We start from the raw sequence: 138,815 nt of genomic DNA on the forward strand, positions 1-138,815 counted from the left end.
CCCCACACACCCACACCCAGCACCCAAACAGCACCCCACGCATCCCATGCACCCCCAGCACCCAAATAGCACCCTGTGCACCCACATGGACCCCTGTGCACCCACACACCCGGCACCCCAATAACACCCTGTGCACCCACATGGACCCCAAGCACCCACAGGGTGCCCCACGCACCCCACAGACCCCACACCCCCACAGGGACCCCAAGCACCCAAATAGCACCCCACGCACCCACAGGGCCCCCATGCACCCACACAAACCCCAAGCACCCACATGGGCCCCAAGCACCTAAATAGCACCCCACGCACCCACAGGGCACCCCACGCACCCGCACAGACCCCAGGCACCCACAGGGCCCCCAAGCACCTAAATAGCACCCCACGCACCCACAGGGCACCCCACGCACCCGCACAGACCCCAGGCACCCACAGGGCCCCCAAGCACCTAAATAGCACCCCACGCACCCACAGGGCACCCCACGCACCCACACAGACCCCACACCCCCACCAGGACCCCAAGCACCCAAATAGCACCCCACGCACCCACAGGGCACCCCACGCACCCACACAGACCCCACACCCCCACAGGGACCCCAAGCACCCACATGGGCCCCAAGCACCTAAATAGCACCCCACGCACCCACAGGGCACCCCAGGCACCCGCACCCCGTCCAGCACCCCCACAGCACCCCACGCACCCCCCTGCCGCGGCTCCTCCCTCATCCCCACGGCAGGTCACCCCGCCCGGCACCCCGGCCCTGCCCCGCGCCGGGACCCCCGCCCGGCGCGGCCCCGCACCTGCCGGCTGACGATCTCCTCCTCCAGCCGGTCCCAGCGCTGGCGGACGTCGCGGAGCGGGGCCGGGGGCTCCCCCTGCGCGCTGCCCCCCGGGGGCCGCAGACTCTCCAGATCCACCTTGCACTGGTACAGCTCCCGCTTGAACTCCTGTGGGGCAGCCGTGAGCGCGACACCCCCAACAACCCCCCCCACACGGAGATGGGCTCTGCCGGGACACCGGCCATGGCCAGCATGGCATGGCACGGCAGAGCAGGGGCTGCTTTGGCACGGCATGGGAAGGCACGGCATGGCGTGGCAGAGCTGGCTCTGCTTTGGTATGGCACAGCTGGGTCTGGTACAAACTGCATGGTTAGGCACAGTGTGGCACAGCATGGCACAGCGTGGCACAGCGTGGCACAGCATGGTATGGCACAGCGTGGCACAGCGCAGCATGGTCTGGCACAGCATGGCACAGCGTGGCACAGCACGGTCTGGCACAGCATGGCACAGCATGGCACAGCGCAGCATGGTCTGGCACAGTGTGGCACAGCGTGGCATGGCACTGTGGCACAGCGTGGCACAGCATGGTCTGGCACAGCATGGCACAGCGTGGCACAGCACAGTCTGGCACAGCGTGGAAGGCCCAGAGCTCCTCCCCACAGGGAGCGCTGCACACTCAGAGCCCCTTGTCGGGGCAGGATTCAGCCACCCGGGCGGGCCTTGGCTACCAAGAGCGGGTGCCACGGGGTCACCAGCACCGTCCAAGCTGCCCCGCTGCGGGGACAGACCCCGCGCCCCCAGCTGCCCCGTCCCACGGCACCACCCACCTTCAGCTCCGCCAGCTGCTGCTGCACCATGTCCGCGTCCCCCCCGACCAGGAACTCCTCGGCGATGCGCAGCTCGGCCGCGTCCAGCCACTCCAGCAGCCGCTGGGACCCAGAGGGACCGTGGGACGGGGCCCAGGGCACCCGCCCGTCCCACCCCTGTCCCCGCACGCCGGACACATCAGCCTTGCCGGGGTCCAGGACAGCCCTGGCCCCCAGGGGCAGCCACGTCCCCCCGGGGACACAAACACATCCCTTGAGGCACAGCCACATCCCTCGGGGTGCAGCCGTGTCCCTGGGGTGCAGCCGTGTCCCCCGGGGTGCAGCCGTGTCCCTCGGGGTGCAGCCGTGTCCCTCGGGGTGCAGCCGCGTCTCTGGGGTGCAGCCGTGTCCCTCGGGGTGCAGCCGTGTCCCCCAGGGTGCAGCCGCGTCTCTGGGGTGCAGCCGCGTCTCTGGGGTGCAGCCGCGTCCCCTGGTGCTCTGCAGCCCCACACCAGATGCGGGGCCGGGAGCCGCCGTGGTCCCAGGGAGGGCAGGGACACAGGTCAAGGGTGCTCCAGCCCCATCCCCACCAAGGGACACGTCACCATCTGGGCACATCACGCTGGAGCAGGACACAAGGACGGCCACCACGCTGCCCCCTGCCCCGCTGTCCCCTGCCACCCCACGGCTGTGCCCAGGGACACCGCGGTGGCCTCACGGCCCCTGACCCCCCAAGCAGGGACAGGAGGGTGACGGGGTGGGAGCAGGTCCCTGGGGGGGTTTGCCCGCGTGGCCCCACCTGCACGGTGTCCTGGTAGCCAAGGGCGGCCTGGAGCTGCTCCTCGAGGCGGCCGCTCCGCTCCGTCCACACCGCGCTCAGGCTGTGCCAGGAGGAGTAGAGCTGCGGCAGGGCCGGGGGTCAGCGGCACCGCGCGGGGTCGGGGCACCGGGGTCAGGGGCACCGCAGTCAAGGGCACCACGCAGGGTCAGGGGAACCGGGGTCAGTGTCACCACGCGGGGTCGGAGCACCAGGGTCAACGGAACCGCATGCGGTCAGGGGCACCGGGGTCAAGGGCACCGCGCAGAGTCAGGGCACCAAGGTCAAGGGCATCGCACAGGGTTGGGGTCAGTGGCACCACATAAGGTCAGGGTACAGGGGTCAAGGGCACCATGTGAGGTCAAGGGCACTGTGTGGAGGTCAAGGGCACAGGGGTCAGCATCAGCACCACGTGGGGTCAGGGGTGCAGGGGTCAGCAGCACCACATGGGAGCTGGGGACACGGGGGTCATGGGCACCACACGGGGGTTGGGGACATGGGGGTCAGTGGCACCACACGGGGGTTGGGGACATGGGGCTCAGTGGCACCACATGGGCGTTGGGGACATGGGGCTCAGTGGCACCACGCGGGCGTTGGGGACACAGGGGTCAGTGGCACCACGCGGGCGTTGGGGACACAGGGGTCAGTGGCACCACCAGCCGGCGCAGCAGCGGCGGGTGCAGGAGGCAGCAGCCGGCGCTGCCGCGGGTGCAGGGGCTGGTGGGCAGCGGTGCCGGGGGGCGGCTGGGCAGGGACACGGCCCCTTGTGCAGGGACAGCACCGGGGACAGCCACCCCCTCCAGCCCAGCCTGGGGACACCCCGGGGACACGGGGGCTGGGGACACACGCCCGCCCCCCCTGCAGGGACAGCCCGTCACACTGCGCCCACCACCACTCACATCGTCCAGGCTCTTGGTGACGTCGGGCTTGTCGGGGTCCCCGCAGGAGGCCATGAGCTCCACGCCCAGGCTGCCCAGCGCGTCCAGCTCCCCCTGCAGCGAGTCGATCTCCTCCCGCAGCGCCTGCAGCCAGGACGGTGCCGTGGGGCTCCTGTGCTGTGGGGCTCCCGTGCCGCGGTGCCGCCCATGCCGCGGTGCTGCCCTCCGTCCCCCAGCCGTACCTGCATGGTGCGCAGCCGCGCACGGACGGCCTCGGGCTCGCCGCCGGCCTCCTCCAGCCCCAGCACCAGCTGCTGGGTGTCGCTCAGCGCCAGCGCCAGCTCGGCCAGGCCGTGCCAGAAGCGCTCGGCCAGGGCCAGCAGCTCCCGCAGCCGCTGCTCCTGGTCCCGGCAGTGGCCGCGCAGGCAGCCCCACTGCGCCAGCAGCTGCGCCGTCCGCTCCTGGATCCCTGCGGGAACCGGGGACGGGGCTCGGCCGGCGACCCCCGACACAGCCCCAAGCAGGGACACGTCCCACGGGACGCCCCGGGCCAGGGACACGCTGCCGTGCACGGCACAGCCACCCCCGGGACGCATCAGACCCCTGTGCCGGTACCTCTGGCAGCGGCGTCGGAGTTTGCTGCCGGCATGCTGGCCAGCAGCTCGCCGCCCTGCGCCTGCACTGTCTCCAGCGCAGCGCCCAGCTTGTCCAGCTCGGCCAGGACCAGGCTGTTCTCGCGCAGGCGCTCGCGCAGCTGTGCCGCGTCGCCGCGCAGCGGGGGCTGGCTCTGCAGCCGGCTCTGCAGCCGCTCCAGGCACTCCCGCAGCAGGTCCATGCGCTCCGTCAGCTGCCGAAGGCGCCCGGTCATTGGAGGGGACACCCCAGGGGACACCCCGGGGGACACCCCGAGGACACCGGCCGCGGTGCCGGCCCCTACCTGGCTGTAGCGCGGCAGAGCGTCCTCCAGCAGCGCGGCCGCCTGCCCCACGCGCTCGCGGATGCGGCCGTACTGCTCCTCCGCCTCGCGCCAGCGCTGCCGGAACGGGGCTCCCTGCTCCGGGCTCAGCTCCTCCAGCTGCGCCGACACGCGCTGCAGCTTCCCCATCAACGGCCGGTGCTCGGCGATGGCCTCGCGCAGGCACTGCACAGAGCAACGGCCGTGGGGATGTGCCCCGGTGCCCCTGGTGCTCCACTGCACCGACCCTGCGCCCCAGCTCTGCCCCGGTGCACCCGGTGCTCCACCGCACCGACCCTGCGCCCCAGCTCTGCCCCGGTGCTCCACCGCACCGACCCTGCGCCCCAGCTCTGCCCCGGTGCACCCGGTGCTCCACCACACCGACCCTGCGCCCCAGCTCTGCCCTGGTGCACCCCAGTTCTCCACTGCACTGACCCTGCGCCCCAGCTCTGCCCCGGTGCACCCGGTGCTCCACCACACCGACCCTGCGCCCCAGCTCTGCCCCGGTGCACCCCAGTTCTCCACTGCACTGACCCTGCGCCCCAGCTCTGCCCTGGTGCACCCCAGTTCTCCACTGCACTGACCCTGCGCCCCAGCTCTGCCCCGGTGCCCCCGGTGCTCCACCGCACCGACCCTGTGCCCCAGCTCTGCCCTGGTGCACCCGGTGCTCCACCGCGCCGACCCTGCACCCCACCTCTGCCCCGGTGCACCCGGTGCTCCACCGCGCCGACCCTGTGCCCCAGCTCTGCCCTGGTGCACCCGGTGCTCCACCACATTGACCTGCGCCCCAGCTCTGCCCCAGTGCACCCGGTGCTCCATCACACCGACCCTGCGCCCCAGCTCTGCTCCGGTGCACCCGGTGCTCCACCACACCGACCCTGCGCCCCAGCTCTGCTCACAGTGGACGCTGCTCATGCGCCTCGTGTGCCCCAGCCCGTCCCCTCGCAGGCACCGCGTTTTCTGCTCCCTACCCCGCTCGTCCCTGTGTCCCCCCCCTTCACCTGCAGCAGCGCCTGCTGCTCCTTGAAGGCCTCGTAGGTGATGGCGCTGGGGGCGAGCTGCACGCCCAGGCCCTGCGTCTCGTCCAGCCAGGGCGACAGCTCCGCCAGCGCCTCGGCGAACTGGGCCAGCAGCGCCTGGGCGTGCTCCAGCCGCACGGCGCAGGCGCCGCTGCGCACCAACAGCTGCTCCGCGTGCTCCCGCAGCGCCGGCACCAAGCTCTGCGGGATGGGGTCACCCAGTGTCCCGCGGGGCCGGGGACACGGGCACCGCTGCCCCCAGTGATGGGGACACGGGCACCACCATCCCCCAGTGACGGGGACACAGGCACCGCCATCCCCAGTGATGGGGACACATGGGGACACAGGCACGGCTGCCCCCCGGTGCTGTAGTGTCCCTGCCGGCGCGGTGCCGGCACGGCCACTCACCTGGAGGTGCAGGGCATCGGGGCAGCGTGGCAGCAGCGGCTCCGCCAGGGCCAGCAGCCGCTCCACCAGCCCGCGCTGCTGCAGGATCTCAGCCGCGAGCAGCTGCGGAGAGAAACGCGCGGTGCTGGTCCCACAGAGCCCGGCGCGGGGACGCGGAGCAGAGCCCTGGGGGCTCCGGGGACTCCGGGGCGCCCGTGGGGTGCGGCACCGGCGCTGCAGACCCACCTTCTGGTCGGCGAGCTGCGAGCGCAGCGCCGGCGCGTCCAGCTGCACCTGCCCGATGGACTCCAGGCGCTCGGCCAGCGCGGCCACGCGGGACAGCTGGGCGGCCAGGAGCTGCTCCAGCTGCAGGACGGGGGAGAGGAGCCGTCACCCCCGCAGCAGGGACATCAGCCCCACCAGGACTCCTCTCCGCGACACCGGCACATCAGCCGCTGGTTGGCGCGGGAGCTCCTGCGTGACCTGGCGTGTCCCACGCACCGTGTCCCCCCAGCCCCGACTGCCCTTCTCCCACCGTGGCAGCACCACTGTGGGGCTGGGTGGAGGGGACGGAGGGTGACACCCCCAGAGCCCCGTGTCCCACACCTTCTCCATGTCACCAGTGCTGAGCGGGGGCTCCCGGCCGTCCCCACAGCCCAGCTCCTGCTCCAGGCGGCTCAGCCACGGCGCCAGCTCCTCCTGCGCCGAGCCCAGGCGGGACGAGGCCTCCAGCGTCTGCGCCAGCCGCTGCTCCGTGTCGGCGCAGCTCTGCCCGGCGATCAGGTACCGCATCCGCAGCGACTCCAGCTTCTCCTGCACCAGCTGCGCCTCCTCCCCTGCGGTGGCACCACGGCAACATCAGCACTGCCGCAGCCAGTGGACCCGGGGCCAGGGACCCACTGCACCGACACCGTCCCCAGGGCCAGGGACCCACTGCCCCGACACCGTCCCCGGGGCCAGGGACCCGCTGCACCGACACCGTCCCCGGGGCCAGGGACCCGCTGCACCGACACCGTCCCCGAGGCCAGGAACCTGCTGCACCGACACCGTCCCCAGGTCCAGGGACCCGCTGCATCAACACTGTCCCTGGGGCCAGGGACCTGCCACACCAACGCTGTCCCTCCCCCGTGACGCCCCCTGTCCCAACCCCCGCAGCTGCCCCTCTCCTGCTCCCGAGACCCCAGCAGAGCTGAAATTCCAGCCCCTCACCGTCCCCCCTGTGGGTACCGCCTGTCCCACCATCCCTGACCCCCGGCCCCTCTGCACCTGTGGGACGCTGCGATCCCATCGGTTACACCACAGGAGCCGATCCCCCAGGACACCCAGGGCGCCCGCGGTCCCACCCGGCGCCGGCACCGCCGGCGGAGCCCACTCGCCTGTCACCATGTCCAGGACCTGCTGCCCGCTCTCCAGGGCGCCGTCCAGCTCTCCCAGCCGCCCGCGGATCTCCTGGCACAGGGCCTGCCCGAGGGAGGTGCCCGTGGCAGCCGCGGCCACCGCGCTGCCCCCGGCACCCCGGCGTCCCCGTCCCCACAGCCACCCCGAGCCCTCCCCATGGCCCCACCTGTGGCTCTCCCATCCCGCTGTGCCGCGCTGCCCCTGCCCACCCACACCACAAGGGTGCCCAGCCCACGCTGTGCCACCGCAGTGGGTGCCCCAGCCCACCCTGTGCCACGGTGATGGGTGCCGGAGCCCACCCTGTGCCACTGCGGTGGGTGCCTGAGCCCACCCTGTGCCATAGTGGGTGCCTCAGCCCACCCTGTGCCACCGCAGTGGGTGCCCCAGCCCACCCTGTGCCACCGCAATGGGTGCCCCAGCCCACCCTGTGCCACCGCAATGGGTGCCCAAGCCCACCCTGTGCCACCGCAATGGGTGCCCCGGCCCACCCTGTGCCATAGTGGGTGCCCGAGCCCACCCTGTGCCACTGCGACGGGTGCCCGAGCCCCCGTGCCTGGCGCGGCACAGACCTGGGTTTGCCGGTGGGCGTCCTGCACGCGGCTGACGCAGCCATTGGCGTGCCACAGCTGGGCCAGCTGCCGCTCGGTGGCACCGAGCCACTCCTGGAAGGAGTCCACGGCCTCCTGGAAGGCCTGCGCCGCCGGCAGGATCCTCTCCAGGCGGCCGTACCTGCGCCGGGAGCGCCGGGTGAGCCGGGAGGGCGACAGCACCGGCCCAGGTGCCCCCTCTGTCCCGGGCACCGCAGCTGGGGGGCAGTTCCCACAGCCGGGGTCCCCTGCCACATCTGGGGCGCTCCCCACCCAAACCTGCCCCCCTGAACGCGAGGGGCGAGGCGGTGCCGGGAGCACCCAAGGACAGGCTGCCGGTGCCCAGGCTGAGGGTCCCACCGCGTCCCGGTGAGATCTGGGGACACAGGGACGCAGCAGCTCCTGCCCCCAACCCACCTGGCTTCAGCCTCCCGCATCAGCTCGTCCCAGCGCTCCCCGAGGCCGTGGCGGCCGCCGGTCCCCTCGGGCGCCGCGGTGCCGGTGCCGTGTGCTGGCGGCACGGCCCGGTCCTGCAGCACCAGCTCCACGCGCGGCCGCCGCTCCTCCAGCAGCCGCCTCAGGAGCTGCAGGGCAGGGGCGGCGCTGGGACCCCCTCCGGCACCCGGGACGGCCGCGCCAACCGCCCCGGGCCCCCGAGCCCCGTGCCAGCCCCTCCGCCCACCTTCTGCTCCTCCAGCTGTGCCTTGGCCACCTTCACCTCTGCCGACGGCGGCTTCTGGTTCCTCACCAGCTCCTCCATGTCGGCCACCCAGGCCAGGAGGCTCTCTGGCGTGTCCTGCCCTCGCTCCGCGCCTGCCGCCTCCTCGGGGACGGGGACGGGGACTGTCCGCGGGGACACCTGCCGAGAGAGGGGGCTGAGCCGCCCGGGGGGGCAGGGGGTGCCGTGGGGCAGCCGTGGGGCAGCCGTGGGGCTGGGATGCTCCTCCCCGTGATGCTCCATTCCCACAGTGCAGGGGGCAGAGGGACCCGACCAGCCCAGGTCCTGCCCCGTGTCCTTCGCGCAGCCCCCATGTGCCCCGTGCAGCCCTGTGACCCCATGTCTCCTGTGTCCCCCACGTCCCCCGTGTCCCCCGCTCGCCCGGGCTGCGCCGGGCCAGGCTCTCGCAGACCCACACTCCTCCTCCTCGGGCCGAAGGACCCGGCACTGCCAGGGGTCCCCCAAGCGGGTTCTACACACCCCGCACCCTGCAGACCCCACGAGCGGCGGCACAGGGAGAGGACGGGCCCGTCCCCCCGCGCCGGGCTGGTCCCCAGCGCCGCCCCGAGGGGAGACGGAGGCTGAGACTCGTGCGGGGACACAGCGGCGCTGGCACAGCCGCCCCGCGGCGTGGGGCCGGCACAGCGTCCCCGCAGCGAGGGGCCCCGCCCGCTGTCACCTCCGCGGTGTCCGTCTGTCCACACTGGCCGCCGGCCGCCGGCTCCCCCGCGCGCTCCGTCAGCACCGTGACCGTCCGGGTGACCAGGGGCTCGCCGCCCTTCTCGCCGGCCGGGTACTCGGTCACCTCCACGATCTCCGTCACGATGGTCTCGGTCACCTCGGTCACCTCCGTCACCTCCCGCGTGGTGACGGGTTTCCAGGACCAGGCGCCGCGGGGGACGCCGGCCCGGGGGGGCGTCCAGGCTGCGCCCCCCGCCTGTCCCTGTCCCTGTCCCCGCAGCGGGACGCAGGCCGAGCTGCCGTTCTGCACCGTCACCTCCGACTGGCTGCGCTTCAGCACGGGACTGCCCGGGCGGCTCCGCGCACCGGACACCGCGCTCCAGCCGTTCTCCACCGGCGGCTTCTCCGGCAGCGCCGGCCAGGCCTCCGTGGCGCTCCTGCCGGGCAGCTGCCCCGCGTCCAGCCCCGTGTCGCGGCGCGGCAGCTCCCGGAGGAGCTCGTCCGGCCGCCGGCTCTTCTCGCCCAGGCAGCTGGGCCGGCTCACCGAGTTCCCCATGGCGCGGGCACGGGCGCCGGGCCCCCCCCTCAAATCCCGGCCTGAAACGAGCCAGGAGGACGCGCGTTATCGGAGCCACCGCGGTGCCACATGGCACCTGGACCCGTCCTGCGCCCGGGTCGCCCTCCGGCCCCGCGCCCGCTGCGCCTGCGCCCCGGCGGCTGCTGGTGCTGCCAAACCCCTGATCGGGCTTTGGGGGTCCCAGCCCCGCCGGGCAAAGGGCCGCTAAGAGCTGGAGCCTGGGGACAACGAGGGACGAGGCGCTGGTGTCACCCATGCGGAGGAAGGGGACCCCGAGGCACTGGTGGCGTCGCCACCGCCCGGAGTGCGTGTCCCTGCGCAGCCGGCGCCGCTCGTTAGCAGACGAGTACACGAAGGGCGCGGGAGGCAGACGGGCAGATGCTCCGGCCGGCAGCGCTTTGTGCCGTTAGATTAACCCGGCGGCCGCGGAGCCGGAGAAAGGAGCCATCTGGCCGCAGGGCCCACAAAGGCGGGCGGGGGGCTGCCGGGGGAGCGGGCCGGGGGCTGCGGCACCCCCAGCAGGCAGCGCCACGGGCAGGCGGCTCCCACCCTGCCGGCGCTGCCGCAGCCATAAATCCCCCGCGCCAGCCGCAGGACCCTCCCACGCCAGCCCCTCCAGAGCCCTGCCGCAGCGCTGCCTGCAGCCGGACCCACGCTGCCTGCAACTGGCCCCACTGCTGCCTGCAGCCGGACCCACGCTGCCTGCAACTGGACCCACTGCTGCCTGCACCCTGACCCACTGCTGCCTGCAACTGGACCCACTGCTGCCTGCAACTGGACCCACTGCTGCCTGCAACCGGACCCACTGCTGCCTGCACCCTGACCCATGCTGCCTGCATCCTGACCCATGCTGCCTGCATCCTGATCCACTGCTGCCTGCACCCTGACCCACGCTGCCTGCACCCTGACCCACTGCTGCCTGCACCCTGACCCACTGCTGCCTGCACCCTGACCCACTGCTGCCTGCACCCTGATCCACTGCTGCCGGCACCCTGACCCACGCTGCCTGCAACCAGACCCACTGCTGCCTGCAACCAGACCCACGCTGCCTGCACCCTGACACATGCTGCCGGCAACCAGACCCAGCGCTGCCTGCACCCTGACCCAGCACCCAGACCCCGCACCCAGCGCGGGGCACCCACCCTCATGCCCATGTGCACCCACCCGCACATGCACACAGCCCCACGGCCCCACTGCCCGCCCACTGTGCTCTGACCCCCGGGCTGGGGCTCTGCCTGCACGCGGACCCCCGCCCCACGCACCCACGCAGCGTGGACACCCACATAGACACTGCATGCAGACACCGCACACACGACACCGCGCCGGACACACAGACACCGCGTGCCACGTGCACCCACCCTGCCCTGCAGCGCAGCCGGCACCAGGCACAGACCCGGCGTCACCCCACGGGGGGACCCACGACACCCCAACCCGCGCACAGGGCTGGGGGGCAGCTGCTCCACAGGCGCAGGTACCCGCGGCGGGGAGACACCGTGCGGGCCGGAGCACCCAGGGCAGGTGCACACGGACAGCCCCGCACACCGGGACACACGCTGGGGCACACACCGTGGCACACACACCGTGGCACACACACCGTGGCACACACCACAGTCCCTGTGCACACGCACACACCCCACAGCCCCGTGCACGCACACACACCCCACAGCCCCGTGCACGCACACCACAGTCCCTGTGCACACACACCACAGTACCCGTGCACACACACACCCCCCACAGTCCCTGTGTACACGCGCCACAGTCCCCTGCACACGCACACACACCACAGTCCCAGTGCACACACACCACAGCCCCGGTGCACATGCACACACACCACAGTCCTTGTGCACACACACCACAGTCCCAGTGCACACACACCACAGTCCCGGTGCACATGCACACACACCACAGTCCCCGTGCACACACACCCCACAGTCCCCGTGCACACGCACCACAGTCCCCGTGCACACACACGCACCACAGTCCCTGTGCACACGCACCACAGTCCTTGTGCACACGCACCACAGTCCTTGTGCACACACCCCACAGTCCCTGTGCACACGCACACACACCACAGCCCCCGTGCACACACACCACAGTCCCCGTGCACACGCACCACAGTCCCCGTGCACACGCACCACAGTCCCTGTGCACACACCCCACAGTCCCCGTGCACACGCACACACACCACAGCCCCGTGCACACACCCCACAGTCCCTGTGCCCACACACACACCCCACAGCCCCGTGCACGCACACCACAGTCCCCGTGCACACACACCACAGTCCCTGTGCACACACATGCACACACACCACAGTCCCTGTGCACACGCACACACCCCACAGTCCCTGTGCACACGCACACACCCCACAGTCCCGGTGCACGCTGTCCCTGTGCACACACACGCGGCTGCACCTCACACGGGCCCTGACACGCCAGACCCACGTGCAGTGTCCCCGTCAGCCCCACGCACGGCGGCCCCGTCAGCCCCACGCACGGTGGCCCCGTCAGCCGCGCTCGACCCGCGTGGCCGGGTCCCCACGGGGACAGCAGCACCGCGACCGGGGCACCCCCGGCCGCTCCCCCCGGCCCCGCAGCCCCGGCCCCGCCGCCCCCCCGCGCGGGGCCCCGCCCGGGCCGGCCCCGCACTCACCCGTCGTTGCAGCCGGGCGTCCATGGGCCGGGCCGGGGGGCTCCGCCGCCCCCGCTACCGGCCGCGCCGCCGGGCCATGGCGGGGCCGAGCCGGCGGCGGAGCGGAGCGGCGCTCGGTCCCCGTTACCGCCGCCCGGCCATCGCCCGCCCCGGCCCCGTCGCCGCCTTTGTGCGCTGCGCCCCGCGGTGCGGGGACCCGGGGGAACCCGGGGGGACCGGGCGGGCGGGACCTCGGGCTCGGCTCGGCTCGGCTCGGCCCCGCAGAGCCCGGCTCGGCGCGCAGGGCTGACCCCGCCGCAGCCCCCGCCGATACAATACGGCCGCGTTAACCCTTAGCGCGCCGGACGCCGCCGTTACCGGGGAAACCCCCGGGGACTCGCAGCCATCCCGGGCAGGGGGAGGGGAGCGGCGCCGTTCCCACCGCCCGCCCCGCCCGGCGCTGCCCGAGGGAGCGGCCCGGACACCCCCCGGCCGGCCCCGGCCCCGCACCGGCCCCGCACCTGCTCCCGCACCGGTCCCGGCTCCGCACCTGCTCCCGCACCTGCTCCCGCACCGGTCCCGGCACCGGCCCGGAGCCGGCAGCGCACAGCGGCGCCTGCGGACCGTCCCGCAGCCCCACGGCGGCACAGCCCCACAGGACACAGCCCCGCGGGACACAGCCCCACAGGACACAGCCCCACAGTAGCACAGCCCCACACGACACAGCCCCACGGCAGCACAGTGCACGGGACACAGCCCCGCGGGACACAGCCCCACAGGACACAGCCCCACAGTAGCACAGCCCCACACGACACAGCCCCACGGCAGCACAGTGCACGGGACACAGCCCCGCGGGACACAGCCCCACAGGACACAGCCCCACAGTAGCACAGCCCCACACGACACAGCCCCACGGCAGCACAGTGCACGGGACACAGCCCCACGGCGGCACAGCCCCACAGGACACAGCCCCACGGGACACAGCCCCCGGGGTGCACTGACCCCCACACCCTCTCCAGCCGCCGGGTCGCGGCGCTGCCGCGGTCACAGGGGTCACAGCCCGGCTCCCCATCTGCCGTGGGGTGTCCGGCGTCCCGGCCGGGCCCGGCTCAGCGCGGCAGGGACGGGGCCGTGGGGCCGCTGTGGAGCCCGGGGACCGCGGGGGCTGGGGGCACGGGGGCTGCCAGAGGTGCCCGGCGGGGGCTTTGTCTGCAGGGGGGAACCAGCATAACCCAGGCTCTGTGCGGCACCGCAGCGCCGGCACGCTGCCCAGGGGCTCAGCACCCAGCGCCGCATGCGTGCGCGGGGCCCGTACGTGGGGGCCCTGCCGAGGCACGGACCCCCCGGGTCAACGGGGCATCCTGGGGAACTGCGCCACCCAGGCGGGTGCTGGGCCTGGCGGGCGGTGCTGAGCCCCCGTGCACTCCCCGCTGCCTCTGTGCCGGGCGATGCTGCCATGCTGAGCACTGCAAAGGGGGGCTGGCGTGGGGGGCTGGTGTGGGGGGCTGGCACGGGGGGGCTGGCATGGGGGGCTGGTGTGGGGGTCTGGCACGGGGGGCTGCTCCCCTGGCTTGCTGCCCCCAGCCCCATGGCTCAGCCCACCCCCTCCCCACTGCCCCATGGGGGCACACACGAGGATCGGGACCCCCGGCGCAGCCCCCGCCCCGGTGCAGCCCCCCGGGCACCCCGCGGCACCGCGTGGCAGGGGGCACCGAGGCGGCCGTTGGCGGAGCCGCGCTGCCTGCCGCCCCGCACGGCCGCCGCGGCCGGGCCGGCACGCTCCGCAGCCCCGGGCACTGCTGGGGCGGCGCGGGCGCCGCGGGCACCGGAGCCCGGCGCGGGGCAGCGGCCAGAGCGGCGGCCGGAATCCGCAGCCTCAGATCCCGGGAGCCGCGGGTTCTGCTCGGCCGCGGCTTTGTCTGCGCCCGGGCGGTATGAATGGCCCTTTCAGTTTGTGCCGTCATGTGTGCGCCGGAGCCCGCGTGCTGCCCGGCCCCAACAAAAGGAGCCGGCGAGGGACTGTTCGGGGGCGGCGAGGAGGGGCCGCGGGGCAGCCCCCCCACCAGCGCTGCCGCTGCCGCTCGGCGCAGCCGGTGACGGGTGACGGAGCTGGCGCCTGGGCCCGAGGAGGACACGCGGCTGCTCTCGGGCTCCAGGCCGGGGACAGCGAGCCGGGGACACGGCTGCATACCCCCCATGCACGGCTGCACACACCTGGTGCACAGCTGCACACCCCACACGCATAGCTGCATGCACCCGGTGCACAGCTGCACAGCCCTGGCGCAGCTGCACACTTTCTGCACAGCTGCACACCCCCATGCACGGCTGCACGCCCCTTGTGCACAGCCACACTCTCTGTCTGTGGCTGCACACTGCATGCACTACTGCACACTCTGTGCATGGCTGCACACTCTGTGCACATCTGCACGCCCCTTGCATGGCTGCACACTCTGTGCACTATTGCACGCTCTGTGCTCATCTGCATGCCCCTTGCATGGCTGCACGCTCTGTGCACTATTGCAAACTCTGTGCACAGCTGCACACTCTGTGCACTATTGCACACTCTGTGCACGGCTGCACGCCCCTTGCATGGCTGCACACTCTGTGCACTATTGCACACTCTCTGCACAGCTGCATGCCCCTTGCACGGCTGCACACTGTGCACAGCTCCACGCCCCTTGCACAGCTGCACACTCCGTGCATGGCTGCAACCCTCTTGCACGGCTGCACACTCTGTGCACTATTGCACACTCTGTGCACTATTGCACACTCTCTGCACAGCTGCATGCCCCTTGCACAGCTGCACACTCTGTGCACGGCTGCACACCCCTTGCACGGCCACACACACCACGGGGGCAGCGGCGCCGAGGGCCGCGGCTGAGCCTGGAGCAGCCGGTGGAGCAGCCGGTGCAGCAGCCAGTGCAGCAGCCGGTGTCCCCGTCACCCCCGGGGCTGCGAGGTGGCGATGCCACCCGCCCCGCAGGCCATGGCTATGGCGGCCCCGCGCTCACGGAAGGGGGTCAGTGGGGAGGGGGGCGGCTGGGGCCGCGGGCTGGGTGGGCACTGCCCGTCTGGCATCAGGAACTGGGGACATGGGACCTTGTCTGGCCCGTGGGTGTCACCAGCAGGCGTGCGGGGCCGTGCCGAAGGGTGTCCCGGCTGCCACCATCCTCGCTCTTGGTGACCAGGACCTCAGCAGCAGGGCCGCGGGCTGGGTCCCGCCCGGCTCTGAGCGGTTCTGCCACGCACCCCGGGACGAGCCCATTACCTGCGGGGCCGCGCCGGGCGCCGGCAGCGCCGGCAGCCGCTTCTCCACCGCGTCCAGCCAGTGCCGCAGCGCCAGCAGCTGCTCCTGCACCTCCAGCCTCCACTGCGGCCGCTCGCCGCGCTGCCAGGCTCTGCCGAGAGAGCGGGGACACGCCGGGGACCGGGCTGGCTCCGCCGGGCTGGGGACCAGGGACACAGGCACCGCGAAGGTGTCCCCAGCCATGAGCACCCGCGCACCCCGCCGCCCGGCCCGTCTGGACACCGGGACCCCCCTCGCAGGGTCCCCATCACCGGCCCTGCTCCCCGTGCCGCCGGCGTGGCCGGTGCTGCTCGGTCACATCTGCCCCGGCCTTGCGGAGCCCCCAAGCGTCCCCAGCCCCACGTGTCCCCTGGCAGGGGACGCCACACGGGGAGCAGCCCCGGGGCTGTGGCCTCTGCCGGGTTCGCTGCCGGCGCCGCTCCCTGAGCCCAGTTGGTGACAGAAACCCAGGCTGTCCCCACGTCCCCATGTCCCCATGTCCCCCTGTCCCCGTGTCCCCAGATGCAGCGCCCGAGGCTGCTCCGGTCCCAGCCCCGCTGGCCCTGGGGGGGACACTCCCGCCCCAGTGTGACCTGCGCCCCCCCATCCCGCGGGACCCAGGGCTGGTGGTGCGGGATCCGCCGCAGCTGCACCATCGCGGCGCGGAGCCCATCGCTGGCACGCACATGGCCCGTACCTCTCCACGTCCTCCCCATCCGGCGACGACCCCTCTGTGCTCCCTCCGGAGACGCCGGCGTTGGCCGCGGCGCCGCGGGTCTGCAAGGAGAGCAGAGGGACGGGTGGGGACGAGGCGTCGGGACCGGCAGAGGGGCAGGGGACGTCTCGGGGTGTCACCGTGTCCCCACGGGGACTGGACCAGCTCCGCCCTCTGCTCCAGCCTCGCAGCGGGCAGCGGCGGCTCCGGCTCTGCCGGGACCAGCGCCGCGGATGCTGCGGTTCTCCCGGATTTCCCCGCTCTTTTCACCGCGGGTTTCTCCCGGGTCTCACTCTGCCCCTGCCGGCCCCTGCGGTGTCCCATATCAGTCCCCCACAGAGCCCAGTCTGGCACCGGCTAAACCCAAACCGTGGCCACGGCAAACTGCCCCCGGCGCGGCTGTGGCTGCACCGCGCACCCACCTCGTCCCCACAGCCGCCCTGTCGCCACGCTCAGGATCGGGCCCTGTGCTCCAGCACAGCCCGGGGGGCAGGTGTGGGGCAGGTGTGGGGCAGGCGGGACGTGGGGGGAGGCGGGAGGGGATGGTCCTGGTTTGGGGCTTTTCCGGCGTGAGGAGCCGAACCCCGCGCGCCCCAGAGCATGGGGGACAGCATGGGGCTGCGGCACCTGGGACAGGAAACCCTGTCACCGCGCCCTGGGACGTGACCGCGGAACAAGGGGATTTGGTGCCGCCTGACAGCAGCGGCGCGGTGCCTGGGGAGGGGTCGCCGGTCACCGCACCGCGGCTGCCGCGGCTCGGAGCACCCCAAGGCTGCTGGGCCACACCGCTGTCCCCGCTGCCGTCCCCACCGCCATCACCACCGGCGTCCCCGCTGACGTCCTCACAGCCGTCATCACCGCTGTCCCACCACTGTCCCCATCACTGTCCCCACTGCCGTCTCCACCACCATCCCCACTGCTGTCCCCACCGCTGTCCCCACCACTGTCCCCACAGCTGTCCCCACCGCTGTCCCCACTGCCATCCCCACTGCCGTCCCCACCGCTGTCCCCACCACTGTCCCCACTGCTATCCCCACCGCTGTCCCCACCACTGTCCCCACCGCTGTCCCCACTGCCATCCCCACCGCTGTCCCCACCGCTGTCCCCACCACTGTCCCCACTGCTATCCCCACCACTGTCCCCACCACTGTCCCACCGCTGTCCCCACTGCCATCCCCACCGCTGTCCCCACCACTGTCCCCACCGCTGTCCCCACTGCCGTCCCCACCACTCTCCCCACCGCTGTCCCCACCACCATCACCACCGCTGTCCGCACTCCTGTCCCCACCGCCGTCCCCACCGCTGTCTCTACCACCATCACCACCGCTGTCCCCACCACCATCCCCACCACCGTCCCCCCTGCAGGGGGCTCAGCAGCCCCGGCACAGCTCGTGCCGGCCGGTGCCCCCCGGGCTGTCCCTGGGGCAGGTGGGGCCCCCTGCGCTGCGGGGGCTCCGTGCCCGGGGCAGCGGCCGTGCCGGGGGACGCGGCGCTGGCAGCCCCCCCACGGCGGGGTCAGCGCTGCCGAGGGGCCGTGGGAGAGGCCGCCGCGGCTTTGTGGCCGCGGTACAGAGCGTTCCCAGCGCGGCGCACACCGGCCGGAGCCAGCAGCGCCCGGGGCGGCGGCAGCGCGGAGCTGGCACGGCTGCGTGCCAGGGGCCGAGCCGGCTGCCGCGGCCCCGCTTGGGCGGCAGCCACGGCAACGACGCGCTCGGAGCGGCTGCGGCAGCGGGACGCGGACCCGCGGCTGACGGTGACACCGGTGACAGCGCTCGGGGCGGGGATGCTGCCCACGGGGGCCCGGCGCAGCCCGGCTCAGCCGCAGCGTGCCGGCACAGCGAGCGTCCTGCCGGCACATGGCACAGGCTGTTCCCATCGCCCGGTGCACCGGGGGCTCTGGGGACAGCGAGAGGCCACCGCGCGTCCCCAGCCGCTGCCACCCGCGGTGACGCTGCCCACGGGAGGGGCTTTGGGGGGTCCCGGGGGGGGACATGAAGCAGCACAAGGTGGCTGCAGTGGCTCTGCGGGGGGGACACCCGCCTGGGGGGACAGGCCTGTCCCACGGCTGGCCCCACGGCACCAGGGCGCACACAACACAGATTTAGGGGGTGTCGCTCCCCACCGCGTCCCCTGCGCCCCACACCGGGGCCTGTCCCTCTGCTCGGCCCGTGCCGGGGCCGACACGGGGCTGGGGGTGCATGGGGGTCCCCTCGGCACAGGGGCGCCGGTCCCGGAGCCGCGCAGGACCCGGCGGGTTCATCACCCCACAGATGTGGGGCTGGGCAGGACCCGGCGGGTTCCTCACCCCGCAGATGTGGGGCCGGGCAGGACCCGGCGGGTTCCTCACCCCACAGATGTGGGGCTGGGCGGGGGTGGGGTGCTGGCCGCAGGGTTCCGGGTGGTCTCGAGGGCTGTGAGGGGCGTCCAGCCTCGGGGGGAACAGGGACCCCCCGGTGTCCAGAGGGCAGGGCCCTGCTGCTAATTGCAGGTGCACAATGTAATTAATTAACGGCTCCCGCGCTGCTGCCATCTGCCCTGTGGCTGCTCCCGGCACAGACTGCAGCCCCCGGCACAGCCCCACAGCCCCCAGCACAGCTCCATAGCCCCCAGCACAGCCCCACAGCCCCCAGCACAGCTCCATAGCCCCCAGCACAGCCCCACAGCCCCCGGCACAGCCCCACAGCCCCCAGCACAGCCCCACAGCCCCCAGCACAGCCCCACAGCTCCCGGCACAGCCCCACAGCCCCCAGCACAGCCCCACAGCCCCCGGCACAGCCCCACAGCCCCCAGCACAGCCCCACAGCCCCCGGCACAGCCCCACAGCCCCCGGCACAGCCCCACAGCTCCCAGCACAGCCCCACAGCTCCCGGCACAGCCCCACAGCCCCCAGCACAGCCCCACAGCTCCCGGCACAGCCCCACAGCCCCCAGCACAGCCCCAAAGCTCCCGGCATAGCCCCACAGCTCCCGGCACAGCCCCACAGCCCCCAGCACAGCCCCACAGCCCCCAGCACAGCCCCACAGACCCCGGCACAACCCACAGCCCCCAGCACAGCCCCACAGCTCCCAGCACAGCCCCACAGCTCCCGGCACAGCCCCACAGCCCCCAGCACAGCCCCACAGCTCCCGGCACAGCCCCACAGCTCCCGGCACAACCCACAGCCCCCGGCACAGCCCCACAGACCCCGGCACAGCCCCAAAGCTCCCGGCACAGCCCCACAGCTCCCGGCACAGCCCCACAGCCCCCGGCACAGCCCCACAGACCCCGGCACAGCCCCAAAGCTCCCAGCACAGCCCCACAGCTCCCGGCACAGCCCTGCAACCCTCGGCACAGCCCCACAGCTCCCGGCACAGCCCCAAAGCTCCCGGCACAGCCCCACAGCTCCCGGCACAGCCCCCGGCACAACCCGCAGCCCCCAGTCAGACCCCACCAGCCCCAGACGCTGCCCCCAGGATCCCACGCGGCTGCGGTGCCCCCGGCGCGGTGCCCAGCCCCACCGCAGGCCAAGCTCCCGGCACCTGGCTCACCGGGAACTGCCTGAGCAGGCGCCTGTGCCGGCGTCTCCCGGCTTTGCCGTGGCTGCTCCCCCTGAACCCTCCGACCTGCCACCAGCTGCCAGGCCAGCGCAGCCCCCTCCTCCCGGCAGCACCGGCACACACGGTGCAGAGCCCGGGGCACAGGCACAGCCCGGCACACAGCGGCACAGGCACCAGGGACAGCCGGCACCGCCCCGCCGGGGGCACGGAACCTGCCACACCATGAGCCACCACTGCCCGTCCCCAAACCGGGGACCCACAGCACGGGCGGTGCCGTGGGGATGCCGGGCAGGGCTGGGCATGAGCCTGACCTGCCGGTGCTGGTCAGAGCTCCGGTGCCCTGGCACACGGGTGCTGGCAAGACCCCCAGTGCCCTGGCACACCGGTGCCGCTCAGACCCCTGGTGCCCTGGCACACCGGTGCCGCTCAGACCCCTGGTGCCCTGGCACATGGGTGCAGGTGAGACCCCTGGGGCCCTGGCATACGGGTGCTGGTGAGACCCCTGGGGCCCTGGCACACCGGTGCCGGTCAGAGCTCTGGTGCTCTGGCACACCGGTGCCGGTCAGACCCCTGGTGCCCTGGCACACCGGAGCTGGTCCGAGCTCTGGTGCTCTGGCACACCGGTGCCGGTCAGACCCCCGGTGCACACTCCACCACAACCCGCGGCCCACGGCACAGGCGGGAGGCCACCGGGAGCCCCCACCCGCGCGGCGATGCCGCGGCACAGCCACGGCGAGGAGCCCCGAGGGCGAAGAGACCACGCGGAGCTGTTTTCATCAGATCTTTACTGACGGCGCTGGGAGAGCCCTGGGCCCAGACCGCAGGTTTCACAAACGCTCGGCCGTATGTACACGTCAGGTTTTAGTGTTTTGCCCCTAAAAGATGCTTTGGATGGCGGACCAGCCCCAGCCGCCCCGCCGGTGACGCCGGTGACGCCGGTGCAGAGCTCACCGGGCCGCGGTGCCGAGCCGCCGCGTCAGCGTGTCATGCAAAAGCAAAACTGGGTAATGAGAATAATAATGATGATAATGGGTGCGCAGCAGTAACATGAGCGATGGACACGTGGCGATGAGAGCGGGCGAAGGAGGAGAGGAGCGGTGGAGGTCGCGGCCGAGCCGCGGCACCGCGCCGGACGCCGTCCCTGGGGAGGGGGACACCGCGGACACACGGGGCGAGGGGGGGCCAGGCCACCGCGCGGGGGTCCTGGGGGCTCCGGGCCCCATGGGGCCGGCACGGTGTCACCGTCACTGTGTCACTTATTGCTTCAGCCCCTGCCCGGGGCCCGGTGCAGCGCGGCGGGGGCCGGGGGGCACCGGGGCAGCCCCCCCGCCTCGGCAGCGCGGCCCCCGGTCCCTGCCCGGGGAATCTGGCAAGCGCCAAGGGAGGGGGAGCGCGTCCCAGCGTCCTCAGGTGCGGTGCCGGCCGTGCCGGCGGTGAGGGGAGGTGGGATGGACATCCAGCCACACTACAACAGAGCGGACAGAGAAGATGGGATGAGACGGGGGATGAGACGGGGGGGCTGCTGAGCCCAGCGGCAGCACCGCGCGCCCGCCCCGCGCCCGCCGGCACAACCACAGCTGGGAAACCTTCACCACACCCCAAACTGCGCCTGCAGGAACATCGCACCCCCGGACACCTCGGTGTCCCCCCTGCGGAACGCGGCACCCGGCAAAGCCCCCGCACACGCCCGGCGTGGGGATCCCCGGCTCCGGGGCAGGTCGGGGAGGTTGGCGTTACCTGTGCCGGCGAGCGCGGCTGCGGAGCCGCCGCGTCCTGGGCTTCCCCGGCGCCCATCCACGACTTGCCGACGGTGGAGACCCAGCTGAGGAACTCGCCCAGCGGCGCGGGGACGTCGCAGGTGGGACTGGAAAGAGACGTCTGCCAGAGAGAGAGCGCGTTACCGCGGCACAGCACCGGCGAGGGAACCAGAGCCGGCAGCGGGAGCGGGAAAAGGAGTCCGGTTTACAGAGATGCGCCTGGTTTCTACCGAGAGCGCCGGGCTGCTGCGGCATCCCACGGCCCCCCCGCGCCGGAGGGTCCCGAGAACCTCGCTGGCGAGGGGGGTCCAGGCGCAGGCACCGCCAGCTCTGCCGAGCTCAGCGCGGGCTCTGGCGGACGCCTGTCAAAGCACCAAGCCAGGTCAGTGTCAGGAAATCAACCTCGTGCGAGCACTTCCCAGATACACCAGCGACAGACAGACAGACAGACAGACGGCAGCGCGGCCGCCGGCGTGTGCCAGGCGGCCAGGGAGAGCCGAGCGCGGCGGCTGCGTGCCGGCGGGCGGGCTGGCGGAGGCGGCGGTGGGAGAAGCGGCGGAGCGGAAGCACCGGGCAGCACCAGCACTTACGGTGGGGGCGCCGGCTCCGCGGTGGCGGGATGTGCCGTGGGGATGTGCCGGGGGGATGTGCCGGGGGGATGTGCCGGGGGGATGTGCCGGGGGGTCGTGCCGAGAGGCCGAGCCGGGGCAGCTCAGGGCCGGGGTGTGGAGGCCCCTCCTCGCCACGCCGAAGGGTCCAGGCGACGGCTCCGGCGCTGGCGCGGAGGGCCGGGGTGTGTGGTGCTGGCGTGGAGCTCGTGGCGTCCTCCTCTGCGGGGAAAGGGTCGTCTCCTCCTTCGGGGGGCGGGGATGAAGCCAGCAGGGTTAATTAATTACAAAAGAGTCGCTAAGTGGTGAGATCAAAAAGACGAACGGTTTTCCGGCTCTGCCGCGGTGTCGGAGCGGTGGGGGCCGGCAGGGCCGGGGCGGCAGGTCTGGGAGGGTAGTGTGTCTTCTCTCTCATCTCTTAATATACAAATACTGACAGAATAATTGTATATATTAATATATTAGTCTAGTCTTTTTGGTTAAACTTCAGGCACTGCTTTGGAAGAGAACGGAGTTTAGAAGTTAAGAAAGGAACGAGTGGCCGGGCAGCAGCGTCGCCACCCGCGAGCAGGAGGCGGCGGGATCCTGGGGACGGGGCTCAGGCCACGCGGAGCGGGGTCCCCAGCGCCCCGGGGCGCCCCCCGAGCGCCTCCCGCCCGCAGCCGCCGCTCGGCAGCGCCAGGGCCAGCGCGGCCGCCAGCGCAGCCGCCTCCACGGCGCCCCCGGCGTATCTGCGGCCAAAGCTGGAGGAGGAGTAGGAGGAGGAAGAGAAGGTCATGGAGAAGCCGGAGCCGGTGGCGTCGAAGCTGCCGCGCCGGGAGCTCGAGCGGGAGCCGGTGCGGGAGCCCGAGCGGGAGCCGGCGGCGGAGCCGGCGCCGCTGACGTTGTAGGGGCTGTAGTAGCCCTTGCTGGACTGCGAGGAGGCCTCCAGCAGCCGCAGGCCCGTCCCGTCCTCGATCATGCTCCGGTCCATGGCGTCCTTGTAGGAGATCTTGAGCTTGGTTTTGGGGCAGGTGAGGTACTTGGAGTAGGTGTTGACGTCGCGCAGCTTCTGCGCCGTGCGCGTGTCGATGGTGCCTTTCTGCAGCGCCTCGTCCAGGGACACGCGGCCCGCGGCGTCGGGCTCGATCAGGCCCCCGGTCAGGTACTGCACCTCCAGGAACCGCTGCCCGGCCTCGTAGTACAGCCAGCCCTTCTTCAGCGCCTGCGCCGCCGACATCTTCGTCTTGGTCCGCGGGTCCTCGAAGCCGTAGAAGGCCTTCTGCGCCAGGTTGATGCGGTCCACCATGATCTTGTCCACCAGGCCCTTGCTGACGGCGTCGGCGACGGAGCACTTCTCGCCGGTGCTGGGGTCGATGATGCCGCCGGTGCAGGCCTGGGCCTCCAGCAGCCGCTGCCCCGTGATGTTGTCCACCAGGTTGCGGCGCATGGCCTCGGTGATGGACACCTTCTCCAGGGTGTCGGTGTCCAGGATGCCGGCCACCGGCCCGGTCTCCTCGGTCGGGTCGCTCCACATGGAGATCTGGGTGCGTGTGGGGGCCGGGCTGACGGTGTAGGAGGAGGACGAGCCCACGGAGGACGACCGCGACCGGAAGCCGCTCATGTTGCCGGAGAGCATGTCCGCGAACTCGGTGATGGAGAGGGTGCCCGAGCGGTACTGGTCCAGCGCTGACTGGTCGATCAGGCCCTTGCTGATGGCATCGTCGATGTCGTACTGGCGTCCCGAGCGCCGGTCGATGATCATGGACTTGACCACGCCGTCCGAGGAGGACGTGGTGATCTCCTCCCACTCGCACTCCTGCTCCGACAGCTCCAGGTAGGTGGGGTGGTCGATGAGGCCCTTGCGATAGGCCTCGTACACAGACATCTCCTTGCCTGTCTCCGGGTCGACGATGACCACCCTGCGCTTGCGGACGGAGGACTTGGAGGACGTCTTCCTCTCCCGCTTCTTCTCCTTCAGGGGCAGGAGGCAGAGGCCGGTCTCCGGGTCGGTGATGCACCGCTCCATGAGCTGCAGGTAGGTGAGGTTCTCCTCGGTGTTGGGGTCGAAGAAGCCCTTGGTGTCGTCGCTGGGGTCCAGCAGGATCTCGTTCATCTCCTCGTCGAAGAGGCCCCTCTTGTAGGCGATCTCCACGGGCAGGCGGTGGCTCTCCTCGGGGTCGATGATGCCGCCCGTCGCGATCTGCGCCTCCAGCAGGCGGATCCCGTGGTCCTTCAGGATCAGCCCCTTCTTCATGGCCTGGAAGAGGGAGATGAGCTTCCCGGTGTAGGGGTCCCGGTAGCCGGTGACGGCCCGCTCGGCAGAGAGCAGCTTGTCCTTGAACTCAGGCCCCACGATGCCCATGCGCACGGCGTCCTCCACCGTCAGCTTGAGGCCCTTGATGGGGTCGATCACGTAGCCGGTGGCCGCCTGCGCCTCCAGCAGCTCGAAGGCGGTGCCCGGCCTGATGATGCCCTTCTTCATGGCCTGGTACACGGACAGCCGCTCCTTCGTGGAGTCCACGAAGACGCCAGCGATGCAGCTGGTGCCCTCCAGGAACTTCTTAATGGTCTTGGAGACCTCCTCGATGGAGGTGAGGCCTTCCTGGAGGCGCTGGGCGGTGGCCTCGTCCACCACCTGCGAGCGGACCAGCTCCTCCACCGTGATCTGCTTGCGCAGCCCGCGGAACGTCAGCTTCCTGGTGTCGCAGAGCGGGAGCAGGAGGAGCCCGCTGCCCTCGTCCCGGCGGCAGCGCTTCAGCAGCTGCGTGTAGCTCAGCTTCTCCTCCGTGGACGGGTCCACGTAGCTCCGCACCTCGCTGGGCTCGGACAGCATGTCGTGCGTCTCCTTGTTGATGAAGCCGCGCTGGTAGGCCACCTCCAGCGGCAGGTGGAAGCCCAGGTGCGGGTCGATGATGCCACCGGTGGCAATCTGGGCGTCCAGGAGCTTGAGGGCCTCTTCGCTGGGGATGAGGTCCTTCTTCATGGCCTGGAAGATGGAGATCTTCTGCTCGCTGTATGGGTCCCTGTAGCCGGTCACAGCCCTCTCCGCGGACAGGAGCCGGTCGTGGATTTCAGGCCCCACCACGCCCTTCCTGACGGCTTCATCGACGGTCAGCCTCTCGTTCTTTATGGGGTCGATCATGAAGCCGGTGGCAGCCTGGGCCTCCAGGAGGCAGCGCGCCACTTCGGGGTTGATCAGCCCCTTCTTCAGCGCCTGGTAGATACTGAGCTTCTGCTTGGAGGAGGGGATGTAGATGCCGGCCACACAGCCTGACCCGTACAGGTACTTCCAGATGGTCTCCACATCCAGGAGCTCGCGGAAGGACTTGGAGCCCTGCTTCAGCAGGTTGTAGATCTCCTGGGAGATGATCTTGGCCTCGTAGAGGTCCTCGGCCGAGATGCGGCGCCGGATGTAGTCGTAGGAGGTGAGATTCTGCTGCCTGATGATCTCGGTCTTCTCGATGATCTCGATGATGATGATGATCATGCGCTCCTTGGACACGCGGCCCGACTGGAACTCCTGCATGAGCTGCTTCCGCTGCTCCTCGGGCAGCAGGTCCGAGTGCATGATCTCCCACAGTGACATGGAGGAGCCGGCCCTGCTGCCCACGGGGATGTCCACCTGCGTCTCCTCAAACACCTTCCGCGTCTCCGCCTCCGTGTACACCTGCGTGGTCTCCACCACCGCAGGCTTCTCGGGCTCCCGCAGGGGCAGCAGGTACAGGCCCGTCTCCGGGTCCTCGATGCACTTCTCCTTCAGCTGCCTGTACGTGAGGTTCTCGTGCGTGTTGGGGTCGAAGAAGCCCTTGGTGTCATCGGTGGGGTCAGAGAGGGTCCGGTTCAGTTCCTCATCGAAGTATCCGCGCTGGTAGGCCACCTCCACGGGGAGCCGGTGGCTGTTGACGGGGTCGATGATGCCGCCGGTGGCAATCTGGGCCTCCAGCAGGCGGATGCCGTGCTCCTTGACGATGAGTCCTTTCTTCATGGCCTGGAACAGGGAGATGGTGTTGCCCGAGTAGGGGTCGGTGTAGCCGGTCACGGCCCTCTCGGCCGACAGCAGCTTCTCGTGCAGTTCAGGCCCGACCACACCGGCCTTCACAGCCTCGTTGACGTACAGTTTGCGGTTCCTCACGGGGTCAATCAAGAAGCCGGTGGCTGCCTGGGCCTCCAGGAGGACCACGGCAGTGCTGGGCCTCAGCAGGTTCCTCCTCATGGCCTCGTAGATGTTCAGCTTCTCCTTGGTCGCCTCCACGTAGACGCCGGCAATGCAGTCGCTGCCGTGCAGGAACCTCCTCACCGCGTCTGTCTCGGCGAGGTCTTTCACCGTCTTCTTGCCCTCCTTCAGCTGCTCGTACTGGGCTTTGCTGATGATGTGCGACTCCACCAGCTCGCTGGCGGGCACGGGAGCCCGGAGGCCGCTGAACGTCAGCTTCTCCTGCCGCTTGGTCTCCGCCTCCTCGATGATGGTGATCACAATCTTGATGATCTTCTCGATGGTCACCTTGCCCGTCTTATACTGCCGGAGGAGCTCCCGCCTGTGCTCCTCCGTGAAGTACTCGGAGTGGATCAGCTCCCAGATGGTCATGGTCCGGCCCTTCATGCTGCCCACCGGCACCTCCACGGTGGCCTTGTCGAAGCACTCCTTGGCCTGGCTGTCGGTGTAGAGCTCCTCCTGCTGCGCCTGGATGGCTCTGTCGGAGAGGGGCAGCAGGCACAGGCCGGTCTGCTTGTCGCGGTGGCAGTTCTTCAGCAGCTGGCCATAGGTGAGGTGCTCCTGGGTGTTGGGACAGTAGAAGGCCTTGGCGTCGCCTTGCAGCTCGGCCAGAGCCTCGTGTATCTCGGGGTCCAGGTAGCCCCGCTTGTAGGCGACGTCGAGCGGGAGCCGGTGGCTGTTGACGGGGTCGATGATGCCGCCGGTAGCCAGCTGGACGTCCAGCAGACGGACCCCGGTGTCGGTGGGAATGAGGCCCTTCTTGAGCGCCTGGAAGAGGGAAACCGTCTGGCCCGTGTAGGGATCCTTGTAGCCCGTCACCGCCCGCTCTGCGGACAGCAGCTTCTCGTGGAACTCCGGCCCCACCACCTCGGCCTTCACCGCCTCGTCAACGGAGAGCAGCTCGTTGTTCACCGGGTCCACGATGTAGCCAGTGGCAGCCTGGGCTTCCAGCAGGGACAGGGCAACCTCTGGCTTCAGCAGGTTTCTCTTCAGGGCATCATAGAAGGTCAGCTTCTGGCCGGTGGACTCCACCAGGACGCCGGCAATGGCGTCCGTGCCCTTCAGGTACTGCCGCACGGACTCCATCTCCGCCACGTCCTTCACGGTCTTCTTGCCCTGGTGCAGCTGGTTGTAGAGGTCCTTGGTGAGGATTTTGCTTTCCAGCAGCTCGGCGGCCGGCACGGGGGCCCGGAGCCCCTCAAAGCACATCTGGCTCTTCTTCTCGCTTTCCTCCACAACCGTGATGATGATCTTAATGATCTTCTCCACCGTGATCTTGCCGGTCCTGTACTGCTGGATCAGGTCCCGCCTTTGGTCCTCGGTGAAGTATTCAGAGTTGATGATTTCCCAGATGGTCATCGTCTTCCCTTGGAACTTGCCGAACGGTGCTGTCACCGTGGCCTTCTTGAAGACGTCCTTGGCTTCTTTGTCGGTGTAGACCAGCTCTCTCTCCTTGGCCGCCTGGTCGGTGAGCGGCAGGAGGCACAGCCCCGTGTCGGGGTCTGTCACACACCGCTCCATGAGCTGCAGGTAGGTGAGGTTCTCCTGCGTGTTGGGGTCGAAGAAGCCCTTGGTGTCGTCGCTGGGGTCGGACAGCACCTGGTTCATCTCCTCGTCGAAGTAGCCGCGCCGGTAGGCAGCTTCCACGGGGAGCCGGTGGCTGTTGACAGGGTCGATGATGCCGCCGGTGGCGATCTGGGCCTCCAGCAGGCGGATGCCATGCTCCTTGACGATGAGCTCCTTGGTCATGGCCTGGAACAGGGAGATCTTGTCGCCTGTGTAGGGATCCTTGTAGCCGGTGACCGCCCGCTCAGCCGACAGCATCTTGTTGTGCAGCTCTGGCCCGATCACCCCCTCCCTCACCGCCTCGTTCACCGAGAGCCTCGCGTTCCGCACGGGGTCGATGATGAAGCCCGAGGCCGCCTGCGCTTCCAGGAGGACCAGCGCGGTGCCCGGGCTCAGCAGCTTCTTCTTCATGGCTTCGTAGATGCTCATCTTCTGATTGGTGGGTTTGATTAACAAACCGGCAATGCTGCTCTTGCCCTGCAGGTACCTCTTGATGTCTTCCCTCTGCGAGAGCTCGCCAACGCTCACCACGCCCTTCGCCAACTTGTCTAGGCTCTCCTTGCTCAGGATGCCGGCGTCAGCCAGCTTCTCCGCGGACACCTTCTGACGGATGCCCTCGAAGGCAAACTCGGGCTCCCCGTTCTGCGCCAGCCCGTCCACCGCGTCTCTGCCGTTGGGCATAGTCTTGATATCCGGCAGCTGCGCCGCGGTCACCGCGGCCTCCTCGGGCAGGTCGTCCGTCTGGATCATGATCTCTCGCGTCTGGGCCAGGGCGGCCTTGTACTCCTCCTGCATCTGCTCCAGCCTCTCCCTCAGCTTCTTGTTCTCCTCTTCCAGGAGCTTCTCCTGCTGCTGCCGCTGCCTCTCGAGCTGCTGCAGCTCCTCCTGCTTCTGACGGACGTTCTCCTCCGCTTCCTGCTGGTGCTTCTTGGCTTCGTCCAGCATGGCTTTCAGCTGCTGCTTCTCCTGCTCCATCTCCTTCTGCTGCCGCTCCTGCTCCGCCTTCAGGTTCTGGGCTTTGTCCACCTCGTCTTTGAAGAGCTTCTCCAGCTTCGTCTTCTCCTCCTCGATGAACTTCTCCTTCTGCAGCAGGGCGTCCTTCTCCGTCAGGAACGTCTGCTGGAGGAGCTGGGTCTCCTGGCGGAGCTGCGCCTCCTGCGCCACCTGCATCTGGGGAGGGAGAGAGGACGGGGGTGAGACGGCGGCAGCGGGGGGGACGGGCAGCGCGGTGGCGCCAGGCGGGGCTGCGCGGTCACTCAGCCACTCTGCTGCGGGGTCAGGAGTTAGGGAAGCAGCGCCGGGTTAGGGACAAGCAACACGGGCTGGGACGAGCGGGGAAAGGACACGAGCTCCCACGCGGGGTCAGGGCCTCCCTGCCCGGCACCGCGGCGGGAGCCGGGGACGGCTCTCGTCTCCGGAGAGGAACAAGGACGCGCCGCGGCGCCGCAACGCTGGCATGGGGGGTGTGGATCCCCCTCCACGGCAGCAGCAGGGGGTGGGAGCTCCTGCGCTGATGCCTCCCGGCCGGGTTCGCCTCACTGCGCCTGGTGCTGGCTCCGCGCACGCCCTGCCCCACGCGCGGGGGTCCTGCCCCACACCTGGGGGACGAACGGTGGAGCGGGGGCTCAGGGACGCCGCCTCCTCCCGGTCGGTGCCAGCAGCCGGCTCCGCGCCCGCCCGCGCCACAGCGAGGGCGCCCCCGTGCACCGCAGCGAGGGCGTCCCCGTGAACCGCAGCGAGGGTGTCCCCGTGCACCGCCACCACCAAGGGGACCCGCAGCCCAGTACCTCCTCGGCCTTCTGCTGCAGCAGTGCTGCCTCCTGCTTCAGCCTCTCCTTCTCCTGCTCCAGGTCGGCAATGGCCTTTCGCAGCTTCTCCGCGTCCTGGTCGCTCTGGTGCCGCTGGATCTCCAGCGTGTGCACCAGCGTCATCTTCTCCTGCGTGGCCAGCTCGGTCTCGTGCAGCCTTTCGCTGATGTCCTCCGCCTGCCTCTTGAAGCGCTTGGCTTCCTCCTCGGCCTTGGCCTGGGCCACGCTCATCTCGGCCACCTGCAGCTTGAGGCGCTCGGCCTCGGCCGTGATCTCCAGCTGCCGCCGGCGCTCGGCCTCCAGCGTCTTCTGGAAGCCCTCGGTCTCCTCGGCCAGGCGCTGCTGCATCTGCTCCTTGTCCTCCTGCAGCCGCTTGGCATGCTCCTGCGCCAGGTCCTTCTGCTTCTGCAGCATCTCTGCCTCTGCCTTCAGCCGCGTGGCCTCCTGCACCGCCTGCATCTTCTCCTTCAGCATCTTCTCCGCCAGCGCCCGCTGCTGCGCCAGGTCGTCCTCGGCCAGCTGCCGCAGCCGGGCGGCCTCCTGCGCCTCCACGCTGAGCCGCGCCACCTCCTCTGCCACCTGCTTCATCTTCTCGGCCTCCTCCGCCAGGAACTTCTGCGTGTTGTCCTTGTCCTTGAGGATCAGCGCCTTGTTCTCCTCCTCGATGCGGCTCTTCAGCTTCGCCAGCTCCTCCATCTGCACGCGCACCTTGAAGAGCTCCTCCTCCACCTGCGCCTTCTGCCGGACGGCGTCGCCCACCTCCTCCTTCAGCCGCTGCAGCTCCTCGTCCAGGATGCCCTTCTGGTGGTCGGTCTCGTCCAGCTGCAGCTTCACCTTGGTCAGCTCCTGCTCCACCTGCGCCTTCTGCCGCAGCGTCTGCTCCGCGAACTTCTTGTGCTTCTCCATCTCGGCGTCCGCCAGCTGCTTCTGCCGCAGCGCCGCCTGCTCCGCCTGCGCCCGCTTGGCCGCCTCCAGCTCGGCCTCCTTGCGCAGCTTCTCCGCGTCCGCCTGCGCCTGCGCCTGGGCCTGCGCCTCCTCCTCCGCGCGCTGCTTCAGCCGCTCGGCCTCCTCCACGCGCTGCCGGGACAGGCTGGCGTCCTGCTCGGCGCGGCCGCGGGCCAGCTCGGCCTCCTCGGCCGCCCGCCGCGCGCGCTCGGCCTCCTCGCGCAGCCGCTCCAGGAGGCTCTGCTCCTGCTGCCGCGTCTGCAGCAGCTCCTGCTCCTTCTGCTGCACGGCGGCCAGGTGCGCCTTCTCCTCCGCCGCCAGGCGCTTCTGCGCCGCCTCCCGCGCCAGCTGGATCTGCCGCTCCGACTCCTTCTCTGCCAGCTCCTTCTGCCGCCGCGCCTCCTCCACCGCGGCGCGCAGCCGCTCCACCTCCTCCAGCGCCAGCCGCCGCTGCCGCGCCGCATCCTCCTCGGCCGCCACGATGGCGCGCACCTTCTCCTCGGCCTCGCGGCGCCGCGCCTCCTCCTCCAGCGCCAGCGCCCGCTGCCGCTCGGCCTCGCGCTCCGCCTGCTGTCGGCTGCGCTGCGCCTCCTCGGCCTCGCCGCGGATGCGGCCCAGCTCCCGCTCCAGCTCCGCCTTGCCCGCCGACGCCTTCTCGAAGCTGGCCTTGAGCCCGCGGATCTCCTCCTCCACCTGCCGCCGCTGCCGCAGCGTGTCCTCCACCAGCCCCTTCTGCCGCTCCAGCTCGCTCTCCGAGGAGCGCTTCAGCTGGGCGATCTTCTCCTCGATGTCCTGCTTGTGCTGCGCCGCCTGCTCCTCCAGCAGCTTGCGCTGGTACGCCTCGTCCTCCGCCAGCCGCCGCAGCCGCTCGTTCTCCGCCTCCTTCTCCTTCAGCGCGATCTCCGCCTCCGCCTTCAGCCGCGATGCCTCGTTGATGGCCGCCAGCTTCTCCTTGAGGATGCGCTCGGCCTCGGCGCGCTGCCGCCCGGCCTCCTCCTCCGCCAGCTGCCGCTGCCGCTTGGCCTCCTCGGAGAGGGCGCGCAGGCGGGCGGCCTCCTCGGCCAGCTCCCGCAGCTTGCTGGCCTCGGCCTCCAGCCGCTGCTTGGACTTCTCGCTGCTGGAGCGCGACTCCTCCTCCGCCTTGGCCTTGCTCTCCAGCAGCACCTCCATCTCGGCGCGCAACTTGGCCAGCTCCTCCTCCACCTCCTTGCGCTTCTGGATGGCCTCGCTCACCTCCGCCTTCAGCCGGAACAGCTCCTCCTCCAGCAGCAGCCGCTGCTGCTCCCCGTTCTCCATCTCGGCCTTCAGCCGGATCAGCTCCTGCTCGGCCGCCAGCTTCTGCTGGGCCGTGCCCTCCGCCAGCTCCCGCTGCTTCTCCAGCTCCTCCTCCGCCAGCTCCTTCTGCCGCAGCGCCGACTCCTCCGCCTTGGCGCGCTTGCGGGCCTCCCGCTCCGCGTCCTCCTTCTGCTTCTCCGCCTCCTCCTGCGCCAGCGTCTTCTTGTGGGCCACCTCCTCGGCCTGCAGCCGCAGCCGCAGCGCCTCGTTGGCCTTCTGCCGCCAGCGCTCCAGCTCCTTCTCGGCCTCCTCCCGCGACCGCTCGGCCTCCAGCTGCTGCTTCTTCAGCCGCTCGGCCTCCTCCTGCAGGTGGGCCACCGTGATGTGCTCCTGCTGCAGCGACAGCTCCAGCTGCGCCGTCTTCTCGGCGAAGGACAGCCGCTTGCTCTGCAGCTCGGCCTCGGCGCTGCGCTGGGCCACCTCCTGCGCCACCTGGATCTGCCGCTCCTTCTCGGCCTCCGCCTGCCGCATGCGCCTCTCGGCCTCCTCCGCCTGCAGCCGCAGCTGCTCCAGGTCCGCCAGCGCCTTCTGCTTCTCCCGCGCCGCGTCCCGCTCCGCCTGCACCTTGCGCTTCAGCTCCTCCTCCGCCTCCCGCTTCTTCTGGCTCTCCTCCTTCACCTGCCGCCGCAGGCGCTCGGCCTCCTCCTGCGCCTGCCGCTTCTGCCGCTCCGCGTCCTCGGCGCGCGCCCGCAGCTCCTGCAGCTCCGTCTCGGCGCTCGCCCGCTGCTTCTCGGTGCTCTCCAGCTGCAGGCGGATGAGGCGGATCTCCTCCTCCACCTTCTTGCGGTTGTACTCGGCCTCCTCGATCAGCTTGACCTTGGACTTGATCTGGTGGTCCGAGTTCTGCCGCAGCTGCAGCAGCTCCTGCTGGATGTTCTGCTTCTGCTGCTCGGCGTCCACGGCCACCACCTCCCGCCGGGTGACCTCCTCCTGCATGCGGAGCTGCAGCTCCCGCGCCTCTGCCTCCGCCTGCGCCTTGGCTTTGGCGTGGGCCTCGGCCAGCTGCCGCTGCTTCTCCAGCTGCGCCTCCACCTCCGCCAGCCGCTTCCTCTCCTCCTCCTTCAGCTTCTCGGCGGCTTTCTGGAGGGCAAAGGGTGCAGAGAAAACAGAGAGGGGAGAGAGAGAGAAATCACAAGGGATGCGACCGAGCCGGGGCGTCAGCGCCAGCCACAACCACGCGCCGCCGGGAGACGGGCCGGGCCGGGCGGAAGATGCGCGTGCGATGACTTCTGGTCCCTGAGCCTCCCCACGAGCTGGAGGCGGTGACACCGGCTTCCAGAAGACGCGTGGCAGACGGGACACGCGAGCACCGTGGCTCACTCAGCACAGCGACAGGACCGAGACAGCGGTGCCAGAAGCAAGATGGCCACGTACCACAGAGAAGAGATGGAGCGCGAGCAAAGCCGCAGACGACGGAGACGGACGCGAGCGGCGTGCGCACCACCACCGCGCCCGCTGTCCCCGCGGAGAGGAGCCCCCATGCTCCCCATGCGAGAGGCGCCGGCGCAGACACCCGTCACCTCGGAGAAGCGAGACCCAGCGGCAGCACCAGCGCAAGCGGCACGGAGGGAGCGGGCGGCCAGGGAGGTGCCAGCGGCTCTTTCCCCGCCAAGAAAGCCTCGACGAGGTGCAGAGCGATTCCCGCGCCAGCCCGTGCTGCGCCGAACCCCTAACCCCACCGGCCGCACACCGCAGGGCCGGCTCGGCTCGTGCACGGCGCGGGGCTCCGGTGCCACATGCAGCACGAGCGAGGCCGCCGCAGCGCCGTGCAGGGTGGGGGCGGCACACACCGGGGAGCCGGACCTGGCCCGCGGGGTCCCCTCGTGCCACGGTGAGGGCGCGGGGCCGCGGCAGAGGCGGACAGGAGCGGGGGCTGCAGCAGCGGGAGGGGGCGCAGGGCGAGCGGGGGGTGCGGTGGGGACGGGGACATGCGCACAGTGAGTACCTGGTGCAGGGAGGCCAGAGTCATCCTGGGTATTTACCCGCCATTAGATCCCCACCAACGCAACCAGCCCCCAAGACAAAGCACTGGCAAAGCGGCTCGACTTCGAGGGCAGAAACCAAGAGTTAGAGAGGTTATGGAGACAGAAACCAGCGGGCGCCAGCGCCCGAGCCCAGCGCCCAAGCGAAGGCAGATGCCGACTGCGCTACGTGTATCTGGGAAGTGCCGCCTACCAGAGTCTCACCAGAGCCCGCCGGTGCAGCTGCACGCCGGCCCGGCCAACCCTCTCGGCTTGGGGACCCTCTGCGCCCAGAGCCAGCAGCTTCAGAGCCAGGAGCCCGATAAGAGCGGGGTTAGAGGCCGTGGCCAGCGTTAGTGATGGGGGCTGGCGTCACCACAAACTGCGTGGTGACACGGCAGAGAGACCGTGGCCGGAGCCGTGCCGCTGCCCTACCTCCTCCTCCTCCAGCCGCCGCAGCGTCTCGGTGATGAACTTGATGTACTGGCTGGTCAGCGTGGTCAGCTCGCTGTACCGCGTCCGCAGCTCCACATACTGCGGCAGACGGCGGGGTCAGCAGGGCGGCGCACCCACAGCACCCCCACCCCGCTGCCCGGCACCGCGGCGGCACAGGGGCCAAGGGAGCCGAGCCCGGTGCCAGACCCCCATGCCCGCCCCTCGAGGGCCACCGCCCGCGCTCCCGGGGACGGAGCCGCCGGGGATCAGCCGTGCCCCGGCATCCGCGGGTCCCCCCTCACCTCCTGGATGATGCTGTCGGACGCCGACTGCACCTTGGGCTTCTTGGCCGGCGAGGCCATGGGCTCCACCTGCGCCTTGAAGCTCACCAGCTGCAGCTCGTAGTCCTGCGGGCACAGGGCGCTCAGGACACCGCCCGGGGTCCCCAGCGAGCCCCCCACACCCGCCGCAGCACCCCGGGACGGCCAGCCTGGCGCGGGCAGGGCCGGCGCCGCACCTTGATGGCGTCGATGTACTGCTTGGCGTAGCGCTGGCACTCCTCCACCTTGTCCTTGTTGCGGTCGCACTCTTCCAGAAGTTTCTGGGGGAGAGGTGGGGGTGAGCTCAGGCGCCCCGCGGCCGCGGTCGGCCGGCAGCACCGGCCCCGCGCATCCCGCCGCCGGCGGTACCTTCTCCTGCAGCAGCTGCTCGCGCACCGCCTTGCTGTCGGTGATGGGCACCGCCTGGATCTGCTCCTGGCGCTGCTTGGCGTCCTGGATCCAGCGCAGCAGCGCATCGCAGCTCTCGCGGTAGTAGCGCAGCTGCCGGCCCAGCTGGTCCAGCTCGCGCTGGCGCAGGTCGCTCTGCGCCAGCACCGCCTGCCAGCGCTCCAGCAGCTGCTGCACGCGCTCCCGGTACCGCTCCAGGTCCACGTCGCGCTCGCTGTGGCCCCGGACCATCCGCTCGTTGACGTCCTTGGCCTTGCTCAGGTCGGTCTCCAGCGTGTTGAAGAAGGGCTGGTGGCCCTCGGCCTGCGCACGCAGCCGCTGCCGCACAGAACAGGGGTCACGGGCTCATCCAATGGTTGGAAAAGACCCTCAAGGTCATCGAGCCCAACCGTTGGCCCAACCCTGGCACGAACCCGCGTCCCTAAGAACCTCAGCCTGTCCCGGTGCCGTTACCTTGAGCTCGGCCTTGCTGGCCTCCAGCTCCTTGAGGTCAGCCGGCACGGTCTGCACGTCCTTCAGCTGGTCCTCGTACTTCTTGACCAGCTCCTCCGCGCCCTGGGTGCTGCGGATCACCAGGTTGATGGTCTTGAGCCTGCGGGGAGAGGAGGCGGCTCAGCCGGCGCCGGCGGCACAGAGCTCGGAGAAGGGGGGACACGCCAGCACCGCTGGGACACAGAAATGATCCGAGCTGGAACAGCCCTGGGGAGAAAGGCTGAGAGAGCTGGGGGCTCAGCCCGGGGAGACCCTAGTGTGGCCTTTTCGGACTTAAAATGGGTCAATAGGAAAGATGGGGACGGAGTTTGGAGCAGGGCCTGTTGTGACAGGACAAGGGGTGATGGTTTAAACTGAAGGAGGGAGATTCAGGCCGGACATGAGGAAGGAATTGTTGCCCTGAGGGTGGTGAGAGCCTGGCCCAGGTTCCCAGAGAGGTGGTGGCTGAACCATCCCTGAGACACCCCAGAGCTGGACGAGGCTCTGAGCACCCTGAGCTGTGAAATGTCCCTGAGGTTGGACCGGTGACCTTTGGAGGTCCCTCCATCCCAAACCGTCTGATGATCCTGCGATTCCTGCAGGACCCCCCGAGCCCACCCGGCCAGCGCAGGCTCATCCCGGCTGGTGACGCCGGAGCCGCGCGGGGTCAGGCACTCACTTCTCCAGGTAGATGCTGGACAGGCTGTACACCTGGCTCATCTTCTGCAGCGTGACGTCCAGCTCGGAGCGCAGCACGGGCGCCGAGCTGGCCTGCTCGGGCTGCGCCAGCACCTGCTCCGTCTTCTCGCTCACCTTGTCCAGGTTCTTCTTGATGCCCTCCAGCTCCAGGTGGGTTTGCTGCGGGGACAGGAGGGTCCCTCACTCCCATGACCCCCCATGTGACACCGTGTCCCTGGCCACCCCCGCCCTGGAGAGGAGCAGCGCGGGGGGCTGCAGCCCACCCGTGTGCTGGACACCAGGAGAAACGGCTTTGTGTTAGGGTGACGGAGCACTGAACAGACTCCCAGGGAGCTGTCACAGCCCCAACCTGACAGTGGCCAAGAAGAGACTGGACACCGTCCTCAGACACACGGGGTGACCTGTGGGGTGTCCTGGGCAGGGACAGGAAACTGCTTTGTGCATCTTTTTGGTCCTGCTGAGATGCTCTTCCAACCACCTTTCACCAGATTTACTGGCCCGGGTACCCAGAGCGCTGGTGGCTGAACCATCCCTGAGACACCCCAGGCCAGGCTGGACGGGGCTCTGAGCACCCTGAGCTGTGAAATGTCCCTGCTCATGGCAGGGGGGGCACTAGGGGAGCTCTAATGTCCCTCCAACCCAAATCTGTGATTCTGTGGTCCCTGTGGGTCCCTTCCAGCTCAGGACATCCTGTGATTTCATGAGACACCGTGGGGTCTCCTCTGGGGACGCTCGAACCCATCTGCACGTGTCCTGTGCCACCTGCTCTCCTGACCCTGTGCTAGCAGGGCTTGGACAGGGATCTCCAGCGGTCCCCTCCACCCCAACCGTCCCGTGACTGGGGATTCCGTGACAGACCCAGCCCCGCTGGGGACGCCAGGGTCCCCGTGTGCAGTGACGGGGTCCCCATCCCTGTTACAGGTGACAGGGTCCCCATCCCCATGTGCAGTGCCAGGGTCCCCATCCCTGTTACAGGTGCCAGGGTCCCCATCCCCATGTGCAGTGACAGGGTCCCCGTCCCTGTTACAGGTGCCACGGTCCCCATCCCCGTGTGTGGTGCTGGGGTCCCCATGTGTGGTGCTGGGGGTCCCCATGTTTGGTGCCGGGGTCACCATCCCCATGTGTGGTGCCAGGGTCCCCGTGTGTGGTGCCGGGATCCCCATCCCCACGTGCGGTGTGGGGTCCCCCTGTGTGGTGCTGGGGTCCCCATCCCTATGTGCAGTGTCAGGGTCCCCATCCCCGTGTGCGGTGCCAGGGTCCCCCTGTGTGGTGCTGGGGTCCCCATCCCCACGTGCAGTGCCGGGTTCCCCATCCCTGTGTGTGGTGCTGGGGTCCCCATCCCCACATGCGGTGCGGGGTCCCCATCCCCGTGTGTGGTGCCAGGGTCCCCCTGTGCGGTGCGGGGTCCCCTGCGGCCGCACCTGCTGCTCGGAGATGCGCTGCGCGCACTCGCGGGCCGGGTCCTTGTCCAGGGGCAGGCGGATGCGGTGGATGGTGCGGGACTCGCAGCTCTCCAGCTGCAGGCGGATGTCCTTCAGCTGCGAGATGTAGCTCTTGCACAGCGACTCGTCCTGCTCGCCTGCGGGGACGCCGGGGACGGGTCAGCGCCCTCCCGCTCCAGGGACACCCGCAGCCCGGGCGGCGGGGACGGGGCGCTCACCTTTCTCCTGGCTGCGCAGCAGCAGCTCGTACTTGTGCGTGCAGGCGTTGTAGTCGCGCTCGGCCTGCAGCCGGTCGTCGGGCTGGAACGCCTGCGAGTCCTGGCTGTCGCGCAGGAACTCCTGGTAGTGCGTGTCCAGGCTGCGCAGGAGCTGCCGGCACTCCTCGGCGTGCAGCGAGCGGAACTGCGCCGGAGCAGCGCGTCACCCGCCGCACAGGTCACTGATCCAACCACAGCCACCCCGGCACTGCCCCCTGTCCTCAGAACCCCATGTCCGTCTGTCCAGCCCTCCAGGGCTGGTGACTCCAGCACTGCCCTGGGCAGCCTGTTCAATGCCCCACAGCCCTTTGGGGAAGAAATTGTTCCCACATCCAACCTCAACCTCCCCTGGCGCAACTTGAGGCTGTTTCCTCTGCTCCTGGCGCTTGTTCCTGGGGAGCAGAGCCCGACCCCCCTGGCTCCAAGCTCCTTTTGGGCAGTTCAGAGATCAGAAGGTCTCCCCTCAGCTCCTGTTCTCCAGCTGAACCCCCAGGTCCCTCAGTCTCCATCACCCTTGTGCTCCAGCCCCTCACCAGCTCCGCTCCCTTCTCTCCACTTGCTCCAGCACCTCAAGGGTTTCTTGGCCTGAGGGGCCCTACACTGCCCCCAGGGTCCCGGTTTGGCCTCCCCAGTGCCCAGCGGCTCCATCAGCCCCCCGGGACCCCCGGGACCCCAACTCACGGTGAGGTGCGACCAGGCCTGGATCTGCTGGATGTCGCGGCTCAGGCACTGCCAGGACAGCAGGCAGCGCATGTCCAGGTGCAGCTGGTGCCAGAGCTCCAGGAGCTGCTGGTGAGCGGCCTCCAGCCTGCGGGAGGTGCTGCGGTCAGGGGGGGCGGTGGGGACCTCACGGGTGGGGACACCACGGATGGGGCGACCACACAGACAGGGGCTGAGGAGGGACCCCAGGGATGGGGGGACCCTACAGTCCGGGGAGACCCCACAGACAAGGGGGACACCATGGATGAGAAGGGACCCCACAGACAGGAAAGATCACACAGACAGGGGGGACCTCAAGAACATGGGTGACCCCAAGGACTGGGGGTCCCCAAGGACTGGGGGATCACACCAACAGGGGGGACCTCAAGGACATGGGTGACCCCAAGGACTGGGGGTCCCCAAGGACTGGGGGGTCACACAGACAGGGGGGACCCCACGGCTAAAGAGAGACCTCACAGACAGCGGGTACCCCACAAACAAGGGAACCCCACAGACTGGAGCACCCCAAGGATGAGGAGGAACCCCATAGACAGGGGGCATATCATAGACATGGGCACCCCAAGGTCATAGGAGACCCCAAGGATGGGGAGGGACCCCGCAGATGGGGCATATCATAGACAGGAGGACCCCATGGACAGGGGACCCCCCAGATCCAGGCACTGCACAGACAGGGGGGACCTCATGGAAAAGGGGACCCCACAGACAGTGGGGATCTCATGGTCGGGGGGACCCCACGGACAGCGGGGATTCCATGGACAGAGGGACCCAAGGGACAGGGGGGACCTCATGGACAAGGGGACCCCATGGACAGAGGGGATCCCATAGACAGAGGGACCCCCAAGGCCAGGGTGGATCTCATGGACAAGGGGACCCCACGGACAGTGGGGATCTCATGGTCAGGGGTACCCCACAGACAGTAGGGATCCCATAGACAGAAGGACCCCCAGGGACAGGGGGGAACCCCACAGATGAAAGGGACCCTATAGACAAGGGGACCCCACAGACAGCCGGGATCTCATGGTCAGGGGGACCCCACGGACAGCAGGGATTTCACGGTCAAGGGGGACCCCACAAACAGCAGGGATTCCATGGACAGAGGGACCCCAGGGACAGGGGGGACCCCACAGATGAAAGGGACCCCATAGACAAGGGGACCCCACAGACAGCCGGGATCTCATGGTCAGGGGTACCCCATGGACAGCAGGGATTCCATGGACAGAGGGACCCCAGGGACAGGGGGGACCCCACAGATAAAGGGGACCCCATAGACAAGGGGACCCCACAGACAGCAGGGATCTCATGGTCAGGGGTATCACACAGACAGTAGGGATCCCATAGACAGAAGGACCCCCGGGGACAGGGGGGAACCCCACAGATGAAGGGGACCCTATAGACAAGGGGACCCCCCAGACTGCCCGGACAGGGGGGACCTCATGGACAAGGGGATCCCATGGATAGGAGGGACCCCACGGACAGGGGACCACATGGACAGAGGGACCCCAGGGACAGGGGAAACCACCCAGACAGGTCCCCACGGGTGGGGGTCCCCGCGGGCGGGGGTCCCCGCGCTGACCTGCGCACGGCGTCCAGCGCCTCGCTGTTGGGGGGGGGCAGCAGGAAGCAGACGGAGGGGACGATGGCCTCGCTGCCGCCGGCGCTCAGCACCTTCCAGCGGTGCGGCTGCGCGTTGCTGAGCAGCGCGCACTCGTCGTTCTTGTGCACCGTGATCTGGGGGGGCGCGGGGGCGTCAGACCGGGCGGGGGGCCCCGCATCCCACCCCCCCCCCGCCCTCCCGCCATCCCCGCACCTCGATCTGCTTGTAGTCGCAGACGGCCTGGATGGGGGGCCGGCCGTGCAGGGGGGCGCCGGCGCCGCGCGGCTTCAGCTGCACGATGGTCTTGGCGCGGCGCGCCAGCCCCTCCAGCTGCGCCCCGTACTCCGCCAGCTGCTCCTTCTGCTCCTGCAGCACCAGCGCGGGCTCAGGGGGGCCCGCTGCGCCCCCCGGGGTGCGGGGTTTGGGGGGCGCTGCAGCAGGGTCGGGGTGGGGGGGATACTGGGGGGTCACTCCTGAAGCGGGGTCTGTGTGTGGGGAGGGTGTCACCGCAGTGCGGGGGGGTGCAGCGGGGGGTGCTTGGGGGGATCATCCTCGGGGGGCTGCAGGGGGATGGGGGTCACCCCGGGGGCTGCAGGGGGCTCAAGGGATTGGGGGATCACCCCGGGGGCTGCAGGGGGCTCAGGGATTGGGGGGTCACCCTGGGGGCTGCAGGGGGCTCAGGGATTGGGGGATCACCCCGGGGGCTGCAGGGGGCTCAGGGATTGGGGGAGTCACCCTGGGGGCTGCAGGGGGGCTCAGGGATTGGGGGAGTCACCCTGGGGGCTGCAGGGGGCTCAGGGATTGGGGGATCATCCCGGGGGCTGCAGGGGGCTCAGGGATTGGGGGGTCACCCTGGGGGCTGCAGGGGGCTCAGGGATTGGGGGATCATCCCGGGGGCTGCAGGGGGCTCAGGGATTGGGGGAGTCACCCCGGGGGCTGCAGGGGGCTCAGGGATTGGGGGAGTCACCCTGGGGGCTGCAGGGGGGCTCAGGGATTGGGGGTAGTCATGTCACCCCAGGGGTTGCAGGGGGGTCTGGGGGTCACCCTGGGGGCTGCAGGGGGCTCAGGGATTGGGGGAGTCACCCTGGGGGCTGCAGGGGGGCTCAGGGATTGTGGGAGTCACCCTGGGGGCTACAGGGGGCTCAGGGATTGGGGGATCACCCCGGGGGCTGCAGGGGGCTCAGGGATTGGGGGGTCACCCCGGGGGCTGCAGGGGGCTCAGGGATTGGGGGATCATCCCGGGGGCTGCAGGGGGCTCAGGGATTGGGGGATCATCCCGGGGGCTGCAGGGGGCTCAGGGATTGGGGGAGTCACCCTGGGGGCTGCAGGGGGCTCAGGGATTGGGGGAGTCACCCTGGGGGCTGCAGGGGGGCTCAGGGATTGGGGGTAGTCATGTCACCCCAGGGCTTGCAGGGGGGTCTGGGGGTCACCTTGGGGGCTGCAGGGGGGCTCACGCATTGGGGCAGTCGTGTTACCCCGGGGGTTGCAGGGGGTCACCCCAGGGCTGCAGGGGGATCCCACCGGGGGTCCCACTGGGGTTTCCCACCGGGGGGTCCCAGCCGGGGGTTCCCACCGGGGGGTCCCACTGGGGGGTCCCACCAGGGGGTCCCACCCGGGGGGTCCGAGCTGGGGGTTCCCACCGGGGGGTCCCACCAGGGGGTCCCACCAGGGGGTCCCAGCCTGGGGGTCTGCGCCGGGGTCCCGGGGGCCGGGCCGCTCACCATGCAGTCCTGCAGCAGGTCCTCCAGCCGCGTCACCGTGATGCTGCGGTCACACGAGTATTTCTTCCTCATGTTCTCCTGCGTCTTGCGCAGGAACTCCTCGGCCTCCCGCACGTCAGCGAAGAACTGGGGGGCCGGGGGGGTCAGCTGGGGCGTCACCCGGCCGTGCGTGACCCGGGGCCCCCCCCCCACGCCCCCCGAGCCCCCATACCTGGAAGTAGGCGCTGTTCTCCTTCAGATGCGCCTCGATGCAGCAGCACAGCTGGAGCATCCAGCTCCACTGCGTCTGCAGCGCCGCCTGGAACGCCTGCGGGACACGGGACACGGCTCAGGGCCACCTGCCCCTGCTGCCACCGCCACCGGCATCGCCACCACCACTGCCACCACCACTGCCACCACCACTGCCACCGCCACCGGCATCGCCACCACCACTGCCACCACCACTGCCACTGCCACCACTACTGCCACCGGCATCGCCATTGCCACCGGCATCGCCACTGCCACCAGCATTGCCACTGCCACTGCCACCAGCATCGGCACCGGCATCACCACCGCCACTGCCACCGGCACCAACCAGCCACCCAGACAACACCGGCCCCCTCGGCCCCCCAAGAGCCCCTCCAGGCTCCATGGCCCCCCCCAGCTCCCCAAGAGCCCCCATGCTCCCCCTGGCCCCCTCAGCCCCCAAGAGCCCCTGGGTCCCCTCAGCCCCCCAGGAGAGACTCCAGGTCCCCCAGGTCCCCCCAGCACCCCCTGACCCCCCAGACTCCTCTCAGACCCTCAAGACCCCCCAGCGCTCCCCAGGTTCCCCCATACCAGCCTTGGCCCTCCAGGCCCCCTCTGGGACCCCCAGGCCCCCCATATTCCCCCTGGCCCCCCAGACCCCTCTCAGCCCCCCAAAGACCCCCCGTGCCCCCTCAGGGACCTCAAAGCTGCCCATGTTCCCCATGGCCCCGAGCCCCACCTCCAGCATGTGCCACGCCGGGTGCTTGTCCCACTGACAACCCCCTCCAGGTCCCCAGACCCCCCCATGGCCCCCATGGCCCCCAGACCCCCATGGCCCCCATGGCCCCCAGACCCCCATGGCCCCCAGGCCTTCATGGCCCCCCAGCCCCACCTCCAGCATGTGCCACGCCGGGTGCTTGTCCCACTGACAACCCCCCAGACCCCCCATGGCCCCCATGGCCCCCAGGCCCCCATGGCCCCCCATGGCCCCCCAGGCCCCCATGGCCCCTGGCCCCACCTCCAGCGTGCGCTGCGCTGGGTGCTTGTCCCACTGACACCCCCCCAGGCCCCCAGACCCCCATGGCCCCCAGACCCCCCACGGCCCCCAGGCCCCCCGGTCCCCGGCCCCACCTCCAGCGTGTGCCGCGCCGGGTGCTCGTCGCGCAGCAGCCGCTCGGCCGAGCTCTGCAGCTCCTTGATGCGCCGCTCCCGCTGCTCCAGCTCCCGCATCAGCGCCTGCGCGGGCACGGACAGCGCGGGCGTGTGGGCGGCCGCCGACGTCTGTCCGGCCACGGACGTCTGTCCTGCCCTGTGTGCGTGTGTCTGTGTGTGCGTGTGTCTGTGTGTGCCACATGCGTGTGTCTGTGTGTGTCTGTGTGTCCATCTGTGTCTGTGTGTCTGTTCGTGTCTGTGCATCTGTCTGTGTGTCCATCTGTGTCTGTGTGTCCATCTGTGTCTGTGTGTCCATCTGTGTCTGTGTGTCTGTTCGTGTCTGTGCGTCTGTGTGTCCATCTGTGTCTGTGTGTCCATCTGTGTCTGTGCATCTGTCTGTGTGTCCATCTGTGTCTGTGTGTCCATCTGTGTCTGTGTGTCCATCTGTGTCTGTGCGTCTGTTCGTGTCTGTGCGTCTGTTCGTGTCTGTGCGTCTGTTCGTGTCTGTGCGTCTGTCTGTGTATCTGTGTGTCCATCTGTGTCTGTGCGTCCATTCGTGTCTGTGCGTCTGTCTGTGTATCTGTGTGTCCATCTGTGTCTGTTCATCCATTCGTGTCTGTGCGTCTGTCTGTGTATCTGTGTGTCCATCTGTGTCTGTTCATCCATTCGTGTCTGTGCGTCTGTCTGTGTATCTGTGTGTCCATCTGTGTCTGTTCATCCATTCGTGTCTGTGCGTCTGTCTGTGTATCTGTGTGTCCATCTGTGTCTGTTCATCCATTCGTGTCTGTGCGTCTGTCTGTGTATCTGTGTGTCCACCTGTGTGTCTGTCTGTGCATGTCTGTGCATCTGTCCGTGTCTGTGTGTCCGTCCGTGTGCCTGTGTTTGCGCCCATCTGTGTGTCTGTGCATCTGTCCGCACATGGCTGGGTGGCCGTGTCCGTGTGTCCGGCCATGCATGTTGTGTGTGTCTATCTGTCTGTGTGTCTGTGTCTGTGCGTGTCTGCCTGTCTATGTGTTTGTGTATCTGTCTGTGTGTCCATCTGTGCGCCTGTGTGTCTGTCTGTGTGTCTGTCCGTGTGTCTGTCCGTGTGTCTGTCCGTGTGTCCATCTGTGCACCTGTGTGTCTGTCTGTGTGTTCGTGCACGTCTGTGTGTCTGTCTGTGCGTGTCTGTGTGTCCATCTGTGCGCCTGTGTGTCTGTCTGTGTGTTTGTGCACGTCTGTGCGTCTGTCTGTGCGTGTCTGTGTGTCCATCTGTGCGCCTGTGTGTCTGTCTGTGTGTTTGTGCACGTCTGTGCGTCTGTCTGTGCGTGTCTGTGTGTCCATCTGTGCGCCTGTGTGTCTGTCTGTGTGTTTGTGCACGTCTGTGCATCTGTCTGTGCGTGTCTGTGTGTCCATCTGAGCGCCTGTGTGTCTGTCTGTGTGTTTGTGCACGTCTGTGCGTCTGTCTGTGCGTGTCTGTGTGTCCATCTGTGCGCCTGTGTGTCTGTCTGTGTGTTCGCGCACCTCTGTGTGTCTGTGTGTCCATCTGTGCGTGTCCGTCTGTCTGTGTGTCTGTCTGTGTGTCCCCGGGGCTGCAGCCCCTCCTGCCCCCACCCCGAGGACCCTGTGGCTGCCGGGGACACGGGGGCGACAGGGAGGGGACATGGGGGCCTCAGGGGACAGGGAGGGGACAGGGGGTCTCAGGGGACAGGGAGGGGACATGGGGGCCTCAGGGGACAGGGAGGGGACAGGGGGTCTCAGGGAGGGGACGTGGGGGTGTCAGGGGTCTCAGGGGGGTCTCAGGGTGCTCAGCCTCGGCGCACAGATGCGGCTCCGGTCAGTGACAGCGCGAGGGGACAAGGACCCCGGCCCGATCAGGGAGGACACGCAGAGCTGGCGGCAGGAGGGGACACAGCGGGGCTGGAGCTGCGGCACAGCAAGGGGACACGGCAGGGACGGGGACACGGCAGGGACGGGGACACGGCAGGGACAGCACAGCGCGGGGACACGGCAGGGACAGCAGGCTGGGGTGGCACAGCGGGCTGGGATGGCCAAAGAGCATCTTCTGTCACCACCGGGACAGAGGAACAGGGACTGTGCAGGGACAGTGACACACGGGGACAGGGACAGGACTGTGCAGGGACAGGGACAGTGACACGCAGGGACAGGGAGGGACAGGGACAGGACTGTGCAGGGACAGGGACAGTGACACACAGGGACAGGGACAGGACTGTGCAGGGATGGGGACAGTGACACACAGGGACAGGGACAGGACTGTGCAGGGACAGGGACAGTGACACGCAGGGACAGGGAGGGACAGGGACAGGACTGTGCAGGGACAGGGACAGTGACACACAGGGACAGGGACAGGACTGTGCAGGGACAGGGACAGTGACGGACAGGGACAGGGACAGGACTGTGCAGGGACAGGACTGTGCAGATACAGGGACAGTGACACGCAGGGACAGGGAGGGACAGGGACAGGACTGTGCAGGGACAGGGACAGTGACACACAGGGACAGGGACAGGACTGTGCAGGGACAGGGACAGTGACACACAGGGACAGGGACAGGACTGTGCAGGGACAGGACTGTGCAGATACAGGGACAGTGACACATAGGGACAGGGACAGGACTGTGCAGAGACAAGGACAGTCACACCCAGGGACAGGGACAGGACTGCACAGGGACAGGACCACACAGGACAGCAGCATGCAGGGACAGGGAGGGACAGGGACAGGACTGTGCAGGGACAGGGACAGTGACACGCGGGGACAGGGAGGGACAGGGACAGGACTGTGCAGGGACAGCCATGTGCAGGGACAGGGACAGTCACACCCAGGGACAGGACTGCGCATTGACAGCCATGTGCAGGGACGGGGACAGTCACACCCAGGGATGGGACTGTGCGGGGACAGGGACAGTGACACGCAGGGACAGGGAGGGACAGGGACAGTGACACAGAGGGACAGGGAGGGACAAGGACAGGACTGTGCAGGGACAGGGACAGTGACATGGAGGGACAGGGACAGTGACACAGAGGGGCAGGGAGGGACAAGAACAGGACTGTGCAGGGACAGGAACAGTGACACACAGGGACAGGGACGGGACTGTGTGGGGACAGGGAGGGACAAGCACAGACACGGGCAGGGACATGCAGGGACAGGGACATGCAGGGACAGGGCCAGACCTGTGCAGGGACAGGGACAGTCACACCCAGGGACAGGGACAGACAGGGACAGACACGGATGGACAGGGATGGACAGGGATGGACAGGGATGGACAGGGCCAGTGACATGCAGGGACAGGAGGGCCAGTGCCCCCCGGGGCCGGTGCCCCCCAGTGCCCCCCGGGGCCAGTGTCCCCCAGGGCCCCCCGGGGCCGGTGCCCCCCGCGGCCGTACCGAGTAACTGTCCTTCTTGGCCGCCACGTTGGGGTTGCGGTCGCTCCAGTCGAACGTCACCTCCTCCTCCTCCTTCTCGTTGAGCCACATGAGCTCCTTGGTGGCGGCGCCCACGAAGCCGTGCAGGCTCTCCAGCTGCCGCAGCCGCGCCCGCGACGAGCTCTGCGGCATGGAACGGCACGGCATGGCACGGCATGGCACGGCATGGCATGGCACAGCGCGGGAGGGGTGCGCTGAGCCACAGCTGCACCCAAACTGCACCCAAACCCGCACCCAAACTGCACCGGCTGTGACCCCAAACTGCACCCAAACTGCACCCAAACCCGCACCCAAACTGCACCCCAAACTGCACCCCAAACCCGCACCCAAACTGCACCCCCAAACCTGCACCCCAAACTGCATCCAAACCCACACCCAAACTGCACCCCCAAACCTGCACCCAAACCCGCCCCCAAACTGCACCGGCTGTGACCCCAAACTGCACCCAAACTGCACCCAAACCCGCACCCAAACTGCACCCCCAAACCTGCACCCCAAACTGCATCCAAACCCACACCCAAACTGCACCCCCAAACCTGCACCCAAACTGCACCCCCAAACCTGCACCCCAAACTGCACCCAAACCTGCACCCGCTGTGACCCCAAACTGCACCCAAACTACACCCAAACCCGCACCCCCCCAAAACCTGCACCCCAAACCCACACCCCCCCAAAACCTGCACCCCCCAAAAACCTGCACCCCACACCTGCACCCCACACCTGCAACCCCAGCCCTGTGACCCCAAACCTGCACCCAAACCTGCACCCCCAAAACCTGCACTGCAAACCTGCACCCAAACCTGCACCCCCCAAACCTGCACCCCCCCAAAACCTGCACCCCCCCAAAACCTGCATATCCACCCATGTGTCCCCGTGTCCCCCCATGTCCCACACCTCCCCGTGTCCCCCCATGTCTCACATCCCCCCCCGTGTCCCTGTGTGCTCCCATGTCCCACCCCCCGTGTCCCCATGTCCCCCCATGTCCCACATCCCCCCCTTGTCCCTGTGTCCCTGTGGGTCCCCCCATGTCCCCGTGTCTCCATGTCCCCCCATGTCCCACATCCCCCCCCGTATCTCTCCCATGTCCCACACCCCCCCGTGTCCCCATGTCTCCATGTCCCCCCATGTCCCACACCCCCCCATGTCCTACATCCCCCCCATGTCCCCACATCCCCGTGGGTCCCCCATGTCCCTGTGTCCCCCCATGTCCCACAGCCCCCCATGTCGCACATCCCCCCCATGTCCCCACATCCCCGTGGGTCCCCCATGTCCCTGTGTGCCCCCATGTCCCACATCCCCCCCATGTCCCCACATCCCCCCCATGTCCCCGTGTCCCCACGTCCCCGCGGGTCCCCCCGTGTCCCCGTCCCCGCTCTCACCAGCAGCGCGGCGTACTGCAGGTCCAGCTTGCCCAGGCAGTCGCGGTAGGCGCCGCGGGGGCCGGGGGACAGCTGCGCCTGGGGGGGACGGCATGAGTGGGGACCCTTCCCCAGCACCCCCCACCCACCCAGGGGGCCGGGGCACAGCTGCGCCTGGGGGGACGGCGTGAGACAGCGGCGCCCACCCCCAGCACCCCCCCAACCCAGGGGGGCCGGGGGAGACCCCAGCAGCAGGGAGGGCGGGCGCGGGGGCGGGGCTGGGGGCGGGGCTGGGGGCACAGGGCACCCCTGAGGGATTTGGGGACCCCCGGGAGAGGAGCTGGGGCCACAGGGCACCCCTGAGGGGTTTGGGGACCCCCGGGAGCGGGGTGGGGGCCACAGGGCACCCCTGAGGGGTTTGGGGACCCCCGGGAGCGGGGCGGGGGGCACAGGGCACCCCTGAGGGGTTTGGGACCCCCGGGAGCAGGAGCAGGGCAGCTCTAGGGGACCCCCAGGAGCAAGGGTGGGGGCAGCCATAGGGGTCTTTGGGAGCCCCAGGAGCAGGAGTGGGGGCAGCCCCGGGGGTCTTTGGGACCCCCAGGAGCAGAGGCAGCCCCAGGGGTCTTGGGGACCCCCAGGAGCAGAGGCAGTCCCAGGGGTCTTGGGGACCCCCAGGAGCAGAGGCAGTCCCAGGGGACCCCCAGGAGCAGGGATGGGGGCAGCCCCAGGGGTCTTTGGGGCCCCCAGGTGCAGGGGCAGCCCCAGGGGTTTCGGGGACCCCCAGGAGCAGGGGCAGCCCCAGGGGCCTTTGGGACCCCCAGGAGCAGGGGCAGCCCTGAGGGTTTTGGGGACCCCCAGGAGCAGGGGTGGGGGCAGCCCCAGGGCTCTTTGGGACCCTCAGGCGCAGGGGCAGCCCTAGGGGACCCCCAGGAGCAGGAATGGGGGCAGCCCTGGGGGTCTTGGGGACCCCTGGGCGCAGGGCGAGCCCCAGGGGTCTTTGGGACCCCCAGGAGCAGGGGTGGGGCAGCCCCAGGGCTATTGGGGACCCCCAGGCGCAGGGGTAGCCCCAGGCGTCTTGGGGGGCCCCCATGCACAGGGGTGGGGGCAGCCCCGGGGGTCTTTGGGACCCTCAGGAGCAGGGGCAGCCCTGAGCGTTTCAGGGACCCCCAGGGACAGGGGTGGGGGCAGCCCCAGGGGCCTTTGGGACCCCCAGGAGCAGGGCAGCCCTAGGGGACCCCCAGGAGCAGGAATGGGGGCAGCCCCAGGGGTCTTTGGGATCTCCAGGAGCATGGTGGGGGCAGCCCTGGGGGTCTTGGGGACCCCCGGGCGCAGGGGCAGCCCAGGGGCCTTTGGGACCCCCAGGAGCAGAGATGGGGGCAGCCCCAGGGCTATTGGGGACCCCTGGGCGCAGGGGCAGCCCCAGGGTTCTTTGGGCGCCCCGGGAGCGGGGCGGGGGCGCGGGGGTCCCGCTCACCTCGTCGGCGCGCGCGCGCTCGATCTTGGCGCGGAACTCCTCGACAGCGCGGTGCAGGCCGCGGTGCGCGCCCAGCTGCGCCTCCACGGTGGGCAGGTCCACGCCCCACTCGGCCGCCGCCAGCCGCCGCTGGTTCTCCTCCACCCAGCCCAGCAGGTCCTGCAGGTACCGCAGTGGCGCCTCGTCCGGCTCCGCGCGCGCCCGCTGCGCCGGCGCCGCCGCCGCCACCCCCGACTTGAGGCGCAGGTTGAACTCGGTGCGGATGGCCACCAGGCGCTCGTGCAGGCGGTACACCCTGCGGGAGCCGCACGTCGGCACGGGCGCCGGGACACCGGGAGACAGGGAACACAGGGGACGGTGGAGGGACACGGGAACATTGGAGGGAATAGAGGAAAGAGGGATATAGGGGACATGGGGACATTGGAGGGACACGGGGGAAATAGAGGGAGTAGAGGAAAGATGGACATAGGGGACATGGGGACATTGGAGAGACAGGGGGACATTGGAGGGACATGGGAAATAGAGGGAATAGAGGAAAGAGGGACATAGGGGACACGGGGACATTGGAGGGACATAGAGGACATTGGAGGGACATAGGGGACATGGGGACATTGGAGGGACACGGGAAATAGAGGGAACAGAGGGAAAGAGGAAATAGAGGAAAGAGGGACATAGGGGACATGGGGGACATTGGAGGGACATGGGGACATTAGAGGGAAAAGAGGAAAGAGCGATATAGGGGACATGGGGACATTGGAGGGAATAGAAGAAAGAGGGACATAGGGGACATGGGGACATTTGAAGGACATGGGAAATAGAGGGAACAGAGGGAAAGAGGAAATAGAGTGCAAGAGTGGCATAGGGGACATGGGGGACATTGGAGGGACATGAGGACATTGGAAGGACATGGGGGAAACAGAGGGAATAGAGGAAAGAGGGACATGGGGACATTGGAGACATTGGAGGGACAAGGAGGAAATAGATGGAATAGAAGAAAGAGGAAATAGAGGGAAGGAGAGAATAGAGGGACACGGGACATTGGAGGGACATGGGAAATAGAGGGAATAGAGGAAAGAGGGACATAGGGACATTGGAGGGACATGGGAAATAGAGGGAATAGAGGGAAGAGAGACATAAGGGACATGGGGACATTGGAGGGACAAGGGAAATAGAGGGAATAGAGAAAAGAGGAAAGAGAGTGAAAGAGGGACATGAGGACATTGGAGGGACAAGGGGGAAATAGAGGGAATAGAGGAAAGAGGGACATAGGGGTCACGGGGACATTGGTGAGACAGGGGAACATTGGAGGGACAGGGGGGAAATAGAGGGAATAGAGGAAAGAGGGACATAGGGGACATGGGGACATTGGAGGCAATAGAGGAAAGAGGGACATAGGGGACATTGGAGGCAATAGAGGAAAGAGGGACATAGGGGGCATGGGGACATTGGAGGGACACGGGAAATAGAGGGAATAGAGGAAAGAGGAAATAGAGTGAAAGAGGGACATAGGGGACATGGGGACATTGAGGGACAAGGGGGAAATAGAAGGAATAGAGGAAAGAGGGACACAGGGGACACAGGGACATTGGAGGGATATGGGGACATTGGAGGGACACGGGAAATAGAGGGAATAAAGGGAAAGAGGAAATAAAGAGGGGTATAGGGGACATGGGGACATTGGAGAGAATAGAGGAAAGAGGGACATAGAGGACATATGGACATTGGAGGGACACGGGAAATAGAGGGAATAGAGGAAAGAAGGACAAAGGGGGCATGGGGACATTGGAGGGAATAGAGGAAAGAGGGACATAAGGGACATGGGGGACACTGGTGGGACACGGGAAATAGAGGGAAAGAGGGACATAGGGGACATGGGGACACTGGAGGGACAGGGGGACATTGGAGGGAATAGAGGAAAGAGGGACATAAGGGACATGGGGACATTGGAGGGACATGGGAAATAGAGGGAGTAGAGGAAAGAGGGACATAGGGGACATGGGGACATTGGAGGGACATGGGAAATAGAGGGAGTAGAGGAAAGAGGGACATAGGGGACATGGGGACATTGAGGGACAAGGGGAAATAGAGGGAATAGAGGAAAGAGGGCCATAGGGGACATGGGGGACATTGGAGGGACAGGGGGACATTGGAGGGAATAGAGGAAAGAGGGATATAGGGGACATGTGGACATTGGAGGGACATGGGAAATAGAGGGAACAGAGGGAAAGAGGAAATAAAGAGGGGTATAGGGGACATGGGGACATTGGAGGGACAGGGGGACATTGGAGGGAATAGAGGAAAGAGGGACATAGAGGACATGGGGACATTGGAGGGACAAGGAAGAAATAGATGGAATAGAAGAAAGAGGAAATAGAGGAAAAAAGAGAATAGAGGGACACGGGACATTGGAGGGACATGGGAAATAGAGGGAATAGAGGAAGACGAAATAGAGTGAAAGAGGGACATAGGGGACATGGGGACATTGAGGGACAAGGGGGAAATAGAGGGAATAGAGGAAAGAGGGACACAGGGGACACAGGGACATTGGAGGGATATGGGGACATTGGAGGGACACGGGAAATAGAGGGAATAGAGGGAAAGAGGAAATAAAGAGGGGTATAGGGGACATGGGGACATTGGAGGGACACAGGGACATTGGAGGGAATAGAGGAAAGAGGGACATAGAGGACATATGGACATTGGAGGGACACGGGAAATAGAGGGAATAGAGGAAAGAAGGACATAGGGGACATGGGGACATTGGAGGGACATGGGGACATTGGAGGGAATAGAGGAAAGAGGGACATAAGGGACATGGGGGACACTGGTGGGACACGGGAAATAGAGGGAAAGAGGGACATAGGGGATATGGGGGACACTGGTGGGACATGGGAAATAGAGGGAACAGAGGGAAAGAGGGACATAGGGGACATGGGGACATTGGAGGGACAGGGGGACATTGGAGGGAATAGAGGAAAGAAGGACAAAGGGGACATGGGGACATTGGAGGGACATGGGAAATAGAGGGAATAGAGGAAAGAGGGACATAGGGGACATGGGGACATTGGAGGGACATGGGAAATAGAGGGAATAGAGGAAAGAGGGACATAGGGGACATGGGGACATTGAGGGACAAGGGGAAATAGAAGGAATAGAGGAAAGAGGGATATAGGGGACATGGGGACATTGGTGAGACAGGGGAAATAGAGGGAATAGAGGAAAGAGGGACATAGGGGACACGGGGACATTGGAGGGACATGGGAAATAGAGGGAATAGAGGAAAGAGGGACATAGGGGACATGGGGACATTGAGGGACAAGGGGACATTGGAGGGAATAGAGGAAAGAGGGACATAAGGGACATGGGGACATTGGAGGGACATGGGGGACATTGGAGGGAATAGAGGAAAGAGGGATATAGGGGACACGGGGACATTGAGGGACAAGGGGAAATAGAAGGAATAGAGGAAAGAGGGATATAGGGGACATGGGGACATTGGAGGAACATGGGAAATAGAGGGAATAGAGGGAAAGAGGAAATAAAGAGGGGTATAGGGGACACGGGGACATTGGAGGGACAGGGGGACATTGGAGGGAATAGAGGAAAGAGGGACATAGAGGACATGGGGACATTGGAGGGACAAGGAAGAAATAGATGGAATAGAAGAAAGAGGAAATAGAGGAAAAAAGAGAATAGAGGGACACGGGACATTGGAGGGACACGGGAAATAGAGGGAATAGAGGAAGACGAAATAGAGTGAAAGAGGGACATAGGGGACATGGGGACATTGAGGGACAAGGGGGAAATAGAGGGAATGGAGGAAAGAGGGACACAGGGGACACAGGGACATTGGAGGGATATGGGGACATTGGAGGGACACGGGAAATAGAGGGAATGGAGGAAAGAATGACATAGGGGACATGTGGGACATTGGAGGGACAGGGGGACATGGAAGTCAGGGGTGAAATAGAGGGAAGAGAGACATGGGGGGCACAGGGGACATGGATGGAAAGGGGGACACAGGGGACATAGAAAGCAAAGGGGATATGGGGAGCACAAGGGACATGGGGGGCATGGAAGACATGGGGAGCATGGGGGACATGAGAGTCACGGGGGACGTGGAGGACACAGAAAATCTGGGGCACGAGGGACACGGAGGCTAAGGGGGTATGGGGGGCACGGGGGGCACAGAGCACGTGGGGGACACAGGTGACATGGGGACACAGCCAGACAAGCACCAGGGCGCCCAACGTGGGACATGGCATGTGGGACACAGCACGTGGGACATGGCATGTGGGACACAGCACGTGGGACATGCCACACGGGTCCAGCGCAGCAGCCCCATGGGTCCCAGCAGCCCCACGTGCCCGGCGCTGCAGCCCCACGGGTCCCAGCGCTGCAGCCCCACGGGTGCGGGCGCTGCAGCCCCCCGGGCCCGGCGCGGCGCGGCCGTACCTGCGGTACATCTGCTCGCCCTGCGGGTGCCGCCCGTCCTTGAGGGTCTGCACGTCGTTGAAGAGCAGCCGGATCATGGCGTCCGCCTTGTCCAGGTCCCGCTCCACCTCGGGCGCCTTCTGCGGCGCCTTCCCCGCGTTCAGCAGCCGGACGTCCTGGGGGGAGCCGCGGTCAGGGCCGGGGGACACGGGCGGGACAGCCCCCGGGGGGACACGGGCGGGACGGGCCCCGGGGGGACACGGGCGGGACGGGCCCCGGGGGGACACGGGCGGGACGGGCCCCGGGGGGACACGGGCGGGACGGGCCCCTGGGGGGACACGGGCGGGACGGGCCCCTGGCAGTGTCCCCGCTCACCGACTGCAGCAGCGCGTCCGCCTGGTTGAGCTGCTCCTCGCACAGCCCCGACTCCATCTGCAGCTTGCTGACGATGCGCTGCAGCCGCTCCAGCCTGCGGGGACAGGGGGACACGGGGACAGGGGGACACGGGGACAGGGGGACACGGGGACAGGGGGACACGGGGACAGGGGGACACGGGGACAGGGTCAGCACGGGGCAGCGACCCCCCCTGCCCGCGGCACGGTGCTACCCCATGGCACTGATCCCATCCGCGCACAGCACCGATCCCACCCCACGCAGCACAGACCCTGCCCATGCAAGGCACCAATCCTGCCCATGCAACGCACAGATCCTGCCTGTGTGGCACAGACCCTGCCTATGGAAGGCACTGATCCTGCCCATGCAAGGCACGGATCCTGTCCCTGCATAGCGTGGATCGCAGCCACGCACGGCGCAGATCCCATCTATGTGCACACAGCACAGACTTTGTGCCAGCACAGAACAGATCCCACCATTGCACGGCACAGATCCTGTTCATGCACAGCATGGATCCTGCCCATGTGGCACAGATCCCATCCATGCACAGCATGGATCCTGCCCATGTGGTGCTGATCCCATCCATGCACAGCCCCGTTCCCGCCCCATCCAGCCCGGATTCAGCCCCGTGGGGCACAGATCCCATCCCAGCCCATGGGGCACAGATTCCATCCTCACCCAGATCCAGCCCATGGGGCACAGATCCCATCTCCGCCCATCCCTGCCCATGGGGCACAGATCCCATCTCCGCCCATCCCTGCCCATGGGGCACAGATCCCAGCCCCGATCCCGCCCCGCCCAGCCGGATCCGCCCCCGCACGCCCAGCAGCGACTGTGCCCGCCCAGCCCCGATCCCGCCCCTGCAGTCCCGGATCCCAGATCCCAGATCCCAGCCCTGCCTGGGCCAGGAGCCCCGACCCGCTCCCTGTCCCTATCCCCATCCCCATCCCATCCCCATCCCACCATCCCCATCCCATCGCGCCCCCATCCCCGTCCCACCATCCCGTCCCGCTCCCCATCCCATCCCCTCACACCCGGGCGAGCTCCAGCCCCTCCCGCCCTGTCCCCCCCTGTCCCCCCCTCCCACCTGCGCTGCCACCACCTCCCCCCGCTCCGCTGCGAGCCCCTCGGGCCGGGCCGAGCCGAGCGGAGCCCGGCAGAGCCGAGCCGAGCCGAGCCGAGCCCAGCCCAGCCCAGCCCGGGCCGCGCTCTACCCGGCGGCCGCGCTGACGTCCCGGAGCCCGTGACTCACTCACCCCGCGGCTCCACCGCCGGGGGGGCCCGGGGGGGCCGGGACACCCCACCCGGCCCAGCCCAGCCCGCGGTTTGGCTGCGGGGAGCGGGAGCGGCGCCAGCGCAGCGCGGCCCCCCCGGACCGATGTGTCCCCCATCCCAGTGACATCCCCCGGCCAGTGCCCCCCCCTGCCGGGTGCCCCATCCCAGTGCCCCCCCCTGCCGGGTGCCCCATCCCAGTGCCCCCCCGCCGGGTCCCCCCATCCCAGTGCCCCCCCGGCCCCCCCTGCACTCGCCTCTCGAACTCGGCGCGCAGCAGCTTCTCCCGCTCCAGCACGGCCACGTGCAGTTTGCCCCATTCCTTCTCCACGTCCAGCGGGTGGTACCCGGGGGGCACCTTCAGCTGCCCCGACTGCACCGCACCCTGCGGGGCCCCCCCGCTCGTCAGAGCGCGACCGGGACCGGGGGTCGACGGCAGGACCCGGGGTGGGGGGCGAGGGCAGGACCCGGGGTGGGGGGGCGAGGGCAGGACCCGGGGTGGGGGGGCGAGGGCAGGACCCGGGGTGGGGGGGCGAGGGCAGGACCCGGGGTGGGGGGGCGAGGGCAGGATCCTGGAGTTGGGAACAAGGGCAGGATCCTGGAGTTGGGGACAAGGGCAGGACCCCGGGGTTGGGGACAAGGGCAGGACCCCGGGGTTGGGGACAAGGGCAGGACCCCGGGGTTGGGGCCACACCCCGGCTGCTCCACCCCAGAGGAGCACCCAGAACCCCCAGTCCCCGCCAGCACCCCAGACCCTTGGGACCCCCAGCATCCCAGGACCCCTGGACCCTCAGAATTCCAGCCCCTTGGGGCCCCCAGTCCCTCCCAGTATCCCGGACCCCTGAGACCTCCAGCCCCTTGGGAACCCCAGAGTCCCGGGTCCTCCAGGACCCCCCCATGCACCAGGACTCTGGACCCCCCACCATCTTGGGATCCCCAAAGCCCTGGGACCCCGGCCCCTCAGGATTCCAGCTCCCTGTGACCTCCAGCACCCCCAGTATCCCAGACCCCCTGGGACCCCCAGTCCCCCCCCTGCCCTGGCACCCCAGGACCCCCAGTCTCCCCCAAGCTCCCCGGGACCCCAGACTCTTGAGACCCTCAGCACATTGGAGCTCCCTCAGTTCTCCAGGACCTCCAAGCCCCTGAGGACACTGGATGTCTGGGACCCCCGACCCCCTGCAAGTCCCCGGACCCCCTGTCCCCGGGTCCCCGGCCCCGCGGCGGGCGGCGCGGCGCGGCGCACCTCCAGCGCCTGGAAGATGGCCTTGGAGCGGTTCTTGTCGGCCTCCTTGGCCGGCAGCTCCGTCTCCTTGAACTTGAGGAACTGGCGCCAGAGGATCTGCCAAGAGGGGGCGGTTCAGGGGGGCAGCGGAGCCCCCGGACCCCTCGCGACCCCCTGCTCCGGTGACCCCCCCAGCCATTTCCATGTGTGTGCAGCGGGGCAGGAAGGGGCCGGGCAGGAGCTGGTGTTTGCCACCGGTGACTCATGGCAGCCTGGAAACTCTGAGTCAGCGGGGCCCTCCCTGCCCGGGGAGCCCCGGCTCTGCCACGGCACGGAGCCCCACGGTTCCCCCGCCCCACGGCACCGAGCCCTCTGCCCCACGGCACCGAGCCCCACGGCTCCCGGCCAGTCTGTGCTGGGGGGCCGGCAGAGCCGCAGCACCGGCCGGGTCCCCGGCGGCGCGGCGGTGCTGGGTGCGTGCCGGCCCGGCGCTGCCCGCACCGGGCATGATGCAGCCCGCAGCCGGGCCGCCCGCCAGCTGGGCCGGCGCCAGGCGGCTCCCGGGCAGCGGCTCCGCGTCTCATCCCGCGCCAGCACCGCGGCACCAGCGCGGCTCCCTCACCTCGACCTCCTCGTAGCTGGCGGGGAAGCGGCGCTCCTCGAACAGCACGGTGTGCTGGCGCAGCCACTGCAGCAGCACCGTCACCAGCTCGTAGTACTCCTGCCAGCGCAGCTGCAGCTCCTGCGGACCCACACGTGTGGGGACGGGGACGTGTGGGGACCGGGACGTGTGGGGATGGGGATGCACAATGGGAGGGCGATGCACATGGGGACAGGGAAACTTGGGGATGGGGACGCACATGGGGAGGGGGACACACGTGGGGACAGGGAAACGTGAAGAGGGGGACACACATGGGGATGGGGATGCACAAGGGGTTGGGGACGTGTGGGGATGGGGACATGTGGGGACAGAGATGCACAAGGGAAGTGGGACACACGTGGGGACAGGGAAACGTGGGGATGGGGATGCACGTGGGGACAGGGACACATGTGGGGACAAGGAAACGTGGGACGCACATGGGGACAGGGAAACGTGAAGAGGGGGACACGTATGGGGATGGGGACGCACGTGGGGACAGGGACGCACGTGGGGATGCGGAAATGTGGGGATGGGGATGCACGATGGGAGGGCGATGCACGTGGGGACAGGGAAACAAGGGGACGGGGACACGTGGGGAGGGGGACACGTGGGGACAGGGAAACGTGGGACGCACGTGGGGACAGGGAAACGTGAAGAGGGGGACACACATGGGGACGGGGATGCACGAGGGGATGGGGACATATGGGGATGGGGACGCATGAGGAGATGGGGACGCACGAGGAGATGGGGACGCACGAGGAGATGGGGACGCACGAGGAGATGGGGACGCACGAGGGGACAAGGAAACATGGGATGCACGTGGGGACAGGGAAACATCCCCAGAAAACAGGGAACATGCATGGGGACAGGGACACATGAGGGGATGGGGACGCACGTGGGGATGGGGACGCACGTGGGGATGGGGAAACACAGGGAGGGGGGCGCACCAGGGGAGGGGGGCGTGGGGATGTGACAGATGGGGACGGGGACACGGGGGCCGTGTGCCATGGGGGGGACACCCGCACGCCCCGCCCCCCGGCTCACGTTGGCCTTGACGCCGTCCTGCACCTCGGGCATGCGCGGCATGGCGTCGTACAGCGACGACACGTAGGTGATGATGGACTTCTCGTCCGGCTGCGGCACGTCCACGTCTGCGGAGCGGAGCGGGGCGTGAGGGGGCGCGGACCCGCGGGGCGGGGGCCCCCGACACCGACCCGGCACCCACCTTCGGGGTCCAGCAGCCGCGTCACCCCCAGGTCCCGCTCGGCCACGGTGAAGGCCTGGTCCAGGTTCTCCAGGTTGCTCTGGCGGTAGACGCGGTTCATGTCGATCAGCATCGGCCTGCGGGCGGCGGGACGGTCAGGGTCCCAGCGGGGACACCGCGCGGTGGGGACAGGGGCCGGCGGGGACAGGGGCCAGAGGGGACAGGGGCCAGAGGGGACAGGGGCCGGTGGCAGCATCCTCTGCCCCACGGCGCGGGGTCCGGCAGCCACGGCACCGGCTGCTTGGAGGAACCCTGGGGGTGATGGGTCCTGCACCCCTGCCCGTGCTGCCTGCACCCCTGCCTGTGCTGCCCATGCTGCCTGCACCCCACCCATGCTGCCTGCACCCTGCCCGTGCTGCCCATGCTGCCTGCACCCCTGCCCATGCTGCCTGTGCTGCCTGCACCCCTGCCCATGCTGCCTGCACCCCTGCCCATGCTGCCCGTGCTGCCTGCACCCCTGCCCATGCTGCCTACACCCCTGCCCATGCTGCCTGTGCTGCCTGCACCCCTGTCCGTGCTGCCTGCACCCCTGCCCGTGCTGCCCACGCTGCCTGCACCCCTGCCCATGCTGCCCACGCTGCCTGCACCCCTGCCCATGCTGCCCGCACCCCTGCCCGTGCTGCCCGTGCTGCCTGCACCCCTGCCCGTGCTGCCTGCACCCCCCAAGCCACCCCACACCCAGCAGCCCCCACCCTGCCCCACGGCACCAGCGGGACCCCCACCCCCAGCCCCCCGGCACCAGGAGCCAGGGACCCCCCGGCAGCCCCATGCAGGGCCCTGGCACAGGGGGTGTCCCCATGTCCCATGTCCCCGGGGTGTCCCCACATCCTCCCATCCCCCGGTGCCTACAGCTCCCGCAGCCGCAGGCTGTGCTGGATGGAGTAGAAGGAGCCGGTGACGCCGGTGGCCGCCGGGAGCTCGGGGACGTCCTCGCAGAGCATCACCACCCCGGCCCCCGGCGCCGAGCTCCCCGCGCCGCGCTGCCGCGGCTGCTTCCCAGCCCGACGCCGCCCGTGCCGCTCCATGCCGGGCCCACCGAGCTCCTGCCGTGGCGGCAGCGCGGTGCGCAGTGCCGCACGGCACCGGTGCCGCCCCCGCCCCGCCCGGCCACGCCGGCACGTACTTGTACTCCCGGCGGCACGACGGCCCCGGCAGAGCCCGCGGGGACCTGCCCGCCGCGCCCCGGCACGCCGCGCGGCACCGCGCCCGCCGCCGCGGGGAGCAGCGCCTGCCCGCACTGGCAGCGGGTCGGTGGGAGCGTGGGAAGGCGGCGCAGCCGCGCGCTCCCCGTGCTGCCGCGGCGCTGCCGATGGGCCGGGGCTTGCCAGGAGCACGTGCCCGCGGCACCACAGAGTGGGATCGGTGCGGCCGGCCCTGGCGAGCTCACACCTGCCCCGCGCGCGGCATCACCCGGCACCACCAACAGCTGCCGGCGCCAAGTCCTGCCAGCACGGCTGCCGGGAATGGGGACATGGGGGTGTGGGGCCGGGTCCCTGCCGCGGAGCCCGAGCCCTGAGCCCGCAGGCAGGTTCGGCGCTGCCCCGGCACACGGCGAGGAGCCGCCGCGGCACCTACTTGTGCCGGTGGATGATGGCGTTGAAGAGGCGGCCGTCGCGCCAGCTGGTGGTGAAGTTGTCGCAGCGCAGGCCCTGGTAATCCTCCACCATGCGCTGCGACCACAGCAGCAGCTTCTCCTTGGCCGTCATGTCCTCCGACTGCCCCGTCACCTGGATGTCCGAGATCTGCGGGGACGCGGTGGTGACGCCGGGCACGGCTCCACGGCGCTGCCGCCTTCCCGCCGCGGCCCCCGCCACCGCCCCACAGCGGGCACCAAACCCGCGGTGCCGGCGCCGGCGCTGACCTGGAAGTGCAGGATGATGGTCCAGATGAGCCCCAGGGTCAGCTTGGGGTTCCCGTCGGCGATGTCATCGTTGCGGATGTTCACCAGCTTCACCTGCGGGAGCAGCGGCGGCTGCAGCGCGGCGGCACCAGCCCGGGGACCGGGTACCGGGGGGACCGGGGGGACTAGGGGTCCTGGGGGTCCCGGTGTCCCCCCCTCACCTGCCGGTGTTTCAGGTAGTTGAGGGCGATCTGCACGTTCTGCAGCTTGTGGAAGCGCATCCGGCCCTTCTCGCGGGGCTGCGGGGACAGAGCCGTGAGCCGCGGCACAACCGGCACCACCGGCTGCTCAGCACCGGGACCCCCCGCCCCTCCCCGCTCCAAACATGCCGGTGCCACACACCCGCCGCGCTTTGTCCCCGCGGGGAGGGGACGCCCCCGCCCGCCCACCCCGGCAAAGCCTCCAGCCCCAACCGCCACCGGCACCGCGCCGGAGCCACCGCGGCGCTGCCGAGGGAAGCCGAGCGCCAGGCAGGGCCGGAGCGGTGCCCGCGGAAACCCCCCCACCCCCAGCACCAGCGCTGCCAAACCGCGGCAGCTGCCTGCGCGGGCTCTGCCAGATCCCACCAAGCTGCCGGGAAATCCTGTGCCCGCCCCTGGGGCCGCGGGCAGGAAGCGCCGCCAGGCCGGACAATGGCGAGCGCGGCAGCCGAGCCGCCAGATCCGGCACCTGCTCAGCCCGGCCATGCAGGAGCGCCGGCCCCATGGGACCAGCACAGCCAGACCTGCAGCACTGGCACAGCCAGACCCACGGCACAGCCCCACCCATGGCACAGCCATAGCCAGACCCACGACATCAGCATGGCCAGAGCCACAGCAGCACTACAGCCAGACCCATGGCACAGGCACAGCCAGACCCACGGCACGGCACGGCCAGACCCACGGCACGGCCAGACCCACGGCACGGCACGGCCAGACTCACAACACCAGCACGGCCAGACCCACGGCAGCACTATAGCCAGATCCATGGCACTGGCACAGCCAGACCCACGGCACAACCATAGCCAGACCCACGGCACAGCCCAGCCCGCTCTGCCCCTGCCCGCGGCGCCCCAGCAGCACCGCTGGCCCTGCCCTCGCCAGCTCCTCGCCGCACGTCCCGCGCGTGCCGATGTGGCAAGGCCGCGCTGGAGCCGGCACGTGGCTCCTGGCACACTCCGGTCTCACCCCACGGCTCCCCGGCACGCTCCAGCCCCTCCCACGGCGCCCACGGCTCCGATCCCTCCCGTGGCTCCAGTCGCACCGCAGGCAGGGACCGGCAGCCCCACACGGGGTGACCCCAGCAGGAACCTCCCCCCATGTCCCCTGGGCAGCTCCTTCCGGCCCCCCAGCCCCCGGTGACACCGTCGCTCCCGACAGCGGCCGCCGGAGCCGCCGGTGCCGCTCGGTCTGTCCCCCAGGGACCCGCGGCCGGCCGGGGCAGGTCCGGTCCCAGTGGCAGAGCCGGGGCGGGCGCGGTGCCGCCCGTCACCGGAGCATCCCTGCGGAGCCATGTGGCACGTGGCGCTGGGAGCCCCGCGGCACAGCTCCCGGTGACGCCGCGTCCTATCTCGGCGCTGCAGGCGCGGCCCGGCCCGGGGAACCCGCCCCACGGCGCTGGGCTCGGCTGGCCCGCGGTGCCGGCGCGGCGGGGACGGCGCAGCCGCGGGGGACGGCGCAGGAACGTGTCGCCATGCGGGGCCATGCGGAGAGCGAACGGCAGAACCACTCACCAACCGCAAGTTCCTGATCACGTCGCGCTCCCTCGGCTGCCCCGGCGGAGCAGGAGGAGGCGGCGCGGCGGGGACGGGACGGGACGGTCAGGACGGGGCCCAGCGGAGAAGCGGAGTCACCAAAGCAAAGAGACGTCGGCTGTTAGAGGCTGCGGTGGGGCGGGGGTGCGGGGGCCCGGCGCGGTGCGGCCGCTCGCCGGGACGGGCCAAACCGGGAAGAGGCGGAGAAGCGGGAGCAGAGAGAGCGGAGAGAGCGGAGGCCGGGGCGGCCCGGCCGGGGTGGCGGAGCCGGGGGCGGTGGAGCCGGGGGCGGCGGAGCCGGGGGGCGCGGGCGGCGCGGCGGCGCTTGGGCGGCACCTACCAGCGTGTCCCCCGACAGCACCTCCAGCAGCGAGATGAGGTTGTGCCCATCGCGCAGATCCTCGTACAGGTCGTTGACGTGACGCTGCGCCTGCGGGACCGGGACGGCGTCACCGCGGGGCCGGGAGCCGGGGACCCCCACCCTGCAGCCGGTGCACACACGGCCCCACGCACAGCCCGGTGTCCCCCCAGCGCACACGGCAGCTCCCCCCGCGCCCCGCGGAGCAGTGACCGTGCCGGCTGTGGCATCGCTCTGGCACACGTGGACACCCGCTGCCCCCACGCCGGGGGGCTCAGACCCGCTGCCCCCCAGCCCGGCAGCCATGGGGCTCAGACCCGCTGCCCCCACCCCGGCAGCAATGGGGGTCACACCCACGGCAGCCATGGGGGGTCAGACCCGCTGCCCCCCACCCCAGCAGCAATGGGGGTCAGACCCGCTGCCCCCACCCCGGCAGCAATGGGGGTCAGACCCGCTGCCCCCACCCCGGCAGCAATGGGGGTCAGACCCACGGCAGCCATGGGGGGTCAGACCCGCTGCCCCCCACACCGGCAGCAATGGGGGTCAGACCCGCTGCCCCCACCCTGGCAGCAATGGGGCTCAGACCCACGGCAGCCATGGGGGGTCAGACCCGCTGCCCCCCACCCCAGCAGCAATGGGGGTCAGACCCGCTGCCCCCCACGCTGGGGGCTCAGACCCACTTCCCCCCGCCCCGGCAGCCATGGGGGGTCAGGCCAAGCGTGGGGGAAGGTGTGAGAAGAGCAGAGCGGGGCAGCCGGACAGACCTACCTCTGCTCGCCAGTGCTGCGGGGGGAGAGAGACAGAGAGACGGGGGGGTCAGGACAGGCAGCGAGAGGAGGCGGCGGGGGGGCGGGGGATGGACCTGCCCGGGCAGCCCGAGCCGGCGCGGACGCCGCGGCGCCGATGGCACCGGGCCGGGTGCCGGCGCGCGGGGACACGTCTGCGCGCGGGGCTGGGGAGATGCCGCGGCGTGTGCCAGGAGCTGCCGCGGGGCTGTGCCCGCCGTGCCGAGGGGACAGGCACCGGCACGCCGCAGGGGCCCCGGCGCAGTTTGGTTGGGCACGTGGCTCCGGCACAGGGAGGAGCGGGGACAGCAGGACGGGGGCGCTGGGGGGGCCAGGAGGGGCGCGGGCAGCCCGGTGCCCAAAGGAAGTGCCAGTGGTGCCGGGGGGGGCAGGGAGCCCCACGGAGCTGCCAGGATCCCGGCACCAAAGGCCACAAAAGGTCCCCTTGTGCCCAGGGCCGGGACATGGACCCCTGGAGCACGGGGACCCACAGCCGGCACGGCCGCGGGACGGCACAACCCCCACCGTGGCCATGGGGCGGCACAGCCCCCGGCACAGGGAGGGCACAGCCCCCACCGTGGCCATGGGGCGGCACAGCCCCCGGCACAGGGAGGGCACAGCCCCCACCGTGGCCATGGGGCGGCACAGCACCCGGCACAGGGAGGGCACAGCCCCCACCGTGGCCATGGGGCGGCACAGCCCCCAGCACAGGGAGGGCACAGCCATGGGACCACCACAGGATGGCACAGCCACGGGACGGTCACGGGATGGCACAGCCCCCGGCACAACCGCACAGGGGACTTGGCTGCCCAGGTCTCCGCCGCGCTGGCACACTGGGTTTGCCGCTGGGGCCGCTCCGGTGCTGCCCCCGGCACGGTGGCATGGCCAGCCCGCGGCTCTCCGGCGGTTCGTGCCCGTACCTTGATGAGGTGCTTGTTGACCCATTTGGTGAAGGTTTTCTTCTGGACACGGTCCCGTTCATCTGCAAGAGAGCGGAGGGCAGGATGAGGGGCCGGAAGCGCTGAGCAACGGCTGTGGCGCGCGGTGACTCACGGGGCGGCCAGGGGAAGGAAACGGTTAACGGGGACGGGCCCCTGCGTGCCTGCGGCACCGCGGTGCCAGCGCCAGCGATGAGCAATGCCGGGGTGCCCGGCCCTGCCCGACACCCCCACCGCAGCCCAGAGCCCGGGCGCCGCCCCGGCGCAGCCCCCGGCACCAGGAGCTGCATGGGACGACACTGGGACAAGCCCGGGGGTGTCTGCACCGGCGCGGCCCCCGGCACGGCACCATCGCCCCGAGCACGGGCCCATGGGGCGTCTGCCCCACGGCAGCTGCAGGTGCTGCACCCTCACCCCAGCCAAACCAGTACGGGACGAGGATGAGCCCACGGCCGGTCTGCACCCACCCGGCCCCGCCGCCAGCGTCTGGGGTGCAGCTGAGCCTGGGGGTGTCTGCAGCGGCACGGCCCCCGGCACGGCACCATCACCGCGACTGGGGCGTGTTGGGGACCAGGACACGCAGCCCTTGGCACGGCACCATCACCACAAGTGGGACGTGTTGGGGACCAGAATGAACCCAGGGTGTGTCTGCACCAGCACATCTCCCGGCACAGCCCCATCACCACAAGTGGGACATGTTGGGGACCAGGGGGTGTCTGCACCAGCACAGCCCCTGGCACAGCCCCATCACCACAAGTGGGACATGTTGGGGACCAGGGGGTGTCTGCACCAGCAAAGCCCCCGGCACAGCCCCATCACCGCAAGTGGGACATGTTGGGGACCAGGGGGTGTCTGCACCAGCATGGCCCCCGGCACAGCCCCATCACCGCAAGTGGGACATGTTGGGGACCAGGGGGTGTCTGCACCAGCATGGCCCCCGGCACAGCCCCATCACCACGAGTGGGACGTGTTGGGGACCAGGACACACAGCCCCTGGCACGGCACCATCACTCCAAGCAGGACACATTGGGGACCAGGGGGTGTCTGCACCAGCACAGCCGCCGGCACAGCCCCATCACCACGAGTGGGACGTGTTGGGGACCGGGATGAACCTGGGGGTGTCTGCACTGGCACAGCCGCCGGCACAGCCCCATCACCACGAGTGGGACGTGTTGGGGAGCGGGCTGAACCCAGGGGGTGTCTGCACCGGCACAGCCCCGGCTGCAGCCCCAGGCCCAGGGCTGCTCTATGGGGCGGGGGTGGCCCTGGGGCGGCTCCTCTGGGGACACCCCGGATTCGATGTGGGTGCGGCTGCCGTCCCCACTGCACGGGCAGCGCAGGCAGAGCCAGGGCCGAGGGGCGGCACGGTGCCCCCCGCCCGCTGCCCGGCCCTGGGCATGGGGACAGGGGACACGGGGGCCGGGCACCCGGGGGGCACAGCCCCGACCCCCCGCTAACGGGCACTCACCTTGTGCATCTCATCCCCTGCACCCCACTAATGGGCACCCAGATGTGCAGCCCACTAACGAGCACCTACCTTGTGCATCCCATGCCCTACACCCCACTAATGAGCACCCACATGTGCAGCCCACTAACGAGCACCTATCCCCTGCATGTCCCGCTAACGGGAACCCATCCCCTGCACCTCACTAATGAGCATCCACCCTGCACATCCCGCTAACAAGCACCCATCCGCTGCACCCCACTAATGGGCACCCACATGTGCAGCCCACTAATGAGCACCCACCCCCTGTACCCCACTAACAGGCACCCATCCCCTGCACCTCACTAATGAGCATCCAGCCTGGACATCCCGCTAACGAGCACCCACTCCCTGCCCTGCACCCCATTAACAGGCACCCACATGTGCACCCCACTAACGGGCACCCACATGTGCACCCCGTTAATGAGCATCCACATATTCAACCCGCTAATGAGCACCTACCCCCTGCATATCCCATCCCCTGCACCCCACTACCGAGCCCCCCATCCCCACGCGGGCACCGTGCCCCCTCGCCCCAGCGTCACCGCGGCGCTGGAGCCAGGCTCAGCCAGCGCCCGCCGGGTTTGGTGGCAGCGGGGGACACCTCGGGCCCACGGGGTGATGCCACCAGCGCCACGGCCGCCGCCCCACAACAACCACCCCCCCGGGGCCGCTGCGATCCGGCGGGGCCGGGACGGTGCGTGCCCAGTCCTGCCCGCCGGAGCGCGCCGGGATCCGCCCACGCAGCGCCCGGCGCCCGCGCCGCACCGCGGGCACCCCGAGCCCACGGACCCCACGGGCACCCCGTGGCGGCGCGCGGGGAGCGCGGCAGGAAGGAAGCGCGCGGGGCACGCTCGCTCGGCGGGTACGTGCGCACCGGGGCGGGTGCGGCCCCACCGCCGCGCCCACCCGCGGGACCCGCACCCCAAATCCCCGGCACCCAGGTGAGCCCGGGCGGGCGGCACCCGCCCCGCCACGGGCAGGGCCCACGGGCAGGGCCCACGGGCACGCCGCGGGCAGGACGGGCAGGGCGGGGGAGGAAGTGGCGGCACCGCGGGCAGGGCTGGCGGCAGCGCCCGGGGCTGGCGCGGCGGGGGGGACAGGGACAGGCGTGCCACACGGGACCCCACCCCCCGACTGCCTGGACATGGGGGGCAGCCGGTCCTGGCCCCCATCACCAGCTCCGGCCCCGTGGTGCTGCCCCACAGCCCGCCCTGGGGACACCGCCCCAGCGTGGGGGTCTGACCCATAGCCCTCCCCGGGGACACTGCCCCAGCGTGGGGGGGTCTGACCCTGGAGACACCGCCCCAGCGTGGGGGTCTGACCCATAGCCCTCCCCGGGGACACCGCCCCAGCGTGGGGGGGTCTGACCCACAGCCCTCCCCGGGGACACCGCCCCAGCGTGGGGGTCTGACCCATAGCCCTCCCCGGGGACACCGCCCCAGCGTGGGGGTCTGACCCTGGAGACACCGCCCCAGCGTGGGGGTCTGACCCATAGCCCTCCCCGGGGACACCGCCCCAGCATGAGAATCTGACCCATAGCCCTCCCCGGGGACACCGCCCCAGCGTGGGGGGGTCTGACCCTGGGGACACCGCCCCAGCATGAGAATCTGACCCGGGGGACACCGCCCCACATCAGAATCTGCCCCATAGCGCGCTCTGGGGACACCGCCCCAGCGTGGGGGTCTGTCCCTGGGGATACCGCCCCACATCAGAATCTGCCCCATAGCCTGCCCTGGGGACACCGCCCCAGCGTGGGGTCCGTCCGTGGGACACGGCCGCGGCGCGGTGCCCGGTACCTTTCCTGCCCTCCGAGGCGCGCAGCACGGCCAGGTACAGGTTGTCCTCGGAGCCCGAGCGCTGTCCCCCGGCCAGAGCCTCCTCCTGGCTGCGCAGCCGCTGCCGGGACATGCTGCTGCCGCGCTGAGCCCCGACTCAGCTCAGCCCAGCTCAGCTAAGCCCAGCTCAGCCGGCCCAGCGCCGCTCCGCCCGCTGCCGGGAGCTCTGGGGCGGCCCCGGGGAGGAGACTGGGGTTCCCTCCCCCCGCCCCGGCCCACAGGAAACCTCCGGCCCGCGGCCTTAACCCTCCCCTGCCCGGGGCCGCGGCCGTGGGGCCGGACCCGCGGTGCCCCCGGGGAGCCGGCATCCCCGGCCCCACACCGCGGGACCCCCGGGGCTGGGAGTCTGGGGGTGTGGGATCCCCCGTCCTGGTCCTGGCGTACCCAGAAACCTGCTGCCCCATGTCCCGGAGCTGCAGGACCCCCGGTGCCCACACCCTGGGGCCTCGGGAGCCCCAGGTCTGTGAGTCCAAGGGGTTTGGGACCCCCAGCCCCGCATCCCAGAGCTGCAGGACCCCTGGTCCCAACACCCTGAGGCCTTGGGACCCCCAAGTCTGTGAGTCTAGGGGGTCTGGGACCCCCCCAGTCTCCACATCACAAGACCTCAGGACCCCCCGGTCTGTGAGTCCGGGGCATTTAGGACCCCCCAGTCCCCACATCCCAGAGCTGCAGGACCCCTGGTCCCCACACCCAGGGAACCCCAGGATTCCAAGCCCAGAGGCTGGGGACCCTCAGGTTCACAGGCTCAGGACATCTCGTCTCACTGCACAGAGTCCTCGGGACACACCTGTCCCCAAGCTCAGCGGCCACAGCCCCACAGTCCCCCAGCTGGGCCCCCCATGAGCCCCCAGGCCCTGTCCCCAGGGCCCTGGCACCACTCGGGTCCCACGTCCAGGGTCCTCAGGACCTGGGGAAGCACGTCCCACATCCTGGAATGTCCCACACTCGGGGCACTCAGAGCCCGGGGGACACACCACGGAGCATCTGCCGCCGCGTGGCCATCGGCACACACCGCGCTGACCGGTGACACCACCGGCCTCGGGGACCGCGGGAAGGATCTGGCCAGTGACACCACCGGCCTCGGGGACCGCGGGAAGGATTCAGGGCTCACATCCCACCAGGTGACACGTCCCACCTGGGACCATGTGGGACCCCACCCGGCCACACGTGCCTGCCTGGGGACCCGGCTCTGGGGACCTGTGGGCTGGGTGGTGGCACCGGGGCAGCCCACGGCCGCTCTGCTGCCCGCCCTCCGCACCCCACTGCTCGGGGACATCGGGGTGGCACAGGGACCTCAGGGTGGCACAAGGACCTCGGGATAACACAGGGACCTCAGGGTGGCACAGGGACCTCGGGGTGCCACAGGGACCTCGGGGTGCCACAGGGACCATGGGGTGGCACAAGGACCTTGGGGTGGCCCATGGACCGTGGGGTGGCACAAGGACCTCGGAGTCACACAGGGATCCTGGGGTGGCACAGGGACCGTGGGGTGGCAGGGGGACCCCGCAGGGCTCCAGGCCACCCCCTGCCCACGGCACCCAGGTCACCGGTCACGGGGACACAGGCAACCAGGGAAAGCGTCGCCGCGGGCGCCCCGGGCGCTGCCAGCGCGGCACAGCCCAGCGCCGCGGCCCGCGCCCACATCCTGCCCACGCAGCGCCAGCGCCAACGCCAACACCAGTGCCAGCACCAATCAACGCCAATGCCAGCACCAACCAACGCCGGCGCCGGCGGGCGCAGCCTGACCCTTGCGCGGAGTCCAAGGGCCACGGGGCCGGCGCGTTGTCCCGCGGTGACTCACGGCGCACCCTGCCCGAGGCTCCGCGTGCCGTGGGAGCGCCGGCAGCGCCCACCTCCGCGGGCAGCCCCGCCAAGGCCAGCCGCGCGGAGCCAGGCCCGCAGCCAAGAGCCGGCGGCACATGGGCCGGCAGGATTTGGGGCGCGGTGAGACGGGGCAGAGGGGCTGTGGGACCCCAGGCAGCCGGTGGCCGCGGTGGGTGCGCAGGGGCTGCCGGAGGAGGCACCCGGCGCAGGCAGCACCGCGCTGCCGGCACGCTGCCCGCCGGGGCAGGGCCGGGCGGCTGCCCAGGAATGCAGGCGGCACCGCGCTCCACACACACGCTTTCCGCCCGGAGCACATCTGGCGCAGGCCACATCTGGCGCGGGGAGCCCGCTGACGCCGGCGCACGTCAGAGGGCAGGGACATACCAGAGCCGCCGCTCACCGCGCCGCGGCCGGCACGTGGGCACCGCGACACGGGGCGACGGCACCGCCGACGGGCAACGCGGGGCCGGGGCAGCGGCACTGCCGGGTGACGCACGGTGGCACCGTGCCAGCCCAGGGCACCTCGTGCTCCTCCACCTGCGCCAGGGCGCTGGCACACCGGGGCTGGCGCTGGCACCGGCACCACCTCCACCTGCACAGACGGCCGAGCCGTGGCGGTGCTGCTGCGCAGGGATCCACACCGCGCGGCCGGGAGCTCTCCCGAGCCCCAGGGCTGTGGCACCATCTGGCACGCCGCGGGCAGCCCAGGCACCACGCAGTGACCGAGCAGCACAGGGTGCTGGCAAGCGCCGGGCCGGAGCCACCCCCCGTCCGGCACATCCCGGCACGGCCAGCGCGCCCCAGGGTGAGACCCCGGGCTGGGACCCTGCCCGCACTCGGTCGCAATAGCCCCACCACCACCGCCGCGTGCGCCGACCCACGGCCCTGGCACCGGTGTCCCCAAGCCGGTGACATCCCGCAGCCTTGCACCGGCCCCACCCGTGTCCCCGGGGCTGTGGCAGCTCCCGGCACAGCCGCACCGCCCTGGCTGCCAGAGCCCAGCGGGGACCGCCGGGGAACAGCCACCGCGCCCGGCATGGAGACACGGGGACACGGCTCCTCGCCAACAGCCACCGCACCCCGCATGGAGACACGGGGACACGGGGACACGGCTCCTCGCCAACAGCCACCGCGCCCGGCATGGAGACACGGGGGCACGGGGACACGGCTCCTCGCCAACAGCCACCGCGCCCGGCATGGAGACACGGGGACACGGCTCCTCGCCAACAGCCACCGCACCCCGCATGGAGACACGGGGGCACGGGGACACGGCTCCTCGCCAACAGCCACCGCGCCCGGCATGGAGACATGGGGACACATGGACACACGGACACGGGGACACGGCTCCTGGCCGCAGGCAGGAGGGCCGGGGCCCGCGGGCAGCGTGGGTGGGGACGCGGCAGCCGGCGCCGTGGGCGCTTTGAATTGCTGAAGAGGCACAAGAGCCGGCACAGCCCTCGGTGCAGGCAGCGCTGCCGGTGCAGGCAGGGCCCCGGTGCAGGCAGCGCTGCCGGTGCAGACAGGGCCCCCCGGTGCAGGCAGGGCCCCCGGTGCAGGCAGCGCTGCCGGTGCAGGCAGGGGCCCCCAGTGCAGGCAGTGCCCCGGTGCAGGCAGCGCCCCCGGTGCAGGCAGCGCCGCCGGTGCAGGCAGCGCCGCCGGTGCAGGCAGGGCCCCCCGGTGCAGGCAGGGCCCCCGGTGCAGGCAGCGCTGCCGGTGCAGGCAGGGGCCCCCAGTGCAGGCAGTGCCCCGGTGCAGGCAGTGCCCCGGTGCAGGCAGCGCCCCCGGTGCAGGCAGCGCCCCCGGTGCAGGCAGCGCCCCCGGTGCAGGCAGCGCTGCCGGCACAGGCAGGGCCCCGGCGCAGGCAGCTGCCGGCCCGGCCCGGCCGGCCGGGCAGGAGCAGCCCCAGCCCTCGGCTCCAGGCCCGCGGGTGCCGGCACCGGCCGCACCGGCACGGCCGCCTCCCACGGCCCCGCCCCAGCGGCCGGGAGCAGACGGGGCCGCGGCGCCTCGGCTGCCACCCCTGCGCAGGACCCCCCCAAACCCCACCCCCGGGTGATGGACAGCGAGGAGGGGCACCCAGGGACCCCAAAGCACCGGCACACGGGGCAGACTCAGCGGGACCCTTCCCAGCACCCTCGCCCCCCCCACGGCACCCAGACCCCCCAGCCAGAGCGCGGCTCCCCCCGCCTGCACCGGCCGCCTGCGGGCAGGAAGCGGGCGCTGCCGGCCCGGCCGCCAGCACCAGTGCCACAGGGGGTTCCCGGCGCGGGCAGCCCCGCCCGCCCCAGCCCCGCACCCGCTGCGGGTTCGGCACGGGCAGCCGGTGGGAAGCGGTTCCCACCACCCCGAGCCAGAGCGCGGCCCGACTGGGCCGACAAGGCGGCGAGAGCGCCGGGAAACGCCGCGGGTGCTTCCGCCGGCGCAGGAGGAACGCGGCTGCACCCACGGGTGGGACCCTGAGCCCGCCCCGCCGGGGAGGCCGCGGCCGCGCGTGGGGACGCTGGCACAGCGCCCAGGGCTGCGGGGACACGGCGCCGGGGACTCGGTGCCAGCGCCGGGGTCACATGGGGCTGGGGGTCTGCGGGGGAGGGGGGGTCAGCACAGCCCGGCCCAGCTCAGCTTGGCCCAGTTCAGGCTGGCTCAGCACCGTCCAGCTCAGCCCAACACAGCTGAATTCAGCTTGGCTCAGCTCAGTCCAGCCCGGCTTAGCTAAGCTTAGCTCAGCTCGGCTCAGCTCAGCCCAGCCCAGCCCAGCCCAGCTCTTGGGGGCGGGGCTCTCGGGCAGGCCCCGCCCCTCCCCGCCTTCCTCCCCCGTCCCGGGGCTCCCCCCCGTTCCCGGGGTCTCCCCGGACGCGCAACGGCCCCGGTCCCGCTCCCGTTCCCCGCGCCCGGAGCGAGTCCCGGCCCGGCCCCGCGGGGCTCCCCCCGCCCCGGTTCCGCCCCGGTTCCCCCCCGCCGCGCTCCCGCCCCGGGGCCGCCCCACGCACCGGCGCAGCAGAGCCGGGCGCTCAGGAACCGCCGCCGCTCGGACTCGGAGCCGCCGCTCAGCCAGGGTCCGGGGGGGGCGGCGGGGCTGCCGGGGGGGCTGCCCGCCATGCTCGCTCCGCGCCCGCCGCACCGCCCGCACGGCAACGGGGCCGCAACGGCGACGGCAACGGGGACGGGGCCCGAGCGGGACCCGCCCCCGTCCCGCCCCGCCCGGCCCGGCCCGCCCCGCTCCGCCGGGCCCCGAGGACCCCCGCACCGCCCGGGCGGGACCTGTGTGCTGGGGACCCAGCCAGCACCGGCACCCCCTCCCCTCTGCACCCAGAGACCCCCTCTGCAAACAGAGACCCGTCCCCTCTGCACCCAGAGATCCCCTCTGCACCCAGAGACCCCTCCCCTCTGCACCCAGAGACCCTCTCTGCACCCAGAGACCACCTCTGCACCCACAGACCCCTCCCCTCTGCACCCAGAGATCCCCTCTGCACCCCTGCGCTTGCACCCCCCTTTCTGCAGGGCCGGCAGCCCGCTCCTTCCCGCTGCAGGCAGGGTTGGGGTTCCCCCAGCACCCCGCTCCCATGAGCTGCAGGCAGCTGCCTGCGCCTGGCACGAGCCCCCGGGAGCCCCCCCAGTCCCGCAGCCACGGGGCACCCCAACATCACCCCCCGGCGCCCCCAGCCCTCCCCGGCGTCGCCTCCCGGTACTGAACCTCCCCGGCATCGCCCCCCGGGGGCCGCAGACCCGGCGTGGGGAGCGGGGCAGCCCTGGGGGGACACCCCCAGGGTCCCCACGCAGAGAGAAGCCCCCGGCACTGACCCCCCGGGAGCTGCCGGGACCCCCTGTGCCGGCACCCACGCAGCAGCTGCCACCCCACACCCCGCGCCACGGCCCGCAGCCCCCCCGGGCCCGGCGCAGGACGGAGCCCCCGCGGGACGGGGGTCCCGGGGGACAGCACCGCGGGGACACCCCGGCACCTGCCTCCTCGGCCGCAGCAGCAGCAGCACAGCTCGACCAGCATCGCGCCGTCCCGGCCCGGCCGCGCTCCCCCGGCTCCCCCCGTCCCACTCGGGCTGGGCCGTGGCCGGGGGGGCGCGGAGCCGCGGCCGGTGACTCAACCAGCCCACGGCCGCTGCCAGCGCGGCCCCTCCTGCTCCCGGCCCCATCCCGGCCAGGGACCGACCCCCCCGCGCTGGGACCCCCCAATGCCACCGGGGGCGGGGACGGGACCCCCGGGCAGCGCCAAGCGCGGGGGTTCGGGGTTTGCAGCACTCGGGGTGCGGGGAGCTGCGGGGCTCGGCACATCCGCGCAGCGGGGAGCGGGGGCTTGCGTGCCAAAACTGGCCGTGGTGCCAGCAGGACGGGACGAGCCAGGCCGAGCCGGGCGTGGGGGCTGGGCACGGCACCGACCCACGGCTCTGCCCCACGGCCCAGCTGCGCCGCGCAGATAACGAGCCGGGGGGAGCGGGGGGGCCAGGCCGGTTAGTGCCCGGCGAGCAGGAAACGCCGCCTGGAACCGGGACATGTTTCCTTCGGGATGTGCGTGCTGCCCCGGCCACGCTTGCCACGGCCCCAACACGGTTGCCACGGCCACCCCCAGCCCGCGGGGGAGCCCCTCGCCCCATGGGCAGAACCGTGGGGGCCGTGGGGCAGCGTGGGGAAGAGTCTCCCCACACCGGCTGGGTGCCGTGCGACGGCTGTGCCGGGGGGGCTGTGCCGGGGGGGCTGTGCCGGGGGGGCCTGTGCCGGGGGCTGTGCCGGGGGGGGCTGTGCCGGGGGAGCTGTGCCGGGGGGGCTGTGCCGGGGGACCCAGCTGCTGCCAGCGCGGGCTGTGGCTGTTTCCCATGAATCCGATGAGTCACCGGCCAAACTGCAGCCGGCGGCAGCATCCGACCCCCCCGGCCCCCACGCTGGCACAGCCGGAACCACCAGCACGGTGGAAAAGCTGAGTGGAGCGGGCGGGGGGGGGTTCCCAAACCTCTGGGGGCTCCCCCGCCCACCGCTGCTGCCGCCACGTCTCTGGCTGCGGTTCTGGCAGCCCTGGCAACGGGAGCGGGGCCCAAACAAACAGCCGGCAGCATCCTGGCCCTGCTGCCGGCGGCGCTGCCATGGCCACCAACGCCCCGCGCGCTGCCACCACCGTGTCACCACCACCACCGTGTCACCATCACCACCGTGCGACCGCCACCGTGCCACCACCGCCACCGTGCCACCACCACCGTGCCAGCACCCCCAGCCCCACCTGGCCCCAACCCCTCCGCACCCCCAGACCGACCACCCTGCCCAGTCCCTGCTCCATCCCGGCCCCACAGTAGCCAGGGGGGGAGCGCTGGGGGGGGCCTGGCCTCGCCTGGGGATGGGCCAGGGGCTCCCCCCACGCTGCCCCCCCGGGGTGTCCCTGCTTGGGGCACGGGGACCGGGAACACGGCGCCCGCGGCAGCACCAACGCTCTGCCGAGCATCCCCAGGGCCCCTCCCTGCTCCCGGGCCGGCAGTGGCTGCAGGACGGGGATGCCCCCCCGGCACAGCTGGGGCAGGGGTGGCCCCCCCGGCACAGCTGGGTGCAGGGATGGAGAAACCGGACACGAGCACCGGCCAGGCCGCGGTGCCGCGGTGAACACCCGCCAGGTGCCGTGCCAAAACTGCAACATGCGCGGGCAGTGTGGAGCTGGGCAGCCCCTCCCGGCCCCGAGACAGCCCCCCTGCGCGTGTTCCAGGAAGGATGCTCAGAAATAGCCCCCCCGCTCACCGCCCCAGCCCCCCGGCACATGTCACGCTGCGGCACGGGGACCATGGGCAGAAAACCCCCCGAGCGCAGGGGGGACCGCGGAGGCGCAGAACCGGGTCCGGTCGGTGCTGCCGGAGCCCCCCGGCCGCCCCCCGCGCGGGGAGGTCACGGCACAGCGCGGCGGGATGATGGGCCCTGGCAGGTGTGACCTTGGGGGCGCCCTTCGGCCAGCGCTGGGCGGGCGCCAGGGACAGCGGCCCCCCCAGCCCGTCAAGGTGCCCTGCCCGCCTTATCTGGCAGCGGTGCTGCCTGCGCAGGCAGCGGCACGGGCAGCGGCACAGGCCAGGCCGCTCGCTGCCGGGGCGGCTGCAGCATCTCCCACCGGTGCCGCTCACCGCGGCGAGTGCGCCGCTGCGGTTTCCCCAGCTCGGCTGCCGTGGCGGAGGTGCCGGAGCCGTCCCGGAGCGGGCAGCACGATGCAGGCAGCAGGACACAGGCAGCACGATGCGGGCAGCGTGACAGCTCCCAGTGCCGCGCACAGATCGACGGAAACCGCAGCCAACGCCCTGGAAAGTGCTGGGGGGGGGGCGGGACCGCGGCGGGGGGAGCAGGACCACAGCGGCTGGCACCGCGGCTGCCGGTGTCACGGCACATGCGGATGTGGCCCTGGCAGGAGGGATGCACGTGGCTGCGGCCGCACGGGCGAGGGCTGCAAGGGGTCTCACGGGACCCCAGGGGATGGCGGCGTGAAAAGGGGGGGGCCCACGAACCCACCAAATAACCTGCACCGCCTGCCAGCGCTGGCATCTGCACCAACGCCGCAGTGTCCCTGCCGCGGCCCCCACCGTCCCGCCATGTCACCAGATCCCTGTCCCCAAAAATATTTGGCGCCTTCCCGCCCGGGGAAACACCTGCTGCTCGCCGGCAGCGAGCCGGCGGCTGTCGGCTCCCCAAAAATGATGGGGAGGGGGCAGGGGATGCTGCGGGGGCGCCGAGAGGGGCTGGACCGGGACACGGCATCGACGTCCCCGCCCCCGGGGGGCTGCTGCTCGTACCCCCACTCGCAATGGTGTCGGAGTGGGGGGGTCACGGCGCTGAGTCACCGCGGGTACCGGGATGCGCCACATCCCCCCCCGGCAGGTGGGCACCCCCTAAAGCCCCCAGGAGCCACCTCCCCGCCCCGCGGGACAGCAGGTCCCTCCTCCCCCTCTCCTCCCCCCTCTCCTCCCACACCCCCCCGGTGGGGGTGGGCGGGGCGAGGGGCCGAGCCGAGCGGAGCCGAACGGGGCCGAACTCACCTGCATCCCCCGGTTCGGCCCGACGGCGCCAGTACCAGACCAGGGCCAGGGATGCTGCGTGTCCCGCGGCCACCAGCGAGGGGAAGAGGTGACCGGTGTCCTCCATGGGGACACGGCTCGGGCTCGGCTGGGGCTCGGCGGGGCAGGGACGCTGCAGCGCCCGCCCCCCCCGGGGCAGATCCTGCTCCGCCTTAACCCCTCCCGCTCCGCGGCGGGGAGACGCCTTCCTCACCGCTCTACCGGCAGGATCGGCCCCCCCCCCAAGTGTCCTCGGCCCCCCCGCCCCGGTCCGCCCCCCCCATCACTCACATCTCTGCTTTTTATATCCCGTCCGGGTGGCGCCAGCGCTCCCCCCGCCCCCCCCTTTCCTCGTTCCGGCGGGTCTCACCTACCCGGCACGACCTTCATGGGCAGGCAGGGAGCGGGAGGGCGCAGGCAGGCGCGGGCAGGGCGCAGGCAGCACGGGCAGCGCGGAGCGAGGGTGCAACGCGGCTCCGCCGGTGGCGGGGGCAGGGGGGGGCGGGCAGGGAGCGGGCGCCGATATAAATAACCGGGGCCCGTCACCGAGCCCGAGTTAGAACATGACACGGGTGGGGGCGGGACGGGGCGGCCGCGGCACCCCGGGACCCCCGGACCCCCGGCGCCGGGGGGGTTAACCGGGCCGCCACCTCGGAGAGTTAATTACACCGGCACTAATGACTGCAAACGGGCCCGCCGGTGCAGGAACGCGCCCCGCCGGGCCGGGCACCGGGCTGGGGGAGCTGGGGGGGCGGCGGGAGCCGCTCCACCCCGCGGGGACCCCCGCAGCCCCCTGCCGCCGGCGCGACCCCGTCCCCGCCAGCCCGGAATCCAGGCCTGGTTTTCCCGCAGCGGCTCCCAGGGGCGGAGGGAAAACCCGGCCCCGGATCCGGCGGAGCGGCGGGACAGCGCAGCGCCGGGAAGGGCTGGGGCTCTGCGGCCGCGCCCCACGGGACCCCCCGACGCGGGGCCGGGCAGGGGCTCGGGCAGCCCCCAGCCCCACGGGACCCCCCCACGCGGGGCACGGTCTCGGGCAGCCCCACGGCCGGTCCCCCCGCGCCGCAGCACCCACCCGCGGTCCCGCAGCCCAGCGCGGGGAGCGACCCCCGGGCGGGAGGGGAGACCTCGGGGGACCCTCCCGGGTCGTGGGACGGGGTCGTGGGGGGGGGGGGGGGGCACACGGCGCCCCCGGGCTGTGGGAAGGGGCGAGCGGGGCAGAGCCGGGGGCGAGCGGGGGATGCGCTGAGCGAGACGCGGCCGCCGCGGCGGGGCCGCCCCACGCAGGACCACGCAGCCACGGGGACAGCGGGGGCCCGGCCCCCCCCGGCGGCCGGTGACTCACGGCGCTGGCAGCGAACGAGGCCGGCGCCTCCGGGCTGGAAACTTGGAGCAGCGGCTGCCCAGGGGCTGCGGGACTGAGTCACCGCCGGGGGGGCGGGTGGGACCGGCGGCCGGTGGGGGGGGTCTCTCACCGCGGCCTCGGGCACCGGCTGCAGCCGCCCCGCCCGGGGCAGCCGAAGCCCCGCGGCCCCGCCGGATCCAGCTGCCGCGATCGTGTGTCGGGATCGCGTGTCGCTGGGGGGAGCCGGGGCGGGCACCCCCCGCAGGCCCCGGCCGCGGGCAGCCCCCTCCCCACACAGCCCTGTCCGCCCCAGCTGCCGCTGTCCGTCCGTCTGGCCGTCCGGACCCACCCCGTGCACAGCAGGGAGCCGGGGGTGCGGCCCCCCCACGGCACAGCTTCCCCCGCAGCGCAGCCCCCCCACGGTGCAGCCCCCTGCCCACCGTGGGGACCCCGGCGGGGGGCGGCAGCAGTGACACCCCCGGAAGCACCAAGTGTCCCCTTGGGCACCCCGGGGAGCCAACCCACTTCACCCCGGCACACCCGGCCCCCCCGGGACCACCGGGACCCCCAGAGACGCCCCCAGCGCCAGCACTGTGTGCCCCCCCGCGCCCAGCCCACAGGCAGGGGGTACAGCAGGGCCTGCCCCCCCCGCCCCACAGGCCACCGGGAGCTCTGCCGGGATGCTGGGGACGCGGTGGCCCCCGAGCCCCCCAGGACCGCTCCTGCGGCACCGGGGAGCAGGTGACCCTGACCTTGGCCGCACAGGGGGGGTCGCCTGCCCTGGGGCTGGGGACGGGGGACACGGCACCAGCTCAGCATGGGGAGCTCTCTGGAGCGGGGGCTGCTGAGCCCCCCCGGGAGCCAGAAGGGTGAAGGTGCCCCCGCACGCCCCCACCCACGGGAGCACCGGGGGGCACCCGGGGGCGAGGGCAGCGGGACCCTCCTCCCGCCCAGCCCGGGGGTCCCGGCGCAGGGCTCCCCTCCCGCGGCTGCCGCTCGGTACCTGGGGCTGGGCCGGGCTGGGGGGGCGGATGTGACACTCCCCCCGCAGCGGTGGCCGCGACGGGCTCCACGTGCCGCTCGCCCTCCTCCTTCCTGCGGTAGAGCCGGTCGGCACCGGCGGGACGCGTCCGACCGGTGCCCGTAGCGGTGTCGGCGGCGGCGGGGCGGCGGGCGGGGGCGGCGGGGCGGCGGGTGCGCTGCAGGGACAGCGGCACGATCTCGGGGGGCAGGCGCAGGTACTGGCGCAGGTAGGCGATGCCCTCGTCCGTCAGGTACCAGTAGAAGTGCCGCCAGGCGAAGGTCTCCCGCACCAGCCCGCGGGAGCGCAGCGAGGCCATGGCGCGCAGCACCGCCACGTTGGGCACGCCGGGCAGCTGCGGGTGGGCGCGCTGCGGCCGCGGGTCCTTCTCGGCCACCAGCACGCCCTCGCGGAACAGCAGCTCCAGGATGGCGCGGAGCCGCTCCAGCGGCATCAGCATCCCGGCCACCATGGCGCGGCTCGGCGCGGCTCGGCGCGGCTCGCTACCGCCCGGCTACGGCTCGGCACGGCCCGCGGTGCTCTGGCACGGGTCACCGCAGCTTGGCGCGGCTCGGTACGGGCTGGCACGGGTCACTGCTGCTCGGCACGGCTCTGTACGATCTGGCACGGCTCGGTATAGTGTGGCACGGCTCGGTGCGGTCTGGCACGGCTCGGTGCGGTCTGCTACGGTTCGGCACGGCCCGCTCTGCTCTGGCCCGGCTCGGCACGGCTCGGCACAGCCCGGCACAGCCCGGCGAGCGCTGGCTGCCTGCGGGGCGCAGACGGCGGCGGCTCCTCCCCCGGGCCGGGGGGGTCGGGGAGGCCGCGCTCCCGCTGCTCGGCCCAGCCCTGACTCAGCGGCCCCTCCCCGGCCCCGCCACCCGCCGGGGGGGCCGCAGCCCGGCCCGCTCCCCCCGCGCTGCCACCGCCGCTCCGGGGCGGGGACGGGACGGGACGGGACGCGCCGCCCGCCCGACCCACCCGGCCGGTTCCGCATGGGAACCCCCCGGGCCCGCCCGCCCCCCGCCCCGCCCCGCCCCGGAGCCGCCGCCCGGCGCCGGGGGAACCAGGGGGAGCAGGAGCGGGGGGAAGCGGGGCCGGGGGAGCGGGGGCGGCCGCCACCTGCCCGAGGACGTGGCCCCCGCGGCCCCGGAGCAGCTCGCCGGGTGCAGGCAGCAGGACGGGCAGGGATGTGGGCAAGGATGTGCCGGCAGAGCTGCGGGGAGGGGGCAGGCAGGGATGGACCTGGGGCGATGGCAGGCAGTGCAGGCAGCGCAGTGCAGGCAGCACTGTGCAGGCAGGGCTCTGCAGGCAGGGCACAGGCAGGGATGGAGGCAGGGCACAGGCAGGGCACAGGCAGGGATGGAGGCAGGGCACAGGCAGAGATGTAGGCAGGGCACAGGCTGGGCACAGACAGGGCTGCAGGCAGCGCTCCAGGGGCCCATCCTGCCAGTGTCAATATTTGCTCCGCTCCCGCCCTGTTTGTGGGGGGGGGGGCCGGGCCGGCCGGGCGGCTGCAGCCCCGGGGGGACACACGGCCCATGTCCCCACGTCCCCAGGGTCCCGCAGCAGCCGGCAGGGCGGGCGCTCGTCCCCAGGCTCGGCAGGTGGGGACGGGGCAGCTGCCACCGCGGCCACCGCCAGCGGCACCGGCAGCTGCTGCCACCCACGCAGCGGCACCGCGGGGACCCCGGGGCCGCGCCACAGCCTGGGGACCCCGAGCACCGCGTGGGGAGAACCCCCCGCTGCTGGCACCCCGGAGCCGCACCCGCAGGCACACCCGGCCCTGGGGGGGTGCGGGTGCCACCCGCGGGCACCGGGATCATTTCCTGCTGCCGTCACGTGCCAGCGCCCGTGCCCAGAGCAGCCCGGCGTGCCGGGGACTCGCCCGTCCCCATGTGACATCCCCGTGGAGCCCCGGGGACCCGCAGCAAAGCCACTGGGGGTCCCCCACCCCACGGTCCCCACGCCAGGGGGTCCCAGCCCCACAGCCCTGAAACAGGACAGGGCCACCACCGCCACCGTGCCTGACCCCCGGCCAATGCGGTGGGGCACGGGGACACTCTGACAACGGTGGGGCATGGAGACACTCGGACCATGGTGGGACATGGGGACACTCGGACCATGGTGGGACACGGGGACACTGACCATGGTGGGACATGGGGACACTGACCATGATGGGACATGGGGACACTGACCATGGTGGGACATGGGGACACTGACCATGGTGGGACACAGGGACATTCGGACCATGGTGGGACACGGGGACACTCAGACCATGGTGGGACATGGGGACACTGACCATGGTGGGACACAGGGACATTCGGACCACGGTGGCGCACGGGGACATTTGGACCATGGTGGGACATGGGGACACTCGGACCATGATGGGACATGGGGACACTCGGATCATGGTGAGACATGGGGACATTCGGACCACGGTGGGACATGGGGACACTCGGACCATGGTGGGACATGGGGACACTGACCATGGTGGGACATGGGGACACTTGGACCATGGTGGGACATGGGGACACTCGGACCATGATGGGACATGGGGACACTCGGACCATGGTGGGACATGGGGACACTGACCATGGTGGGACACGGGGACACTGACCATGGTGGGACACGGGGACACTCGGACCATGGTGGGACATGGGGACACTGACCATGGTGGGACATGGGGACACTTGGACCATGGTGGGACATGGGGACACTCGGACCATGATGGGACATGGGGACACTCGGACCATGGTGGGACATGGGGACACTGACCATGGTGGGACATGGGGACACTGACCATGGTGGGGCATGGGGACATTTGGACCATGGTGGGACATGGGGACACTCGGACCATGATGGGACATAGGGACACTCGGATCATGGTGGGACATGGGGACATTCGGACCACGGTGGGACATGGGGACACTCTGACCATGGTGGGACATGGGGACACTGACCATGGTGGGACATGGGGACACTGACCATGGTGGGACATGGGGACACCTGGACCATGGTGGGACATGGGGACACTCGGACCATGATGGGACATGGGGACACTCGGACCATGGTGGGACATGGGGACACTCGGATCATGGTGGGACATGGGGACATTCGGACCATGGTGGGACACGGGGACATTCAGACCATGGTGGGACATGGGGACACTCTGACCACAACAGCACCCGGCCCAGGAGGGACCCCCTGGCAGCTGTGGGGGGACGGGGGACCTGGGGGACACTGTGGCCTCGGGGACAGTGTCAGCTGCACAAGTGGCACCAGCACCGGCGCCCCCATCCCTGCTGATGGCACCACCGGGAGCGCAGCGGCAAGGGGGGCTGAGATACAGGGGACAGGGACCCCAGCACAGGGCACAGAGACCCCTGCATGGGGGACAGAGACCCCAGCACAGGGCACAGAGACCCCTGCATGGGGGACAGAGACCCCGGCATGGGGGGGACAGAGACCCCGGCACAGGGGACAGAGACCCCGGCATGGGGGGGACAGAGACACCGGCATGGGGGGGACAGAGACCCCGACACAGGGGACAGAGACCCCTGCATGGGGGACAGAGACCCCAGCATGGGGGGGACTGAGATCCCAGCACAGGTGACAGAGATCCCAGCACAGGGGACAGAGATCCCAGCACAGGGGACAGAGCCCCGGCACAGGGGGCCAGAGCCCTGGCACAGGGGCTGCCCCCGCTGTCCCAGCGCCGGCACGGGCGGTGGCAGCCGCGGTGGCAGCGCCGGGAGGGCCCCGCGCCGGGACTTGCACAACTTCCCCTCCCGCTGGTGCGGGGGGAGCGGAACCCCCGAGAGCAGCAGCCGGTGCCAAACCCCCCCGCGGCGTTCTCGAGCACCCTGCGGGGATGGGGACAGTGACAGGGGAGCAGTGAGGGGGACAGCGATGGGACAGCAATGGGACAGCAATGGGGACAGTGACAAGGGAACAGCAATTGGGACAGCGATGGGGACAGCAATGGGGACAGCGATGGGGACAGCGATGGGGACAGCGATGGGGACAGTGACAGGGGAGCAGTGATGGGGACAGCAATGGGGACAGTGACGGGGAACAGCGATGGGGACAGTGATGAGGACAGTGATGGGACAGCAATGGGGACAGCGATGGGGACAGTGACAAGGGAACAGCAATGGGGACAGCGATGGGGACAGCAATGGGGACAGCAATGGGGACAGTGACAGGGGAGCAGTGATGGGGACAGCAATGGGGACAGTGACGGGGAACAGCGATGGGGACAGTGATGGGACAGCAATGGGGACAGCGATGGGGACAGTGACAGGGGAGCAGTGATTGGGGCAGTGATGGGGGCAGTGACGGGGAACAGCGATGGGGACAGTGATGAGGACAGTGATGGGAACAGCAATGGGGACAGCGATGGGGACAGTGACAGGGGAACAGTGATTGGGGCAGTGATGGGGGCAGTGATGGGGGCAGTGACAGTGGGACAGGAATGGAGACAGTGGTGGGGACAGTGATGGGGACAGCGATGGGGACAGTGATGGGGACAGTGATGGGGACAGTGATGGGGACAGTGACAGGAGGACAGGGATGGAGACAGTGATGGGGACAGTGATGGGGACAGTGATGGGGACAGTGACAGGGGAACAGTGATTGGGGCAGTGATGGGGACAGGGATGGGGACAGGGATGGGGACAGTGACAGGAGGACAGGGATGGAGACAGTGATGGGGACAGGGATGGGGGCAGTGATGGGGGCAGTGACAGGGGACAGTGACAGGGGGATGGGGATGGAGACAGTGATGGGGACAGTGATTGGACAGCAATGGGGACAGTGACAGGGGAGCAGTGATGGGGACAGTGATGGGACAGCGATGGGGACAGCAATGGGGACAGCGACGGGGAGCAGCGATGGGGACAGTGACAGGGGAGCAGTGATGGGGACAGGGATGGAGACAGTGATGGGGACAGCGATGGGGACAGCGATGGGGACACGGACAGAGGGCAGCGGTGGCGCAGCTGTGCCCCTGGTGCAGGGCTGGTGACAGGAGCGGTGACACCACGGGTCCCCCCAGCACCCCGGTGCCCCCTCCCAGTGCTGGGGGGCAGAGGGCAGGGAGGGGCGGGGGCCGCGCTGTGTGACCGGGGACAGACGGACGGACGGACAGATGGCCATGGCCTGTGGGGACACGTGTCCCCCCTGCAGCCCCTCCCGCCGCTGTGACCCCCAGCCCTGCCCCCCGGTCCCCCCGGCAGCACCAGGACCCGCCCCCGTGCCGGCGGGCGCAGGGACACGAGTGTGACCCCCCAGGACGAGGCGCCCGCAGCCCGGGCCCCACGGCCAGGTCGCGGCTGCGCCATCCGGCGCCCACCGGGAAGTGCCGCGTCAGCGCCCGCCGCAGTGATCCAACGCGATGTGACAGCCCCGGCGCCAGCGGCCCCCCCGCCACGCACGTGCCGGGACACCGGGCGCGGTGCCGCCGTCCCCGCACCCACCACCGCCCAGACCCGGCTCGGTGCCGGCTCGGCCCATCCGGCGCTGCCGCAGCCGCTGCTGGCCCCGCCACGGCCCGGCACGCGGCCCACGCGCCCAGCGCCGCACCTTGGGCACACGGCGCTGGGCTCCCCCGCCCCACTGCCAGGGGCTGACCCACCGCTGAGCCTGCGCCCCACGGAGCCCCCGGGCAGGCGGCACAGCCTGAATCTGGGGCAGACTGGAGGGCAGTGGGGCAGGCAGCGGGCAAGAAGTGGGGCAGGCAGGTGGGCAGTGGTGCAGGCAGCGATGCAGGCAATGGGGCAGGCAGCGGGGCAGGCAGCAGGGCAGGTAGCGGGGCAGGCAGGTGCGCAGTGGTGCAGTCAGTGGGGCAGGCAGGTGGGCAGCAGTGCAGGCAGCGATGTAGGCAATGGGGCAGGCAATGGGGCAGGCAATGGGGCAGGCAATGGGGCAGGCAATGGGGCAGGCAGCAGGGCAGGCAGCAGGGCAGGCAGGTGGGCAGCGGTGCAGTCAGTGGGGCAGGCAGGTGGGCAGTGGGGCAGGCAGCGGGGCAGGCAGCGGGGCAGGCAGCGGGGCAGGCAGCAGCTCCTGGCCACAGGCCCGTCACTCCCGTCCCCACGCCGGTAGCGCCGCCAGCACCGGTGCCGGCTCCGTGAGCGCTGGCAGGGCCGGAGGATCCCGCGCCGAGCGGAACAAAGGGCCGGCTGTTCACAGAGGGCACCGCGGTCAGAGCCGCGGGCACCGCGTGCTGGGGCCGCGGCCAGCGCCGCGTTATTAACGAGCCCGGGGTCGGGGGTCCCCCGGCTGTGCGGGTTCTCACCATCAATCAGCCCGCGGCAGCACGGGCTCTGCGGAGGGAGCACAGCCGGGCTCCCCCGGCCAGGCCTGCGGCACCACCGCGGCACCGGCGCCACCGCGGCACCGGCATCCCAGAGCGAGCGCGGCCGCACCCCGACCCCCACCGGGGCCCGTGCCAGCGCCGCGGTGGCTGCCAGGCGCTGCGCTCACACGGGCGGTGGGGCCGGCGGCCCCGTGACCAGCGCCCGCGGTGCCCGTTACTCACGGCCCAGTGCACCGGCTCTGCGGCACAGCACGGGCCCCGCCACAGCCCCCCGGCACAGCACGGGTCCCGCCACAGCCCCCCGGCACAGCACGGGCCCCGGCACAGCCCCCCGGCATGGCACAACTCCCTGGCACAGCCCCGACCCCCTTGGCACAGCATGGTCCCCAGCCCCACGGTGCTGCCAGGGGCTGGGTGACACTGGGCAGCCCCAGTGACACGTGGGACCCCCACCCCTCCTGCCCGCACTGCAGGCAGCTGCCGGCACCACCCAGCAGCACCGGCACAGGAGGGATGCACTGGACACCCCCAGAGATGCGCCGGACCCTGCCGGGGATGCGGCTGGACCCCCCGGGGATCTCCCAGAGTCCCCGGGATGCAGTTGGACCCCCCGGGGTTCTATGAGACCCCGGGGATGCGGTTGGACCCCCGGGGATGCATTTGGACCCCCGGGGATCTGTCAGAGCCCCCGGGATGCGGTTTGACCCCCAGGGATGCGGTTGGAGCCCCGGGGATCTGTCGGACCCCCCGGGATGCAGTTGGACCACCCCGGGGATGCGGTTGGAACCCCCGGGGATCTGTCAGAACCCCCGGGGATCTGTCAGAACCCCCGGGGATCTCTCAGAGCCCCCGGGATGCAGTTGGACCCCCCGGGGTTCTATCGGAGCCCCCAGGATGCGGTTGGACCCCCAGGGATGCAGTTGGACCCCCCGGGGTTCTATCGGAGCCCCCGGGGTTCTATCGGAGCCCCCGGGGATCTGTCGGAGCCCCCGGGATGCGGTTTGGGGACCCCCCCGCCGGTACCTTTCAGGGAGATGATCTCGTGGTGGATGGAGCGCGACGCCTCCATGGCCGCCCCCGATCGGTCCCGATCGCTGCCGATCGCCGCCGATCGGTCCCGCAGCTCCGCGCCGGCCCCGCCCCCGCCCCGCCCCCCCGCCGCAGCCCACCCGCCGCTGCGGCACCGCCCCCCGCTCCGGCCCCCCCGCACCTGCCGCGACCGGCCCCGCATCCCCGACCCGCATCCCCGGCCCGCATCCCCGGCCCGCATCCCCGGCCCCGCATCCCCGACCCGCATCCCCGGCCCGCATCCCCGGCCCCGCCCGGCACAGCGCGGACCCCCATCCGCACACACCCCCCAGTGCAAACCCCCGTCCCAGTGCAGCACAGAGTCCCCAGTGCAGCACAGAGTCCCCAGTACAGCACAGAGCCCCCAGTACGGCACAGACCCCCCAGTACGGCACAGAGCCCCCAGTACGGCACAGAGCCCCCAGTACAGCACAGACCCCCCCAGTACGGCACAGAGCCCCCAGTACGGCACAGAGCCCCCAGTACAGCACAGACCCCCCCAGTACGGCACAGAGCCCCCAGTACGGCACAGATCCCCCCAGTACGGCACAGATCCCCCCAGTACGGCACAGATCCCCCCAGTACGGCACAGACCCCCAGTACGGCACAGACCCCCCCAGTACGGCACAGACCCCCCCAGTACGGCACAGACCCCCAGTACGGCACAGAGCCCCCAGTACGGCACAGACCCCCCCAGTACGGCACAGAGCCCCCCAGTACGGCACAGAGCCCCCAGTACGGCACAGACCCCCAGTACGGCACAGACCCCCCAGTGTGGCACAGATCCCCCCAGTGTGGCACAGATCCCCCCAGTACGGCACAGACCCCCAGTACGGCACAGACCCCCCAGTGTGGCACAGAGCCCCCAGTACGGCACAGAGCCCCCAGTACGGCACAGAGCCCAGTACGGCACAGACCCCCCCAGTACGGCACAGACCCCCAGTACGGCACAGACCCCCCAGTGTGAGACAGACCCCCCAGTACGGCACAGAGCCCCCAGTACGGCACAGAGCCCCCAGTACGGCACAGACCCCCCCAGTACGGCACAGAGCCCCCAGTACGGCACAGACCCCCAGTACGGCACAGAGCCCCCAGTACGGCACAGACCCCCCCAGTACGGCACAGACCCCCAGTACGGCACAGACCCCCCCAGTACGGCACAGACCCCCAGTACGGCACAGAGCCCCCAGTACGGCACAGACCCCCCCAGTACGGCACAGAGCCCCCAGTACGGCACAGAGCCCAGTACGGCACAGACCCCCCCAGTACGGCACAGACCCCCAGTACGGCACAGACCCCCCAGTGTGAGACAGACCCCCCAGTACGGCACAGAGCCCCCAGTACGGCACAGAGCCCCCAGTACGGCACAGACCCCCCCAGTACGGCACAGAGCCCCCAGTACGGCACAGACCCCCAGTACGGCACAGAGCCCCCAGTACGGCACAGACCCCCCCAGTACGGCACAGACCCCCAGTACGGCACAGACCCCCCCAGTACGGCACAGACCCCCAGTACGGCACAGAGCCCCCAGTACGGCACAGACCCCCCCAGTACGGCACAGACCCCCAGTACGGCACAGAGCCCCCAGTACGGCACAGACCCCCCCAGTACGGCACAGAGCCCCCAGTACGGCACAGACCCCCCCAGTACGGCACAGACCCCCCCAGTACGGCACAGAGCCCCCAGTACGGCACAGACCCCCCCAGTACGGCACAGAGCCCCCAGTACGGCACAGACCCCCCCAGTACGGCACGGAGCCCCCAGTACGGCACAGACCCCCCCAGTACGGCACAGACCCCCAGTACGGCACAGACCCCCCAGTGTGGCACAGACCCCCCAGTACGGCACAGAGCCCCCAGTACGGCACAGACCCCCCCAGTACGGCACAGACCCCCCCAGTACGGCACAGAGCCCCCAGTACAGTACAGACCCCCCAGTACAGCACAGAGCCCAGTACGGCACAGAGCCCCCAGAACAGCACAGAGCCCCCAGTACGGCACAGAGCCCCCAGTACGGCACAGACCCCCCCAGTACGGCACAGAGCCCCCAGTACGGCACAGAGCCCAGTACGGCACAGACCCCCAGTACGGCACAGAGCCCCCAGTACGGCACAGACCCCCCCAGTACGGCACAGACCCCCCCAGTACGGCACAGAGCCCCCAGTACGGCACAGAGTCCCAGTACGGCACAGAGCCCCCAGTACGGCACAGAGCCCCCAGTACGGCACAGAGCCCAGTACGGCACAGAGCCCCCAGTACGGCACAGACCCCCCCAGTACGGCACAGACCCCCCCAGTACGGCACAGACCCCCCCAGTACGGCACAGAGCCCAGTACGGCACAGAGCCCCCAGTACGGCACAGAGCCCAGTACGGCACAGAGCCCCCCAGTACGGCACAGAGCCCCCAGTACGGCACAGAGCCCCCCAGTACGGCACAGAGCCCCCAGTACGGCACAGAGCCCCCAGAACGGCACAGACCCCCAGTACGGCACAGAGCCCCCAGTACGGCACAGACCCCAGTAGTCCTCCCATCCCCACTCAGCGCTGCACAGCCCCCCCCACCAGCACAGCCCCCCATCCCCATCCAGTACAGCACAGGACCCTCCCCACTCCAGCCCCCCCATCAGCACAGACCCCCCCCATCTGTACCCAGTACGGCCCAGACGCCCCATTATGGGACCCCATTCCCACCCAGCACTGCACAGCCCCCCCCAACCAGCACAGCCCCCCCATGTGCACAACACCCATCCCAGCCAACACAGCACAGCCCCCCCGTGTGCTCGGCCCCTCCATCCCCTGCTGCTCCCATGTGCCCTCCCCACTGACACAGCCCCCATGTGCCCCCCCAGCCCTGGCCGCAGAGCCCATCCCCGGGGCCCCAGGCCTCGGAGCCAGCGCTGCCCACGCCGGCAGGGGACAAGGGACCAAGGGGGGACAGAGCGAGCGGACCCTCCACCAGGAGCGCTGGGGGTGTCTGTCCTGGGGGGGGGACACGGGAGAAGGGATACCTGTCCCCCCCCACTTGGACATGGGTTCAGGTCGCCCTGCAGCATCAGCCTCCACCCCCATACAGTATCACCCCCCACAGTGTCCCCCCCCAGCATCACCCCCTGCAGTGTCACCCCCCAGCATCACCCCCCTGCAGTGTCACCCCCCCACAGTGTCACCCCCCAGCATCACCCCCCGCAGTGTCACCCCCCAGCATCGCCCCACTGCAGTGTCACTGCCCCACAGTGTCACCCCTCAGCATCACCCGCTGCAGTGTCACCCCACTGCAGTGTCACCCCCCAGCATCACCCCCTGCAGTGTCACAGCCCCGCAGTGTCACCCCCCAGCATCACCCATCCCGTAGTGTCACCCCCCAGCATCACCCCACCACAGTGTCACGGCCCCGCAGTGTCACCCCCAGCATCACCCCCCGCAGTGTCACCCCCCAGCATCACCCCCTGCAGTGTCAACCTCCCGCAGTGTCACCCCCCAGCATCACCCATCCCGTAGTGTCACCCCCCAGCACCATCCCACCGCAGTGTCACAGCCCCGCAGTGTCACAGCCCCGCATTGTCACCCCCCAGCATCACCCCACTGCAGTGTCACAGCCCCGCAGTGTCACCCCTCAGCATCACCCCCCGCAGTGTCACCCCCCACCATCACCCCCCAGCCCACTTCAAATCCAGGCACAGCCGGGGGGGGCAGAACCCCCTTGTGCGGGGGGGTCAGCGCTGCCCCCCAGCCCCGGCCAAGCCCCGGCTGCCCCAGCGGGACCCCCGTCCCGCTCCCCCCGGGGCGAGCACCGGCACCCCGTGACCGGCCCCCCCGGTGCCCCCGCCCGCCCGGCTCGGTGCCCGGGGCCTCCGGCTCCGCGGGGCCGCGCCAGCGCCGGGGCTGCCGGGAACCGCTGCCGCACTGCGGCCGGATCGCCCCCCCGCTGCCGGGGTCCCCCCGCACTGCCCGGCACAGCCGGGGGCCCCGGGGGCTCCGCCGTCCCCAGCGCGGTGACAGACGCCGCACGGAGCCGGCCCGGGAGCGCCGTGCGCAGCGCGGCCGGGGAGCCCCGGGCGCGGCTCTGGCGCCCGGCCAGGCTTCGGCTCCTGCCGGGCGCTCCCGGCGCCGCGATAACGTCTCTAATCGGGAAGCCACGAGGTGGCCCTGAAAACACCCGGCAAACGACCGGCAAACAGCCGGCAAACAGCTGGCAAACAAACAGCCGGCAAACGCCCGGCAAACAGCCGGCAAACAAGCAGCCGGCAAACAAGCAGCCGGCAAACAAGCAGCCGGCAAACAAGCAGCCGGCAAACAAGCAGCCGGCAAACGCCCAACGAACAGCCGGCAAACGCCCGGCAAACGCCCGGCAGCTCCCCGCGGCCCTGGCTGCCACCCACCCACCTCAGCCAAGGTCACTGGCACAGGGCACCCGGCCCCCCCATTCCCTGCCAGAGCTGCCGCCCCCTCCGCCAGCCCCGTTCCCCGGTGGATCCCCCTGCCGCTCCTGCCCAGCGCCGGCGACACCGGCGCGGCACAGCCCGCCACAACCGGCGCGGCACTGCCCGCCACAACCGGCGTGACACTGCCCGCCACAACCGGCACGGCACTGCCCGCCACAACCGGCGTGACACTGCCCGCCACAATCGGCGTGACACTGCCCGCCACAATCGGCGTGACACTGCCCGCCACAATCGGCGTGACACTGCCCGCCACAACCGGTGCAGCACAGCCCGCCACAACCGGCGCGGCACCACCCACCACAACCGGCGTGAACCGCCTGCCACAACCAGTGAGACACCGCCCGCCACAACCGGCGCACCGCAGCAGCCAAGACCCCGCTGGCCGGGCCCCTCCTGCCACCGCCACACGGCAGCGCGTCCCCCCGCCCGGCCACCGGCAGCCCCCGCTGCAGCGCGACATCGGTGCCACCGGCTCAGCCCCGGCACGGCAGCTCTGGGCCCCGGGGGCTCGGCAGACGCGGGGCTGGCAGAGCCGCCAGGCCCCGGGCTCCCCGCCAACCGTCTCCTCTCTGCGGGGCTGTCACCGCGTTTGGCGGCGCCCCGGGGCTGGGCCGGTGCTTCCCGGCTCCGTCCTGGCACTGCGGGGCCTGCGGGCAAACCACAGCCCTGGGTGACCCACAGGTGGCGGAGCTGCTGCCAGAGACCCCGCTGTCCCCTGCCCCATTGTCCCCTGGCCCATTGTCCCCTACCCCACTGTCCCCACTGTCCCCTGCCCCACCGTCCCCACTGTCCCCTACCCCACTGTCCCCCCTGTGTCCTCCACCCTACGTGTCCCCTGCCCCACTGTCCCCGCTGTCCCCTACCCCACCGTCCCCACTGTCCCCTACCCCATTGTCCCCGCTGTCCCCTGCCCCACTGTCCCCTACCCCACTGTCCCCGCTGTCCCCTACCCCATTGTCCCCGCTGTCCCCTGCCCCTCCGTCCCCACTGTCCCCTGCCCCATTGTCCCCACTGTCCCCTGCCCCACCGTCCCCACTGTCCCCTGCCCCATTGTCCCCATTGTCCCCACTGTCCCCTGCCCCACTGTCCCCTGCCCCACTGTCCCCTGCCCCACTGTCCCCCCTGTGTCCTCCGCCCCACGTGTCCCCTGCTCCCCTGTCCCTTGCCCAACATGCCACCTGTCCCCCTGCCCCACGTGTCCCCTTCCCTGCATGTCCCCTGCCCTACATGTCCCCTGCCCCTCTGAGCTCCTCACGGCACCCACCGGCAACACCGCTGGTCCCTCGGCCAGGGCGCCACTTGGCCAAGGCCACGGCACCAACCGCGACAGCACCGCCTGGCCCGGGGCTGGGGACCCTGTCCTGCCGGCGCTGGGGATGCCAGCGCGGCCAAGCCGGCGCACGCACCCTCACACACCGGGACAGCGCGGCAGGAGCCGGTGATGGCAACACCGCACCTGCGGCACCGAACCAGCTCACCTGCCCCCGCCACCCAAACCGCGGCTGCTCGGGGCTCAGGCTGCGGCTCTGGTGCTGGCGGCACCGGGGGCTCATGGGACCGGCTGTGCCGGGGTGGCACCCACAGACCCCAGGGACCCCACAGGGCGGGCGGCTCCTGCACCTGCGGCAGCTGCCCCGGGGTGACAGCCGGTGACACCCGGGGACACCCAGTGCCCCAGCACCCCCAGCGCTGGGGAAGGGGCTGCCCCCCCAGCTCCAGCCATGCATGGGCAGGGGCAGGCAGGGCAGGCAGGGCAGGCAGGGGCCGGCAGGGCACAGGCAGGGGCAGGCAGGGCACAGGCAGGGACAGGCAGGGCAGGCAGGGGCAGGCAGGGGCAGGCAGGGGCAGGCAGGGCACAGGCTGGGACAGGCAGGGCACGGGCAGGGCACGGGCAGGGCACGGGCAGGGCACGGGCAGGGCACAGGCAGGCCAGGCAGGGGCAGGCAGGGGCAGGCAGGGCACAGGCAGGGCACAGGCAGGGCACAGGCAGGGCGCAGGCAGGGCAGAGGCAGGGCAGAGGCAGGGCAGAGGCAGGGCAGAGGCAGGGCAGGCAGGGCACAGGCAGGGCAGGCAGGGCAGGCAGGGCAGGCAGGGCAGAGGCAGGGCAGAGGCAGGGCAGAGGCAGGGCAGGCAGGGCAGAGGCAGGGCAGGCAGGGCGCAGGCAGGGCGCAGGCAGAGGGCTGGCAGAGGGCAGGCAGAGGGCAGGCAGAGGGCAGGCAGAGGGCAGGCAGGGCACAGGCAGGGCACAGGCAGGGCACAGGCAGGGCAGGCAGGGCGCAGGCAGGGCGCAGGCAGAGGGCAGGCAGAGGGCAGGCAGGGCAGGCAGGGCACGGGTGGCGCAGGCAGGGCGCCGGCAGGGCGCCGGCAGGGCGCGGGCAGGGCAGGCAGGGCAGGCAGGGCAGGCAGGGCACAGGCAGGGCACAGGCAGGGCACAGGCAGGGCACAGGCAGGGCACAGGCAGGGCCGGCAGGGCGCCGGCAGGGCGCGGGCAGGGCGCGGGCAGGGCGCGGGCAGGGCGCGGGCAGCTCTCACTCTCCCTCCCCTTGTAAGGACACGCTGGCGGAGGCCGCGGCCCCACGCTGGGCCACCCTGTGCCCCCCCGCCACGCGCCGCCCCGGGGCCGCCGCGGAGCTGCCGAGGTGATGATGCCACCACCGGCACCGGAGCTTGTCCCCTGGGGACACGGCGGCCCTGAGACGCCAACGGCACTGCCCAGTGCCAGCGCCAGGGCCCCGGATGCCAGCGCCACCGATGCCACCGCTGAGCACCGGCACCAGTGCCCTGAAACGCCGGTGCCACTCGCGCCACCGCCGAGCACCAGCGCCTGTGCCCCAAGGTGCCGATCCCACCGATGCCACCGCTGAGAACCGGGTCTCGTGCCCCAAGGTGCCAATGCCACCGACGGCACCGCCAAGTACCGGCACCAGTGCCCTGAGATGCCGGTGCCACCGGTGCCACCGCCGAGCACCGGAGCTTGTGACCCATCCGCACTGGCCCCCAGCCACAGACCCCCTGTCACCTCTGCCCCCTCCCCGTGGCGCCTCCAGCGCCCACCCCAGACCCCCGGCAGCACCCACCGCCCCCAGCCCACCAAATGGGACCCCCAGCCCACCGAGCAGGTCCAACGCCCCCAGCACACTGAGTGTCACAGAACCCCGGGGGAACACGGGCACAGATCCCTGGGGGACACAGGAACAGACCCCCAGGGGACACAGACCCCTGCAGGGACCCGGGCACAGAACTTGGGGACACAGGCACAGACCCTGGGGGGAAATGGGCACAGATCCCTGGGGGGACAAAGGGACAGAGCCCTGGGGGGCACAGACCTGGGGGACACAGGCACAGACCCTGGGGGGAAATGGGCACAGATCCCTGGGGGGACAAAGGGACAGACCCCTGGGGGGCACAGACCTGGGGGGAAATGGCCACAGATCTCTGGGGGGAAATGGCCACAGATCCCTGGGGGGACAAAGGGACAGACCCCTGGGGGGCACAGACCTGGGGGACATGGGCACAGACCCTGGGGGGAAATGGCCACAGATCCCTGGGGGGCACAGACCTGGGGGACACGGGCACAGACCCTGGAGGACACAGGCACAGATTCCTGAGGGACATGGGGACAGACCCCTGGGGGGAAATGGGCACAGACCCCTGGGGGGAAATGGGGACAGACCCCTGGGGGACATGGGGGCAGACCCCCGAGAACACAGACACAGCCCCTGCCTGTCCCCACCAACACCCCGGTACAGCCACCCCCCCCCGGCCGGGCCACCCACGGGTGGGGGCAACCAGAGGGGTCCCCGGTTTGTGGCGGCGGCCCCGGCGTTGCCCGCGGGTGCCGGGGGGGTGAGCCGGGTGCCGGGGGCCGCGGCGCCGCTTGACGTGACCTATTATGGGAATGAGCGGCCGAGCTCCCCCGGGGGCCCCCCCGGCGCCCCCCCCCCCCCAGCCCGGACCCCGCCGTGGGGCAGGGTGGGGGGTCGGTACCTTTGTATCGCTCCCGCACGTCCTCGTAGGCCTGGATGAAATCCTGCTCGTCGGGCTGGGGGGGCAGGCGCCCCGGCTCGGGGGCGGCCATGGCGGGGGGGCCGGGGGGCCGGGGGTCCGGCCGCTGCGCAGCCCCGCGGAGCCCGGCCCGGCCCGGCGGGGACGGGGACACGGGACACGGGACACGGCGGGACATTCCAGCCCGCCCAGCCCTTAAAGGGACCGCCGGACACCGCCCCGGCGCCCCCCCGGCACCGCCCGCTGCCGCCCCCCCGGCACCGCACCCGGGAGCGGCGCCGGGAAACCCCCGGGAACGGGAACCACAGCACCCCCGGGAACGGCACCCCAACAATGGCACCGGGAAACCCCGGGAATGGAACCCCGGGAACAGCACCCCAAAAACGGCACCGGGAGACCCCCGGGAATAGAACCCGGGAACGGGAACCACAGCACCCCGGGGAACGGCACCCCAAAAACGGCACTGGGAAACCCCCGGGAATGGAACGGGAATCACAGCACCCCGGGGAACGGCACCCCAAAAACGGTACCGGGAAACCCCCGGGAACGGGAACCCGGGAATGGGAACCCAGGAACGGGAACCACAGCACCCCCGGGAACGGCACCCCAAAAACAGCACCGGGAAACCCCCAGGAACGGAACCCCGGAAACGGGAATCACAGCACCCCGGGGAACGGCACCCCAAAAACAGCACCAGGAAACCCCCGGGAACGGAACCCCGGCACCCCCAGCCCACAGCCCCCCATGGCTACAGCCCCCCACGGCACCCCCAGACCACAGCCCCCCATGGCACCCATGGGGCGGGAGGGAGCACCCGGTGCCCCCTCGCCAGGTCAGACGATGCTGGGGACACGGGACTGTCCCCACCCCACAGTTCCTGGGGGGGTCACGGACAGCCCCAGGGGGGCCCCGAGGGGGCGGGGGTGGGGGACAGCAGGGGCTGGGGGCACAGGTGACAAGGCATGGGATGGGGTGCTGGAGACGCCCCCCAGCAGCACAGGACCCCCGGCTCCCACCCTCGTGTGCCCCCCAGTGCCCCCTCCCCAATCTCACTCGGGGGGCGGATGGGGCGACCCCCCCCAAACACACAGAGACCCCCAGGTCCTGCCCCTGGGGACCCACCGTGTGTCCCCTCCCGTGGGGACGTCACGGCCCCCCAGCTGCCAGCCCCATGAGAACAAGGGGTATTTTTAAAGCTCCCGACCCAGCCCCAGCTGCCACCGTCCCAAACTGTCCCAAAGTGTCCCCAGCGCCGCGGTGACAGCGCTGCGCCCCCACGGCCCGCCCCAGAGCGGCCCCGCCGTGGGCTGCCCCCCAGCCCCCCCCCACGGCCCCACAGCCGGGGACACCGCGGGTGGCCCGGGGCGAGGGGCGGGGGACAAACCAGCGGGACGGAGCCTCGTCAGCCCTAAATATAGAGCCCAAAGCCCCGGGAAACCCGAGCGCGGCCGGGGGGGACGGACACGGGGGGGCACCGAAATAGATGGGGGGCTGGGCTGGGCGGGGGGGGCACGACGTGGGGACACAATGGGCACGACATGGGGACACGCTGGGCATGGCCCATGGGGACACGCTGGACGTGACCTGGTGACACACTGGGTACAGCGTGGGGACACAATGGGCGCAACACGGGGACATGCTGGACGTGACATGGGACACAGTGGGCACCCCATGGGACACACTAGGTGCTGTACTGGGACATACTGGGCACCCCATGGGGACACAATGGGCACCCCATGGGACACACTAGGTGCTGTACTGGGACATACTGGGCACCCCATGGGGACACAGTGGGCACCCCATGGGACACACTAGGTGCTGTACTGGGACATACTGGGCACCCCATGGGGACACAGTGGGCACCCCATGGGACACACTAGGTGCTGTACTGGGACATACTGGGCACCCCATGGGGACACAATAGGTGCTGTACTGGGACATACTGGGCACCCCATGGGACACACTGGGTGCTGTACTGGGACATACTGGGCACCCTATGGGGACACACTAGGTGCTGTACTGGGACATACTGGGCACCCCATGGGGACACAATAGGTGCTGTACTGGGACATACTGGGCACCCCATGGGGACACAGTGGGCACCCCATGGGGACACACTAGGTGCTGTACTGGGACATACTGGGCACCCCATGGGGACACACTAGGTGCTGTACTGGGACATACTGGGCACCCCATGGGGACACACTAGGTGCTGTACTGGGACATACTGGGCACCCCATGGGGACACAATGGGCACCCCATGGGACACACTGGGTGCTGTACTGGGACATACTGGGCACCCCGTGGGGACACAATGGGCACCCCATGGGGACATGCTGGGTATCAGGCACAACTGGGGACGCACCAGATGCTGTACTGGGACACGCTGGGCACCCCATGGAGACACACTGGGTGCCGTATGGGGGCACACTGGGCACACATTGGGGACACATTGGGGACACACTGGGGACACACTGGGGACACACCAGTGCCTGACCCCCCTGTCACCAGCAGGGAGCTCAGGGGACCCCCAGCAGGCTGGACTGAGGGGACCCTGTCACCAACCGGACCCCAGAGAGCACAGGGACCCCCCCAGGCTGCACTGAGGGGACCCCATCGCCCCAGGGGACACAGGGACCCCGTCACCAGCGGGGACTGGGGGGCCATGGGGACCTCCCCACTACGCTGGGCCCCCCAGTCCCCAGGGCACAGGGAGGATGGGGGGACGGGGCGGCCGGGGGGTGACAGCGGCTGGGCCACCCCGTGTCCCCCCACCCCCGGGGGCTGCAGGGCTCGGCTGCCCCAGCTCAGCCCCCCGGGCCGCGGGGACACAGGTGCCACGGGGGGGGGCACCGGCCGCCTGCTAAATCGGGGACAGGACGGGTGGTGGAAACAATTCCGGCCGGGGGGGGGGACAGGGCCCTGGGGGGGTCACAGCCACGGCTGGACGGGCGGGGGACACGGGGCCCCCTGCTGGGGACATGGGGCTGGGGGGGACACAGGTCTGGGGGGACACACAGGGTCCCACTGCTGGGGACATGGGGATGGTGGGGGACACACAGATTTGGGGGGGACACAGGGCCACACTGCTGGGCACATGGGGTGGGGGGGCAGACACAGAGTTCGGGGGACACATGGGATCCCACTGCTGGGGACATGGGGGTGGGGGGGGACACACAGGGTCCCACTGCTGTGGACACAGGGGGCTGGGGGGGGTCACAGGACCCCACTGCTGGGGACATGGGGATGGTGGGGAGGACACATATTTGGGGGGACACACAGGGCCCCACTGCTGGGGACATGGGGGTGGTGGGGGGACACAGATTTGGGGGGGGACACAGGGCCCCACTGCTGGGGACATGGGGGTGGCGGGGGGGACACAGAGTTCAGGGGACACTGCTGGGGACACAGGGGGCTGGGGGGGACACAGGGCACCACTGCTGGGGACATGGGGATGGTGGGGGACACACAGAGTTTGGGGGACACACAGGACCCCACCGCTGGGGACATGGGGGTGGCGGGGGGACACAGATTTGGGGGGGGACACAGGGCCCCACTGCTGGGGACATGGGGGTGGGGGGGCAGACACAGAGTTCAGGGGATACATGGGGTCCCACTGCTGGGGAGGACATGGGGATGGTGGGGAGGACACATATTTGGGGGGACACATAGGGCCCCACTGCTGGGGACATGGGGATGGTGGGGGGACACACAGAGTTTGGGGGAACACACAGGGCCCCACTGCTGGGGACATGGGGGTGGCGGGGGGACACAGATTTGGGGGGGGACACAGGGCCCCACTGTTGGGGACATGGGACTTGGGGGCACACGGGGCTGGGGAGTGCAATGGGGCCGTGTGGGCACAGAGCCCCAGTGTCGGGGACACACGGGGCTGGGGGGGGACACAAAGTTCCAAGGGCAGGAGCAGGAAGCGGGGACACAGGACCCTCCCTGGGGGGCTTGGGGGACCATGAGTCCCCCCCGGGGACCGCACTGCTGGCCGCTGTCCCTGGGGGTGTCCCCAGGGTGTCCCCATGGCCTCAGTAGCAGCAGAGCCAGGGCACTGTCCCCACCGGAGGGGACACCCCCTGTGTCCCCCCCTGGCCGAGGGGACACACGGCTCTGGGGGCCCTCTGATGGCCACCGCTGTCACTGCAGGGCCTTGGGGACAGCCCGGCCCGGCCAGCACGTGTCCTGGTGCTGCGGGGACACCCTGGGGACACGGCCATGCGGGGACACCCTGGGAATGTGTCCTGGGTGCTGGGGGACACCCTGGGGACACGGCCATGCGGGGACACCCTGGGAACGTGTCCTGGGTGCTGTGGGGACACCCTGGGGACACCCTGGGAACGTGTCCTGGTGCTGCGGGGACACCCTGGGGACATGGCCATGTGGGGACACCCTGGGAACGTGTCCTGGGTGCTGCGGGGACACAACCACATGGGGACAACCTGGGGACACATCCTGGGCACTGCAGGGACACAACCACATGGGGACACCCTGGGGACATGTCCTGGGTGCTGCGGGGACACCCTGGGGACACAGCCACGCGGGGACACCCTGGGAACGTGTCCTGGGTGCTGTGGGGACACCCTGGGGACATGTCCTGGGTGCTGTGGGGACACAACCACATGGGGACACAGTCATGCAGGGACACCCTGTGAACGTGTCCTGGACGCTGCAGGGACACCCTGGGGACACATCCTGGGCACTGCAGGGACACAACCACATGGGGACACCATGGGGGACACAGCCACACAGGGACCCTCCAGGGACATGTCCTGGGCACTGCAGGGACAGGGCCATGCAGGGACACAAGAGGGGACATGTCCTGGGTGCTGTGGGGACACTCCAGGGACACAGCCATGAAGGGACACACAAGGGGACATGTCCCAGGTGCTGCAGGGACGTGGCCATGCGGGGACACTTCGGGGACACAGCCACGAAGGAACATCCCTGGGACATGTCCTGAGTGCTGCAGGGACACCCTGGGGACACAGCCATGCAGGGACACTGGGAACGTGTCCTGGTGCTGCGGGGACACCCTGGGGACACAGCCATGCAGGGACACCCTGGGAACGTGTCCTGGGTGCTGCGGGGACACCCTGGGGACACGGCCATGCAGGGACACCCTGGGAACGTGTCCTGGGTGCTGGGGGACACCCTGGGGACATGGCCATGCGGGGACACCCTGGGAACGTGTCCTGGTGCTGCGGGGACACCCTGGGGACACGGCCATGCAGGGACACCCTGGGAACGTGTCCTGGTGCTGCGGGGACACCCTGGGGACACGGCCATGCAGGGACACCCTGGGAACGTGTCCTGGTGCTGCGGGGACACCCTGGGGACACGGCCATGCAGGGACACCCTGGGAACGTGTCCTGGGTGCTGCAGGGACACAACCACATGGGGACACCCTGGGAACGTGTCCTGGGCACTGCGGGGACACAACCACATGGGGACACCCTGGGGACATGTCCTGGGTGCTGCAGGGACACAACCACATGGGGACACCCTGGGGACATGTCCTGGGTGCTGCAGGGACACAACCACATGGGGACACGTCCTGGGCACTGCAGGGACACAACCACATGGGGACACCCTGGGGACACGTCCTGGGTGCTGCGGGGACACCCTGGGGATATGTCCTGGGCACTGCAGGGACAGGGCCATGCAGGGACACAAGAGGGGACATGTCCTGGGTGCTGTGGGGACACCCTGGGGACACAGCCATGAAGGGACACACAAGGGGACATGTCCCAGGTGCTGCAGGGACGTGGCCATGCGGGGACACTTCGGGGACACAGCCACGAAGGAACATCCCTGGGACATGTCCTGAGTGCTGCAGGGACACCCTGGGGACACAGCCATGCAGGGACACTGGGAACGTGTCCTGGGTGCTGCAGGGACACAACCACATGGGGACACCATGGGGACACGGCCATGCAGGGACACACAAGGGGACATGTCCCAGGTGCTACAGAGATACAGTCACGTGGGGACATCCCAGGGCCCCTTGGCCACCCCCGTGTCACCAACTGGGGCCCATGGGAGCCACGAGAGGCCTCAGCCTCACGTGCCCTGGCACGGCACAGCCAGACACACACCTGGACCCAGACCCTGGCACGGTGCACACCCTGGCACGATGCACACCCGCACAACACAGTCAGACACACACCCACACAACCGCCGAGCCATGTCCCGCCCTGACACCAGCCCCACATGGGGACACCGGGGTCCCTGCCGCCAACAGGTGCCGTGGCACGGCGTGACGCGGCATGGCATGGCACAGCATTCCCCATGGCGGCGCCGCAGCCCTGACCCCGGCACGGCACAGCCCCAGTCGCGGCATCACCCCGTGGCAGCCTGGCCTGGGGCTCCCTGTCACACCCGTGTCCCCAGGCATGTGCTGGGGCTTCCCCACGGCACTGGCCCCTGTGCCCCACGGCGTCACCCCACGGCACTGGCCCCTGTGCCCCACGGCGTCACCCCACGGCACTGGCCCCTGTGCCCCACGGCGTCACCCCACGGCAGCGCCCCACGGCAGCGCCCTGCCCCCCCGGGACGGCCCCTTGGGACCACAGGCACACACCGGCCAGGGGTCCTGGGCACCTGTCCCCTCTCCAGCATCACCTGCCCGGCACAGCCCCGGCCCCCGGCACACGAAGCCCCCGCACCCCATCAGTGACACGCTGCCCCACAGCCAGGGACACCACGGCACACAGACCCCATGTCCCCATGTCCCCCGGCACACGGTCCCCGTGTCATACAATCACAGCATCCCAGGGTGTCAGGGGGTGAAGGGCCCTCAAAGCTCATCCAGTGCAATCCCCCCCGGAGCAGGAACACCCAGCTGAGGTTCCACAGGAAGGTGTCCAGGGGTTGGAATGTCTGCAGAGAAGGAGACTCCACAACCCCCTGGGCAGCCTGTTCCAGGCTCTGCCACCCTCACCCCAACAAGTTGCTTCTCCTCTTCCAGTGGAACCTCCTGTGTTCCAGTTTGCACCCATTGCCCCTTGTCCTGTCCCTGGTTGTCACCAGCAGAGCCTGGCTCCATCCTCCTGACACTGCCCCTTTCCATCTTGATCCCCAGCAATGAGTCCCCCCTCAGTGTCCTCTTGTCCAGCTCCAGAGCCCCAGCTCCCTCAGCCTTTCCTCACACGGGAGATGCTCCACTCCCTCCAGCATCTTGGTGGCTGCGCTGGACTCTCTGCAGCAGTTCCCTGTCCTGCTGGAACTGAGGGGCCACAACTGGACACAAGATTCCAGGTGTGGTCTCCCCAGGGCAGAGCAGAGGGGCAGGAGAACCTCTCTGACCCACTGACCACCCCCTTCTAACCCCCCCCAGGTCCCATTGGCTTCCTGGCCACAAGGGCCAGTGCTGGCTCAGCCCACAGCACCCGCTGTTCCCACCTGGTCTCCCATCCAAGTACTGACCGGGCCCGACCCTGCTGAGCTTCCCAGAGCAGATGAGATCAGGTGTTCTCAGGGTGGTATGGCTGTATATATCATATGTACATGTATGCATATGTTCCCAAAGTATATCCTGATATCTCTCATCCTCTCTGTCCCCCCACAGCTGGGGGCTCCCGGTGCAGACCCCCCCGCGACGCTGCCGGTTCACCGGGACCCCCCGCCGTGCCCGCGGCACACGAGCCCACCGCCCGCCCTACCTGCGATCCTGATGACGGCCCGCTCGGCGGGGTCCAGCACCGTCCCGTTGCCGGCGGCCGCTTTGGTGCGTTTGGAGCGCTGGTGCTTGGACAGGTTCCAGGGCAGCGTGTCCCCGGCGCCGGGGGAGCCGCTGCTGCCGCTCGAGCTCTCCTCCGCCATCCCCACCGCTGTCCGCCCCGAGCCCGGCTCCTGCGGACAGGGACGGTGTCAGGGACCCGGCACCGGGCACGGCCCACCCACCCCCAGCACCGACCGACCCCCGGCACCGACCGACCCCCGGCACCGCTCACCAACCCAACCCCTGGCACTGCTCACTGACCCGACCCCCAGCACCGCTCACCGACCCCCAGCACCGCTCGCCGACCCCCAGGCACTGAACCCCGGCACCGCTCACCAACCCCTGGGCACCAAACCCCGGCACCACTCACTGACCCCGGGCACAGACCCGACCCCCAGGCACCGAACCCCGGCACCACTCACCGACCCCCGGGCACCAAACCCCGGCACCACTCACCAGCCCCCCAGGCACCGAACCCCAGCACCGCTCACCGACCCCCCGGGCACCGACCCGACCCCCAGGCACCAAACCCTGGCACCCAGCCACCGACCCGACCCCCAGCACCGCTCACTGACCTGACCCCCGGCACCGCTGACCAACCCCCAGGCACCAACCTGACCCCCGGCACCGCTCACCGACCCCCGGGCACCAACCTGACCCCCGGCACCGCTCACCGACCCACGGCACCATTCACTAACCCCCAGCACCAGGCACGGCTCTCTGACCCCCGGCACCAGCCGACCCCCTGGGCACTGCTCACCAACCCCCGGCACCGCTCACTGACCACTGAGCACTGAACCCCGGCACCGCTCACCAACCCCCCAGGCACCGACCTGACCCCCGGGCACTGAACCCCGGCACCCAGCCACCGACCCCCCCCCGGCACCACTCATCGACCCCCCGGCACCGAACCCCAGCACCACTCACCGACCCCCCGGGCACCGACCGACCTCCGGCACCGCTCACCGAACCCCGGGCTCCAAACCCTGGCACCGCTCACCAACCCGACGCCCGGCACCGCTCACCGACCCCCGGCACCGCCCCGCGGTCCCCGGCGGCACCGCCGCTCCCTTCCCTTCCCTTCCCTCCGCATCCCTTCGGGCGCGCCCCAACCGTCCCGCCTCGCACCTGTCGCCGGGTTCCCGCCACAGCCGCCCCGCACCCAGCCCTGCGGCCGCACCGGGAGCCCCGGGAAGCACCGAGGGAACCGGGCACTGTGCCGGTCGGTGCTGCCGAGGGGCCGCAGCGGCGCCGGGACGGGAGGGGGACGCGCCGAGGCCGGAGCCGCCGCCCCGGGGCAGACGAGGAGCCGGCGTGTGGGACACCGGGCACGCGCCTGCGGGGACCCCCCCCGCCCCGGTGACACCGGACGGCCCGTCCCCGCGGCTCGGGGCAGGGACAGACCGGCCAGAGCGGAGCAACCGGGGACGGTGCCACAGGCCAAGCGGCCGGTTCGGCGCTGCCCACCGACCGCCGGCCCCGCGGTGCCGCCCCAGCTCCGCGCCGGGGGAGCGGGACGGGGGTGCCGAGCGGAACCGCACGTCAGAGCCGGTAACGGCGCGGCCGCCTCCGCCACCCCGGCACCGCCATCGTGGCACTGCCATCGCCACCCCGGCACCGCCTCCGCCACTCCGGCACCACCGCCCCGGCACCGCCACCCCGGCACCGCCACCCCGGCACTGCCACCACCATCGCGGCACCGCCATCGCGGCACCGCCTCCGCCACCCCGGCACCGCCACCCCGGCACCGCCACCCCGGCACCGCCACCCCGGCACCGCCACCCCCATCGCGGCACCGCCATCGCGGCACCGCCTCCGCCACCCCGCGCCGCCACCAGCCGCCGCGGTGACACCAGCTCCGGTTATTTTCCCCCGGGCCCCGCACCGCTCGGCACCGGGAAGCGCCGGGCAGCGAGACCGGGTCACCGCCCCCGCCGGCCCCGGGGGGCGCGGGCAGACCCCGCCGAGCCCCCCCCGGTGCGCCCCCCCCGGCGCTGGCGCTGCCGAGGCGCCATTTGCAGAAGCTGCAAACCGCGGGTTCCCGGCTCGGGGGGGCTGGGCCATTGCAGCCAAAACCCCCGGGGGCCGCGCAGGGACCGGGGTGGGGACAACCTGCCCCCCCGCAGCCCAGCCGGGTCCCACGGGTGTCGCCAGGGCCCCCCAGCCAAGCACCCGAGCGTGGGGGTGGGCACGCGGGTGTGGGGTGACCGTGGGGTGACCGTGGGCCCGGCAGCGCCGCACGTGCCCGTGCCAGGCCGGACTCACCGGCTCCATCCCCGCGCCCCCCCGGAGCCCCCGGCCCCACGCAGCCCCCCGCACCCCAGGGACGCGCTGCCTGAACCCGCTTCAGCCCCCCAGCGCCTGCCCCACATCCCCCGTGCTGCACAGCCCCCTCTGCACCCCCTGACCCCTCTGCACCCCCCGTGCTGCACAGACCCCTCTGCACCCCCTGACCCCTCTGCACCCCCTGACCCCCCCCGTGCTGCACAGACCCCTCTGCACCCCCAGACCCCTCTGCTCCCCCACACCCCCCGTGCTGCACAGACCCCTCTGCACCCCCTGACCCCCCGTGCTGCACAGACCCTTCTGCACCCCCAACCCCTCTGCACCCCCTGACCCCCCGTGCTGCACAGACCCCTCTGCACCCCCTGACCCCCCCCGTGCTGCACAGACCCCTCTGCACCCCTACACCCCTCTGCACCCCCACACCTCCCGTGCTGCACAGACCCCTCTGCTCCCCCAGACCCCTCTGCACCCCCGCACCCCCCGTGCTGCACAGGCCCCTCTGCACCCCCTGACCCCCCCCGTGCTGCACAGACCTCTCTGCACCCCCACACCTCCCGTGCAGCACAGACCCCTCTGCACCCCCACACCCCTCTGCACCCCCTGACCCCCCGTGCTGCACAGACCCCTCTGCACCCCCAGAACCCTCTGCATCCCCGCACCCCCCGTGCTGCACAGACCCCTCTGCACCCCCTGACCCCTCTGCACCCCCTGACCCCCCGTGCTGCACAGACCCTTCTGCACCCCCAGACCCCTCTGCATCCCCTGACCCCCCATGCTGCACAGACCCCTCTGCACCCCCTGACCCCCCGTGCTGCACAGCCCCTCTGCACCCCGCACCCCGGCTCACCCAGCGCCGCGCTGTCCGCCGGGCCGCGCCGGTCGGGCATGACCGGGGGGGCTGCGGCAGCGGGGGCTGCACCGGGAGCTCCGCCCGCACCGGGGGCCGCAACGGCAGCGGGGGCTGCAGCGGCGGCTCCGCCCGCACCGGGGCTGCACCGGGGGCTGCAGCAGCGGCGGCGGCGGCTCCGCCCGCACCGGCTCCGGTTCCGCTCCGCAGCGGCGGGGGGCGGGGCGGGGAGGGAGGGAGGGAGGGGGGCGCATATCTCGGCTCCGCACCCGCACCCGCCCACGGGCCGCGGCAGCCGGCGGGGAGCCGACCAGTGCTCCCAGTGCAGCCGGCGGGGAGCCGACCAGTGCTCCCAGTGCAGCCAACGGGGAGCCGACCAGTGCTCCCAGTGCAGCCGGCGGGGAGCCGACCAGTGCTCCCAGTGCAGCCAACGGGGAGCCGACCAGTGCTGCCAGTGCAGCCAACAGGGGAGCCGACCAGTGCTCCCAGTGCACCCAGTGCTCCCAGTGCACCCAGTGCAGCCAGTGCGGAGCCGACCAGTGCTGCCAGTGCAGCCGGCGGGGAGCCGACCAGTGCTCCCAGTGCTGTCAATGCAGCCAACGGGGGAGCCGACCAGTGCTCCCAGTGCAACCAGCGGGGAGCCGACCAGTGCTCCCAGTGCAACCAGCGGGGAGCCGACCAGTGCTCCCAGTGCAGCCAGCGGGGAGCCGACCAGTGCTCCCAGTGCTCCCAGTGCAGCCGGCAGGGAGAACTGACCAGTGCTCCCAGTGCAGCCAGCGGGGGGGAACCGACCAGTGCTCCCAGTGCAGCCAGCATGGGAAGGGTTAACCCCGCCCAGTGCTGCCAGTGCCACCAGCAGGGGGCTTGACTCTCACCAGTGCTCCCAGCGTGGGAAGGGTTAACCGGACCAGTGCTCCCAACGTGGGAAGGGTTAACCCTCACCAGTGCTCCCAGTGCCCTGGCAGATTGGGGTTTGGGCCCCACCTGTTCCCCCTGCACCCCATCCCCCCGCGCCACTGTAACCGCCATCCCCGCCATCCCCACCGGGGGTGCTCGCCCCCCCGCTGCACCCCGGCACGCGCTCCCGGTGCTGCGCCCACCGGTAGCACCGTCCAGCACTGTGTAGGGCCGTGCAGCGCCGTGCAGGACCGTGCAGCACCGTGCAGCACCGTGCAGGACCGTGCAGCACCGTGCAGGACCGTGCAGCGCCGTGCAGGACCGTTCAGGACCGTGCAGCACCGTGCAGCACCGGCCACCCCCGCGTGACCCGGTTCCTGCCGCCGGCGCAGCCGCCCCCGCTCCGCCTGTCTGCGCCACCGGGACGCTGGGGACACCGGGACCCTGGGGACACCGGGACCCTGGGGGCACCGGGACGCTGGGGACACCCACCGCGGGGAGGCCCCGGGGGCGGTGACGCCGAATGGTGACAGCGCCCCACGGCGTGGGCACGAGGGGGCGCCGGCTCCACCCCCCCCAGGCCTGGCTGCCGGTGCCGTGGGCAGAGCGCTGTGGCGCCACGGGGAGCCGCGGGCTGGCGGCCGTGCGGGCAGCGCCAGTGCGGGCAGCGCCATTGCCGGGCAGCGCCAGTGCGGGCAGCGCCATTGCCGGCAGCGCCAGTGCGGGCAGCGCCATTGCCGGCAGCGCCATTGCCGGCAGCGCCAGTGCGGGCAGCGCCATTGCCGGGCAGCGCCATTGCCGGATAGCGCCATTGCCGGCAGCGCCATTGCCGGGCAGCGCCAGTGCGGGCAGCGCCATTGCCGGGCAGCGCCATTGCCAGGTGGCAATGCGGGCAGCGCCATTGCCGGGCAGCCGTACGGGCAGCGCCATTGCGGGCAGCGCCATTGCCGGGCAGCTGTACAGGCAGCGCCGGCGCCAGGTGGCCGTGCGGGCAGCGCCATTGCCAGCACCGTTCCAGCACCGTTCCCGGCTGCTGGTGCCGCAGCCGCGGCCACGTGAGCCGCGGGGGGATGACGGAAGGAACCGGCTCACCCGCCACGCGGCCTCCGCGCCCCCTACCGGCACAGCTGCTGCGCCCTGCCCGCTCCCTGCCCGCTCCTGCCCGCTCCCTGCCCGCTCCTGCCCGCTCCCTGCCTGTGCCGGGTGACAGTGCTGGGAACAGGGGATGGTGCTGGGAACAGGATGGTGCTGGGAACAGGATGGTGCTGGGAACAGGATGGTGCTGGGCATGGGGCCGGTGCTGGGCACAGGGGACAGTTCTGGCTGCCCCACAGTGGCCAGAGCCGCGCGGAGCCGGTGACACGGAGCCGGTGACACGGAGCCCTGGGTGCTCGGTGGCACGTTTGGGTGCGGGTGCCCAGGCACACGCGTGCACACCCACACATGCACACGCTTGTGTACGCAGGTGAACAGAGCTGCAGCGTGGGCAGGTGCACAGACACACGTGCACACATGCACGCACACGCACACGTGCACACACACACGCACACGCACACATGCACACATGCACACGTGCACACACACGCACACATGCACACGCACACACGTGCACACACGCACGCGTGCGCACACACGCACACGTGCTCACACATGCACTTGCATACACGCATACGTGCATGCATATGTATGCACACACGGGCACACAGACATAGATGCATGCACACACATGCACATGTACATGCATGCACACAGATACAGATGCATGCACCCACAAGCACACAGACATGCATGCACACATGCACATGCATGCACACATGCACACGTATACACATGCATGCACAGACACGCACACTCATGCACAGACGTGCCATGCACGCATTAATGCACATGCATGCACATATGCATGCACCCGAATATAGATGCATGCACCCACAAAGCACACAGACATGCATGCACACAGATGCACAGATGCACAGGCATGCACACACATACACTCATGCACAGACATGCCATGCACACATTAATGCACATGCATGCACATATGCATGCACCCAGATATAGATGCATGCACCCACAAGCACTCGTACATGCATGCACACATATGCACAGGTGCACACACATGCACGCACACACACATGCACAGATGTGCCATGCACACATTAATGCACATGCATGCACATATGCACACACACGGATATAGATGCATGCACCCACACGCACACAGACATGCATGCACACATGCACACGTGCACACACATGCACACAGATATAGATGCATGTACCCACAAGCCCACGTACAAGCATGCACACATATGAACACATGCACATGCATGCACACACATACACTCATGCACACGCATGCACACAGATGCACATGCATGCGCGCACACACACTCGTGCACAGACATGCCATGCATACCTTGATGCACATGCGTGCACACACACACTTGCATTCCCACATGCAGATGTATGCACATATGCCCAAACCTGCACACGTCCTCGGGCACACGTGCGCACACGCGCACACCTGCGCACGCCTGCACCCCCCCGTGCCCGCCCGCTGGACGCGAGCCCGTTGCCACAGGCGAACACGCACACGCGTGCAGACGTGGAGTGGCCTGAACACGCGTGTGCAGCCCCCCCATGCCACGCACACCGGCACATGCAGGCACGGGCGCGGTGGGCACACCCGTGCCAACGGGCACCCACGCACACACTCACACACACACACACACACACCCCGGTCTGGCGGGGTGCCGGGGGTGCCAGGGGCTCCGCTCACCCCATCCCTGTGCCCATCCAGCTGGGTGCTGTGTCCACACTGCGCCCCACACCTGCCACTGCCCCACTGCGCCGCACACCTGCCACTGCCCCACGGCACCCACCCCACTGCACCCCACACCTGCCACTGCCCCACGGCACCCACCCCACTGCACCCCACACCTGCCACTGCCCCACGGCACCCACCCCACTGCACCCCACACCTGCCTGGCACCCCACGGCAGTCACCTCACTGCGCCCCACACCTGCCACTGCCCCACAGCACTCACCCCACTGCGCCCCCAGTGCCCCCAGTGCTTCCCGATGCCTCTCAGTGCCCCCAGTGCTTCCTGATGCCCCCCAGTGCCCCCCAGTGCTTCCCGATGCCTCCCAGTGCCCCCAGTGCTTCCTGATGCCTCTCAGCACCTCCCAGTACTTTCCAGTGCTTCCTGGTGGTCCCCAGTACTTCCTGATGCCTCCCAGTGTCTCCCAGTGCTTCCCAGTACTTCCTGATGTCTCCCGGTGCTTCCCAGCACCTCCTAGTGTCTCCCAATACTTCCCAGTGCTTCCCGGGACCTCCCAGTACTTCCTGATGCCTCCCAGTGCTTCCCAGTACCTCCCAGTGCATCCCGGTGCTTCCCGGCACCTCCCAGTACTTTCCAGTGCTTCCTGATGCACCCCCAGTGCCCCCCAGTCCCTCCCAGTGCCTCTCAGTGCTTCCTGATGCCCCCCAGTGCCTCCCAGTGCTTCCCGGTACCTCCCAGTGCATCTCGGTGCTTCCCAGTCCCTCCCGGTGCCTCCCGGTACCTCCCAGTGTCTCCCAGTACTTCCAGTGCTTCCCGGTACCTCCCAGTACTTCCCAGTGCTTCCTGATGCCCCCCAGTGCCTCCCGGTGCCTCCCAGTGCTTCCCAGTCCCTCCCAGTGTCTCCCAGTACTTTCCAGTGCTTCCTGATGCCCCCCAGCGCCCCCCGGTGCCTCCCAGTGTCTCCCAGTACTTCCAGCGCCCCCCGGTGCCTCCCAGCCCCAGGGAGCCCCGGCACAGCCCCCCCGTGTCCCATCTCCCAGCGCAATTGTCCCCGACGGTGTCCCCAGGGGCGCGGGGACCCCCGGGCGCCGCAGCCGCCGCTCACCGTGTGTCCCCCGCCCGGCCCCGCGATGTCCCCCCGGGTCCCCAACCGCGGGCGCCGTCACGTGCGGGTCCCGGCACCGGAGCGGCGGGTGACACCGCTCGCCAGGAGCGGGGACAAAGGGGCCCTTTCAGCGTGGCGCTCGGCCCCACGGGCCCCTCGGGGCCAGGGGACAAAGGTCCGGCTCGCTTGGCACCGGTGGCACCGGGTTGGCCCCGGCAGCCGCCACCGCACCCCCCGGGGGACAGCGGGTCACGGGGGACTGTCCCCAGCCCCGCGGGGGGGGGGCGTGACGTCACGGGGACACCCCTTCGGCAACCCCCGGGGCTGGGGACACCCCCGCAGGGGAGGAGGGGACAGACCCCCCCGGCCCTCCCGTTGTCACCGGGACCGACCCCGCCGGGGGGAAGCGCGACGCCGGGATCGGGCCCCGCAGGGGGGGACAGGGCTGGGGACACAGGGCTGGGGAGACACAGGGCTGGGGGACACAGTGCTGGGGGGGACACAGGGCTGGGGGGACACAGGGCTGGGGGGAACACAGGGCTGGGGGGACACAGTGCTGGGGGGGACAGGGCTGGGGACACAGGGCTGGGGGGACACAGGGCTGGGGGAACACAGGGCTAGGGGGACACAGTGCTGGGGGGGCACACAGGGCTGGGGGGGACACAGGGCTGGGGGGGACACAGGGCTGGGGGGACACAGGGCTGGGGGACACGGGGCTGGGGGGACACAGGGCTGGGGGGACAGGGCTGGGGGACACGGGGCTGGGGGGACACGGGGCTGGGGGGACACAGGGCTGGGGTGACACAGGGCTGGGGGACACAGGGCTGGGGGGACAGGGCTGGGGGACACGGGGCTGGGGGGACACGGGGCTGGGGGGACACAGGGCTGGGGTGACACAGGGCTGGGGGACACAGGGCTGCGGGGACAGGGCTGGGGGAACAGGGCTGGGGGGACACAGGGCTGGGGGACACAGGGCTGGGGGGACACAGGGCTGGGGGACACGGGGCTGGGGGGACACGGGGCTGGGGGGACACGGGGCTGGGGGACACAGGGCTGGGGGACACAGGGCTGGCGGGACAGGGCTGGGGGACACAGGGCTGGGGGGACACAGGGCTGGGGGGGGACAGGGCTGGGCGGACAGGGCTTTGGGGACAGGGCTGGGGGGGGACAGGGCTGGGGGGGGACAGGACTGGGCGGACAGGGCTTTGGGGACAGGGCTGGGGGGGGACAGGGCTGTCCCTCGCGAAGCCCCCGCTCCTGCCAGCCCGAACCCTGTCTGGCTCTGCCACCCTGTCCCAGGTCCCCGTGTCCCTGCACCCCGCGTGTCCCCCGCACCCCGTGTGTCCCCTGTCCCCCCGTGTCCCTGCACCCCGCGTGTCCCCCGCACCCCGTGTGTCCCCTGTCCCCCCGTGTCCCTGCACCCCGTGTGTCCCCGCACCCCGCGTGTCCCCTGCACCCCGTGTGTCCCCTGTCCCCCCCGCGTGTCCCCCGCACCCCGTGTGTCCCCTGTCCCCCCGTGTCCCTGCACCCCGCGTGTCCCCCGCACCCCGTGTGTCCCCTGTCCCCCCGTGTCCCTGCACCCCGTGTGTCCCCCGCACCCCGCGTGTCCCCTGCACCCCGTGTGTCCCCTGTCCCCCCCGCGTGTCCCCCGCACCCCGTGTGTCCCCTGTCCCCTCGTGTGTCTCCTGTCCCCCCGTGTGTCTCCCGCACCCCGTGTGTCCCCTGTCCCCCTGTGTCCCTGCACCCCGTGTGTCCCCTGTCCCCCCATGTGTCCCCTGCACCCCGTGTGTCCCCTGTCCCCCTGTGTCCCTGCACCCCGTGTGTCCCCTGTCCCCCCGTGTGTCCCCTGCACCCCGTGTGTCCCCTGTCCCCCCGCGTGTCCCCCGCACCCAACGGACACCCCGCCAGCCATGGGGCGATGCTGTGGGGTGTCCCCGGTCCCCTGTCCCCATCCCTGCCTGCTGCCCCCGCCATGGGGCCAGCCCGGGGCGGGCAGGGCGGGCAGGGCAGGCAGGAACAGGCAGGGGCAGGCAGGGGCGGGCAGGGCAGGCAGGGGCGGGCAGGAACAGCCACGGGCAGGCAGGAGCAGGCAGGGCAGGCAGGGGCAGGCAGGAACAGGCAGGAGCCGGCAGGAGCAGGCAGGTGCGGGCAGGGCAGGCAGGGGAAGGCAGGGCAGGCAGGAGGCAGCAGCACGGGCAGGGTTAACGGCAGCAGGGGAAGGAACATTCCGGCCCGTTCCCGTTGCTGCCAAAGCCGGAGCCAAAGCCGCTGCCAAAACTGCTGCCAAAGCCGGTGCCAAAGCGCAGAGCCGAGCGGCCGCGCCCGGCCGGGGGGGGCAGGAAGGGCCCGATCCCGCCCCGGGGCCACATGTTCCTGCGGTGGGGAGGGGGGACCCCAAGGGCAGCCGGGGGGGGCGGAATGAACCCGGCACAGCCGGCCCGGGGACCCCCCGAGGGACCAACCCCGGGATGGGGGGACAAACAAACCTGGGGGCCCCCTGTCCCCCAGACATGGGCTGAGCCCAAAGGGAGCCCAACCCGCAGCCCCCCCGGGGGACACAGGGTAACGCTGCACCTTTATTGCCACTTCCACCCAGATTGCACCGCTGTCCCTGAGACCCCCACATCTGGGGGGGGCAAAGTGGGACCCCCCACGGCCTGAGCCCCCGGGGCCCATGGGGGAGCCCCCAGACCCCAAACCCCCCGGGGCCCATTGGGGGCCCCGGTGCCCCCCAGCAGGGCTGGTGGTACCAGGGGTCTGGGGGGCTCAGTGGGGGCAGGGGGTGTGGGGGGGTTCAGGGGTGCTCAGGGGGCATCGGGGGGACCCACGGGGGTTTGGGGGGGCTCAGGGGGCATCAGGGGATTTGGGGGGGCTCAGGAGACATCAGGGAAGGCCCAGGGGCGTTTGGGGGTGCTCAGGGGGGCTCAGGAGACATCAGGTGGGCTTGGGGGGGTTTGGGGGTGCTCAGGTGGGCTCAGGGGGTTGGGGGGGCTCACGGGGTATCAGGGGGGCCCAGAGGGATTTGGGGTGCTCAGGTGGGCTCGGGGGGCTCAGGAGACATCGGGGGGACCAAGGGGGTTTGGGGGGGCTCAGGGGGGCTCGGGGGGGCTGGGGGGGTCCCCGCGGTGGCGGCAGGTGAGCAGGTACTGGGGGTAGGCCTGGGTGTCGTTGAAGATGACGAAGATGGCGGGGTGCCGGGGGTCGTCCACCACGCTGTCGAAGCGCCGGGGGGGCCCGGGGCCGGGCCGGGGGGGGGGCACGCGCAGCCCCGGCGCCCCCCCGGTGAACGCCCCGGTCAGCACCTTGGCCACGAACACGAACTTGGCGCCGCCGGGGCCGCGCGGCGAGTAGCGATCCCGCGCCGACAGCGCCGCGCGCGCCGCGAAGTACACGCCGAGCCCGTAGAGCGCCGCTGCGGCACCCGCGCGTCACACACCGCTGCCGCGCCCACCCACGGCACCCAAACCACGGCACCCCAAACCGCGGCACCCCAAAACCACGGCACCCCAAACCGCTGCACCCCAAAACCACGGCACCCCAAACCATGGCACCCCAAAAACAGTGCACCCCAAACCACTGCACCCCAACCCATGGCACCCCAAACCACTGCACCCCAAAACCACTGCACCCCAAACCACGGCACCCCAAACCACGGCACCCCAAACCACTGCACCCCAACCGCTGCCACGCCGACCCACGGCACCCCAAACAATGGCACCCCAAACCACTGCACCCCAACCGCTGCCGCGCCAGCCCACGGCACCCCAAACCACTGCACCCCAAAACCACTGCACCCCAAACCACTGCACCCCAAAACCACTGCACCCCAAAACCACTGCACCCAACCCATGGCACCCTAAAACCATTGCACCCCAAACCATGGCACCCCAACCACTTCCGCGCCAACCCATGGCACCCCAAAACCATGGCACCCCCAACCCATGGCACCCCCAACCCATGGCACCCCAAAACCATGGCACCCCAACTGCTTCCACGCCAACCCATGGCACCCCAACCAATTGCACCCCAACCCCTTCCACACCAACCCCTTCCACCCAAAACCCATTGCACCCCAAAACCATTGCGCCCCAAAACCATTGCGCCCCAAAACACTTCCACACCAACCCATGGCACCCCAAACCCTTCCACACCAATCCATGGCACCCTAACCACTTCCACCCCAACCCATTGCACCCCAACCCGCGGCACCCCAACCCATGGCACCCCAACCCATGGCACCCCAAACCATTGCACCTCAACCCATTGCACCCCAAACCATTGCACCCCAAAACCATTCCACCCCAAACCCTCCACACCAACCCATGGCACCCCAACCGCCTCCACGCCGACCCCTGGCACCCCAACCCATGGCACCCCAACCCATGGCACCCCAACCCATTCCACACCAACCCACTGCACCCCAAACCATTGCACCCCAACCCATGGCACCCCAAAACCATTGCACCCCAACCGCTTCCACGCCGACCCATGGCACCCCAAAACCATTGCACCCCAACCCCTTCCACGCCAATGCATTGCACCCCAACCCATTGCACCCCAAAACCCCATTGCAACCCAAAACCCCCATTCCACCCCCAAAATCCCAGTTTCACCCCCAAAATCCCAGTTTCAACCCCAAAAATCCCAGGTTCAACCCCAAAACCCCCATTTCACCCTCAAAATCCCAGTTTCACACCCCCAAAAGTCCCCAATTTCACCCCCAAAATCCCAGGTTTACCCCCAAAACCCCCATTTCACCCCCAAAAATCCCCAATTTCACCCCCCAAACCCCCAGTTTCACCCCCAAAAATCCCCAATTTTACCCCCAAAAGTCCCCAATTTCAACCCCCAAAGATCCCATTTTCACCCCCAAAAGCCCCAATTTCACACCCCCAAGCCCCTCAATTTCGCCTCCTAACTCCCCAATTTCACCCCCAAAACCCTCAATTTCACACCCAAAAAATCCCCAATTTCACCCCCAAAAGTCCCAGATTTCACCCCCAAAAATCCCAGATTTCACCCCCCAAAAATCCCCAATTTTATCCCCAAAAACCCCCAATTTCATCCCCCCCCCAAATCCCAATTTCACCCATGAAACCATCCCCAATTTCACCCCCTAAAACCCCAAATTTCACCCCCAAGGACCCCAATTTCACCCCTAAAACCCCCAATTTCACCCCCAACCCTCTCCTCCAGCCCCACCGCGGCGCTGCCGGTGCCGGCGCCCCCCACCCCGGCGCCCCCCTCGGCGCTCCGGCGCCGCCGCGGCCGCTCACCGTTCCTGCCGCAGAAGCTGCGGTTGAAGCCGTGCAGGCAGATCTCGCGGCTGGCGCTCTCGGTGGTGCCGTGGAACAGGACGCGCTCCACGGCGGTGCCGGCGGCGCCGGCGCGCTCCATGCTGCCCTTCTTGAGCCGGTACTGCTCGTACAGCAGCGGGTGGATCAGCTTCTGCACCTGCCGCGGCACCGCGGGCGCTCAGCCGGGCTCGCCGTGCGGCTCCCGCGGCCCCCGGCGCCGCCGGCGCCCACCTGCACCACGGCGATGGTGCCGCCGAGCTCGTCCAGCGTGGCGTAGAAATGGCCGACGGCGTCGCGGAACTCGGGCGAGTCCTCGGGCAGCGGCAGCAGCCGCACCTCGTCCTCCGGCCCCGGTGCCGCCAGCCCTGCCGCACACGGCCCCGGTGAGCGCACCGCGGCACCGCCCCGCGGCGGGGGGCAGCGCCGGGGCGGCCGCACGCACCGAGCAGGCCGGCGGGGGGGCAGCTGCGGGAGATGGTGGCGGTGGCGGCGGTGCCGACGTCCAGCTCCTCCATGCGCCGCAGGTCAATGGCGACGGGCCGCCCATCCAGCAGCAGCTCCAGCCGGCGCTCCCGGCGCTGCCACGCGTGCTCCAGCAGCGCCGCGGCCTCGGGGCCATAGGGGACGGCGGTGCCGCCGTGGTCCCAGCGCACCCAGCGCGCAGCGGGGGGCTGGTGCTGGGGCAGGCGCTGCAGCAGCCGCGCCAGGTCGCGGGCGGCGGGCGCGGTGTACTCGGCAAAGCCGCGCAGCGTGGCGGCGCCGGCGCGCAGGTCCAGGCGCACGGCGTGCCGGCGCTGCAGCAGCGCCAGGCAGGGCCGCACGGCGCCCGGCAGCGCCCGCAGCCGCTCGCTCGCCACCTTCCGCGCCCGCAGCCGCCGGCACAGCGCCTGCTCCAGCTCCCGCGGCGCCGCCGCCGCGTCCCGCTCAAAGGCGCAGAACAGCGTCACCTGCGCCGTGTCTGCCGCCTCCGCCGCCTCCTCCAGAGACGCCTCCAGCGCCGCCAGCAGCCCCGCGGCCGCCGCCTCCTCCTCCTCCTCCTCCTCCCGGCGCCGGCAGCGCAGGGACAGCGCGGTGGCGCGCGCCAGCTCCTCATCCTCGCGCCACGTGCTGTCCATGGAGCGCTGCACCGCCAGCGCCAGCTGCGCCTCCTCCTCTGCCCCGGTGTCACCGCCGGCGCCGGGATCGGCCTCGGGCTCCTGCTCCATGGCCGTGTCGCCGGGGGGCAGTGCGGCGGCCTCTTCGCCGGTGGCTTCATCAGGACGCAGAGCGGCCAGCAGCTCCTTGATCTCCTCTGCGGGGAGATGGGGGTCAGCGCCGGCAATGGCCACGGCACCAATGCCAGCCCTGAGCACGGCGTCAAGCACAGACCCAACCACAGTGCCAACCACAGACCCAACTGCGGCATCAACCATAGACCCAACCGTGGCGTCAAACACAGACCCAACCACGGCGTCAACCGCAGACCCAACTGCGGCGTCAACCGCAGACCCAACTGCGGTGTCCACCGCAGACCCAACCGTGGCATCAACCGCAGACCCAACCATGGCGTCAACCACAGACCCAACCGCGGCGTCAACATTAGGCCCCACTGCAACGTCAACCACAGCCCTGACCACGGTGTCAACCACAGCCCCAACTGCGGCGTCAGCCACAGACCCAACTGCGACATCAACCATAGACCCAACCGCAGCGTCAACCGCAGACCCAGCCGTGGTGTCAACTGCAGACCCAACGGCCGTGTCAACATTAGGCCCCACCGCAACATCACCCAGAGCCCTGACTGCGGCGTCAACCACAGCACCAGTGACAACACCAAGCACCAGCCCCAACCGCGGCACAGGGGGACCCGGCACCCCCAGCCCCTCCCGCGGCGGCCCCGGCACAGCGGGTACCGGAGCAGCGCCCCCAGCCCTCACCGATGTTGGAGTGAACGCTGTCCCCATCGTCACCGTCGCCCCCGCCGGTGTCATCGTGCAGGTCGTGGTGCTGCGCAGGCGGTGCCGCGGGCAGGGGCTCCCATTGGCAGCTCGGGGGCAGCAGCTCCAGCAGCTCCAGCTGCGGCGTCAGCGGACGCGCCGGCGTCACCGCGCGCGGCGGCGACCGGTACAACCCCCCCGCCCCAGCGCGGCGGTACCTGCGGGTCCGGGGGGCTCCAGGCGGCGCCGTGCAGGTGCGCCACGCACTGGTAGCGCCGCTCCAGCTGGCGCAGGACGCTCTGCCCGCCGCTGTCCCGCAGGAACCGCGCCACGCCGGGGAGCCGCACGGTGACGCTCTGCGCGCCCACGCTGCCCAGCAGGCTCTGCACGAACTCGGCGGCCGCGCGGCACCGGCCCGGCTCCCCGCGCACCTGCCCACGGCACCGCACGGTCAGCTCCGCGCCGGGCACCGCGGTGCCACAGGGTCAGCTCCGCGCCGGGCACCGCGGCGCCGGGAGCCGCCCGCCCGCCACTCACCCGGAAGCCGGCGATGTCGTCGCCCTCCAGCGGCAGCAGGGACACGTCGGCGATGCTGCCCAGCAGGTCCTGGTAGTGCCGCTGCAGGTACCGCACGGCCCCCGGCTCCGCCGGCACCAGCACCTCGTCCTGCGCCGGCCCCTCCTGGCACCAGCCCGCGATGGTCACGTCCTCGTCACCGGCTGCATCGTCACCGGCCACGTCCCCATCAACAGGCCCCTCCAGGACAGCAGCCAGTGGCACCCCCGGCACCGGCCTTGACGCCTGCGGCTCTGCCGGCTCTACCACCTCCAGCCTGGCAGGTGCCGGGGGGAGCACAGCTGGTGGTGGTGCCGGCTCCAGTGGGGGAACCATGACTGGCAGCGGCTCCGTGTCCAGCAGCTCCATGTCCAGCGGGTTCACGTCCAACAGGAGCTCCATGTCCAGTGGGGGCTCCGTGTCCGGCAGGGGCTCCGTGTCTGGTGGGGGCTCCGTGTCCACTGGAGGCTCTGTGTCCGGCGGGGGCTCCGCGTCCCCCTGGGGCGGCTCCAGGAAGGGGTAGTGTGGGGCGAGCGCCAGCGCTGTGTCCTGCAGCCGGTGTGGCCTCTGCAGCACCCGCTGCGCCGCTGCGGGGGGACGGGACAGGCAGCGGCGCCGGGCGCGTTCCCCGGCGTCCCCCGGCGCGGCCCCGGCGTCCCCGCTCACCTGCCGGCTCCCGGAAGGTGACGATGGCGGCGGAGGCGCCGGGCAGCAGCCGCACGTCCCGCACGCTGCCGCCGCCGCTGCGCCGGTTCTCGAAGTAAAGCTCCAGCAGGTCGCGGCTCAGCGCCGGCGCCGCCGCGCGCACCAGCACGCTGGGGGTCTGCGGCAGCCGCAGCAGCGCCAGCGCCGACCCCCCCGGGCCCCCCCGCTGCGCGCGCTGCTCCGCCGCCGCCAGCTCTGCCGGGACAGCGGGGCTGGGGAACCGCGGCAGCACCCGGTGCCGCGGCGCCGCGCCCCGAAATGCCGCCCTGGTGCCGGGTGATGCCACAGGCCCCGCAGCCCAAAGCAGCATCCTGGTGCGCGGCAGCACCACAGCCCTGCACCCCAAAATGTTGTCCTGGCACTGGTGCTGCACCATGGACCCTGCGCCCCTAAACACCGTCCCAGTGCCAAGTAGCAGCACAGACCTGGCACCCCAAAACACTGGCCTGCTGGCAAGCACTGCCACAGACTGCACCCCAAAACACTGTCCTGGTGGCAAACAGTGCCACAGACTGCACCCCAAAACACCGCTTTGGTGCCAGGCAGCACCGCAGCCCCGAACCTCAACCCATCACCCCAGTGCTCCCAGCACCCCAACCCCTCATCCCAGTGCTCCCAGCACCCCAACCCTCACCCCAGTGCCCCCAGCACCCCAACCCATCACCCCAGTGCTCCCAGCACCCCAACCCATCATCCCAGTGCTCCCAGCACCCCAACCCTCACCCCAGTGCCCCCAGCACCCCAACCCCCCATCCCAGTGCTCCCAGCACCCCAACCCATCACCCCAGTGCTCCCAGCCCCCAACCCAGAGCGAGGGGGTCCCGGCCCCCGGCCCCCGCGCCGCGTCCCACCTGTGGGGCTCAGGGGGTCCCGCAGGCTCAGCAGGGCCGTGCCGGGCAGGGGGCCCCGGCACACGCCGACGGAGCCGCGGGGCCGGCCCAGCAGCGGCTCCAGCAGCGGCTCCAGCAGCGGCTCCAGGCGCTCGGGGGGGTCCCGGGGCTCCAGGCCCCCCAGCAGCAGGTGCCGGGGGTCCCAGGGGGGCGCCGGGAGCACCCGCAGCTCCAGTTCCCCCAGCCGGTGGCTGCCCTGGGCCAGCACGTTCTGGGCGTCTGAAGGGGGACACGGGGTCACCCTGTGCCAAACGGGGGGCGCAGCACCCACCAGTGCTCCCGGTGGGGCTGGGTCCCCCAGTCCGTCCCAGTGCTCCCAGTGACAACAGGGACCCCATTGTGCCCCATCCCAGTGCTCCCAGTGACAACTGGGACCCCATTGTGCCCCATCCCAGTGCTCCCAGTGGGAACAGGGACCCCATTGTGCCCCATCCCAGTGCTCCCAGTGGGAACAGGGACCCCATTGTGCCCCATCCCAGTGCTCCCAGTGGGAACAGGGACCCCATTGTGCCCCATCCCAGTGCTCCCAGTGGGGCTGGGGGACCCACAGCACCTACCAGTGCTCCCAGTGAGAACAGGGACCACACTGTGCCCCATCCCAGTGCCTCCCAGTGACAATAGGGACCACATTGTGCCCCATCCCAGTGCTCCCAGTGACAACAGGGACCCCATTGTGTCCCATCCCAGTGCTCCCAGTGGGAACAGGGACCCCATTGTGCCCATCCCAGTGCTCCCAGTGGGAACAGGGACCCCATTGTGCCCCATCCCAGTGCTCCCAGTGGGAACAGGGACCCCATTGTGCCCCATCCCAGTGCTCCCAGTGGGAACAGGGACCCCATTGTGTCCCATCCCAGTGCTCCCAGTGACAACTGGGACCCCATTGTGCCCCATCCCAGTGCTCCCAGTGGGAACAGGGACCCCATTGTGCCCCATCCCAGTGCTCCCAGTGACAACTGGGACCCCATTGTGCCCCATCCCAGTGCTCCCAGTGGGGCTGGGTCCCCCGGTCCGTCCCAGTGTTCCCAGTGACAACTGGGACCCCATTGTGTCCCATCCCAGTGCTCCCAATGACAACAGGGACCCCATTGTGTCCCATCCCAGTGCTCCCAGTGGGGCTTGGTCCCCATTGTGCCCCATCCCAGTGCTCCCAGTGACAACAGGGACCCCATTGTGCCCCATCCCAGTGCTCCCAGTGGGAACAGGGACCCCATTGTGCCCCATCCCAGTGCTCCCAGTGACAACTGGGACCCCATTGTGCCCCATCCCAGTGCTCCCAGTGGGGCTGGGTCCCCCGGTCCGTCCCAGTGTTCCCAGTGACAACTGGGACCCCATTGTGCCACATCCCAGTGCTCCCAGTGACAACTGGGACCCCATTGTGTCCCATCCCAGTGCTCCCAGTGGGAACAGGGACCCCATTGTGCCCCATCCCAGTGCTCCCAGTGGGAACAGGGACCCCATTGTGCCCCATCCCAGTGCTCCCAGTGACAACTGGGACCCCATTGTGCCCATCCCAGTGCTCCCAGTGGGAACAGGGACCCCATTGTGCCCCATCCCAGTGCTCCCAGTGACAACAGGGTCCCCATTGTGCCCCATCCCAGTGCTCCCAGTGACAACAGGGACCCCATTATGTCCCATCCCAGTGCTCCCAGTGACAACAGGGACCCCATTGTGCCCCATCCCAGTGCTCCCAGTGACAACTGGGACCCCATTGTGCCCCATCCCAGTGCTCCCAGTGACAACAGGGACCCCATTGTGCCCCATCCCAGTGCTCCCAGTGGGAACAGGGACCCCACTGTGCCCCATCCCAGTGCTCCCAGTGACAACTGGGACCCCATTGTGCCCCATCCCAGTGCTCCCAGTGGGAACAGGGACCCCATTGTGCCCCATCCCAGTGCTCCCAGTGGGAACAGGGACCCCATTGTGCCCCATCCCAGTGCTCCCAGTGACAACAGGGACCCCATTGTGCCCCATCCCAGTGCTTCCAGTGACAACAGGGACCCCATTGTGCCCCATCCCAGTGCTCCCAGTGGGGCTGGGTCCCCCCAGTCCCTCCCAGTGCTCCCAGTGGGAACAGGGACCCCATTGTGCCCATCCCAGTGCTCCCAGTGGGAACAGGGACCCCATTGTGCCCATCCCAGTGCTCCCAGTGGGAACAGGGACCCCATTGTGCCCCATCCCAGTGCTCCCAGTGGGAACAGGGACCCCATTGTGCCCCATCCCAGTGCTCCCAGTGACAACTGGGACCCCATTGTGCCCATCCCAGTGCTCCCAGTGGGAACAGGGACCCCATTGTGCCCCATCCCAGTGCTCCCAGTGGGAACAGGGACCCCATTGTGCCCCATCCCAGTGCTCCCAGTGACAACAGGGACCCCATTATGTCCCATCCCAGTGCTCCCAGTGACAACAGGGACCCCATTGTGCCCCATCCCAGTGCTCCCAGTGGGAACAGGGACCCCATTGTGCCCCATCCCAGTGCTCCCAGTGACAACAGGGACCCCATTATGTCCCATCCCAGTGCTCCCAGTGACAACAGGGACCCCATTGTGCCCCATCCCAGTGCTCCCAGTGACAACAGGGACCCCATTGTGCCCATCCCAGTGCTCCCAGTGGGAACAGGGACCCCATTGTGCCCATCCCAGTGCTCCCAGTGGGAACAGGGACCCCATTGTGCCCCATCCCAGTGCTCCCAGTGGGAACAGGGACCCCATTGTGCCCCATCCCAGTGCTCCCAGTGGGAACAGGGACCCCATTGTGCCCCATCCCAGTGCTCCCAGTGACAACAGGGACCCCATTATGTCCCATCCCAGTGCTCCCAGTGACAACAGGGACCCCATTGTGCCCCATCCCAGTGCTCCCAGTGGGAACAGGGACCCCATTGTGCCCCATCCCAGTGCTCCCAGTGACAACAGGGACCCCATTATGTCCCATCCCAGTGCTCCCAGTGACAACAGGGACCCCATTGTGCCCCATCCCAGTGCTCCCAGTGACAACTGGGACCCCATTGTGCCCCATCCCAGTGCTCCCAGTGACAACAGGGACCCCATTGTGCCCCATCCCAGTGCTCCCAGTGGGAACAGGGACCCCACTGTGCCCCATCCCAGTGCTCCCAGTGGGAACAGGGACCCCACTGTGCCCCATCCCAGCGCTCGCAGTGGCGCTGGGTGCCCCAGTCCGTCCCAGTGCTCCCAGTGCCGCTCACCGCGCTGGCTCTCGAAGGTGAGGAAGAGGAGGGGCCCGAGGCGCTGGCAGCTCCGCACCGGGCCCCCCCCCGAGCGCCGCCGGCTCTCGAAGTACAGCACCAGCAGCTCCTCGGGGGTGCCGGGGGGGGCGCCCCGCACGGCCAGCACCGCCCCCGCCTCCATCTGCGCACACGCGGGTTGGGGACACCCCCAGAACCCCCCATCCTGCCCCACCCTCTACGAGTTGGGGGGACGGGACCCTCTTCACCCCCCGCCCCCGTCCCAGCCAAGTCTGCCCCCCGAGCCCCAGGGTGCCCCCAAGGACGCAAACCCCACGTACCGCCCCCCATTCCCCAGACCAGGGACCCCCTGGTGCCCCCCAGCCCCGGGGTGTCCCCCCGGTACCAAAGACCCCCCCAATACGCACCCACGTGTGACCCCCAAGCCCCACGTGCCCCCCCCATTCCCCGGCCCAGGGACCCCCTGGTGCCCCCCAGCCCCCGGGTGAGGCCCCGGGGCAGGACCCCCCACCACGCACCGGGCAGCGCTCGAGCTCCGCCCCGGCAGCGAAACGAAACCGAAACGGGGCGGGGGAACCCGGGAACGGGAAGTGGAGGGAGCGAGGGCGGGGCCTCGGGGGTGGCGGACACGGGACCGGCCCCACGCGTGACATGGGGAAACCAGCCCTGGTCCCGGGGGACGGGCGGGAAGGGGAACAAACGGGAACAAACGGGCACAACCAGGCACGAACGGGCGGGAACGGGCGGCAGGCGAGGCAGCGCCGCGCCGCGCCACACGGGGGCGCTCTGTGCGAGGCCACGCCCATCCCAGCAAGCCCCGCCCCGGCGGTCGCAGCCCTGCGGCACAGCCCCGCCCCTCCCTCAGGCCCCGCCTAGTGAGGGCGGAGCGCCGCCTCAGTGCTCCCGCCCCCTCGCTGGAAGCCCCGCCCCCGCCGAGGCCCCGCCCGTTCCCGGAGGCGCCGCCCAGCGGAGCGGAGCGGAGGCAGCGCTGCCGCACGGCCCGGCCCGGTGAGCGGGGTCCGGGGATGGGGGGGGTCCCGCCGCACCGGAGGGGGGTCCCGGTGTGCGGGGGGAGGGGGACGCGGAGGCCTCGGCGCCGCCCCTGAGCGCCCCCCCCCCCCCCGCAGCGCTCTGTCGCATTCCGCAGCGGCCGGGCCGGGGGTGTCGCAACCGGGCGGCGGGGGGGACCGGGCGGGCCGGGCCGCACTGCGGGCTCTCTGCGGGCGGGACCCCGGTCCCGTGGGCAGGGGGGCCCGCGGCCGCCCCCCCTGCGGGGATTAGGATTGATGCTGCCGTAAATAGGCCGCGCTGGGGCATTACCGGGCGTCACGGCAAAGCCGCTTACGGGCTCCGGGAACAACCGGCGGGGGGGCAGCCCCTGCACCCCGTGCCACGGCCAGCTGGGCAGCCCGCACCCCCGCACCCCCGCACCCCTGCACCCCGTGCCACGGCCAGCTGGGCAGCCTGCACCCCCACATCCCTGCACCCCGTGTCACATCCAGCTGTGCAGCCGTCACCCCCACATCCCTGCACCCCGTGCCACGGCCAGCTGTGCAGCCTGCACCCCCACATCCCTGCACCCCTGCCACATCCAGCTGTGCAGCCTGCACCCCCTGCACCCCCCACTCCCCCCGCCACATCCAGCTGTGCAGCTGTCACCCCCACATCCCTGCACCCTGTGCCACATCCAGCTGTGCAGCCTGCACCCCCTGCACCTCGTGCCACATCCAGCTGTGCAGCCTGCACCCCCGCACCCTCTGTACCCCCTGCACCCCATGCCACATCCAGCTGTGCACCCCGTGCACCCCGTGCTACATGGAGCTGTGCAGCCTGCGCTGCGGCTGCCCCATGCACCCCTGCACCCTGTGTCACACGCACCCTGTGTCACACGCAACCCCTGCACCCCGTGTCACACGCACCCCGTGTCACACGCACCCCCTGCACCCCGTGTCACACGCACCCCGTGTCACACGCACCCTGTGTCACACGCACCCTGTGTCACACGCAACCCCTGCACTCTGTGTCACACGCACCCCGTGTCACACGCACCCCCTGCACCCCGTGTCACACGCACCCCGTGTCACACGCACCCTGTGTCACATGCACCCCCTGCACCCTGTGTCACACGCACCCCGTGTCACACGCACCCTGTGTCACACGCAGCCCTACACTCTGTGTCACACGCACCCCCTGCACCCCGTGCTGCATGCACCCCCTGCACCCCGTGTCACACGCACCCCATGTCACACGCACTCCGTGTCACACGCACCCCCTGCACCCGTGTCACACGCACCCCCTGCACCCTGTGTCACACGCACCCCGTGTCACACGCACCCCCTGCACCCCGTGTCACACGCACCCCCTGCACCCCGTGTCACACGCACCCCGTTTCACACGCACCCCCTGCACCCCGTGTCACACGCACCCCGTGTCACACGCACCCCCTGCACCCCGTGTCACACGCACCCCTGCATCCCATGCCACACGCAGCCCATGTCACACGCACCCTGTGCGCAGTGTGCCACCCCGGTCACACGTGCCGCATGTCACACACGCGCCATCTCACACACACCCCATGTCACACGCGCCTCCCTGCGCCCCGTTCTGCACCCACACCTGCACCCCATGCACCCTGTGCTGCGTGCACCCCTGCACCCCGTGGCACATGCACCCCTGCACCCCGTGGCACACGCACCCCGTGCACCCTGTGTCACATGCACCCCGTGTCACATGCACCCCATGTCACACGCACCCCATGTACTCAGTGCCCCCCCATGCTGCCTGCACCCCTGCACCCCACATCTCGTGCACCCCATGTCACCCATACGGGGTGCACCCTGTGCCACATGCCCCCTGCACCCATGCAGGGTGCCCCCCACACTGCATGCCCCCCCTGCCCCCCATGCTGTGTGCCCCCCATGCTGTGTGCCCGGTGTGCCGTGGGCCAGCAGCCCCGGTTGTGCCGCACGGGCCGGCCCTCGGCCCGGCGCTGGCCCGGTGCCGGTGCCCGGTGGCAGCGGCGCTGGCTGCGGCACCGGCCGTGCCGCGGGACGGGCTGCGCAGGGCTGGCCGGGCTGCGCTGCCGGCCTGCGGGAGCTGCCGGCCCTGTCCCCCCTGCCTGTCCCCCTGCCTGTCCCCTCCTTGTCCCTGCCTGTCCCCCTGCCTGTCCCTCTACCTGTCCCCCTGTCTGTCCCCTCCTTGTCCCTGCCAGTCCCTGCCTGGCCCTGTCTGTCCCTCTGCCTGTCCCTCTGTCTGTCCCCCTGTCTGTCCCCCTGCCTGTCCCCCTGCCTGTCCCCTCCTTGTCCCTGCCCGTCCCTGCCTGTCCCCCTGCCTGTCCCTGTCTGTCACCTCTTGTCCCTGCCAGTTCCTGCCCATCTCTGCCTGGCCCCCTGCCTGTTCCCCTGCCCGTCCCCCCGTCTGTCCCCTCCTTGTCCCTGCCAGTCCCTGTCTGTCCCCCTGTCTGTCCGTGCCTGTCCCCCTGTCTGTCCGTGCCTGTCCCCCTGTCTGTCCCTGCCTGTCCCCCTGTCTGTCCCTGCCTGTCACCTCCTAGTCCCTGCCAGTTCCTGTTTGTCCCCCTGTCTGTCCCCTCCTTGTCCCTGTCTGTCCCTGCCTGTCCCCCTGCCCACCCGTGTCCGTCCCCGCGGGTCCGTGCCGGCCCGTGTCCCCGTGACGCGCGGTGCCGGCTGCCGCGGGCTCCGCCGTTCCCGCAGCGGTGTTGCAATCGGGGCCCGGGCGGAGCCGGTGAATGGCGGGCCGGGGCTCGGCCGCGGGGCTGCGGCACAGCCGGGGCGGCTCCGCTCGGCCGCGGGGGGAGCGCGGGGGTCGCAGCGGCGCCGGTGCCGGGGGGGGCAGCGCCGCGGCCGGGCCGGGCCGGGCCGCCATGGGGGCGGCCGCGGCGGCCATGGGGTTGCCATGGCAACGGGCCTGCCGCCCGCCGCCATCTTGTGCGGGCCGGAGCGGCGGGGCCGGCACCCCGCGGTACCGGGGGCGGGACCCCAACTGCGGGGGGACGGGGGACAGGGACCCCACACGGCTGGGGGACGGGGACCCCACACTGCGGGGGGACGGGGGACGGGGACCCACACTGCGGGGGGATGGGGGACGGAGGGACAGGGACCCCACACTGCAGGGGGACGGGGGACGGGGACCCCACACTGCGGGGGGATGGGGGACGGAGGGACAGGGACCCCACACTGCAGGGGGACGGGGGACAGGGACCCCACACTGCGGGGGGATGGGGGACGGAGGGACAGGGACCCCACACTGCAGGGGGACGGGGGACGGGGACCCCACACTGCGGGGGGATGGGGGACGGAGGGACAGGGACCCCACACTGCGGGGGGACGGGGACCCCACACGGCTGGGGGACGGGGCTGCCTGGGGGGTAACCGGGGTGGGGGGATGATGGCCAAGGGGGGTTATGACCGTTGGGGTGTTATGGTTTTGGGGGTTGATGGCCAGAGGGGTGATGAGCATGGGGGGTGATGGCTGAGGGGTGATGGCCATGGGGGGTGTGGATGGTGGGAGTGATGACTGGGGGGTTGATGGCCAAGGGGGTGATGGCTGTTGGGGGTTATGGCTGTTGGGGGTTATGGTTTTAGGGGTTAATGGCCAAGGCGGGCGGTGGATGGTGGGAGTGATGACTGGGGGGCCTATGGCCCTTGGGGGGCTATGGTCTTGGAGGGTGATGGCCATTGGGAGTGACAGCCATGGGGGGTGATGGTTGTGGGGGGGTTATGGCTGGGGGTGATAGCCATGGGGGTGATGGCTGGGGGGTGATGCCCATTGTGGGTGATGGCTGGGGGGTGATGGCCATTGGGGGTGATGGCCATTGGGGGTGATGGCCATTGGGGATGATGGCCATTGGGGATGATGGCCAAGGGGTGATGGTCATTGGGGATGATGGCCAAGGAGGTGATGATCATTGGGGATGATGGTCATTAGAGATGATGGCCATTGGGGATGATGGCCAAGGGGTGATGGTCATTGGGGATGATGGCCATTGGGGATGATGGCTATTGGGGGTGATGGCCATTGGGGGTGATGGCCATTGGGGTTGATGGCCAAGGGAGTGATGGCCATTGGGGATGATGGCTATTGGGAATGATGGCCATTGGGGGTGATGGCCATTGGGGGTGATGGCCATTGGGATGATGGCTATTGGGGGTGATGGCCATTGGGGGTGATGGCCATTGGGGTTGATGGCCAAGGGAGTGATGGCCATTGGGGATGATGGCCATTGGGGGTGATGGCCATGGGGGGTGATGGCCAAGGAGGTGATGGCCATTGGGGATGATGGCCATTGGAGGATGATGGTCATTGGGGATGATGGCCAAGGAGGTGATAGCCATTGGGGGTTGATGGCCATTGGGGATGATGGCCAAGGAGGTGATGGTCATTGGGGATGATGGCCATTGGGGATGATGGCCAAGGGGGTGATGATCATTGGGGATGATGGCCATTGGGGGTGATGGCCATTGGGGATGATGGCCATTGGGGGTGATGGCCATGGGGGGTGATGGCCAAGGGGGTGATGGTCATTGGGGATGATGGCCAAGGGGGTGATGATCATTGGGGATGATGGCCATTGGGGGTGATGGCCATTGGGGATGATGGCCATTGGGGGATGATGGCCATTGGGTGGTGATGGCCATTGGGGATGATGGCCATTGGGTGGTGATGGCCATTGGGGGATGATGGCCATTGGGGATGATGGCCATTGGGGATGGTGGCCAAGGGGGTGATGGCCATTGGGGGGTGATGACCATTGGGGATGATGGCCATTGGGGCTCATGGCCATGGCGTGATGACCGGGGTTCTGATAACCATAGCGGGTGATGGCTATTGGGGATGGTGGCCATTGGGGAGTGATGGACGTTGGGGGGTGATGGCCATTGGGGTCTGATAGCCCCCATCACCATGGGGGTGATGACTGGGGGTCTGATAGCCATGGGGGTGATGACCATGGGGGTGATGGCCATTGGGGTCTGGTAGCCATGGGGGTGATGACCATGGGGCGTGATGGCCATTGGGGTCTGGTAGCCATGGGGGTGATGACCATGGGGGTGATGACTGGGGGTCTGATAGCCATGGGGGTGATGACCATGGGGGGTGATGGCCATTGGGGTCTGGTAGCCATGGGGGTGATGACCATGGGGGTGATGGCCATTGGGGTCTGGTAGCCATGGGGGTGATGACCATGGGGGTGATGGCCATTGGGGTCTGATAGCCATGGGGGTGATGACCATGGGGGTGATGACTGGGGGTCTGATAGCCAGGGGGGTGATGACCATGGGGGTGATGACTGGGGGTCTGGTAGCCATGGGGGTGATGACCATGGGGGGTGACGGCCACCAGGCCTGACCCCCCCTCTCTCCCCTCTCCCCACAGCGGAGGCGGCAGCAGCCGAGGGGCCACGATGTCCCACGAGAAGAGCTTCCTGGTGACCAGCGACGGCTTCGGGGGCCAGCAGCCCACGGCCCCCCCCACCTACGCGCAGCCCCCGTACCCCCCCGGGCCGTACCCCCAGCCCCAGTTCGCCCCCCCCGCGCCCTACAACCAGCCGGGCTTCCCGCAGGGGCCGGGGCCGTACCCCCCCCCGGGGCCGTACCCCACGGCGGGGCCGTACCCCCCCGGGCCCTACCCCCCCGGGCCGTACCCCCCCCCGGGGCCGTACCCCCAGGGCCCCTACGCGCAGCCGCCGTACGCGCAGCCGCAGCCCATGGTCCCCGGGGACCAGGACTGTAAGTGGCGGGGTGGGGGGCACAGGGGGTGTCTCCCCGTGGTGGGTGCTGAGGGGGTGGGTGAGGGGGGGGCTGGCTGGTAGCTCAGGGCTGTGGGACCCCCGGGGGGGGTGTTGTGCCCTGTGAGCCCCCAGATGAGGTACTTGGGGGCGGGGGGGCCCTGCTCACTGGATCAGGGTGCCAGTGGTGGCCCTGGCACTGGGGACACCGCTGGGGTTGTCATCTCGGTGGGGACAGCCCGGTTTTGGGGGGCTCAGAGCTCTGTTCCCCCCTCAGCCCCCTCTGTGCTCTCCCCCCCAGCCAGAGCCGGGCCCCCCCGCGGGCTGTGGACACCGGGCACCGCGGTCACCCGCGTCGGTGAGCGGCCACCGCGGCAGGGACACGATGGGACAGGATGGGCTGGGCCGGGGACAGGCCAGGGGGCAGGATGGGGACAGGCAGGGACCTGGGGGGTCCAGGCAGCCCCCTGAGCCCCCCCGACCCCATTTCCCCACAGCCCCCCTGCACAGCACCTACCATGAGGACGGGCCCCCCTCCTACTATGACAACCAGGACTTCCCCAGCGCGCACTGGGACGACAAGAGCATCCGGCAGGCCTTCATCCGCAAGGTGGGGCCGGGACGGGCGCCGGGGGGGACACGGGGCTTCGGGGTGTCCCCCCGTCACCGCCGCCTGTCCCCCAGGTGTTCCTGGTGCTGACGCTGCAGCTCAGCGTCACCTTCTCCTTCGTGGCCGTCTTCACCTTCGTGGGGGGCGTCAAGGGCTTCGTGCGGCGCAACGTCTGGACCTACTATGTGTCCTACGCCGTGTTCTTCATCTCCCTCATCGTCCTCAGCTGCTGCGGGGACTTCCGCCGCAAGCACCCCTGGAACCTGGTGGCCCTGGTGAGCGCGGCGAGGGACGGGGACGGGGTGACATGGTGACGGCAGCCCCGGCTCTGGGGACGCCCGCTGGGAGCAGTGGTGACACTGGAAGCTGTGCTGCCATCAGAGACCTGGACAGGCTGAGAGCTGGGCGGGAGAAAATTAATGGAATAGAACAAGTGTAGAGTGTTGAATCTGGGCAGAACCACCCCAGGTTCCAGTGTAAGTTGGGAATGAGCTGTTAGAGAGCAGTGTAGGGGAAAGGGAGCTGGGGGTCCTGGGGACAGCAGGGTGACCATGAGCCAGCACTGGGCCCTTGTGGCCAGGAAGCCAATGGGACCTGGGGCGGGTTAGAAGGGGGTGGTCAGTAGGTCAGAGAGGTTCTCCTGCCCCTCTGCTCTGCCCTTGAAAAGACGATTTAGTTCAGATAGTACCAGGATATACTTTGGGAACATATATATATATATATATATATATAATATAGAGAGAGCCATACCACCCTGAGAACACCTGATCTCATCTGCTCTGGGAAGCTCAGCAGGGTCGGGCCCGGTCAGTGCTTGGATGGGAGACCAGGTGGGAACAGCGGGTGCTGTGGGCTGAGCCAGCACTGGCCCTTGTGGCCAGGAAGCCAATGGGACCTGGGGGGGGTTAGAAGGGGGTGGTCAGTGGGTCAGAGAGGTTCTCCTGCCCCTCTGCTCTGCCCTGGGGAGACCACACCTGGAATATTGTGTCCAGCTGTGGCCCCTCAGCTCCAGCAGGACAGGGAACTGCTGGAGAGGGTCCAGCGCAGCCACCAAGATGCTGGAGGGAGTGGAGCATCTCCCGTGTGAGGAAAGGCTGAGGGAGCTGGGGCTCTGGAGCTGGACAAGAGGACACTGAGGGGGGACTCATTGCTGGGGATCAAGATGGAAAGGGGCAGTGTCAGGAGGATGGAGCCAGGCTCTGCTGGTGACAACCAGGGACAGGACAAGGGGCAATGGGTGCAAACTGGAACACAGGAGGTTCCACTGGAAGAGGAGAAGCAACTTGTTGGGGTGAGGGTGGCAGAGCCTGGCCCAGGCTGCCCAGGGGGTTGTGGAGTCTCCTTCTGTGCAGACATTCCAACCCCTGGACACCTTCCTGTGGAACCTCAGCTGGGTGTTCCTGCTCCGGGGGGCTGCACTGGATGAGCTTTGAGGTCCCTTCACCCCCTGACACCCTGGGATCGTATGAAGGGCGCTGGGCACGTGGCGTCACCACCAGCGGGTGGTGGCCGAGCCGGCGTGACGCGGTGTCCGTGCGTCTGTCCCGCAGTCCATCCTGACCGTCAGCCTGTCCTACATGGTGGGGATGATCGCCAGCTTCTACGACACCGACGCCGTCATCATGGCCGTGGGCATCACCGTCGTCGTCTGCTTCACCGTCGTCATCTTCTCCCTGCAGGTCAGGCGGGGGGACGGGGGCAGCCCCCCCGGGCCCTGCTGAGGCTGGGGCTCCAAACCAAGGGGGTGACCCCCCAACCCTCTGCTGGGTCTGGGGGCTCCAAATTTGGTGTATGGACCCCCTCGTTCCATCCTGGGCCTGAGGGCTCCAAATGGGGTGTACACTGTCCCCCAGGCATTGCTGGGGCTGGGGCCTCCTAATTTGGTGTATGACCCCCCCTTGTTCCTTGCTGGGTCTGGGGGCTCCAAACCAGGCGTATGACCTCCCCTTGTTCCCTGCTGGGTCTGGGGGCTCCAGGCTGGATGGGGGCTCCAAACCAGGCGTGTGAGCCCCCCTTGTTCCCTGCTGGGTCTGGGGGCTCCAAACCAGGCGTATGACCCCGCCTTGTTCTCTGCTGGTTCTGGGGGCTCCGAACCGGGCGTCCGACCCCCCCTCGCTCCCTCTGCCCCCCCAGACCAAGTACGACTTCACCTCGTGCCGGGGCGTGCTCATCGTCTGCCTGGTGGTGCTCATCATCTTCTCCATCCTCTGCATCTTCATCCGGAACCGCATCCTGGACATCATCTACGCCTCGCTGGGGGCCCTGCTCTTCACCTGCGTGAGTGGGGGCTGCCTTTGGGGGGGTCCCCAACCTCCCAGGGGGGTCACCAGCCTCCCACGGGGTCTCCATCCTCCCAGGGGTGTCCTTGTCTTCCTGGGCGGGGTCCCCAACCTCCCAGGGGGGTCACCATCCTCCCACGGGGTCTCCATCCTCCCAGGGGTGTCCTTGTCTTCCTGCGGGGGTTCCCCAACCTCCCAGGGGGGTCACCATCCTCCCACGGGGTCTCCACCCTCCTCGGGAGTCCCCATCCTCCCAGGGGGGGTCCTTGTCTTCCTGGGGGGGTCCCAGTCCTCCTGGGGGGATGTGCATCCTTCTGGAGGGATCCCCATTTTTCTGGGGGGCTCCCTGTCTTCCTGGGGGGGGTCTGCATCCCCCTGGGGGGTCACCATTATCCTGCAAGGGGTCCCCATCCTCCTGGGGGATTCCCTGTCCTCCTGGGGGTGTCCCCATCCTCTGGGGTCCCCCATCCTCTGGGGGGGTCCCATCCTCCTGGGGGTTTCCTGTCCTCCCAGGGGGGTTCCCCATCCTCTGGGGTTCCCCATCTTCTGGGGTCTCCCATCCTCTGGGGTGTCCCATCCTCTGGGGGGGTGTCCCCATCCTCTGGGGTCCCCCATCCTCTGGGGGTCCCACCCTCCCCAGGGTGATGCTGAGCAGCGGTGTCGGGGGAGCAGGGGGTCCTGGGGCGGCTGTGGGGTTGTGTGGGGCGCTCATGTCCCCCCCGGTGACGTCCCCGTCCCCAGTTCCTGGCGGTGGACACGCAGCTGATCCTGGGGAACAAGCAGCTGGCGCTGAGCCCCGAGGAGTACGTGTTCGCCGCGCTCAACCTCTACACCGACATCATCAACATCTTCCTCTACATCCTCGCCATCATCGGCCGCGCCAAGGAGTAGCGCCCCCCGCGCCCCGGTTCGTGCCCCCGCCCCCCCGTAGCCGGTTCTGTTCGGTGTTCTCATCGCACCCCTCGGTTCTCCTGTTAGAGTTTCTTTGACCCCGGGGCCCTCACGTCACCTCCCGGGCCGGGGGGGACACAGGGGGCGTGGGGGTCCCCCGGTGACAGCCCTGTCCCCCCGCCCCCGCTGTGAATGCGGCCCGTCCCCCCCGTGCGTTCGACGCGGACTGGAAGCACTTTGTCCCTTTGTCCCTTGTCCCCGTCCCGCTCCCCGCGCACGCTGCCCCCGGCCCGGCCGTGCCGGCAGGGTCACGCGGCCCCGGCGCGGCACAGGACCCGCTGCTGCGCACCGCGGCGCGGCCCCGGCCCCTCTGCGCCTGAGCCACCGTCCCTGCCAGGGTCCCGGCGCCCCGGCCGCGGCTCCGTTCTGGCTCCAGCTCCTGCTGTTAATAAACTCCCTCGAGTTCAGCCGGGCCCCGGCTCTGCTTCCCGCAGCGCCGGCACAGCCGGCACGGCCCGCGGCGTGTGGGGCTGGCACCGCTCACACTCGGGCTCTGGCGCTGCTGGCACTCGGGGTGGAAATGGGGACACGCAGGGTCTGTCACTGGTGGCACTTGGGTCAGTCACCGGTGACACTCGGGGTCAGCCACTGGGGACACTTGGGGTCAGACACTGGGGACACTTGGGGTGTGTCAGTGATGGCACTCGGGGTCAGTCACTGGTGACACTCGGGGTCAGTCAGTGGTGGCACTCAGGGTCTGGCACCAGTGGCACTCAGGGTCTGTCACTGGTGACACTCAGGTCACTGGTGACACTCAGGGTCTGGCACCGGTGGCACTCGGGGTCAGTCACTGGTCACACTCAGGGTCTGGCACCAGTGGCACTCAGGGTCTGTCGGTGGCACTCGGGTCAGTCACTGGTGACACTCAGGCTCAGTCACTAGTGGCACTCAGGGTCTGTCAGTGGTGGCACTCAGGGTCTGTCATTGGTGGCACTCGGGGTCTGTCACTAGTGACACTTGGGGTCAGTCACTAGTGGCACTCAGGGTCTGTCACAGGTGGCACTTGGGCTCTGTCACCAGTGACACTTGGGTCAGTCACCAGTGGCACTTGGGGTAAGTCACTGGTGACACTCAGGGTCTGTCACTAGTGACACTCAGGGTCAGTCACTAGTGGCACTTGGGGTCTGTCACCAGTGACACTTGGGTCAGTCACCGGTGGCACTCGAGGTCAGTCACTGGTGGCACTTGGGGTCAGTCACTGGTGGCACTCAGGGTCTGGCACTGGTGGCATTTGGGGTCAGCCACTGGTGTCACTCGGGTCACTGGTGACACTTGGGGTCAGTCACTGGTGGCACTCGGGGTCTGTCACTGGTGGCACTCAGGGTCTGTCACTGGTGCATTTGGGGTCAGCCACTGGTGTCACTTGGGTCACTGGTGACACTCAGGGTCAGTCACTGGTGACACTTGGGTCTGTCACTGGTGGCATTTGGGGTCAGCCACTGGTGTCACTCGGGTCACTGGTGAAACTCGGGGTCAGTCACTGGTGACACTCAGGTCTGTCCCCGCTGGCCCGCGGCTCAGCCGCGCACGGTGCTTTATTCAGCCAGTGACCATGGCTGTGTCCTCTGCGCCCCGTCCCTGTCACCATCGCCACCCGGCTCTGCCGCCCTGGCCGTGCCCGCGGGGGTGGCAGCTGCTGCGGGTGCCACTGCGCGGTCCTGGTGGCGGTGACCACGCAGTCCTGGTGGCGGTGACCGTGCAGTCCTGGTGGCGGTGACCACGCAGTCCTGGTGGCGGTGACCGCGCGGTCCTGGTGGCGGTGACCACACACTCCTGGTGGCGGTGACCGTGCAGTCCTGGTGGCGGTGACCCCACACTCTTGGTGGTGGTGACCACACACTCCTGATGGCAGTGACCGCGCGGTCCTGGTGGCGGTGACCACGCAGTCCTGGTGGCAGTGACCGCGCGGTGCGGGCAGGTCCCTCTGTGACATCGCCGCGGAACCTTCCGCCACCGCCAGCGTCACCCCGGCCGCCCGCGTGCGGCAGCGAGCGAGGGCCCTCCCGCCGCCCCGGCGCCGCCACCGGCCGCAGGACACCAGCGAGCGGCACGGCCGCCACCATGGCGGCGCCAACCACGGGGCCCACGGTGTTCGCCATTTACGACCGGCTGCGGCAGGAGATCCAGGCGCTGCTGCAGGAGAACGAGGACCTGAAGCGCATCGTGGCGCAGCTGCGGGAGCAGCGCAACCAGCGCCACAACGTGCGCGGCCCCCCCGGCTCCCTGGTCCCCAGCTCCGCGCCGCCCATCCTGGGGACCCTCCCGGCGCCTGGCCCCGGGCAGTTCCCCTTCCCCGGCTCAGGTGAGGGACGCGCCGGTGCCACCGCCGCCCCGCGCTGGCGCCCGCGGTGCCGACACCCCCGTGTCCCCGCAGGCAGCAGCCTGGACTCGTCGCTGGGGCTGGGCCAGCTGTTCCACAGCCAGCCCTCCGGCCACGCCGGCAGCCTGGACTCGTCGCTGGGGCTGAGCCACATGCAGCGCGGCTACCCCTGGGAGTCCACCCGGCTCAGCAGCCTGCTCCAGAGCCAGCCCGGGGACGCCAGCACCATGGACTCGTCGCTGGGGCTCGGCCGCCTGTTCCAGAGCCAGCCCAGGGACGCCAGCAGCCCGGACTCGTCGCTGGGGCTCGGTCGCCTGTTTCAGAGCTACCCTGGGGACGCCAGCACCATGGACTCGTCGCTGGGGCTCAGCCGCCTGTTCCAGAGCCAGCTCGGGGACACCACGCTGAGCAGCGGCGGCCTGAGCGGCTCGGGCGGGTTCAACCGCCTGCTCCCGAGCCAGCTTGGGGACACCATGCTGAGCAGCAGCGGCCTGAGCGGCTCGGGCGGGTTCAACCGCCTGCTCCCGAGCCAGTTCGGGGACAGCACGCTGAGCAGCGGCGGCCTGAGCGGCTCGGGCGGGTTCAACCGCCTGCTCCCGAGCCAGCTCGGGGACAGCACGCTGAGCAGCGGCGGCCTGAGCGGCTTGGGCGGGTTCAACCGCCTGCTCCCGAGCCAGCCTGGGGACACCATGCTGAGCAGCGGCGGCCTGAGCGGCTCGGGCGGGTTCAACCGCCTGCTCCCGAGCCAGCTCGGGGACAGCACGCTGAGCAGCGGCGGCCTGAGCGGCTCGGGCGGGCACAGCTACTTCTCCGGCTGCCCCAGCTTCAACACCGGCTTCGGCGGCAGCAGCAGCAACGACTTCATCGAGTCCTTTGCGCCCAACAGAAGTATGGGGGGGTGGGGGTCAACCCCAAAGTGCCACCCTCATCCCCACCCATCCCATCCAATCGTGTCCCCATCCCATCCCATCCCATCCCATCCCTCCATCCCATCCCATCCATCCATCCATCCCATCCATCCATCCATCCCATCCCATCCATCTCATCCCATCCCATCCCATCCATCCATCCCATCCCATCCCATCCATCTCATCCCATCCCATCCATCCATCCCATCCCATCCCATCCCATCCCATCCCATCCCATCCCATCCCATCCCATCCCATCCATCCATCCCATCCCATCCATCCCATCCCATCCCATCCCATCCCATCCCATCCCATCCCATCCCATCCCATCCCATCCCATCCCATCCCATCCCATCCATCCATCCCATCCCATCCATCCCATCCCATCCCATCCCATCCATCCATCCCATCCCATCCAATCCCATCCCATCCATCTCATCCCATCCCATCCACCCGATCCCATCCCATCCCATCCATCCCACCCCATCCCATCCCATCCCATCCCATCCCATCCCATCCATCCCACCCCATCCCATCCCATCCCATCCCATCCCATCCCATCCCATCCCATCCCATCCCCATGGTGGCTGTCACTGTGTCGCTGTCCCCGCAGGCCTACCGGTGCCAAAACACTATTACTACGGCCCCCAGCGGTGGGAAATGACCTGTCCTGGTCTCATCGAAACCGGTCCCAGCGGTCCTGGTCCCAGCGGTGCCGTTGCCAGCGGTGCTGTAGCCAGCGGTCCCGGTCCCAGCGGTGCCGTTGCCAGCGGTCCCAGCGGTGCTGCAGCCAGCGGTCCCGGTCCCAGCGGTGCTGTTGCCAGCGGTCCTGGTCCCAGCAGTCCCAGCGGTGCTGCTGCCAGCGGTCCCGGTCCCAGCGGTCCCAGCGGTCCCAGCGGTGCTGCTGCCAGCGGTCCCGGTCCCAGCGGTCCCAGTCCCGGCGGTGCGGGTTCCAGTGTTCCCGGTCCCAGTGTTCGCGGTTCCAGTGCTCCTGGTCCCACTGGCCCTGGTCCCAGTGGTGCCAGTCCCAGTGGTGCTGCTCCCAGTGTTCCTGGTCCCAGCGGCCCCAGACCCAGTGGTGCCGGTTCCAGCGGCCCCAGTCCCAGAGGTGCCGGTTCCAGTGGCCCCAGTCCCAGTGGTACCAGCCCTAGCGGTGCTGGTCCCAGTAGTGCCGGTCCCAGTGGCCCCAGCCCCAGCGGCGCCAGTCCCAGTGGTGCCAGTCCGAGTGGTACCAGCCCTAGCGGTGCTGGTGCCAGCAGTGCCAGTCCCAGTGGTACCAGCCCTAGCGGTGCTGGTGCCAGCAGTGCCAGTCCCAGTGGTACCAGCCCTAGCGGTGCTGGTCCCAGTAGTGCCGGTCCCAGTGGCCCCAGCCCCAGCGGCGCCAGTCCCAGTGGTGCCAGTCCGAGTGGTACCAGCCCTAGCGGTGCTGGTCCCAGCAGTGCCAGTCCCAGTGGCCCCAGCCCCAGTGGCCCCAGTCCCAGCAGTGCCGGCTCCAGTGTTCCCGGTCCCAGTGGCCCCAGTCCCGGTGGCCGCAGCCCCAGCAGTGCCGGTCCCGGCGGTGCCGGTCCCGGCAATGACGCCATGCAGCAGGCCGTCTCCCTGCCCACAGGCCTGCAGAGCCTTGCTCCTGATGTCAACCGGACCCTGGCTGGCCTGAGGCCACTGCCAGACTCCGGTGAGTGCCGGGGCAGCGCCGTGGCCCGGCTGGGACACCCCGCGCCCCCAGCTCCGCGGGCAGGGGGACACGAGCTCCGGGCACCCCGTGCTGGGGACGCGCAGGAGAACTGGGCAGTGGCAGCCGCCCCGGGGACACCACGGCAGCACCAGGCGCTGTGCCGGCAACACCGGCATG

At 70.1% G+C, this 138,815-nt stretch overlaps 3 protein-coding genes across 22 annotated transcripts; 1 reads left to right on the forward strand and 2 right to left on the reverse strand.

Moving 5' to 3' along the window:
• Window positions 1-21,503: 21,503 nt before the first annotated feature.
• On the reverse strand, window positions 21,504-106,000 carry PLEC (plectin). 19 transcript variants are annotated; one of them, XM_082046698.1, is made up of 36 exons: window positions 105,804-106,000; window positions 102,612-102,801; window positions 64,558-64,619; window positions 63,621-63,635; window positions 62,835-62,924; window positions 62,474-62,509; window positions 60,924-61,001; window positions 60,724-60,816; window positions 60,438-60,604; window positions 58,824-58,939; window positions 58,643-58,749; window positions 57,581-57,700; window positions 56,980-57,075; window positions 55,994-56,121; window positions 54,447-54,540; window positions 54,093-54,247; window positions 49,638-49,932; window positions 48,185-48,262; window positions 46,767-46,928; window positions 43,365-43,469; window positions 42,220-42,315; window positions 42,009-42,134; window positions 40,501-40,653; window positions 40,267-40,421; window positions 38,655-38,781; window positions 37,935-38,118; window positions 37,696-37,853; window positions 36,255-36,433; window positions 35,558-35,696; window positions 35,066-35,422; window positions 34,894-34,977; window positions 34,679-34,783; window positions 34,377-34,475; window positions 29,680-33,060; window positions 22,114-29,062; window positions 21,504-21,644 (listed from the first exon to the last, which is right to left on the reverse strand). In XM_082046698.1, the coding sequence occupies exons 2-35, from the start codon at window positions 102,769-102,771 to the stop codon at window positions 22,730-22,732; spliced, it is 13,833 nt and encodes a 4,610-aa protein (XP_081902824.1). In that variant the 5' UTR covers window positions 102,772-102,801; window positions 105,804-106,000; the 3' UTR covers window positions 21,504-21,644; window positions 22,114-22,729. The 19 variants fall into 19 exon arrangements, with proteins under 19 accessions (XP_081902824.1, XP_081902822.1, XP_081902808.1 ...); XM_082046696.1 differs by lacking the exons at window positions 102,612-102,801; window positions 105,804-106,000 and adding an exon at window positions 94,921-95,107; XM_082046682.1 differs by lacking the exons at window positions 102,612-102,801; window positions 105,804-106,000 and adding an exon at window positions 79,088-79,592.
• A 7,544-nt stretch (window positions 106,001-113,544) lies between these two features.
• Window positions 113,545-123,697, reverse strand: PARP10 (poly(ADP-ribose) polymerase family member 10). Of its 2 annotated transcripts, XM_082045521.1 has the most exons (11): window positions 123,672-123,697; window positions 123,154-123,316; window positions 119,916-120,173; window positions 119,026-119,259; window positions 118,342-118,946; window positions 118,023-118,235; window positions 117,805-117,943; window positions 116,331-117,179; window positions 116,120-116,253; window positions 115,868-116,045; window positions 113,545-114,003 (listed from the first exon to the last, which is right to left on the reverse strand). In XM_082045521.1, exons 2-11 carry the CDS (start codon window positions 123,314-123,316, stop codon window positions 113,681-113,683), a joined length of 3,096 nt encoding a protein of 1,031 aa, XP_081901647.1. In that variant the 5' UTR covers window positions 123,672-123,697; the 3' UTR covers window positions 113,545-113,680. The 2 variants fall into 2 exon arrangements, with proteins under 2 accessions (XP_081901647.1, XP_081901648.1); XM_082045522.1 differs by lacking the exon at window positions 123,672-123,697 and having other exon boundaries at window positions 115,868-116,009; window positions 123,154-123,330.
• A 352-nt stretch (window positions 123,698-124,049) lies between these two features.
• On the forward strand, window positions 124,050-134,137 carry GRINA (glutamate ionotropic receptor NMDA type subunit associated protein 1). The gene is made up of 7 exons (XM_082045530.1): window positions 124,050-124,161; window positions 129,544-129,896; window positions 130,393-130,505; window positions 130,580-130,780; window positions 132,056-132,184; window positions 132,639-132,782; window positions 133,526-134,137. Exons 2-7 carry the CDS (start codon window positions 129,572-129,574, stop codon window positions 133,673-133,675), a joined length of 1,062 nt encoding a protein of 353 aa, XP_081901656.1. The 5' UTR covers window positions 124,050-124,161; window positions 129,544-129,571; the 3' UTR covers window positions 133,676-134,137.
• The last annotated feature ends 4,678 nt before the right edge of the window (window positions 134,138-138,815 follow it).

Source organism: Streptopelia decaocto (genome assembly GCF_964273445.1).
Source record: "Streptopelia decaocto genome assembly, chromosome: 2".
Lineage (NCBI taxonomy): Eukaryota > Metazoa > Chordata > Aves > Columbiformes > Columbidae > Streptopelia > Streptopelia decaocto.

What these genes read in the sequence shown, in the direction of transcription:
- PLEC (XM_082046682.1), bottom strand. Translation starts at nt 79,577, where the DNA reads ATGGTGGCCGGGATGCTGATGCCGCTGGAGCGGCTCCGCGCCATCCTG. An exon ending in CCAGCTACGAGGAGGTCGAG is followed by an intron (nt 57,076 to 57,580) that starts GTGAGGGAGCCG and finishes CCCTCTTGGCAG; the next exon opens with ATCCTCTGGCGCCAGTTCCT. An exon ending in TGCAGCAGAAGGCCGAGGAG is followed by an intron (nt 29,063 to 29,679) that starts GTACTGGGCTGC and finishes CTCCCTCCCCAG; the next exon opens with ATGCAGGTGGCGCAGGAGGC.
- GRINA (XM_082045530.1), top strand. Translation starts at nt 129,572, where the DNA reads ATGTCCCACGAGAAGAGCTTCCTGGTGACCAGCGACGGCTTCGGGGGC. An exon ending in GGTCCCCGGGGACCAGGACT is followed by an intron (nt 129,897 to 130,392) that starts GTAAGTGGCGGG and finishes ATTTCCCCACAG; the next exon opens with CCCCCCTGCACAGCACCTAC. An exon ending in GGCAGGCCTTCATCCGCAAG is followed by an intron (nt 130,506 to 130,579) that starts GTGGGGCCGGGA and finishes CCTGTCCCCCAG; the next exon opens with GTGTTCCTGGTGCTGACGCT.
- PARP10 (XM_082045521.1), bottom strand. Translation starts at nt 123,316, where the DNA reads ATGGAGGCGGGGGCGGTGCTGGCCGTGCGGGGCGCCCCCCCCGGCACC. An exon ending in CCCCCCCGCCGGCCTGCTCG is followed by an intron (nt 116,254 to 116,330) that starts GTGCGTGCGGCC and finishes CGTGTGCGGCAG; the next exon opens with GGCTGGCGGCACCGGGGCCG. An exon ending in CAGCTTCTGCGGCAGGAACG is followed by an intron (nt 114,004 to 115,867) that starts GTGAGCGGCCGC and finishes CGGGTGCCGCAG; the next exon opens with CGGCGCTCTACGGGCTCGGC.